This window comes from Adiantum capillus-veneris, chromosome 10 (assembly GCF_014529385.1).
Source record: "Adiantum capillus-veneris isolate H3 chromosome 10, ASM1452938v2, whole genome shotgun sequence".
Classification (NCBI taxonomy): Eukaryota; Viridiplantae; Streptophyta; class Polypodiopsida; order Polypodiales; family Pteridaceae; genus Adiantum; species Adiantum capillus-veneris.
This window is the reverse complement of record NC_140940.1, coordinates 61,492,956-61,637,134: the sequence shown is the minus strand read 5'-3', so window position 1 is coordinate 61,637,134 and position 144,179 is coordinate 61,492,956.

Genomic DNA, 144,179 nt, shown 5'->3' with positions numbered 1-144,179 from the left:
TTAGCACATGTGCTCCAATTTGCAAGGAATGCTTGGCATTGTTGTGTAGGTGCGGTCTTTGTTGTTATTTTTCTTTCTTGTGATTTATGTCCTTCATATCCATCTATTGTTGTCATTATAGGTCTATTGCTAGATCTAAATTCAAAAAGAAGCCAATCTCGTTCAGCTTGACTCTTATCATCATGGATAGATAAAGCTGCAAATGCATCCATTGGAAGTTGTTTAGTAGCTTGATCACAACCTCTTTTTGTTTCCATAAATATGATCACTTTACTTCCATCCATCATTCAACTTCCAATGGATGAAATACAATCGTTTTGATTTGAGATTCAAAACCCATGTTTGCTAGGGGCTTTTTAATTCTTTGCCTTCTTCGTATCACTGGTGCCGACATATTTCTCCATTTCTTTCAATTTAATACTGTAGACATAAGAACTAGATGTTCAGTTAAAATAAATAAAAAAACTTTTCAATATATTAGAAAAACAATCACTAAGAAAGCAATCAAATCTACACAATATGAGATTTGCAATGCACTCTAGTCAATTCCACATATCGACCACATATGTTTCGAGAGGACATACACATTGCGATGCACTCTCTACATGACATTATGGAAACAAAAATAATATGAAATTGTCAATGTAATTATAAATATAATGATTAGTTATATATCCTCTGCCATCTGAAAACAATAAGACACAACTATTTTCACATGCTACAAAGAATCATCAACATTTACATTGAAATGATGATAATTATTTTCAAAACACACATGAAAGAAATAATGTCGATGATTGAGCATCTCAGGCACTAACAATCCTTTAAATATAATACATAATTTACTCCCTATATAAACCAATGCATAAAACAAGGCAATGCAATATTCAATACAATTACACAATTGAGCAATAAGGACTACTTGTACCCAGTCAAGGATTGTAGCCTCCTTATGTATCCAATTCAATATATAAAAGCTACTTTCACCCAATTAAGAATTATAGCTCTCATATTGTGCGGTGAAAATGTTCAAATCTATGATGTGGAAAAATGCAAGACTTCAAGGATCTTTATATACCCAGTACACTAGTACAGGACATCCGACCCTTGACTATCAACTCGTTATTTAAATATGCTCATCTTCTAAAACCAACTACAGCCCTTTTATGGACCAATGGCTTCGTCACAATGAGCATGACTCTCCTAATTCTCAATTTTTTTGGTTTAGGACTTTTATGTTCGATGAAGGATTTAAATAGTTTTAGAAGTGGTTACAGAATTAAGAATCACGTTCGGCCCAAGAAAAAGACCCATGACTCTATAACCTTAGGTCAACTCACAAGGAGATGACTATACCCGGTGCTCGGATATACTCCTCAGGGATTTGCCTAGTTAAAATACGAAAGTAAGAAGATGTTTACTATATACATTCTAGCCCACTGGGCTTTCCCATTTTCCCGGTGGGCCCGCCGATAAAACAGTACAGCCCGGCGGGCAGCGCCGGGAAGATTATGAAATAGAAACGACTTCTAATAATTATGAAAAATATAGCATATCTTATAGAACAACTCCATGAAAAAATAACTATCTCCGTAAAAAATGATTATGAAAATACATCACACCATGGAGCAACTCTATAAATGAATAACCATCTTAGTAATAAATAATCAATATGAATGGATTCTAATATCACCTTGAAAATACATCAAGACATTATAGCTCCATGAAAGAATAACCATCTGAATAAGAAATGATCTGTACGAATGATTTGTAATCACCGTGAAAATGCATCATGACCTCATGAAACAACTCCATGGAATAACAATCATCTCAACGACAAAGGATTAGTATAAATGACTTCTAACATATCATGAAATCATGAAACAACTCTATAAAAGAATAATCGTCTTAGTGACAATTGATCAATATGAACACTTTCTAATCATCATCAAAACATGTCATAGCATCATGCAAAAATTCCAGGGAAGAATAATCATCTCAATGAAAAAGAATCAATACGAGCAATATTTAATTATCAAGAAAATGTATCATGGCATCATGGAACAACTCTATAAACCAATAGTCATATCAGTAATAAACGACTAGTACGAACAAGTTTTAATCACTATGAAAATGTGTCATGGCATCACAAAACAACTCCATAGAAGAATAACCATCTCAATAGTAAACAATCAATACAAAAAAGAATTATTCATCAAGAAAATCTATCATGGAATTATGAAACAACTCTATGGAAGAATAACCTTATCAACAAGATGAATGATTAGTACGAAGGACTTTTTATCATCATGGAAGCGTATCATGGAATCATGGAACAACTCCATGGCATTATAAAAAACAATCAATATAAATAACTTGTAATCATCGTGAAAACGTATCATGGCATCATGGAATAACTCCATGAAATACTAACCATCTTAATAAAATGAACGATCAATAATAACACCTTGTCATCATCATGAAAATGCATCATGGCACCATGGAACAACTCCATGGAATAATAACCATATCAATTATAGAACAATCAGTACCAACAACTTGTAATCATCATGGAAATGCATCATGACATCATGGAATTACTCCATGGAATAAAGCGCGTTATGGCATCATGGAATAACTCCATGGAATAATAATAATCTTAGTAACAAACGGTCATTACAAACGCCTTGTAATCATATTGAAAATGCATCATGGCATCATAGAGTAACTCCATGGAGTAATCATCATTTTAAAATAGAAAATAGAAAAGAATGAATAATACGAACTACTTCTATCAGCATCATGAAAACACATCATGGAACAACTCCATGGAGTAATAACCATCTTAATAATGATTGATTAGTAAGAATGACTCCTAATCATCACATAAAATTATAAATTTCAATAACAAACGATCATAAGTAAAGACTAAGTTTTTTATATTTTGGCTGAAAATAGATTATTAAAATGTATCTCTTTGATAAATTATCAAAATTATAACTTTTTCATATCTATATGTAAATAAATGATATAAATCAATAAATTAAAATGTTCAAATACAACTCTTTGATTTTTACAATCAAAAGAGAAAAAAATTCAAATAAAACTCTTCAATAAATCGTTAAAGTATAACTCTTTGATAAATCATCAGAAATATAATCATCGACATTCATAAAGAAGAGAAATAATGTGAACTTTCAAAGTATAAGTATCGATATGGATTAAAGATTATAAAACAAATCATCTAAATTGTAAGTATTTGAGATGTAACTATATAAATCATTGAAACATAACACTTTAATAATCATCCGAAAAGAATAAAAAGAATTATTCAAACATAAGTTTTTAACGTGAATCTTCGAATCCAACACAGATTATCAAGATGTATAACTGTCAGTAATTTCAATAATATATATACATATACATATACATATATATATATATATATATATATATATCGATTTGATCTTTATCATAGATTACACACAATCGAAACAAAAAGCAAACTACAAGGTTTTCAAGCGATATGACTTTGATTTAACTCGATGTATACGCATCAAAATATATGTGATATATATGAATTTTAAGTATAGAGATCAATCAATTTATGTACTTCTTTAAATATATAAAGCAAATTGAAGATGATATAAATTTAACATGCTTAATTTTTAATTTATTTCTTTTATATAAACCTCATTGCATATGATTTATAAAAAGAAAATCAAGAATTGTACAATAAGAAGAATTAAAGATATTGTAAGTTCAATATTCTAAACTTTTACTCTATTTCTTTTACACAAATCGAACTGCATATAATCCATGAAAAGCAAATCCAAGAATCATGTAACAAAAAACTCAACACGTATCAATATAGATATCTAATTGAATACAACATAATTAACTCTTGATCCAAGTTCCTTTATGCAAATCTAATTGAATATGATGCATGAAAGGTAAATTAAAGATCATAACAATAAGTTTAACACAATTAGATTTGAAATTTTAAAAACTCATACCTCTTGATGATTTTAATTGAAAACGTATTGAAAATAGTTATCAATTTCTTGCAAGTTACTTTTGGTGTAGAATTTGACAAATCTGATATGATCAGCAACTCCGAAACGTGTCAAAACCTTGATAACGACTCTTCAAACATTGAAATCCGAGTTTCAAGGAGAAAGCTATGATGCTTTTATATTTTGCTGAATTGTAGATTTTTGTTGCGCGCTCGCAAGGTACATTCGTGCGAGACAAAAAACGCTCTATTTTTGTGAAGGAAAAGCAACCACGCTTTGATACCTGGTTGAGAAGTATCATAATAACTAATATTAAATTCTCAGGAAAAGCAACCACGCTTTGATACCTGGTTGAGAAGTAACTAATAACTAATAGGATCAATATTTAATCATCAAGATCATGGAACAACTCTATAAACCAATAATCATATCAGTAATAAACGACTAGTACGAACAAGTTTTAATCACTATGAAAATGTGCCATGGCATCACAAAACAACTCCATAGAAGAATAACCATCTCAATAAACAATCTATACAAAAAAGAATTATTCATCAAAAAAATGTATCATGGAATTATGAAACAACTCTATGGAAGAATAACCTTATCAACAAGATGAATGATTAGTATGAACGACTTTTTATCATCATGGAAGCGTATCATGGAATCATGGAACAACTCCATGGCATTATAAAAAACAATCAATACAAATAACTTGCAATCATCGTGAAAATGTATCATGGCATCATGGAATAACTCCATGAAATACTAACCATCTTAATAAAATGAACGATCAATAATAACGCCTTGTCATCATCATTAAAACGCATTACGGCACCATGGAACAGCTCCATGGAATAATAACCATATCAATAATAGAACAATCAGTACCAACAACTTGTAATCATCATGGAAACGCATTATGACATCATGGAATTACTCCATGGAATAAAGCGCGTTATGGCATCATGGAATAACTCCATGGAATAATAATAATCTTAGTAACAAACGGTCAATACGAACGCCTTGTAATCATCATGAAAATGCATCATGGCATCTTAGAATAACTCCATGGAGTAATCATCATTTTAAAATAGAAAATAGAAAAGAATGAATAATACGAACTACTTTTATCATCATCATGAAAACACATCATGGAACAACTCCATGGAGTAATAACCATCTTAATAATGATTGATTAGTAAGAATGACTCCTAATCATCACATAAAATTATAAATTTCAATAACAAACGATCATAAGTAAAGACTATAAGTTTTTTATATTTTGGCTGAAAATAGATTATTAAAATGTATCTCTTTAATAAATTATCAAAATTATAACTTTTTCACATCTATATGTAATTAAATGATATAAATCAATAAATTAAAATGTTCAAATACAACTCTTTGATTTTTACAATCAAAAGAGAAAAAAATTCAAATAAAACTCTTCAATAAATCATTAAAGTATAACTCTTTGATAAATCATCAAGAATATAATCATCGATATTCATAAAGAAGAGAAATAATGTGAACTTTCAAAGTAAGTATCGATATCGATTAAAGATTATAAAATAAATCATCTCAATTGTAAGTATTTGAGATGTAATTATATAAATCATTGAAACATAACACTTTTAATCATCCGAAAAGAATAAAAAGAATTATTCAAACATAAGTTTTTAACGTGAATCTTCGAATACAGCACAGATTATCAAGATGTATAACTGTCAGTAATTTCAATAATATATATACATATACATATACATATATATATATATATATATATATATATCGATTTGATCTTTATCATAGATTACACACAATCGAAACAAAAACCAAACTACAAGGTTTTCAAGCGATATGACTTTGATTTAACTCGATGTATACGCATCAAAATATATGTGATATATATGAATTTTAAGTATAGAGATCAATCAATTTATGTACTTCTTTCAATATATAAAGCAAATTGAAGATGATGTAAATTTAACGTGCTTAATTTTTAATTTATTTCTTTTATATAAACCGCATTGCATATGATTTATAAAAAGAAAATCAAGAATTATACAATAAGAAGAATTAAAGATATTGTAATTTCAGTATTCTAAACTTTTACTCTATTTCTTTTACACAAATCGAACTGCATATAATCCATGAAAAGCAAATCCAAGAATCATGTAACAAAAAACTCAACACGTATCAGTATAGATATCTAATTGAATACAACATAATTAACTCTTGATCCAAGTTTCTTTATGCAAATGTAATTGAATATGATGCATGAAAGGTAAATTAAAGATCAAAACAATAAGTTTAACACAATTAGATTTGAAATTTTTAGAACTCATACCTCTTAAAGATTTTAATTGAAAACGTATTGAAAATAGTTATCAATTTCTTGCAAGTTACTTTTGGTGTAGAATTTGACAAATCTGATACGATCAGCAGCTCCGGAACGTATCAAAACCTTGATAACGACTCTTCAAACATTGAAATCCGAGTTTCAAGCAGAAAGTTATGATGCTTTTATATTTTGCTGAATTGCAGATTTCTTTTGCGCGCTCGCAAGGTACATTTGTGCGAGACAAAAAATGCTCTATTTTTGTGAAGGAAAAGCAACCACGCTTTGATACCTAGTTGAGAAGTATCATAATAACTAATATTTAATTCTCCTAAATGATTTTCGCATGTTAAACTGATCATTTATTATGGTGAAGTGTCAGGGGATAAAAAGCTAGAATATTGGTTAAGTTGGCAGACCGACCACAATAGGGATCCAAAGCAAGTAAAATAGGGATCCAAAGGGGGGTCCATCTAGAAAAGAGCAATGTGCAACAATGGGCTTTAAAGACCCTAAGGTTCAACCCATTAAGACTTCCAAAATGCTAAGGTTCCAAAATTGAAAGGTTATGTCCAAAGGTCAAACACTAGCAAAATTGGATGCTTTGTATGTGTTCAAAAAGTCTTCATAGTTCCTATATAAGATGGGGCGAGCCCTGGAAGTAGGGGATGAGACAGAAACACACATAGACACACACACACACAAGCCTCCTTTACACAAAGGGAATGAGGGACACGTGTCATCTCCCTAGCCTAGATGCCCACAAGGTGTACTCAAATCCTATCGGATGGCCATGGAGGTGGACAAATGAGAATTAGGCTAGAGTAGATATACTTCAATTAGATTAAAAACACTTGATAAAGGAACCAATAAGAATTAAGCTCTCTAGAAGATTATTGAACAGTCTATCGAGGGATCCAATGAGCATTCAACAACCCAATGGCTTGCCTGATTCATATTGGCTAGGAGACAAAGGGGTCCAATGAGAGTTTAGTTGCATCAATTAATCACCTAAAGCTCTAACAAAAAGGGAAAGGGGGACACATGTCATAAGGCTATCATTTATGCTCCGTTAATCCTATTGGCTAAGCCTAGAGAGTTCCAATGGGGTGGTAGCATGAGGGGTCGACCAAGAGAGAGAGGGGGCTGATTATCTCAAGTCATTATTCCACACACACTCACACAAGCTCATGTGTGAAGCAAGAAGACTCTCTCTTCTTCTCAAGCTTTAAAGGAAAGCTTATCACCTACTCCAAGGTTGTGAGAAGGGAGGCCTACACCAACAATTGTTGGCTTTGTGATGCAAATCCATCCAAGAGCCAAGCTTCAATGCATGCTCATTTCCTCTACTAAGCTAAGCTATGCTAATATGAGTGATTATGTGAGGAGATGTACATATTTCTTGTAAGACTACTCCTTCTTCCTCTCAATCTACTCTCATACCCCGCTAGCTCTCACCACCTTCAAAGGTGTGCGGGGTCTTGGGCCTGAGACCGTGATGGAATTGATGTTGCCTTTTATGAGTTTTTTTCTTAGTGCTTGAAGCTTCCACCTTCATTGCACTAGCTAGTATTGAAGGAACACAAAGAATTGTATTGTAAAATGACTCTCTTGATGGGAGAAACCTATAATACAAAGACTTTTGGAGGGGGGACCGGCTCCATGTAAATCCGGTCCTCAACTGTTGTCAATAGCTTAATTTCTCTCTCTTCTGACGTATTGTTCATTCTATCTAAGTAGGTATTATGTATTTTGTTGCTCTCTTCACCCAGGCACTGTTGTTATGCTCATTAGAAATCTATTATAATGAAATGCCCACTATGTTCATTCTAATTTCCGCTACACACAAGTTGTTGAGAGAGAAAGAGAGAGCACAAAAATAGAACCCCAAAGTGTGTGGAATACACACATGAGATGATGTATATATAGAGGGGACCTGGGTGCTATATATAGAGAAGCCATATATTGAGTAGATTCACATATAAGCTCAACACCCCCGCTCAAATAAGAGTCCCTAACTGTGAATGAAAAAAAATCCTAGGGGGATCAAGGGTAAAACCCACAGCTCTATTTAGACCCACCGTTATATTATAAAAATCATTTAATGTACAAATGTTCATGAGGAGCTACATCACTCCTTTTAAAATGAACATTTTATGAGGAGCTACATCACTCCTTTTAAAATGAATGTTTTATGAGGAGTTATATCACTCCTATCCTATCAAATACAATAATGAATACAAAGAATAAATAAAGAGGTGTAAAAGCTATTGATTAGCTCGTGATCAAAAGTGTCTCCGTGAATCTGTTGTGTAGCTTGTCATCAATATGGCATTACCAAACATGTCTTCATGTTATCATCAATATGGCATCACCAAACATGTCTTCATGTTGTCATCAATATGGAATCACTAAACATGTATTCATAAATCTTTTATTGTCACCAAGTTTGTCTTCATGAAATCAATTCTTTGATCAATCGTACATAGATCATAGACTCAAAAAACATAGTCATGAAAATTTTCAGCATCGTTAGTGAAATAATTACATTCACAATGCCATAAGAGATGGTTCGCTACGCCACTCTTTTGACAACATATATACGCACGACAACATATGTGTACATAAAGTATGAACGTAAAAGTTCAAAATGCGTGATTACGTGATGTAAATGGCATGTGTATATACTACATAAAATGATATTTATCATCAACGTAGTCATATCAATGAATATCATCAAAGTATTAACAGAACATCATCATTGTATCAATAAAAATAAATAAATCATCATGGTATCAACGAAAAGCATCATGGTATCACCTAGAATAATCATTGTATCAACGAAACAACATCATGGTATAAGCGAGAATAGACATGGTATAAACGAAACAACATCATGGTATCACCGAGAATAATCATGGTTGTTGGAGCTATATATGGCTCACTCTACTGAACTTGGTCTCACCTATATATTTGTATCTTGTCCTCAATATGAATCAGTCTTTGGGAGCGTATATGGTGTGTCTCTTGTCTCGTCTCTCTCTCTTTCTCTCTACATCTCAACATGGTATCAGAGCGGTAACGATCACGCGCCGATTCAATTCATGGTGACACAATAGTATGTGTATGTGATTCGCATGTAAGATTCAAAATTGCTACAAATTTTATTTTTGAGCGTTGATTCTTGTTAACTGTGGTTGTTTTGTGTTAAGAAGAATATGATTAGTGTTTTATGTGGCGTTTATTTCTAATCAATCTAATCGTTGATTACATTTTCTTGTTGATGACACCTTGAACTTCCTCTCAATTTTTCTTGCTGTTCTGCTCAAAATTTGGAGAAACAGGAAAAGCGCAATGGAGCATAGCGCAATGGTACTTTTTATCCAAAACTTGTTCGTCTCCTCGAGCTCTTCGATTTTTGAGTTCTAGGTTTGCGTCAATCGGAGTTCACAGCAGAAAGTTATGTTGTTTTAACTGCAATTGAGCTTGACGCAGCTTTCTTCGTCCTACTTCTTCGTGAAGCGTCCGCGATCGTTTTTCTTGTTTTGGCGTTAACTTTCTCGAGAAGATTTAGCTTTTTGCTATTCGTATTGTGGCCATCAATCTTGCGTCTCACGCCACTCTATTTTGAGGACTCGTTTATTATTAACGTCTCCTTTACCCTGTCTTTTTTGGGTGACGTCTCTCACGTCTTTGGACGTTCCTTGAGCATCCTTCTTACGTTTATCGTTGACAGAACGCAGTACTCATATCTCTCTCATTATCAATTGCGGCCTTCACCATATATGGTGTGCAGATTCTGCGATCTTATCTTATATGTCTTCTCGCAACAAGATATGGCTATGAATATTCTCGTCAACGGCTTTCCTTCTGGCCAGCGTTCTGTTCCTCCTTTCCAAGGTCAAGGATTTCCAGGCTTGAAAGCAAAGATGTTGTTAATTCTTGAAGGCGATGAACTCTCCGATGTTGTTCTTGGAAATCGTGTTTGTTCGCCTCAGCCTGTTGATACAGATAATGATAACATGCTTATCACTGAAGGACCTATATTTGAAGATTGGAATGTTGCCTATACGGATTGGCAACGATGTGATAAAGCAACTCGTCGGTATATTCTTTCTGCTCTTACTGATTCCCTTTTGCTTGATATGTATGAACTGCCTACTTCCCACGACGTATGGAAGTACCTTATTGCAAACTTTCAGGAGAAATCTGTTACAGAAATACATTATTTGAGAGGGTTGCTTAACAAGTTACAATATGAAGTTGGTACTGCCATGACGAGACATACTGAATCTTTCAAATCTATTATTAATCAACTTGCTTCTGCCAGTGATCTTGTTCCACAAAAGCAACTGATTACACTTCTCCTTGATACGGTGAAGGACTCTTCTTATGATAACATTGTTACTATTGTCTCTAATAAAGATGGTCTTGATTTCGACCAAGCTTGCATGTCTTTAATTGAATACTCTCAACGTCAAGAACGTCGGAATGCTGGTCACGATACAGCTATGATTTCACAAGAGGAGACTGAGTCACAACAGATGGAACATGCTTTTTATGCTCGAAGGCGTTCATTTCAACAAGGAAACCGCAGAGGTGGCCGTCGCGGTAATATTTTCTCTCATCTCAAATTTCCTAATAAGCAATGTTCTTACTGCAACAGAAATGGCCATACTGAAGATGATTGTTGGGCACGTTAATATGATGAAGAACACAATATTACCACAAAACAACCACATTTATCTAGAGACTCTTCTTCTTCTTGTTGTGAATATTGTGGACGATCTGATCATCCCACTCATATGTGTTATAAGCGTCGATTCGACACAGATCGGAATAGAGCATATTCTATTGAACATCGAAACAACATTGTACCAGAAACAAGCTGCGTCCTATGTTCAGTTGCTCCAGACACAATACTTCATGTACGTGATGGATCACTTTTTATTGTCGATTCTGGTGCTACAGGAAATATGACATATCAGTCTAAGTGGCTCCATAACTATCATCCACTGCCAGTTCAACGTGTTGTTTATCTTCCTGATGATACTACTTGTTGTCAAGTAAAGAGTATTGGATACTTATATCTTGGTACCTTATCTTCTTCCACTCGAATTTTGCGAGGAGTATTACATGTACCAGTTCTTCAACGTAATCTTCTTTCAGTTGCTAGACTTGTTGATCTTGGTCTGTTTGTTGGATTTGATCATACCAAATGCCGAATTGAGAAAGATGGATAGACTATAGCCACTGCTCCTCGAAATGGTAATTTGTTTGAACTCTCTCTCAACGATGCTGTAGCAAATATTGTCACTTGAATATTTGTACATAGATGCACAATTCACTTTCACATCATCACCGCTGGTTCATATTTCACATTGTATAGGGGCTTGGGTTTTTCCCTTAAACTCCCCAAGGGTTTTTTCATCCAAAGCTAGAGACCTTTGTTTGAGTAGGGGTGTTGGAGCTATATATGTCTCACTCTACTGAACTTGGTCTCACCTATATATTTGTATCTTGTCCTCAATATGAATCAGTCTTTGGGAGCGTATATGGTGTGTCTCTTGTCTCGTCTCTCTCTCTTTCTCTCTACATCTCAACAATTGTATCAACGAAACAACATCATGGTATCACCGAGAATAACCATGGTATCAAAGAAACAAGATCATGGTATCATCAAGAATAACCATGGTATCAATGAAACAACATCATGGTGTCACCGAGAATAACCATGGTATGAACGAAATATCATCATGGTATCACCGAAAATCATCATGATCAAAGTACTAACAAAACATCATGATGGTACCATCAACATCACTATGGTATCAACAAGAGATTATTAATAAAACGACGTAGACTATATCTCTAGAAGAATAATTATACCACAATCAATGAAGGCATATATCATATAACAAAAGATCATGTACCATCAGTACCTCGATAGAATGTGGACGATCATCAATGACTCGATTGAATCAAAACGATATTCATGACAGATATCCATGAAAAGATCTATAGATATTTGATATCTTGAAATATAGGTATCCAAGAATAAATCATCAGTAAATGTCTCGGAACATATTAGACAGCTTGAAATAGTATAGACTTTTGAGAATTTATATCTATAACACTGATTCGGTTTGTAACTGTCTTTTATAGTAAATTTACGTCAGCAACAAATATATGATTGATGAAGAGAAAAATATAATTGATAAGTTTTCAATTAGAAGGAAAATGAAAAGCAAGAAGCAAAATTTGGTTTTTAAACATGTTTCTAGTCTGAGAACGATAACCTAAAATCGATGCCGAATTTAGAGAAACTTTCTTTTGCAAAGTTATAGACCACATTGATTTTGCTGGCTCTGGATAATAGTTTCTACAAAATAGTTTTCAATTAGGAGATAAATCGAAAACAAAAAGCAAAAGTTGCTTTTCAAACATGTATGCAGTCTGCGAACGATAACTTAAAATCGATGCAGAATTTTAAAAAAAATTCTTCTGCAAAGTTCTAGACCACATTGATTATGGTGCCTTGCATGGGCTGCTTTTGCAAAATCGTTTTTGATTAGGAGAAAAAATGAAAACAAAAAAATGAAGGTTGCTTTTTAGACATGTACGTAGTCTGCGAGAACGATAAGTCAAAGTCAGTGCAGAATTTGGAAAAACTTTCTTCTACAAAGTTGTAGAACACATCGATTCCTGTGCTTCACGAGTGTTGTTTTTGTAAAATCGGTTTCAATCAAGAGAAAATTTGAAAACAAAAAGTGAAAGTCGGTTTTCAGACATGTATTGAGTTCGCGAACGATAACTCAAATCGGTGCAGAATCTGAAAAAAGTTTCTTCTGCAACGTTGTAAACCACATCAATTCCAATGCCTTGCACGGGTTTTTTTTGCAAAATCATTTTCAACTAGGACAAAAAATGAAAACAAAAAGTAAAAGTTGCTTTTCAGACATGTATATAGTCCACGAACGATAACTCAAAATGGGTGTAGAATTTGAAAAAAGTTTCTTCTGGAAAGTTGTAGACCACATTGATTGCGGTGCCTTGTGCGGAGTTGTTTTTGCAAAATCGGGTAGTTTCTATAAAATCGTTTCTAATTAAGAGAAAAATTAAAAACAAAGACGTCCTACTCTGATACCATGTTGAGAGAGAAAGACAGAGCACAGAAATAGAACCCCAAAGTGTGTGGAATACACACATTAAATGATGTATATATAGAGGAGACCTAGGTGCTATATATAGAGAAGCCATATATGAGTAGCTTTACATATAAGCTCAACAGTTACTAGGCCATTAAATGTTACAAGAAGGTAGAGAAAGAGAAGAATAGAGAGGTGATACGCAGAGTGTGCAACCCCAAATTGTGTAGAATACACACCCAAGGTAATATATGTATAGAGTAGACCTAGGTCTATATTTAGAGTAGCTTCACATTTAAGTTCAACAAAAGACACGTCGGAAGAGCACTTCAAGGACTGCAATTTTAGATCATAATCTCCAATCTATGATGACCTCAAGAATACTCCTTTTTAGCATCATCAAGGCATATGTTGTTCCTTTAAATCCGCATCTGACATACATTAATTGTAGAACTAGCTTGTTAGCAAGCCCTAAACACTCATCGGTAATCAGGTAAGCTTTAATTAAGCTCAATGAGCATCTTCTTGGTATCTTTCTTAGCATGGGAGAGGAGCTGCACGACAACGGATGTCATTCCTAGGGAGCTACCTTGTAAAAGGGAATAAGATGTCAATAGAACTTCTACATGGTAGTTCACCTCCTAATAAGCCTCTTGATCAGCTCTCACTGGCTCAACAAGAGGAGATTATGACGCAAGTGAATTAGCTTGTGAAAAAGGGTGCTTAAGGCCGCAAGTAAACTCCTATGCTTAGCCACAATCCCTCAAACAACCCCTCTAGCCAATCCTCGTTGCCTTGTGGATAGAGTTATTTTTTTCCAATTTGATATCGTTTAGCAAATTTAGGGCACTAGGTGTACCAAATGGACAATTTTAGCTAGTCACAGGATAATTTTTTAGCCTAATTTTCCATCATCTAACATATGCAAGTCATCTGGAGAACCTTTTGTACAGTTGATTATCATCAACTTCAACCATTTAAATAAAATAAATGTAGAAAAATATAGACATTAAGTTTAAATTCATTGACAGATATGCCCTGTAGCGTTCCTGCAAAATGAGCTAAATTACACAAACAAAAAAACTTGTTTCAAGTTTACATAGAGCGACAGAAGATACATGATTGTATTTATCACAAAGTGCAAATACATTGAGTTCCAAAGAAAACTTGATTCTAGTACAAGGATTCCAAAGCGAACTTGTTTCCAATAAAACGGTTAGTTACAAAAAAGGGTCTGACATCAGAAAGTATCACTCATGTCCTAGGTGACCTGCTAGTTGCATGTCCTTGGTCATGATTGTTACACACTTAGCATGGATAACACATAAGAACGTGTCAAAAGAGAGACTGACCAAATAAGTCTATGCAACCTCTTGGTTGGACTCGAGGGCAGCAACAGACATCCAAAGCTTTATGCTGTATCTTTGTAGCACCTCTTTAAATGTCCATGCAAATGGTGCTTTCTTGATAAGCAGGTCTGTTGTCTTTTGGTGATGTCGGATTTCAGCAAATGCTCTACAAAAGCATCGTGCTCTTTGAGGTCAATGTTGTGGGGGGCTCTGAGCTCCTTGTGGCTCTGCTCTTTGCAGCTTCTTGTAGAATCTCAAATTGCAATGGCGCTTGGGAGGTGGTTGGGGGGCATCTTCATGAGAATCATAATATTCGTCATCACTGCTTCACTCATCATTGTTAGGTTGATTAGAGACATGGCACCCATTTCCCTGGGTAGTGACTTGCCGGTCACATTTTGGTGACTTGGGCCAGAAGGCATCGCGCCCATCCCTCTTGGCAATGTCTTTTAACCCACCCTATGATTCACTAGGATGTCGTCCCCTTCCCACGATGGATGCTTATTGGATGTGTCCGTCTCTATGCATTTAGGGCGGGGTTAGCTAGCTCTTTTGGTTGTCGATTTACATGCATCATCTGCCTTCTGTGCACCTCGTTGGTCTTTGGATTCTTCTTTGCAGTTGTTTTGGTCCTTGCCATCTAGAAAGTGAGTTTGGGAGGCTTCCTAGAGCTTGTGGTATTCAGTGAGGGAGGGAGTGTTCTGTGTTTGTGATGGGGGGGGGGGGGGGGGGGGAGGTCCTCTTGATATAGGGTGAACATATAAGTGTGGGTTCACATGGTGGAAAAGAGCCGCTTAAAGCACGAGTAAATAATCTTTTGAATTACAAAATCACATGAAAGTAGAGAACTATTCAAACACACAGAGTTATACGTCTACTTGAAAATTTGCATAAACAATCAAACAATGTCTATGCAATTTCCAAGTACATTTATTGCCTCCTGGACTAGACTTTTCCCACTGTGGTCCTTGATGCTTGCCACTCTGCATGCCATACTGGACCTTGTGAGGATCAGTAGTACTCTAAGGAATGAGCATGGTCTAGTCGAGAGGCTTCTTTTGCTAAGCACGATGACCTTGCACGTTCAATCGACACTTTGTGTCCAAAGGTGGTACGATAAAATCAATTTGACATTTCCTGAAGATAGAATGAGCGCACTAAACCCCCTCCATGTCTTGTATTCTTGAAGTGGGTTTTCCTCTAAATGCAGGGTGGACATATAAGTCTGGGTTCACTTGGTGGAAAAGAGCCGCTGAAAGCACGAGTAAATAATCTTTTGAACTACAAAATCAGATGAAAATAGAGAACTATTCAAACACATAGAGCTATACGTCTTCTTGAAAATTTGCATAAACAATCAAACAATGTCTACGCAAATTCCAAGTACATTTATTGCCTCTTGGGCTAGACTTTTCCCACCGTGGTCCTTGATGCTTGCCACTCTGCATGCCATACTGGACCTTGTGAGGATCAGTAGTACTCTAAGGAATGAGCATGGGCTAGTCGAGAGGCTTCTTTTGCTAAGCACGATGACCTTGCACGTTCAATCGACACTTTGCGTCCAAAGGTGGTACGATAAAATCAATTTGACATTTCCTGAAGATAGAATGAGCGCACTAAACCCCCTCCATGTCTTGTATTCTTGAAGTGGGTTTTCCTCTAGATGCAGGGTGGACATATAAGTGTGGGTTCACTTGGTGGAAAAGAGCCGCTGAAAGCACGAGTATATAATCTTTTGAACTACAAAAGCAGATGAAAATAGAGAACTATTCAAACACACAGAGCTATACGTCTTCTTGAAAATTTGCATAAACAATCAAACAATGTCTACGCAAATTCCAAGTACATTTATTGCCTCTTGGGCTAGACTTTTCCCACCGTGGTCCTTGATGCTTGCCACTCTACATGCCATACTGGACCTTCTGAGGATCACTAGTACTCTAAGGAACGAGCATGGGCTAGTCGAATGGCTTCTTTTGTTAAGCACGATGACCTTGCACGTTCAATTAACAATTTGCATCCAAAGGTGGTACGATAAAATCAATTCGACATATCCTGAAGATAAAATGAGCGCACTAAACCCCCCTCCATGTCTTGTATTCTTGAAGTAGGCACCCCTAGCACAGTAGTGTGAACATACCTTGCGAGCTCCAAATATATAATGAACCATACATGTTCATAAAGTATGCACCATGTGCATAGAGGATGTGTTGCCCATAAAGCTAATGCATCAATTGGGTTTAGAGGTAATGGAATCATCAAACTTTAGGGGAAAAATGGCCAATAATGTCTCTGTTACTTGTGTGGGTGTAGTGAAAGCTTTGAGAGTTTCTGTTTTTGGAATCACTACATAGGTTGATGCTTATGTGATGCCAGTAAAGGGAGAAGGATACCCCCTTATCTTAGGACGACCTTGGCTCATGGGTATAGGAGCTAGGCTAGATTGGGCAACAGGAGACTTGGAGTTGAGGCCTCACGTGGGTGGCCATAGTCGGAAGGTGGTTTATAACTTGAAGAATGGGCGACAAGAGAACCTTGAACTAGAGATGTTAGTTGATGAGTGGAGCTCAAGTGGATGCTCCTCATCCATGGACGACGAAGAGAGTTCAATTGAAGAGAGTGATAGCACTCTCGAAGTCATGGGCGTCACCATAAAGGAAACTACCTCATCAGAAGAAAACCCAAGGATCCAAATGGAGAATGTGTGGGATGCCAGCCTAGAGAAGATGTTATCCAAGGATATAAAGGAAGAAGGAAAGGAGGGTTATGTAAATGTTCTCAAGAAGCATGCATCATTGTTTATTTTTTATTACACTCACATTACACGTGTCACTGCAGTGAAGCATCATATCCATCTAAAAGAACGGAGCAAGCCAGTGGTACAAAAACTAAGAATATTAGGAGTTGTGCAACAAAATGCACTGTTGTCCGAGGTGAAGAGACTCTTAGAAGCAGGATTCATATACCCAGTAGAAGATTCAGAATGGGTCTCCCCAGTAGTGGTGAGGCCAAAGAAGAATGGTAAATGGCGAGTGTGCATGGATTACAAGCCACTCAATGCTGAAACAAAGAGGGACCACTTCCCTCTCCCATTTCAAGATGAGATTCTAAATGAAGTAGCAAGCCATGAGCGATACACAGTGTGTGATGGCTACTCTGGCTACTTTCAAATACGCATTGCAGAGGAGGACCAGAAAAAGACTACTTTCATCACACCATGGGGCTGTTTTGCATTTCGAGTCATGCCTTTTGGTCTCACCAACGCTCCAGCCACCTTTCAATGATTCATGAACATGGTCTTCCAACCTTACTTTGGTAAGTCCATAAGGGTTTTCATAGATGACTTTTGTATTTACAGCTCCAAAAGTATGCATCTCGGCAAGATTGATGAAGGATTTACTCGTTTAGCTAAGCTGGGTGGACAACTAAACAAGAACAAATGTCACATTGGGGAAAGCAAGGTTACACTATTGGGGCATGTAGTGTCCATTGATGGAATCGAGGTAGATCCTGAAAAGATAGAAACATTGCTAAATCTACCTTCCCCAACTTCCATCAAACAATTAATCTCTTTCTTGCAAAAGCTAAGATATTTGAGTAGATTCATACACTTACTCTCCCAAGTGATATTTCCTCTACAACAACTGACTCGTCAAGAGACGCTTGTTTGGAGTGAAGAAAGTGATGGGAATTTTAGAGAGATTAAACAAATGTTAGGGTCACTCCTTGTAATCCTCCAACCTTGTTGGGAAGAAACATTCTTTGTAAACCCTAGTGTGGGAGAAGAGGCCATTGGTGTTGCCCTCCTACAAAAAGATCCAAAAACATCCTTTATGAGGTCTGTGTATTTTGCTAGCCGCCTCATGGAAAACACAGAGAAGGCCTACACCCTGATCGAACAGCTAGTGTTAGCTCTCATGTTTGCGGTAACCAAATTTCGGTCATACTTGCTGCTGAAGAGGTTTGTAATTATCACTGTGGAGGATATGTTTCCCTATGCACTACAACATATGGAAATCTCTGACAAAATAGCAAAGTGGGTGGTGCGACTTCAAGAGTTTGATTATATAATACAGGTTGAAAGAACAACTCGAGTATGCTTAGCCGACATTTTAACAAACAAGTGCTATGAAAAAGTTTTCCATTTGAAGAGAAAGGAACTTCCACCACCTCCAGCTCTAGAGGCTTTGGTCAATGCTTATAGCCTCTACTTTGATGGAGCATACAAGAGAACCAAGGATAAGGTAGCTGCAGGCATCGTGGTCTTATCTCCATTGGGAGAGAGGATCCATGGTGAAGGGATCACTCTAGAAGATGTCCACTCCAACAATGAAGCAGAATATCAAGCTCTAATTCATGGCCTTTGTTGGTGCCTCGATAATTCAATGAAGAGATTAAATGCTTTTGGTGACTCCATGCTTTTGGTAAGGCAAATGCAAGGTACATGGGCTTGCAAAAATGCCAGTCTCTCTACTAAAATGAGAGAATCCAAAGCTCTTATGAGGAGATTTAGGGAGGCACAAGTACATCATGTGCCAAGAGACCAGAACAAGGATGTAGACCACCTAGCATCATCGAAGTTAAATGAGTCAATAGTGGGAGCAGTGGCCATCAAACTTCCACTTCAGCAAGGCAAGGAGGACTTCGAAGATATTATGCACATTCTGGAGCAAGGAGAGGCTCCTAAACACTTGAATGTAGGGGAAAGGCGATGGTTAGCTAGGAAGGCTACCAAGTATCGCATAGTAAATGATAACTTGTATTGTCTTGGTAAGGATGGTGTGCTTAGGAGAGTGCCTTTGAAGAGTGAAATTGACGATATTTTAAAATCTTGTCACGATGATATGTGCGGAGGACACTTTGCACACGACGTCACTAGTAGAAAGGTTCTACAAGCTGGGTTTACTTGGCCAAGTCTTCATCGTGATGTCAAATACTGGTGTCAAACATGTGATGAATGTCAGAAAGCAGGACCACGACGGCTCATAGCTGAACCTAAAAACCCAATAAAGGTATATGGGCCCTTTGAGAAGTGGGGAATTGATGCCATAGGGACTCTACCACGCACTCAGTCAGGTAAAGAGTACATCATCATGGGAGTAGACTACATGACTAGATGGGTTGAGGCTATGCCGACCAATAGAATTACTGCTAAGGATGTGAGTCAGTTTATCTTTGACCACATCTATTGCCGGTTTGGCACCCCTCTTGAAATACTATCTGATAGAGGACCAGGTTTAGAGCAGACTTGGTAGGAGAACTCATGCAGAAGCTAAATATTCAGCATCAACACTCTACTCCTTACTACCCTCAGTGCAATGGTTTGGTGGAAAAGGTAAATGGAATCATTTGCAAAATTCTCACCAAACAGGTACATTCGAGGCGCCAAGATTGGGACAAACACCTGAATGGATCTCTATGGGCCTATAGAACCTCCTTCAAAACCACATTAGGGTACACACCCTTTCATTTGGTTTATGGAAAGGAGGCGCTTTTGCCCATTGAAGTGAAGTTAACAAGTCTTCGAATATTGGGTATCCAGGTAGGCTCTCAAAAAGGGAAAGTACATCAAAGGATCATGGATCTAGAGAGGCTGCAATTGGATCGTGAAGAAGCCATCAACCACTATTCTCAAGAAGCAGAGAAGCGTAGAGAAAAGTTCAACAAAAAGCTAGCATCAAAAGACATCAAAAGGGGATCTCTGGTGCTTCGATATGACAATCTCTTCGACACTCGTAAGGATGGAAAGTTTCTTTTTCGATGGGAAGGCCCGTTCTTGATCACCAAAAAGTTTCAAAAATGGCTCTTATAGACTTCAAGACATTGATGGTAAAGTGCACAAGACCAGGACAAATAGATGGCGTCTAAAGCCTTATCACATCAGCATAAGGTCAGCTCAAGATCAAAAGTAGGCTAGAGGCATAAATACCCCTAGCCAGGTTTGGGGGGGCTATGATCCGAGCCTATCACAAATTTTTGTTTACTATATTTTGTTGGTTTTCCTTGTTTCTAGAGGTTTACAATAAAAGAAAGAGTGAGAACAACCTCTTGGAAAAATTAAAAAAATGATTTGATGATGGGAATTTTTTCTTGACTAGTTCACCGGAGGTGAAAGGTAGAGGGAGAACCTAGTGGTAAAGGGAAGGGAAAATATGTAAATGTGAAAAGAAAAGATATGATGTGGTTGTGGAGCCATGCACCCATGATTCAAGGGTCATGAGTGGCTCATATCACCATGGCTTTGGAGCCATATGATGATTCAAACAAATGGGACCCAAGTGGAAGACTTGGTAAAGGAAGGAACAAGACACATGATTTTGCTGGATTTTTAAAAAATACTTCCACTCCGATCCAAGAAAAGTTGTTTTCGTCAAAGTTGTAGCTGATGAGCTGGAGATTTTGACCTTATTTGCTTTATAATTTTTGCATCTACGGTCTAGGAGATATGGCCAAAATGGCAGACGCCAGTTTTTTCAACTGTGGTGGAGACCACCCCCTCTACCTTTACACACACCCACTTCCTTTTCCACATTGAGACCTTCTCTAAAAATCATCCATTAGTCTTCTCACCCTCCCCTCCTTCCTCCTCTCTCTCAAGCTCAAAAAACCATCACAAATTCCTCTTCTAATCACCTCTCAAGTCATGCTTAATCTTGTTGTAATTCATAAGTTCTCATTCAACCCCTTTCTATTATTACTAGATATATATTGATTTTATGTAGATTCTTCACATTTTAAAATAAGGAAGCTCTTGGAATCAAGCTATGGAGGAAGGAGTGAAGACAACACAAGTGATGATGGAGCCAATTAGTTGCAAATTGGTCAACAAATCACTTGGAAGGAGCTTCTTCATTGGTTGAATGTCCCTAATCAAGCTTCATTTGTACAAATTACACTTGAATCTTAACCTCACTCCTAATCACTCTCTTTCCTATATAAAGAGGCTTTCCCCTTTGTAATTTTAAGCCTCCCTCAGCCCCATTGAGTCTTTGTATCACTCACCATGAGCCCATAAAGCTCATTCATTCACTCTATTCTTGCACATTCTAGAATGCAAATTATTTCATGCTAGTAACCTCCCCTCCTCTTACTTATGTTAATTAAGAGAAATCTTTTATGTGTGTGTGAGTGTGCTTGATGTGATTTTGGCTAATCCTTGAGTGGTTGTTTAGTAATCTACATGCTATTTGTGTTGGGAGTGTTTGAAGTTATCCATTCCTTGTACACACACTAAGGTTAATGCTTCATTCATAGTGATATCTCTCTCTCTCTCTCTCTCTCTCTCTCTCTCTCTCTCTCTCTCTCTCTCTTTGTGTAGCGGTCCTAGTCCACGCTTCCAAGACTAGGTGGTGCCCTCATCTCATTTCCCTTGTGGCGCAATGGAGTTTGTTTTGGTGTAGAGACCGCCATTCCAAATTTCCTTCGTCAATACCATGATAATTTATTTATTTTTATTGATACAATGATGATGTTCTGTTAATACTTTGATGATATTCATTGATATGACTACGTTGATGATAAATATCGTTTTATGTAGTATATACACATGTCATTTACATCACGTAATCACGCATCTTGAACTTTTACGTTCATACTTTATGTACACATGTTGTCGTGCGTATATATGTTGTCAAAAGAGTGGCGTAGCGAACCATCTCTTATGGCATTGTGAATGTAATTATTGTTGAGCTTATATGTGAAGCTACTCAATATATGGCTTCTCTATATATGGCACCCAGGTCCCCTCTATATATACATAATCTCATGTGTGTATTCTACACACTTTGGGGTTCTACTTCTGTGTTCTCTCCTTCTCTCAACATGGTATCAGAGCAGTACGTTTTTGTTTTCGATTTTTCTCCTGATCAAAATCGATTTTGCAGAAACTACTTGCGAAAGGGATTGGAATCGATGTGGTCTACAACTTTGCAGAAGGAAGTGTTTTCAAATTCTGCACCGATTTTGAGTTATCGTTCGCGGACTGCGTACATACCTAAAAAGCAATTTCCGTTTTTTGTTTTTGATTTTTCTGCTTATTGAAAACGATTTTGCAGAAACTACCCGCGTGAGAGACCGGAATCGATGTGTTCTACAACTTTGCAGAAGAAACTACCCGCGATGGGGATTGGAATCTATGTGGTCTATAACTTTGCAGAAGAAAGTTTCTCTAAATTCTGCATCGATTTTGGGTTATCGTCTCAGACTGCGAATATGTTTGAAAATCAAAATTTTACTTTTTGCTTTTGATTTTTCTCATATTTGAAAACTTCTCAATTATATTTTTCTTCATCAATCATATATTTGTTACTGACGTAACTTTGCTGCAGAAGCCAGTTACACATCGTTCCGATTCAGTCGAGCCGTTGATGATCGTCCAAATTCTATCGAGCTACTGTTGGTACATGATCTTTTGTTATATGATATACTCGTTCATTGATTCTCGTATAATTATTCTTTTAGAGATATAGTTTACGTCGTTTTATTGATAATTTCTCATTGATACCATAGTGATTTTGATGGTACCATGATGATGTTTTGTTAATACTTGGGTCATGGTGATTTTCGTTGATACCATGATGATATGTCATTGATACCATGGTTATTCTCGGTGGTGCCATGATGATATTTCGTTGATACCATGGTTATTCTCGGTGATTCCATGATGATATTTCGTTGATTCCATGGTGATTTTTGTTGATACCATGATGATGTTTTGTTGATACCATGGTTATTCTCGGTGATACCATGACGTTGTTTCGTTGATACCATGGTTATTCTCGGTGATGCCATGATGATGTTTCGGTGATACCATGGTTATTCTCGGTGATGCCATGATGTTGTTTCGTTGATACAATGAATATTCTCGGTGATATCATGATGCTTTTTGTTGATACCATGATCATTTATTCATTTTTATTGATATAATGATGATATTTTCTTAATACTTTGATGGTATTCATTGATCACTACATTGATAAATGTTGTTTTATGTAGTATATACACATATCATTTGTATCACGTAATCACACATTTTGTACTTTTACGTTTATACTTTATGTACCATATGTTGTCGTGCGTATATATGTCGTCAAAAGAGTGGCGTCGCGAACCATCTCTTATGGCATTGTGAACGTAATTATTTCATTAACGATGCTAATAATTTTCATGACATTTTTTTTTTTTTTTGGAGTCTATGATCTATGTAGGATTGATCAAATAATTGATTTTATGAAGACAAACTTGGTGACAATAAAAGATTTATGAAGATATGTTTGGTGATGCCATATTGATGACAAGCTACACAGCAGATTCACGAAGACACTTTTGATTACAAGCTAATCGATAGCTTTTACACCTCTTTATTGAACCTTTGTATTCATTATTGTATTTGATAGGATAGGAGTAATGTAACTCCTCATAAAACATTCATTGTAAAAGGAGTGATGTAGCTCCTCGTAAACATTTGTATATTCAATGATTTTTATAATATAACGGTGGGTGTATATAGAGCTGTGGGTTTTTCCCTTGATCCCCCAAGGGTTTTTTCATCCAGAGTTAGGGACCCTTATTTGAGCGGGAGTGTTGAGCTTATATGTGAATCTACTCAATATATGGCTTCTCTATATATGGCACCCAGGTCCCCTATATATATACATCATCTCATGTGTGTATTCTACACACTTTGGGGTTCTACTTCTGTGTTCTCTCCTTCTCTCAACAATTATTTCACTAACGATGATGAAAATTTTCATGACTATGTTTTTTGAGTCTATGATCTATGTACGATTGATCAAAGAATTGATTTCATGAAGATAAACTTGGTGACAATAAAAGATTTATGAAGACATGTTTAGTGATTCCATATTGATGACAACATGAAGACATGTTTGGTGATGCCATATTGATGATAACATGAAGACATGTTTAATGATGCCATATTGATGACAAGCTACACAACAGATTCACGGAGACACTTTTGATCACGAGCTAATCGATAGTTTTTACACTTCTTTATTTATTCTTTGTATTCATTATTGTATTTGATAGGATAGGAGTGATGTAACTCCTCATAAAACATTCATTGTAAAAGGAGTGATGTAGCTCCTCATAAAATGTTCATTTTAAAAGGAGTGATGTAGCTCCTCATGAACATTTGTATATTAAATGATTTTTATAATATAACGGTGGGTGTAAATAGAGCTGTGGGTTTTACCCTTGATCCCCCTAGGATTTTTTTCCATCCATACTTAGGGACTCTTATTTGAGCGGGGGTGTTGAGCTTATATGTGAAGCTACTCAATATATGGCTTCTCTATATATAGCATCCACGTCCCCTCTATATATACATCATCTCATGTGTGTATTCCACACACTTTGGGGTTCTATTTTTGTTCTCTCTCTTTCTCTCTCAACAACTTGTGTGTAGCGAAAATTAGCATGAACATAGTGGGAATTTCATTATAATAGATTTCTAATGAGCATAACAACAGTGCTTGGGTGAAGAGAGCAACAAAATACATAATACCTACTTAGATAGCATGAACAATACTTCAGAAGAGAGAGAAATTAAGCTATTGACAACAGTTGAGGACCGGATTTAGATGGAGCCGGTCCCCCCTCCAAAAGGCTTTGTATTATAGGTTTCTCCCATCAAGAGAGTCATTTTACAATACAATTCTTTGTGTTCCTTCAATACTAGCTAGTGCAATGAAGATGGAATCTTCAAGCACTAAGAAAAACACTTATAAAACGCAACATCAATTCCATCACGGTCTCAGGCCCAAGACCTCACACATCTTCGAAGGTGGTGAGAGCTAGCGGGGTATGAGAGTAGATTGAGAGGAAGAAGGAGTAGTCTTACAAGAAAGATGTACATCTCCTCACATAATCACTCATATTAGCATAGCTTAGCTTAGTAGAGGAAATGAGCATGCATTGAAGCTTGGCTCTTGGATGGATTTGCATCACAAAGCCAAGAGTTGTTGGTGTAGGCCTCCCTTCTCACAACCTTGGAGTAGGTGATAAGCTTTCCTTTAAAGCTTGAGAAGAAGAGAGAGTCTTCTTGCTTCACACATGAGCTTGTGTGAGTGTGTGTGGAATAATGACTTGAGATAATCAGCCCCCTCTCTCTCTTGGTCGACCCCTCATGCTACCACCCCATTGGAACTCTCTAGGCTTAGCCAATAGGATTAACGGAGCATAAATGATAGCCTTCTGACATGTGTCCCGCTTTCCCTTTTTGTGAGAGCTTTAGGTGATTAATTGATGCAACTAAACTCTCATTGGACCCCTTTGTCTCCTAGCCAATATGAATCAGGCAAGCCATTGGGTTGTTGAATGCTCATTGGATCCCTCGATAGACTGTTCAATAATCTTCGAGAGAGCTTAATTCTTATTGGTTCCTTTATCAAGTGTTTTTAATCTAATTGAAGTATATCTACTCTAGCCTAATTCTCATTGGTCCACCTCCATGGCCATCCGATAGGATTTGAGTACACCTTGTGGGCATCTGGGCTAGGGAGCTGACACATGTCCCTCATTTCCTTTGTGTAGAGAAGGCTTGTGTGTGTGTGTGTGTTTCTGTCTCATCCCCTACTTCCAGGGCTCGCCCCCTCTTATATAGGAACTATGAAGACTTTTTGAACACATATAAAGCATCCAATTTTGCTAGTGTTTGACCTTTGGACATAACCTTTGAATTTTGGAACCTTAGCATTTTGGAAGTCTTAATGGGCTGAACCTTTGGGTCTTTAAATCCCATTGTTGCCCATTGCTCTTTTGTAGATGGCCCCCCCTTTGGATACCTATTTTCCCTGCTTTGGATCCCTATTGTGGTCGGTCTGCCAACTTAACCAATATTCTAGCTTTTTATCCTCTAGCACTTCACCATATTAAATGATCAGTTTAACATGAGAAAATCATTTAGGAGAATTAAATATTAGTTATTATGATACTTCTCAACCAGGTATCAAAGCGTGGTTGCTTTTCCTTCACAAAAATAGAATGTTTTTTGTCTCGTACAGATGTACCTTGCGAGCGCGCAACAAAAATCTGCAATTCAGCAAAATATAAAAGCATTATAACTTTCTGTTTGAAACTCGGATTTAAATGTGAACAGTCGTTATCAAGGTTTTGACACGTTCCGGAGCTACTGATCATATCAGATTTGTCAAATTCTACACCAAAAGTAACTTGCAAGAAATTGATAACTATTTTCAATACGATTTCAATTAAAATCATCAAGAGGTATGAGTTTTCAAAATTTCAAATCTATTTGTGTTAAACTTATTGTTATGATCTTTAATTTACCTTTCATGCATCATATTCAATTAGATTTGCATAAAGGAACTTGGATCAAGAGTTAATTATGTTGTATGCAATTAGATATCTATATTGATACGTGTTGAGTTTTTTGTTACCTGATTCTTAAATTTGCTTTTCATGGATTATATGCAGTTCGATTTGTGTAAAAGAAATAGAGTAAAAGTTTAGAATATTAAAATTACAATATCTTTAATTCTTCTTATTGTATAATTCTTGATTTTCTTTTTATAAATCATATGCAATGCGGTTTATATAAAAGAAATAAATTAAAAATTCAGCATGTTAAATTTACATCATCTTCAATTTGCTTTATATATTGAAAGAAGTGCATAAATTGATTGATCTATACTTATAATTCATATATATCACATATATTTTGATGCGTATACATCGAGTTACATCAAAGTCATATCACATGAAATCTTTGTAGTTTGCTTTTTGTTTCGCTTGTGTGTAATCTATGATAAAGATCAAATCGGTATATATATATATATATATATATATATATATATATATATTATTGAAATTATTGACAGTTATACATCTTGATAATCTGTGTTGTATTCGAAGATTCATGTTAAAAACTTATGTTTGAATAATTCTTTTTATTCTTTTTGGATGATTATTAAAGTGTTATGTTTCAATGATTTATATAGTTACATCTCAAATACTTACAATTTAGATGATTTATTTTATAATCTTTAATCGATATCGATACTTATACTTTGAAAGTTCACATTATTTCTCTTCTTTATGAATGTCGATGATTATATTTTTGATGATTTATCAAAGAGTTATACTTAATGATTTATTGAAGAGTTTTATTTGAATTTTTTTCTCGTTTGATTGTAAAAATCAAAGAGTTGTATTTGAACATTATAATTTATTGATTTATATCATTTATTTACATATAGATGTGAAAACGTTATAATTTTGATAATTTATCAGAGATACATTTTAATAATCTATTTTCAGCCAAAATATTAAAAACTTATAGTCTTTACTTATGATCGTTTGTTATTGAAATTTATAATTTTATGTGATGATTAGGAGTCATTCTTACTAATCAATCATTATTAAGATGGTTATTACTCCATGGAGTTGTTCCATGATGTGTTTTCATGATGATGATAGAAGTGGTTCGTATTATTCATTCTTTTCTATTTTCTATTTTAAAATGATGATTACTTCATGGAGTTATTCTATGATTCCATGATGCATTTTTATGATGATTACAAAACGTTCGTATTGACCGTTTGTTACTAAGATTATTATTATTCCATGGAGTTATTCCATGATGCCATAACACGCTTTATTCCATGGAGTAATTCCATGATGTCATGATGATTACAAGTTGTTGGTACTGATTGTTCTATTATTGATATGGTTATTATTCCATGGAGTTGTTCTATAAGATATGCAATATTTTTCATAATTATTAGAAGTCGTTTCTATTTATTTTGTTAGTAATAATTTTATTCATTCGTGGAGTTCTTTTATAATACCATGATACAGTTTCATGATAATACGGATGGTTTCTTATTGAAATGGTTTTATGTTCCATAGCATTGTTTCATGGATGACTTAGTATAATTGAGATAGTTTTTTGTTAGATAGAGTCATTTTAATACGATGATATTTTTTCATGATGATGATTTATTATAATTGAAAGAGTTATTATTGCATGAAGTCAATTCATTATACCATGTTGTTATTTTAAGCTCATTTGTAATGATTAAGATGACCGTTTTGTGATTTCATGATATTGTTTTATGATATTTTGTTATGTTTATTATTCTATATATTTATTTTATGATGCCATGATGTTCTTGCATAACGATTTTTGGTGATCTAGATAGTTTTTACTTCATATAATTATTTCGTGATGATTTCTTGTAATTTCAATGATTTTTTATTTTTATGATGAAAACATCAATTGGAACTTACAATCCTCAACTCAGTTGACATTGAAAAAGCTTAATTTTGATGCCGAATTGAAATCCATTTTCATTCTACGTTCTTTACATCCATCATGGCATACATTTAAGAATGCCACTAGTGTGCAAAAATCTATGGTCCTTGACAAGGATTTCATTGACGTAATCACAATCGTGTGATTACGTTAATAACTATAGTATTTACCCAAGAAAATCACGTGATCACGTTAATTGTTAACGTGATCTTGATGGTGACCTGCAAAAACCAATAGAGCCGGTAGGCCCGTCGGGATTTCCCATCTTCCCGGCAGGGCCCGCCGGGCTGTAGTGTTTTACAGGCGGGCCCGCCGGGAAAATGGGAAAGCCCAGCGGGCTAGAATGTATATAGTAAACCTCTTCTTACTTTGGCATTTTAACTAGGCAACTCCCTGCGGACTATATCCGAGCACCGGGTATAGTCATCTCCTTGTGAATTGACCTAATGTTACAGAGTCACAGGTCCTTTTCTTGGGTCGAACGTGATTCTTAATTCGGTAACCACTTCTAAAAATATTTAAATCCTTCATCGAACATAATGGTACTAAACCAAAAAAATTGAGAATTTGGAGAGTCATGCTCATTGTGACGAAGCCATTGGTCCATAAAAGGGTTGTAGTTGGTTTTAGAAGATGAGCATATTTAAATAACGAGTTAATAGTCAAGGGTCGGATGTCCTGTACTAGTGTACTGGGTATATAAAGATCCTTGAAGTTTTCAATTTTTCCACATCATAGATTTGAACATTTCCACTGCACAATATGAGAGCTATAATCCTTAATTGGGTGAAAGTAGCTTTTATATATTATATTGGATGCATAAGGGGGCTACAATCCTTGATTGGGTACAAGTAGTCCTCATTGCTCAATTATGTAATTGTATGAATATTTCATTGCCTTGTTTTATGCATTGGTTTATATAGGGAGTAAATTATGTATTATATTTAAAAGATTGTTAGTGCATGAGATGGTCAATCATCGACATTATTTCTTTCATGTGTGTTTTGAAAATAATTATCATCATTTCAATGTAAATGTTGATGATTCTTTGTAGCATGTGAAAATAGTTGTGTCTTATTGTTTTCACATGGCAGAGGATATATAACTAATCATTATATTTATAATTACACTGACAACTTCATATTATTTTTGTTTCCATAATGTCATGTAGAGAGTGCATCGCAATGTGTATGTCCTCTCAGAACATATGTGGTCGATATGTGGAATTGACTAGAGTGCATTGCAAATCTCATATTGTGTAGATTTGATTGCTTTCTTAGTGATTGTTTTTCTAATATATTGAAAAGTTTATTTATTTATTTTAACTGAACATCTAGTTCTTATTTCTGCAGTATTAAATTGATAGCAATGGAGAAACATGTCGGCACCAGTGATACGAAGAAGGCAAAGAATTAAAAAGCCCCTAGCAAACATGGGTTTTGAATTTCAAACCAAAACGATTGTATTTCATCCATTGGAAGTTGTTTAGTAACTTGATCACAACCTCTTTTTGTTTCTAAAGCGAATGATGGATGGAAGTAAAGTGATCATATTTATGGAAACAAAAAGAGGTTGTGATCAAGTTACTAAACAACTTCCAATGGATGCATTTGCAGCTTTATCTATCCATGATGATAAGAGTCAAGCTGAACGAGATTGGCTTCTTTTTGAATTTAGATCCAGCAATAGCCCTATAATGACAACAATAGATGGATATGAAGGACATAAATCACAAGAAAGAAAAACAACAACAAAGAACGCACCTACACAACAATGCCAAGCATTCCTTGCAAATTGGAGCACATGTGCTAACGCATCTACGAGCTATTTGTGGTTGTAAGTGTATCAAATGATGTTTGTTTTTTGCATGCAAGTAGTCATTATAATTGTGGCGACACTACGTAGCTCGCAACGAAGATAGTCATTGATCTCTCTCTCTCTCTCTGTCTCTCTCTCTGACGACCCCCTCTCTCCTCTCGACGTACCTACAAAGATGGTCATCTCTCTCTCTCTCTCTCTCTCTCTCTCTCTCTCTCTCTCTCTCTCTCTCTCTCTCTCTCTCTCTCTCTCTCTCTCTCTCTCTCTCTCCCTCTCCCTCTCTCTCTCCATGTGTGTGTGAGTCTCAACAAAAAACACCGAATGTGCCCGATTTGGGCCCTCTATGATATTAAGCTGCAGCCCGCCGGGCTCTAGGGTTTTCTCGGACGGCCCGTAGGGAAAATGCATAAGCCCGGCGGGGCTCGTCGGGAAAATGCAAAAGCCCGGCGGGCTTTTTGTGGGTTTCCAGGTTGCTCTGAATCGGCTTGTTTGTGATCATGTTAACTGTGATTATGTAAATATGTCAACAAGACCTTTTGATCACACAAATGTTTTGGTAATTACGTAAATATTAAATCCCTGGGACATGTTGTTGTCCTATTTACATGTTGTCCTAGCTATACACATGTGGGCCCCACGTAACCACTTGGCTCTGGAAAAAGGGAAATCCTTCATTCAATGCACCATGCATGTGTATGTACATATACACAATCACTTCTTCCAAGAAACTCCTGACAGTGTATGATGTCTAAGTGCTCAAAATGAATTGATTTTTCATATGTGCATAGCTCATAGCATGTACATCTTGTATATATACCTAGAATTCAATTGGGATGTCATTTGGGAAAGCTATGATCATTAGAACTCCTTTCAAGCTTTGAAGTTGGATTCTGGCTTAGTTTTGAGTAGATGAGGTTCAAATGGGGTGAAACTTGGTAGATACTCTCATAACTAGTGAGACATCATACACGTACGATGTCTACTTGTCCAAAAGGGCTCAATCTTGTACTAGAGCTGGGCTTTAGCATGGCATAGACTCGCTCGGCATCAGAATTTGATTTGGAATTATTCTCATGTGTTTGAAGCCAAAATTCAGGTGCAAACCTTCAAAGTTTCAAAACCTGGGTTTAGATGGGTACACAAAATCAAAACTTGATAGAACTTGAGCTGTGGGCTAGCAATAATGTGATAATGGAATTGGAAGTGAGAAATTCCCCCAAATTATTCATTTTGGTCTCTGGAGACATCATACGAGTATGATGTCTCTATTGAGATTTTTGGCCCAGACTTGATCTGTAGTATCTCCAGGTGATGGGTAACCCTCTGTTCATCTCATATTTTGATTTGGAGATGCTCATGTGGTTGGCGCCATAGAATGTGTCCAAGGCCAGGATTTTCTCTTTTTTGGGTTCTAAGTGGTCACAATCTTACTCAAACTTGTCCAAATTGAATGCATGGCCTTTATGCTAGGTGGCGAACATGCTGATGATGAAAGATGTGGAGTTTAAATTCTGTATGAGTGAGTAGATATCATATGCGTATGATATCTATTGATGCAAAACTACTTGAAAGTCATTGGATAAGATATGTATAGCATGTGCATGGTGCTCACAGCCTCAGATTTGAAATTGAGCTTGAAAATGGATGTTCAAAGCCATTAAAAGGGCTTGTGCATCTAGATTTTTACCTTTTGGGTAACTGGAGGTCAAATAATATCAAAATGTGATGAATATTTGATGGGGAGCTCATAAGGATGTGGTTAAAGTGTTCAAGTTGCCAAAGTCACAACAGTATGTCAATTCAAGGGATCTAGACATCATACACGTATGATGTCTAGGTTGGAACTTTTACTCAAACTTGGTGCAGAGGTATCTCAAATGTGTGCATGACCTTGATGTGTGCAAATATGAATTTGGACTAGACCTCAGGTGCCCAAAGCCATAGAAGGTATTTAGGAAATTTTGATCCGGAATGATGAGGAAGCAAAACATGCCCAAAGGTGCCCAAACTTGGTGTAGAGGCTATATGTACCATGCTATACAAATCAGGATCCTCAAAATGCTGATAGAACTCCTCTATGTCAGGTCTAGAAATCATACATGTATGATGTCTAATCTTGGAAAATGGTTATTTGAGAAAAGCGGTGTGATGTATATACTATGTGTTTGCCATGTGTGAACTTTCACTTGGTTTGGAGCACTTTTGGTAGGTCTAGGGCCAAATTGTGGAATTAGGCCTAGACTTTGGATTTTTTTGATCATTGGACACCCTCACTCATGCTGTAAGGCAAATCTCTTGTGTGTAAGATGTACTGAAAAGTGCTGCAAAGATTTGAGCCAAGCAAGTCCCACTACTCTAAGAAACAATTGGGAGTCAAACCATCCTCACTGGGACAACTACCACGGGGAAGTTCTCTAAGGGCCTTGTGGATATCCTCTAGTTAAAGAGGCAGCTCAAGACTCCGGACCATCTCCTCAGTCACAAGACAAGGAATTTGTGCCCAAAATTTCTCTTTGTATGCATCTTGATGCTTTGACTGAGGCTCCGCAAACAACAAGTCACGGTAAAAGTCAATAGAAACTGCACGCATGTCCTCTGGATTTGAAGCAGCTGACATGTCGGGACTCCTCAACTGGCTGACACTGGCATGCACATGTCGGGATCCCACTGCCTCAAAGAACGCTCCAATCACTCTGTCACCCACCTGAGTCCAATGAGATGCCTGTCAATGGAAAGCAAACTCATGATGCCTCTCCTCTATGATGGCAAGATCCTGGCGAGCCTACTCCAACTCCTCCTCCAACCATGGACTGTTTGGGTGTTGCTCTTGCATCCTCTACAAGGACGCAACACCCATTAGAGATGCTTCTCCTCGTGTCTCGCTACAGCAAGAGATGGGTGGTAGACTCCTTCAAGAAAGAGCCGACTAAGTCGAGAGGCCATTCTGTCAGCAAGTGAGTTGTGCGTGTCCAAGCCCTTTGTTTAAAGAGCCACCCCCCACTCTCTGAGCTCAGAGTCCAGCAATATCCTCTCAAGGATGCGTAGCATTGTAATCCCCCTCCTTAGTCTATCTGTCACTGTGAGAATGACTGGTGCATGGTCCAAAAAAGATATCCCAACTAGAATGAAAACTGTCCCATCGAACTCACAGATGTGGTCACTAGCATAGAAGCGATCTATTCGAGATAGATTCACTCATCCCACTCTACGATCCGAACCAGAGAAGGCCAGGATGTTTAGGGGCCTCACAAAGCTAGAGTCTTGGGGGTGCACTATGTAATCATGTTAATGTATGACGTGAGTTTGAAAGGACGGGTTTTAAAATGCAATTTTAGGAAATTGAACAGAGATACATTGAAATAAGGGGCTTTTATATTCAATTATGAAAAAAAATCCTAAAATAAGGCATCATTTTATTCATTTTGACATGTTAAAAGAGGGTTTTTTTTAATACCCCTTGCGAACTCAAGTTATATAGGGGGGTTACTGAACGGTGAACCCCCTGATGCCATAGTGTTGCCAAACATCTGGAACCCTCAAAGTCATGCTACCAACTCAGGGCCAAGCACAGTAGCATCGCTACCTCCAATCTTGTCAGAGGGGTCCTCCAGCATGTTGAAGTTTCCTCCAATGCACCATTGCTTTGCATACGATAGAGACTCTACAAAGTGAGACCAAAACTCTACATGTTAACTCACCACATTGGATGCATAGATGTTCAGGAAGCCCAAGAGGCAACCCTGAACATAGTAATCCATTGAGACCTGTCACTCACCTTGACTACCTCTGTCCACAATGGCCTGCTGCCAAGAGTCCACAATAGTCATACATACCCCTCCCTGGATACCACCAGGTCCAATGCAGTCGACCAAAATGTCTCATATCGACCACACAAAAGCTGACCACATCGTCTAATGTGGCTCTCACATAGATGATGCTCCTGTAGCATAAGGAGATCAATCTCCTCCCACAAGGCATTACTGGATCTCTTCACATAATCCGCATGTCTGGCGCTAAGACTGGGGCCCACCTAATCCCTCCACGATCCATGAGAAGATCCTCATGGATAGCGAGAGAGAATTGATGATGTAACATCACCTAATCGTATTATCTTTGAGGGTGGCTTGGATGGGGAATAATTTGCATCCGAGCATCCCCGAGAGAGGCGTGCCTACAAGGAGTGTCTTTAGGTTACACGACCCTTGTCCTGACAATACCATGGTTATTCTCGGTGATACCATGATGTTGTTTCATTGTTACCATGGCTATTCCCGCTGATACCATGATGTTGTTTTGTTGATACAATGATTATTCTCGGTGATACCATGATGCTTTTCGTTGATACCATGATGATTTATTTATTTATATTGATACAATGATGATGTTCTGTTAATACTTTGATGATATTCATTGATATGACTACATTGATAAATATCATTGTCATTCATATGACTATGTTGATAAATATCGTTTTCTCTAGTATATACACATGTCATTTACATCGCGTAATCATGTATCTTGAACTTTTACGTTCATACTGTATGTACACATATGTTGTCGTGCGTATATATGTTGTCAAAAGAGTGGTGTAGCGAACCATCTCTTATGGCATTGTGAATGTAATTATTTCACTGACTATGTTTTCTGAGTCTATGATGTATGTAGGATTGATCAAAGAATTGATTTCATGAAGACAAACTTGGTGACAATAAAAGATTTATGAGGACATGTTTGGTGATGCCATATTGATGACAACATGAAGACATGTTTGGTGATGCAATATTGATGATAACATGAAGACATTTTTGGCGATGCCATATTGATGACAAACTACACAACAGATTCACGGAGATACTTTTGATCAAGAGCTAATCGCTAGTTTTTACACCTCTTATATTGAATCTTTGTATTCATTGCTGTATTTGATAGGATAGGAGTGATGTAACTCCTCATAAAACATTCATTGTGAAAGGAGTGATGTAGCTCCATATAAAATATTCATTGTAAAAGGAGTGATGTAGTTCCTCATGAACATTTGTACATTCAATGATTTTTATACTTAACGGTGGGTGTAAATAGAGCTCTGGCTTTTTCCCTTGATCCCCCAAGGGTTTTTTTCCATCCACAGCTAGGGACCGTTATTTGAGCGGGGGTGTTGAGCTTATATGTGAAGCTACTTAATATATGACTTCTCTATATATAGCACCCGGGTCCCCTCTATATCTACATCATCTCATGTGTGTATTCCACACACTTTGGGGTTCTATTTCTGTGCTCTCTCTTTCTCTCTCAACAACTTGTGTGTAGTGAAAATTAGCATGAACATAGTGAGCAGTTCATTATAATAGACTCCTAATGAGCATAACAACAGTGCTTGGGTGAAGAGAGCAACAAAACACATAATACCTACTTAGAGAGCATGAACAATACTTCAGAAGACAGAGAAATTAAGCTATTGACAACAGTTGAGGACTAGAATTACATGGAGCTAGTCCCCCCTCCAAAAGTCTTTGTAATATATGTTTCTCCATCAAGAGAGTCATTTTACAATACAATTCTTTGTGTTCCTTCACTAGCTAGTGCAATGAAGATGGAAGCTTCAAGCACTAAGCAAAACACTTATAAAACGCAACATCAATTCCATCACGGTCTCAGGCCCAAGACCTCACACACCTTCGAAGATGGTGAGAGCTGGCGGGGTATGAGAGTAGATTGAGAGGAAGGAGTAGTCTTACAAGAAAGATATACATCTCCTCACATAATCACTCATATTAGCATAGATTAGCTTAGTAATTAGCATGGTAGAGGAGATGAGCATGCATTGAAGCTTGGCTCTTGGATGGATTTGCATTACAAAGCCAAGAGTTGTTGGTGTAGGCCTCCCTTCTCACAACCTTGGAGTAGGTGATAAGCTGTCACGGGAACCGAATAATAGAGATCGATAGCAAAAGATAGAGAAAGAGATCTTTGTATTGATGAATCTTTTTAGAGTTTTGATACAACAGAGGAGCAAAATATATGGGCGCACTCCGTTGTACGGAGCTCGAACCTCCCGACCACCCCCGAGCTTCAGTTCGCTTGCATGCAGCGTCTCACTCGCACTCGCACTCGCACTCTCACTCACACTCGCACTCGCACTCGCACTCGCACTCTCACTCGCACTCGCAGAAGAAGAGATCGGTGAATGATCCCCAAACGCACCATCCGTCGTGCTTTTATCCTTCTTTTCCTCGAAAAGCCTGCAGGATTTTTGTACCAAGTATACCTGCGAGAATAATATAAGAACATGATCGCTAAGCGATCCGTAAAGGTTAGATTTCTATCATGACACTTTGCACAAATCCTCTTTCACACATTGATTTCTGCTGGAAAATTCTCTTTGCAAAACACTAAGATCAACCCATAATGCATCCTCTACTGGATAATTCTGCCACTTAACCAAAAGTTCCACAATGTCTCTATTTCTCAGATGTTTAAAACGCCTATCTAGTACTAAGTCTGATTCTACAGTCAATGGTCTGTCATCTTTCAACTTAGAGTTGTCCTCTAAAACATGATGCACATTAGGAACATACTTTTTCAATAAACTCACATAGAATACATGATGCACTTTAACATGAGAAGGCACTTCCAATTTGTAAGGTAATGAACCAATGCGCTTCAAAATTTTAAATGGCCCAGCAAATCATGGAGACAATATTCTATCCTTTCCAAGAATCAAATGAGACTTCTCAAGAATGACCTTTAAGAAAATCATATCACTAGTTTCATACTCTACAACACGATGTTTCTTGTCATAATACAGTTTATGTCTCTTTTGAGATTCTCTAATATTCCCCCAGATTTTGGCCAACTCGTTATCCATTTTCTCAAGCATCTCACGTGACAGTTCTACCTTATTCCTCGAATTAAGAAAATGAATAGGTGTAGGATAGTTATAGCCATACATTGCCTCAAACGGAGTCATCCTGATAGATGAATGATATGAACTGTTATATGCAAATTCAACCACCAAAGGCAAATATTCATTCCAATTAGATTGGTTTTCATTGACATACATTTGTAACATATCTTCTAAAATACGATTCACTCTCTCCGTTTCCCCATCGGTTTGAGGATGAAAAGCAGTAGACATGCGTAACTGGGTACCTATAGAGTCAAAAGTCGCTCTCCAGAAATGTGAAGTGAACTTAGAATCTCTGTCAGACACTATGCTCTTGGGCATGCCATGCAAACGAAATATCTCTTTCACAAACAAGCGTACAATGGTCAGTGCAGTATCAGTTATTTTTACAGGAAAGAAGTGAGCTTGTTTTGTGAGTCTATCTATCACTACAAAGATCGAATCATACCCTCCACGAGTAGTAGGAAGTCTTATAATAAAGTCCATGGATATAGACTCCCACTTCTGTAAAGGAATGTCTAAGGGTTGAAGGTCACCAGGCATCCTCTTATGTTCAATTTTAACTTGTTGACATTGAAAGCATTCACGCACATAATTCTTAACATCCAATTTCATACATGGCCAAAAGAATGAACTTTTAATCTTTTCATATGTCTTACTCAATCCAGGATGACCAGAAAAAGGTGAGTTATGACACTCATGCAGAATTTGACTCTTAAAAGCAGAATTTGCAGGAATACACAAGCGGTCATAATAATACAGATTTCCCTTATACAAGTGATATCTGTTCTCATACATCTCACCAATATTCTCACGCAAGAATTTCAAAATAGGCATGTAAAAAGAATCGTTTTCAACTTCGGCATGTATCTCATCAACCAAATTGGATCGCACAACAGTCAACAAATTACACATGGGCCTACGACTCAATGCATCTGCAACTTTATTTTCTTTCCCACACAAATACTTCAAGTCAAAATCATAGTCAGTCAACAATTCAATCCATCTCCTTTGTCTGTTGTTTAACAATGGCTGCGTGAAAATATACTTCAAACTTTGATGATCAGTACGCAATTCAAATTTGACACCAAGAAAAAGATGACGCCAATGTTTCAATGCATGAACAACAGCAAGCAATTCTAGATCATGTGTTGCATAGTTCAATTCATGTCGTCTTAATTTCCTAGACTCATATGCAACCACTCTTCCTTTTTGTGTCAAAACACACCCTAGTTGTTCACCACTAGCATCACATGACACAACAAATGGTTTGCCCATCTCAGGAACTTTCAAAACACAATTTTCTATTATTTTAGCCTTCAAGGTCTCAAAAGCAGTCTCACAGGTAGAAGTCCAAACAAAACCCTTGTCTTTCTTGGTCAATTCGGTCAAAGGACTTGCTATCTTAGAGAAATCTTTAATGTGTGCTCTCTCATATTGTGCTAGACCCATAAAGCTTCTCACATCCCTTAATGACTTTGGTGTTGGCCACTCCACAATAGTCTTAACTTTGTCAAGGTCAATGTGAATCCCCTCTTTAGAAATCACTCTTCCCAAATACACAATGTGATCCTTTGCAAAAGTACACTTACTTGCTTTGGCATACAATTTATGTTCACGCAAAACCTCAAATGTTTTCTTTAAGTGCAATGCATGATCTTCTTCATTCTTAGAATACACAAAAATATCATCCAAGAATACCAGAATGAAGTCATCAAGATACGGGTGAAAAATAGTATTCATTAAGCACATGAAGGTTGCTGGTGAATTAGTCAAACCAAAAGCAAGAACTGTAAATTCATAATGTCCATAACGTGTACGAAAAGAAATCTTTGGAATGTCCTCGGCCTTGATACGGATTTGATGGTAGCCAGAACGAAGGTCAACCTTTGTAAATATTGTGGCATCACTCAAATGACTAAGCAATTCATCTATGTGAGGAAGAGGATATTTGTTCTTAATGGTCTGTTTGTTTAATCCCCTATAGTCGATGTATAACCTATATGTACCATCCTTTTTCTTTTTGAATAACACAAGACTACCCCAAGGAGATACACTAGGCTTAATGAAACCCTTTTTTCAAAAGATCATCAAGTTGTATCTTGAGCTCTTTAAGCTCATCAATATTGAACCTGTATGGAGCTCTTGAATAAGGTGTTTCTCCTGGATATAGATCTATGGCGTGGTCTACCGCTCTAGGCGGAGGCATACCAGAAAGATCGTCCGAAAACACATCCTTAAATTCATGTAAGAGATCCTCTATAAATTCTGGATTTGTCTCTTTATGTTTATCCCCAGATTCTTCTTTAATCTCATTAGCAAACAGAAGCAACGTCTCACACTCTTATCTAAGTCACCTTATCAATTCCATTGCCAAAACTAGATTTAGAATCTCTTTCTTTCCACAAAGAGTGTGACTTATCATCATCAAATGATTAAAGATATATTTTTCTTTCTTAACAATCAATCAAAACATGATTTTCAATGATCTAATTGATACCAATGATAACATCATGCATATCAATGTTTATGTTATAGAAATCATCTTTATGATTTCGACTCTTCAAAGAAAAAAAAACAATTTTTCTACTAACTCTTTCGTGAAACTATTATTACCACTAGTTAAATCCACAAGTCTTTTAACTTCTCGATTTAATTTCAAGTTTAATTTCTCAATCAATTTAGACGATAAGAAGCAATGAATACTATCCAAATCAATTAAGAAATTCAAATTTTAATCTCAACTTCTACGCATAAATTCGATCTCACAGAAGCTTTCAAAGGACGTATCAAAGACATAAAACATCACAAAGAAGGGGTAGATGACTTACCTTTATCGTACGCATCGCCAAAAGTCTCCAATTGATCCATCTTGGTACGTATTGTCTTATCGATCACCTTGCTCGAGCATTCGAAAGTCTCGTGGTCGTGTTCTCGATATTGAAAGTATAATCCCAATCTTTGAGTTCTTCAATCCACGCTTCTAAATCTTCGCATATCTTTCTTATGCCATCAAACTCTTTAAGCTTAGCCTTCGTTAAGAATGATTTGGTTGTCGCTTCTCCCATATCGTCATCGTTTCTTTTGGCGGTACCCCAGTGCCACCACGATGATTATTGTTTCCAGGTGGATTAGCATGGTTTTCACCTTCATGTTGGCCATCAAGGTCTACATAGATATCAAGCTCTCGTGCTGCTTTGCCCCGCAGAGCCTCAACACACTCCCGATTTGCAATTTTCAGATCTTCTCATAGTCGCCGAATCAGGTCTTCTTGCTCCTTCATCCTCCTCGCGTATCCTTCCATGTCCAGAATCAACCGCTTGCTCTGATACCAATTGTCACGGGAACCGAATAATAGAGATCGATAACAAAAGATAGAGAAAGAGATCTTTGTATTGATGAATCTTTGTAGAGTTTTGATACAACAGAGGAGCAAAATATATGGGCGCACTCCGTTGTACGGAGCTCGAACCTCCCGACCACCCCCGAGCTTCAGTTCGCTTGCATGCAGCGTCTCACTCGCACTCGCACTCGCACTCTCACTCACACTCGCACTCGCACTCGCACTCGCACTCTCACTCGCACTCGCAGAAGAAGAGATCGGTGAATGATCCCCAAACGCACCATCCGTCGTGCTTTTATCCTTCTTTTCCTCGAAAAGTCTGCACGATTTTTGTACCAAGTATACTTGCGAGAATAATATAAGAACGTGATCGCTAAGCGATCCGTAAAGGTTAGATTTCTATCATGACACTTTGCACAAATCCTCTTTCACACATTGATTTCTGCATCGCCTACAAAATAGCCAAAAGAATATACTCGTGCAACCAATTCAACATGATAATCAAAGTAAAAATAAAATAAAATTATATACCTTCATAATCTCAATTGCCATACTCTACCATGAAGAAACAATCCACTTCTTGGTTGATAGCAGGGAGAACTGTATGATGCTGTATGTCTGTCTGTCCCTGTGTACACTACACTGCTGCTGCCTTCTGTTTGTTTTCATCATAACTTTTATAAACAAACTCAGAACAGAGCAATCCAGGTACTCAAAACGACGGGAATAGGTCTATTCTACAAGGCTACGCGGACAGAATTGCGAAAAACATCTCTGTTTGGCTAAAAACGCAACTTTTAGGTCGTGACTCATAAAACCTCTATTTTTTGGCTCTCCACTACTTTTACAACTTATTTTAAGCCTACCCATGCATTTTAAGCTAAAACACATAAATATAAAACATTGATATTAATAAAAATCTCAATTTTACTGTTCATAGACAGACTATCTGTTATTCATTAATCTTTATCAAATCCGTCTTTAGTGTATTATTTTAAAAAAAAAGAATATATGTTCTCTCTTAATATCTCAACTCATTCTTTTAAGCTCTATTTAATAGACTATTCAACAATCTTTCAAATCGTACTAACGAAAGATATGCCCTGCTACATTCTTTTCGACTTTAAGAACTTCAAAGACTAGTCCTATTACATAAGCTTTCCTTTAAAGCTTGAGAAGAAGAGAGAGAATCTTCTTGCTTCACACATGAGCTTGTGTGAGTGTGTGTGGAATAATGACTTGAGATAATCAAGCCCCTCTCTGTCTTGGTCTACCCCTCATGCTATTTTCTCATGCTACCACCCCATTGGAGCCTTCCAGGCTTAGCCAATAGGATTAAAGGAGCATCAATGATAGCCTTCAGACATGTGTCCTCCTTTCCCCTTTTGTGAGATCTTTAGGTAGTTAATTGATGCAACTAAACTCTCATTGGACCCCTTTGTCTCCTAGCCAATATGAATCAAGCAGGCTAGTGGGCTGTTGAATGCTCATTGGACCCCTTGAGAGATTGTTCAATAATCTTCTAGAGAGCTTGGTTCTTATTGGTTCTTTTATTAAGTGTTTTTAATTTAATTGAACTATATTTACTCTAGCCTAATTCTCATTGGTCCACCTCCATGGCCATCCAATAGGATTTAAGTACACCTTGTGGGCATCTCGGCTAGGGAGCTGACACGTGTCCCTCATTCCCTTTGTGTAAAGGAGGCTTGTGAGTGTGTGTTTCTATCTCATCCCCTACTTCTAGGACTCGCCCCCTCTTATGTAGGAACTATGAAGACTTTTTAAACACATACAAAGCATCCAATTTTCTTAGTGTTTGACCTTTGGACATAACCTTTGAAATAAGTCGGAACCTTAGCATTTTGGAAGTCTTAATGGGCTGAACCTTACGGTCTTTAAAGCCCATTGTTGCACATTGCTCTTTTGGAGATGGCCCCCCCTTTGGATCACTATTTTCCCTCCTTTGGATCCGTACTGTGGTTAGTCTTCCAGCTTAACGAATATTCTAGCTTTTTCTCCCCTGGCACTTCCCCATATTAAATGATCAATTTAACATGAGAAAATCATTTAGGACAATTAGATATTAGTTATTATGATACTTCTCAGCAAGGTATCAGAGCGTGGTTGCTTTTTCTTCACAAAAATAGAGGGTTTTTTGTCTTGCGCAGCTTCACCTTGATAGCGCGCAACAAAAATCTGCAATTCAACAAAATATAAAAGCATCATAACTTTCTGCTTGAAACTCGGATTTCAATGTTTGAAGAGTCGTTATCAAGGTTTTGGGACGTTCTGGGCTGTTGCTCATGACAGATTTATCAAATTCTGCGTCGAAAGTAACTTACAAGAAATTGCTAACTATTTTCAACACGTTTTTAATTAAAATCATCAAGAGGTATGATTTTTTAAAATTTCAAATCTATTTGTGTTAAGGTTCTTGTTATGATCTTTGATTTACCTTTCATGCATCATATTCAATTTGACTTGCATAAAATAACTTAGATCAAGAGTTAATTATGTTGTATTCAATTAGATATCTATATTGATACGTGTTGAGTTTTTTGTTACATGATTCTTGGATTTGCTTTTCATGGATTATATGCAGCTCGATTTGTGTAAAAGAAATAGAGTAAAAGTTTATAATATTGAAATTACAATATCTTTAATTCTTCTTATTGTATAATTCTTGAATTTTCTTTTTATGAATCATATGCAATTTCGTTTATATAAAATAAATAAATTAAAAAATATGCATGTTAAATTTATATAATCTTCAAGTCGTTTTATATATTGAAAGAAGTACATAAATTGATTGATCTCTATAGTTGAAATTACTAACATTTATACATCTTGATAATCTGTGTTGTATTCAAAGATTCATGTTAAAAACTTATGTTTGACTAATTCTATTTATTCTTTTCGGATGATTATTAACGTGTTATGTTTCAATGATTTATATAGTTACATCTCAAATACTTACAATTTTGATGATTTATTTTATAATCTTCGATCGATATTGATACTTATACTTTTAAAGTTCACATTATTTCTCTTCTTTGTGAATGTCGATGATTATATTTTTGATGATTTATCAAAGTGTTATATTTTAACAATTTATTGAAGAGTTTTATTTTGGTGAATTATTTTCTCTTTTGATTGGAAAAATCAAAGAGTTATATATGATCATTATAATTGATTGATATAGATGTTAAAAATTTATAATTTTGATAATTTATCAAAGAGATATATTTTAATAATTTATTTTCAGCCAAAATATAAAAAAACCTATAGTTTTTATTTATGATCATTTCTTATTGAAATTTATAACTTCAGGTGATGATTATGAGTCATTCTTACTAATCAATCATTGTTGAGATGGTTATTACTCTATGGAGTTGTTCCATGATGTGTTTTCATGATGATAGAAGTGGTTCGTATTGTTTGTTCATTTCTATTTTCTATTTTAAAATGATTATTACTCCATGGAGTTATTCTATGATGCCATTACGCATTTCCATGATGATTACAAGGTCTTCGTATTGACCGTTTGTTATTGAAATTATTTTTCCATGGAGTTATTCCATGATGCCATGACGTGTTTTCATGATGATTAGAAATTGTTTGTATTGATCATTTAATATTGAGATGGTTATTATTTCATAGAGTAATTCCATGATGTCATGATGCATTTCCATGATGATTACAAATCATTCGTACTGATCATTCTATTATTAATATGGTTATTATTCCGTGGAGTTGTTCCATGATGCCATGATGCATTTTCATGATGATGACAAGACGTTATTATTGATCGTTCATTTTATTAAGATGGTTAGTATTTCTCCATGATGCCATTCAATACGTTTTCATGATGATTACAAGTTATTTGTATTAATTGTTTTTTATTATGCCATGGAGTTGTACCATGATTCCATGATACGCTTCCATGATGATAAAAAGTCGTTCGTACTAATTATTCATCTTGTTGATATGGTTATTCTTCCATAGAGTTGTTTCATGATTTCATGATATGTTAGAAGTCATTTATACTAATCCTTGATCATTGAGATGATTATTATTCCATGGAGTTGTTTCATGAGGTCATGATGCATTTTCATGGTGATTACAAATCATTCGTACAAATCATTTCTCATTCAGATGGTTATTGTTTGATGGAGCTATTCCATAATGTCGTGATGTATTTTCAAGGTGATATTAGAATCCATTCATATTTATTATTTATTACTAAGATGGTTATTCATTTATAAAGTTGTTCCATTATGGCATGATGTATTTTCAAAATCATTTTTTACGGAGATATTTATTTTTTCATGGAGTTGTTCTATAAGACATGCTATATTTTCATAATAATTAGAAGTCATTTCTATTGATTTTGTTAGTAAGAATTTTATTCATTCGTGGTCTTGTTCCATAATACCATGATACAATTTCATGATGATATGGATGGTTTCTTATTGAAATGGTTTTATGTTCCATAGCATTGTTTCATGGATGACTTAGTGTAATTGAGATAGTTTTTTGTTAGATATAGTCATTTTAATACGATGATATTTTCTCATGATGATTTATTATAATTGAAAGAATTATTATTGCATGACGTCAATTCATTATACCATGTTGCTATTTTAAGCTCATTTTTAATAGTTAAGATGACCGTTTTGTGATTTCATGATATCGTTTTATGATATTTTGTTATTTTTATTATCCTATAGATTTATTTTATGATGCCATGAAGTTCTTGCATAATGATTTCTGGTGATCTAAATAGTTTTACTTCATATAATTATCTCGTGATGATTTCTTATAATTTCAATGATTTCTTATTTTTATGATGAAAACATCAATTTGAACTTACAATCCTCAACTCAATTGACACTGAAAAAGCTTAATTTTTATGTTGAATTGAAATCCATTTTCATGCTATGTTCTTTACATGCATCATGAAATACATTTAAGAATGCCACTAGTGTGCAAAAAACTATGGTCCTTGACAAAAGTTTTGGTTGACTTAAAAGTTCCAATAGCAAAGTGCATCGTAAGTAACATAGTGTATTTTACAAAATTTCCATTAATCTTTGTTTGTAACCTTGAAAGAGGGTTCTGGACTCATCGTCCCCTCACCTTGTCACAAAGTAATGATTCATTCTAAGAACTTCATATCATGAGATTTTGTTCCCCTTTTGCTTATAGTCCCATGGCTCGAGAGCTAAAGGAGCCTTTCACCATTAAGTAGCAATATACACAGGAGGCTGCCATGGCGCGAGAGTTTCACAGATGACCCTTTTAAATGCACAAAAGTTGTTGCTATTGGAAGCGTGTTGTTCCCAACTTACTTTACTTTTGAACAACCTTCACAAAAAGTGCGTGTAGCAAGTCTCCTTCTTTGTTTCTCTCTCTCTAGACTATATTTGCTCATGTTTGAGCATAATGTGAAGTTCAAAATTTACTAGAGTTCTCTCTCTCTCTCTCTCTCTCTCTCTCTCTCTCTCTCTCTCTCTCTCTCTCTCTCTCTCTCTCTCGCTCTCTTTATATCTCTGTCTTTCCCTCTCTCTGTCAGCTGCTCCAGAATGGATGATTGATACATTTGGCTCTTGAGAGCCTAAGGCTGCCGCAAACATGTCTGCACATTAGTCCTATCAATCTTCTATAGTAGAGGGACAAGCTCTACTTGGTGTTTGGAAGACGTCGTCTCCACAAACTGGATTCTAAGCATGCATACTACTTAACATTTATGCACCATAAAGAAAAAAGAGAGTCTTATAAGAAAAAAACTTTGTTCATTTTAAACATTTGTACATTTGCTTACTGTAGGGAATCATTATAAGCATTGACAAGGTTTAGGTTATCCTTTAATTGTATGCCTTACATCCATCTAGCACATTTAAAACGATAATTCTTTAACTTAATAAGATACCATCGGATAGTCTTACTGCCTCTTAATACCTTGTTTTCATGTTGGAGAATGGACTCGGGTTGCAGCACCTCTTCTTGGTCCTCAATCTCTGGTGGGTCTTCAATAGTTGGTTCTTGAGGTGGATCTCTTTTGTAGGGCTTTAGTAGGCTCACATGAAAAGCATTGTGTATGAGCCAATGGTTGGGCAACTTGAGTTGATAGGCCATCTCATTGATTGGCTTAAGAATCTGGAAGGGACCATAGTACCTTTTTGATAACTTAGTATAGTACTTTTGTTGTCCCATAGGATTCTTGACCGTTGTGTGCCCTAATCGAGCCTTGGAAAATTTAAGTAAGACCCAATCATTCTCTTTAAAGGCTTGGGATCTTGTGCTTACAGCAATAGACTTTTGCCTTTGCTGTGAGATAGAGATAGTATCCTTAATCTTTTGGAAAGATTCTTGTAGGTCTCGGTTATACTCATCTGCAGCGAATGACGTATATGATTGAAACTAGAAAAATGTAAATATATTTCCTGAATTAAAATACTTATTTACAATTATAAAATTACAATAGTCCTCTTTGTAAAACAATTCAATGATATGTAACATTTGAAAACGAGCAGCTATATGATATGATACCTCTTTTTGCAGTGCGAAGCGATGGTCAACAACAACTAGCAATGAAAGATCTAAAAATACATAACCCCTCCCTTCACTACAACGGTGTGGTTAACAGCAACAAGAGACAAAGAATCTATCAAAACCAATCTCGCTGCGGTGAGACGCGGTAGTTAGCAGCAGCCACGGATGAAGGATTTTAAATACATAACCCCTCCTTGCAATGCGGCAGGGTGATCAACAACAGCCAAAGATAGAGAATCTATTAAACCCAGTCAACCTACAGTGCGACACAGTGGTCAGCAACAACCCCTCCTTATAGTGCGAAACAGTGGTCAGCAACAGTCAGAGATGAGAAATCTATTAAACCCAATCTTATTGCAGTGCGACATGGTGGTCTGCAACAACCACGAACAAAGGATGTAAGATAGCTAACTCCTCCCTGTAGTGCGATGTGGTGGTCAGCAGCAACCAGAGACAAGGATCCTAATTGCACATCCTAAGCTACTCGTTGTAGTGCAACACCGAGGTCACCAGCAGTCAAGGACCAATCGTCTAAAGTATAAACCCCCCTTGTAGTGTGTCACGAGGATCAACACAAACAAGGAAAGGTCTCTAAACTCTCTCTCTCTCTCTCTCTATCTATCTATCTATCTCTCTCTCTCTCTCTCTCTCTCTCTCTCTCTCTCTCTCTCTCTCTCTCTCTCTTTGCAGTGTGACACGAGGGTCAATACAGCCAAAGAGAGGGTCCTAACTTGTAAACTAACAGTGAGGTGTGAGCAATGCTCCAAAACAGCAGTGCTAGTAAATACAAAGTTAGAGAACAAAACAAAAAGAGAATCAAAAGTGATACCCTGTGGCTACTTGCTCTCTCTGTGTCTCTATCACAAGCGCCATTGTCGCAACAATTCAAACAAACTATCACGACGCTTTTTTAATGTAGTTTTATTCGGATATACGCATACAACGAGGATATACATCGTATAATATCACATTGTACGTACAAATTTTGTTATTCCGATGTATAAATGCAAGTTAGCTCTTAAAGTCTCTATGTGGCACAACAAAAACTCTATGAGCATATGTATATACACTTGAACTAAAATTTTTATCTTATTTGTAAAAATTCTAAATTATTTGTCTTTTTCACTTTAAATTGTCAAGGTAAGGTATACTCTATTGTTTATTTTTCTATTTACACTTTTCCAAAATGCAATTCATGTTGCATATATTTTATGCAAGTCAAAACTAAAGGTGCTCATTTGGGCCACCCAAAATTGGGTGGCTCAAATGAGCACCTTTATTTTTGAATAGCCGTATAGCGGTTATGTCCGCGGTAATGGGGGTGCAAGCAATATATGTGATAATAGTTGCGGATATATATCCGTGACTATTATCACATATATTACTAACAAATTATTGTTGCACCTATTTCCGCTTATATTACCGCCAACACGACTTTTTCTCTCTCCATTTTCATTTGTTAATCCGTGGTACTAAGGGGTGGTTCTCAATTTTCCCTCTTATAGTGAGTAGCTAGTTGAGCAACAAAGGCATAACCGGACAGATGATCAAATTGTCCTTCCTCCTCATCTCTCTAGCTACTATTATTATGCATAACAAAAAAACAATTTCTTGAAAGCTCAAAGGAATCTAGTGATAAATAAAAGCCTCTCTCTTCATGTACTTTCTATTGCCGTCGTGAACTTCAAGCATTGAACTATATCAAGCGGTGGTCAAGGCGAGATGGCGGAAGCTCCATCATGCCTATCTATTGTATACATGGATAGTGAGCGTCAGAGCCTGCAGCTGCATCAAGCGGCATTGTGGATATACCACGTAGCTAGATTTCCATATGTGGTCCAATGGTATCCAACAACATCTACTCTTTATCTAATTTGTGGAGCCATGTCTAGCTGCAAGGTGGCATACGTAGCAGCAAGCTTGTAGCTAAAGGGCTAAGTGCATTACCATGCCAGCATGTGTGTGTTCACCTTGGATAAAGTCAATTTGAACTTTGTGATTTGAACTCCCTAAGATGTAGACCACATATATATTCAGCCCATTTTCACCGCTCTGCAACTATTTTACAATGCCAAAAAGCATGTCTAACAGACTCATTACCCTTACATCTGCTGCACTTCTCATCTGTAAATACCTTTGTTTTAAGGTTACAACCTGTAGGCAATACCCCTGTACATACTTCCATAAAAAGACTTTGAATTTGAACTGGTTTGGAATTCACCATATAGCAGATAATACATTCAACCACCATTTATTGTGCATATGTAATCCACACTCTTTATTACATCTTCCATCAATACAAGAATGTGGTAAAGAAGATGAATAAAAAACTGAAGAAGATGATTTCTACCAATTGGCCGTACACACTGGCAAAGTCCAATCTCTATGTCTGTCTTTCAGGTTTGGCTGGCCAAAAACAAGTAGGCTAAATACATGTGCTCCTAGCTGGTGCCACAGTCCTATGAACCTGACTCCGCATTTTTACTGTCGTCTGGCTGTAGAAAATAGTTTCAACTCAAGGTTAGAGTCTAGTATTTGATTAATTTGAAGAATACCCTTTTTGAATAGGGTAATAGCAGGTTTTCCCATCAATTTGGTAGGAGGAACTGTAAACACAAAGCTCCAATATATTTTTTCAGCACCCAAATAATTATCAGTGTACATGATTCTCCCTTCCCAATGCAAAATACAGCAGCTCTTTTTCCATGTTTTTATCAACATTGATCCGAGCCTATCAAAAATTTTTGTTTACTATATTTTGTTGGTTTTCCTTGCCTATAGAGGTTTACAATAAAAGAAGAGTGAGAACAACCTCTTGGAAAAATTAAAAAAATGATTTGATGGGAATTTTTTCTTAAGTAGTTCACCGGAGGTGAAAGGTAGAGGAAGAACCTAGTGGTAAAGGGAAGGGAAAATATGTAAATGAGAAAAGAAACGATATGATGTGGTTGTGGAGCCATGCACCCGTGATTCAAGGGTCATGAGTGCCTCATATCATCATGGCTTTGGATCCATATGATGATTCAAACAGATGGGACCCAAGTGGAAGACTTGGTAAAGGAGGGAACCAGACACATGATTTTGCCGGATTTTTAAAAAATACTTCCACTCCGATCCAAGAAAAGTTGTCTTCATAAAAGTTGTAGTTGATGCGCTGGAAATTTTGACCATATTTTTTTTTATAATTTTTGCATCTACGGTCTAGGAGATATGGCCAAAATGGCAGACACCAATTTTTTCAACTGTGGTGGAGAACACCCCCTCTACCTTTACACACACACCCTTCCTTTTCCACATTGAGACCTTCTCTAAAAATCAGCCATTAGTCTTCTCACCCTCCCCTACTTCCTCCTCTCTCTCAAGCTCAAAAAACCATCACAAATTCCTTTTCTAATCACCTCTCAAGTCATGCTTAATCTTGTTGTAATTCATAAGTTCTCATTCAACCCCTTTCTATTATTACTAGATATGTATTGATTTTATGTAGATTCTTTACATTTTAAAATAAGGACGCTCTTGGAATCAAGCTATGGAGGAAGGAGTGAAGACAACACAAGTGATGATTGAGCCAATTAGTTGCAAATTGGTCAACAAATCACTTGGAAGGAGCTTCTTCATTAGTTGAATGTCCCTAATCAAGCTTCATTTGTACAAATTACACTTGGATCTTAACCTCACTCCTAATCACTCTCTTTCCTATATAAAGAGGCCTTCCCCTTTGTAATTTTAAGCCTCCCTTAGCCCCATTGAGTCATTATCACTCACCATGCCATGAACCCATAAAGCTCATTCATTCACTCTATTCTTGCACATTTTAGAATGCAAATTGTTTCATGCTAGTAACCTCCCCTCCTCTTACTTATATTAATTAATAGAAATCTTTTATGTGTGTGTGAGTGTGCTTGATGTGATTTTGGCTAATCCTTGAGTGGTTGTTTAGTAATCTACATGCTATTTGTGTTGGGAGTGTTTGAAGTTATCCATTCCTTGTACACACACTAAGGTTAATGCTTCATTCATAATGATCTCTCTCTCTCTCTCTCTCTCTCTCTCTCTCTCTCTCTCTCTCTCTCTCTCTCTCTCTCTCTCTCTCTCTCTCTCTCTCTCTCTCTCTCTCTCTCTCTCTCTCTCTTTTTGTGTAGCGGTCCTAGTCCACGCTTCCAAGACTAGGTGGTGCGCTCATCTCATTTCCCCTGTGGCGCAATGGAGTTTGTTTTGGTGTAGAGGCCGCCATTCCAAATTTCCTTCATCAACATATTGGAGATATCAAACCCAGTTTTTAATGGAGCAACTGAAAACAGTTTATCCCAAACATTCACATGCCAAACCCCATGAAAGTACACTACAGATGTATCAATCAATTTCCACAAGCATACTGAACAATCAATATCATTATCCAAGATGTTCTTTATGAGGCAATCCCTTCTTGCTTGGGCATGTCATTTCATATTAGAATGTACAGACCACCCAATGTGTATGGGAAGGGCAATTTATGTCATCGGAACTGAATAATAGAGATAGGAAGCAAAAGATAGAGAAAGAGATCTTTGTATTGATGGATTTTTGTATAGTTTTGATACAACAGACGAGAAATTGAATATGGGTGCACTACGTTGTACGGAGCTCGAACCTCCCGACCACCCCCGAGGTTCAATTCGCTTGCATGCAGCATCTCACTCGCACTCGCAGAAGAGAGATCGGTGAATGATCCCCAAATGCACCACCCGTCGTGCTTTTATTCTTCTTTTCCTCAAAAAGCTTGCACGATTTTCACACCAAGTATACCTGCGAGAATAATATAAGAACGTGATCGCTAAGCGATCCGTAAAGGTTAGATTTCTATCATGACACTTTGCACAGATCCTGTTTCACACATTGATTTCTGCATCGCCTACAAAATAGCCAAAAGAACATACTCGTGCAACCAATTCAACATGATAATCAAAGTAAAAAAACATAATTATATACCTTCATAATCTCAATTGTAATAGTCTACCATGAAGAAAAAAATCCACTTCTTGGTTGATAGCAGGGAGAACTGTATGATGTTGTATGTCTGTCTGTCCCTGTGTATACTACACTGCTGCTACCTTCTGTTTTTTTTCATCATAACTTTTACAAACCTCGGCAGTGGAAAAGGGCAAAGTGAACCCACTGTGACATGACAGTACATAGCAGGAACTCAAAACAGAGCAATCCAAGTACTCAAAACGACGGGAATAGGTCTAGTCTACAAGGCTACGCGGACAGAATTGCGAAAAACGTATCTGTTTGGCTAAAAACGTAACTTTTTAGATCTAGACTGTTAAAACCTCTATTTTTGGGTCTTCACTACTTTTACAACTTATTTTAAGCCTATCCATGCATTTTAAGCTTAAACACATAAATATAAAACATTGATATTAACAAAAATCTCAATTTTACTGTTCATAGACACACTATCTGTTATTCATTAATCTTTATCAAATACGTCTCTAGTGTATTATTTAAAAAAGGGAATATATGTTCTCTCTTAATATCTCAAACTCATTCATATAATCTCTATTTAATAGACTATTCAACAATTGTGCTAAACAAAAGATATGCCCTACTCCATTCTTTTTGACTTTTAGGAATTCAAAAATTAGTCCTATTACAATTTATCCCAGGCAATCAAGGCAGCCGCGACAGAATCAATCCTCCATAAAAACCTAGACATGGCTGTTGTACATTTTTGTAACATTTTGTCGGACCAGTCCAACAAAGGCAAGCACTACATCATGTAAGGGATGAGGATAGATTAGACTATCCTTAATCTGACATGTAGGGGCCATTCATCATAGTACCAAGCTACAATTTTGGCTTGCACCTTCTCCACTACCCATTGTTGCAACTCGGTTTGAGACACACCCACTCCAAAGGGGTATCCCAAGTGTCTGAATACATGGCCTTTTGGGTACCTCTTCCCAGACCAAATTAGAGCATCAAAGTCCATGACTCAAATATCAATGAGGGCAGATTTGGTTAAATTTAGATTTAACCTAGCTGCTAATGCATATAAGTCTAGTACTTTTATACATCGCAATACATTGATATTGTTTTCTTTGAGGAACACAAAGGTGCCGTCTGCAAATCCTTTCCTTGTTACTTGTTTAGAGCCCAGATGAAGAGTTTGTAGGTGCCCATTTTCAGCAAGGGAATCCAAATAAGAATACAAAAGAGTGGGCTAATAGGAAAACCTTGCCTAACAAATCTTGCAATACTCACCTTCTCAGAGAGTCTACCATTAGTCACAACTTTGGAGAAGGCCTGCCCCCCCTACAAGTTGATGAAGTTGCTTATTCTATTGCCAAACCCCATCTTCTTTAGTACACTTTGCACAAAACCCCATTGCACTGTGTCAAAAGCCTTGACAAAATCAATTTGAAACATAACCATGTCCTGCTTATAATTTAGAGTATGTTCTATACCTAGTTGGACTGTGAGTATGTTATCATAAATAGACCTGCCATCAATGAAGCCTGTTTGGGCAGGGTGAATGTGTTTTCACATTTCAGGTGCTATTCTTATAGCAATAGATTTGGCTAGTATTTCGTAAAGAATCCCCGTCATGGTGACGGGCCTCCAATTAGCCAAAGTTTTAGGGAAGGTGCTCTTAGGGATCAGCTTTATGATTCCATGCTTGAGGGCAAGATCCATGCATTGAGACATCCAAATTGCATTCAGCAATGGGCACACTATTCCTTTCAATTCTGACCAAAAGGACTCCATAAATCCTTGGATAATCCACAGATGCTAGGACATTTTTCATTTGGTAATTTTGCTCAACACATATTCCAACTCTACCTCATTTAGTGGTTGCTCCAAGCTGTAGGCTTTTGCAACCTCAATGCATGGAGTGACTGTAGTCAAAGAGAGATTCAATAGCATTTATTCTTTTAGAAGCTACATCTCGGCTTACATTAAGTATATCACTAGAATACTGGGTAGTCATATCTAGCATTTCAGTTCCCTTGGTTAGAGGAGGCCTATCGCCATTGTGAAGAACTGACAGATTCTACCTTTTTTTTTTACTTGAGTTTTTTATAAACGGATTTGGATGAGTCTTTCCCATCTGCAACCACCCATTGTCTACATAGATATCTCTGTTTTTTACATTGATCCATTTTCCAAATATCTAAAATTACATCTCTAGCAGGAGTTAGCTCTTGTATTTCCTTGTGACACAACGTAGTAGATTGTCTACCAGCTTTGAGCACAAATTGTTTTGCTCTTTCTCTGGATTGCATTACCTTATGACTGCCTTTTTGAGCATTCAATTTACCAGCAATTCTGATGTATTGCTACATGTCTTGTTGGCTTCATATTTTGCATTTCGATATCAATAAGTTGTGAGACAATTAATAGGAAAGTGATCTAATAGCACAATACCAACATCAACTTTTATTTTTTTTGAGTTCACGAGCCAAGCATATTCAACAAAGTAGATTCTATCTACTATGGACCAGGATCCTTGGTGGGATAGGGAGTGAAAGATGAATCCTATAGAGGATCTTAGAAGTAGCAGTCCAGGCATCAGCCAAATCAGTTTGGCTCTACAAGGTGTCACATTCAGAGCTTTGAGCCAGCGACATTATAGTAAATAAGGAGGTGGTTTGGTCAAAGGTCTCCACCATGTTAAAGTCTCCTCCAAGAATACCTATGGGCGAGCCATCTCCACAACTCTATTCTAGATGCTGCATCATTAGGAGCATAAAAATTACTTATTTGCATTGGTCCCCATTGGGATTCCACTTGGAAGACAAAGCATCTCCCTGATTTATGGTAAAGGATCCATTGAGGCTTGAGGGAGTTTTTGATATATGTCAAAGTACCTGAGTATTGTTCTTTTTTTCCACCAAAAAACAGACTTTATCCTTTAAAGTGCATTACATCCCTAGCTTTATCATGCAGCTTATGCTCTTGAACTAGACAGATATCCAAATAAGAGGTCAACAACCAATTTTGAAATTCCAGCAGCCTAGAGGGGTGGCTGAGACCCTTAACATTGAAGGATGCAACTTTCATGAGGAGAATTATTGAGGGGTATCCATAACTAACTGAGTGTCCTCAGCACTAGGACTATCTGTCATTAGCACCTCAATATTGACATGGTTTCAAGCTGCATTGCTCTTAGTGGCAGAGTGTTGCATGAGCAAAGAGTCAATAGCTGCCAAAGTATGTGAGGAAGGGATATCTTAAAGAACATCAAACACATTAGGTGAGGTATATCCTGATATTCCCGGTTGAGTCTTGAAAGTTTTCTTTGATGACTAGTATCCATCAGAGTCCAGCACTCTTTTACCCTTGTCTAGAGATATTGGGTTCCTCGAAGAAGAGGGTTCCTACATGAGGAGAGTTTTTCTTCCTACCTCCTGTCTGAAAATTGTTGCTTTATACCTACTAGGAGGGACTGCATATTCAGGGGTAGCTGCTTAAGCAGGAGGGGGGGAAGGTTGCTCTATAGAATCTGAACCTATTTTGCCAAAAAATTGTTCCTCGGGCACCAAGTGCTTACTGCCAGGATAAGAGGGAATCAACTTGACTGAGCCTTTAGCTAATGTAGGGCAATTCTTGAAGAAAGGTCCCAAATGTCCAGAATGATAACATGATCATGAGAGCTTTCCCCACTTAAGGTAAATGACTAGCCTGCCTATAGATTCTAACTCAATTTCCATAGTATCAGTCATCTTCTTATCAGTGTTCCACATAACACAAGCTCTATTCTTGTTGATACAGTTGATAGCTATGGGGGCAAATAGAACTTTGCCTAGGGAGGCAGCCAAATCCTTGATACAAGTCCATAAAAAAGCAAGTAAGTCCATAAAATTAACCCATACTGGGCATTTAGACAACAATTCCTCCTTAATGTGCTTGACCGGCCGCTAGGGAAGAACATGAACAACTTGCCCACATAAGATAATTAATGAGGTAGAAAGAAAGGCTTTTCAATCCTCTGAAAAAAAACAGAACTTCATACAGTCCAACCCATTGTAGAAAACCTTGTCGACTACAGCTTTATTAAATCCCTGGTCCAAATAACCTGCTATCTCATTTAGGGTCGGAAGTTTGCCTGTAAAATACAGCACTATAGCACGACTGTAAAAAGCTGAGACCTGAGACATGAGTGTTATGGCAGGGATGCAAACTGTATGCTTCCCTTTAACTTGAGGGTCGGAGGTTAATGCCTCAGTTAGGCAACTGGTTAGTTCAGCTTCAGTGAGTGTGCCTTTGTCTGGCCTTACAGGTGGCATGGATGCCTCCTTAGGATTCAGAAAAAACACCGTTGGTAGAGCCATGGTGCAAAGTGGTCAAATGAGGACCTGAGATAAGACGGCTGAAGTGAGTGCCAGTAGGAGAAGGTCCGATTCTGAATCTGAGTAGAATACGCGACCTGAGCCTTGTCGGGAGAACGAAGCCCAAGGATCCCTCAACCTCTCACAGAGATAGAGAATCGTCTAGTAAAACGCCAAGCAGATCCCTCGCATCAGAAATCTGCATCTCTCTCTCCTCTGTGTGTGTGTGTGTGTGTGTGTGTGTGTGTGTGCGCACACGTGCACATGCGCATGCGTGCGCCTAGAGTGGTTGGATGAAGCTAATGTTGACATGTGTCCAATGTTGTTGTCAAAATTTGAGCCTCGCTAATAGATAGAATCTATTAATGAAGCATAGGTTGACATGTGTAGAATGTTGCGACCAGAATTCTAGTCCGCACGTGCGCACGCGTGCACTTGGAGTGGTTGGATGAAGCTTAGGTTGACATGTGTCCAATGTTGTTTTTGACAGTCGAGCCTCGCTAATAGATAGAATCTATTAACGAAGCATAGGTTGACATCTGTAGAATGTTGCTGCCAAAATTCCAGTCTCGTCGGTAGATAATATAGATATAGATGAAGAGGAATTGTGTAAGGTTGGGTTTACACTACTCATGCTGAGCTTACATGGACCAACCAGTTGAAGCGCTTGAGGTTATGCAGTTCACACTATGCATTTTTTTAAGCAATGGGATGCTAGCATGACATGCTAAGTCATGCCCAAGCACAATGTTTTCTCGCATGTTTCTGTTCGACCTGGTTCAACCACCTAAGGGGAGAAACCCGCTTGAAGAACCAAAAATTTGCTTGCAGCAACCTACACAAGAGCGCTTTTTGCAGGCCATGTGCTGCCTAGTGTGAACAACACTAAGGCTGGGCAGTGGGTTTAGACGATCGCTGCAAAAATGTGCAAGCTTGTTGACTGCCTCTAGGCAGCTCTTCACAGGCATTGTTCGGGAGAAATGTGTTAGCTTAATATCGTGCCGTTTTCAATTTAAAAAATTCCGGTTGAGGGCACAGGAAAAAGGAGAAATGCCACCCCAGAATAGACAAAAATAGTGTAATTTTTTTAAAAAAATAGCCTAATTTTTTACAGTTTCATCTTGAAATAAAGAAGGAAAGGAACTTTGTATGTTTGGATTTTTTTTCCCGAATACTGTTCACAGTTTTCCCAAATATTGTTCACAGGTGACAAGAGGCGGAGGAAGACCGTTGAGCAACGGATAGCTACAGGGTACTGGTTTGATACAGGCGCATTTGCAGTCAGGGCATTCAAAGAAGAATACAAAGGGTGAGTTGCAACAACAAGAAAGAGTGGGCTGATAGGACAACCTTGCCTAAAAAATCTCGCAATACTCACCTTCTTAGAGAGTCTACCATTAATCACAATTTTGGAAAAGGCCTGCTGCCCCAACAAGTTGATGAAGTTGCTTATTCTGTTGCCAAACCCAATCTTCTTTAGTACACTTTGCACAAAATCCCACTCCACTGTGTCAAAAGCCTTGACAAAATCAATTTGAAACATAACCATGTCCTGCTTATAATTTAGAGTATGTTCTATACCTAGTTGGACTGTGAGTATGTTATCATAAATAGACCTGCCATCAATGAAGCCTGTTTGGGCAGGGTGAATGTGTTTTCACATTTCAGGTGCTATTCTTATAGCAATAGATTTGGCTAGTATTTCGTAAAGAATCCCCGTCATGGTGACGGGCCTCCAATTAGCCAAAGTTTTAGGGAAGGTGCTCTTAGGGATCAGCTTTATGATTCCATGCTTGAGGGCAAGATCCATGCATTGAGACATCCAAATTGCATTCAGCAATGGGCACACTATTCCTTTCAATTCTGACCAAAAGGACTCCATAAATCCTTGGATAATCCACAGATGCTAGGACATTTTTCATTTGGTAATTTTGCTCAACACATATTCCAACTCTACCTCATTTAGTGGTTGCTCCAAGCTGTAATCTTTTGCAACCTCAATGCATGGAGTGACTGTAGTCAAAGAGAGATTCAATAGCATTTATTCTTTCAGAAGATACATCTGGGCTTACATTAAGTAGAGCACTAGAATATTGGGTAGTCATATCTAGAATTTCAGCTCCCTTGGTTAGAGGGGGCCTATCGCCATTGTGAAGAACTGACAGATTCTGCCTTTTTTTTTTACTTGAGTTTTTCATAAAAGGATTTGGATGAGTCTTTTCCATCTGCAACCACCCATTGTCTACATAGATATCTCTGTTTTTTACATTGATCCATTTTCCAAATATCTAAAATTACATCTCTAGTAGGAGTTAGCTCTTGTATTTCCTTGTGACACAACGCAGTAGACTGTCTACCAGGTTTGAGCACAAGCTGTTTTGCTGTTTCTATAGCACTGCCTTTTTGAGCATTCAATTTATCAATAGTTCTTATGTAATGCTACATGTTAGAGACTATACACAACCAGGCTGAGAGAGGGTTTGGGTTAGCAACAAATGTAGAATGAATAAGATCGAGGACCTGTATCCTAAACAACTCCTGAGTAAGAAATGCGCTATTAATAATTAAGGGTTTGGAATTCTTGCTGGCTTCATATTTTGCATTTCGAAATCAATAAGTTGTGAAACAATAGGAAAGTGATCTAATAGCCAAGTACCAACATCAAATTATTTTTTTTTTGAGTTCGGGAGCGAATCAGATCCAACAAAGTAGAGTCTATCTACTCTAGACCATGATCCTTGGTGGGATAGGGAGTGAAAGATGAATCCTGTAAAAGATCTAGAAGCACCAGTCCACGCATCAGCCAAATGAGTTTGGCTCTGCAAGGTGTCACATTCAGAGCTTTGAGCTGCCGACATTATAGTAGATAAGGAGGTGGTTTGGTCAAAGGTCTCGACCACGTGAAAGTCTCCTCCGAGCATACCTTGTGGACACTTTAGATGGGGGAGCCATCTTCACAACTCTATTCTAGATGCAACATCATTAGGAGCATAAAAATTACTTATTTGCATTGGTCCCCATTGGGATTCCACTTGGAAGACAGAGCAGCTCCTTGATTTATGGTTAAGGATCCATTGAGGCTTGAGGGAGTATATGTCAAAGTACCTGAGTATTGTCCTTTTTTTCCACCAAAAAATAGACTGTATCCTTTAAAGCGCATTTGTAACATTTAATGGCCTAGTAACTTGTGTGTAGTGGAAAATAGCATGAACATAGCGAGCATTTCATTAGAATGGATTCCTAATGAGATTAACAAGAGTGCTTGGGTGGAGAAAGCAACAAAACGAATAACACCTAGTTAGATAACATGAACAATACTTCAAAAGAGAGAGAAATTAAGCAATTGACAACAATTGAGGACCGGATTTGCATGGAGCCGGTCCCCCCTCCAAAAGGCTTTGTACTATGGTTTCTGCCATCAAGAGAGACATTTTACAATACAATTTCTTGTGTTCCTTCAATAATAGCTAGTGCAATGAAGAATGAAACTTCATGCACTACGCAAAACACTTATCAAACACAACATAAATTCCCTCACGGTCTCAGACCCAAGACCTCACACACGTTCGAAGCTGGTGAGAGCTAGCGGGGTATGAGAGTAGATTGAGAAGAAGAAGGAGTATTCTTACGAGAAAGATGTACATCTCCTCACATAATCACTCCTATTAGCATAGCTTAGCTTATTAATTAGCATGGTAGAGGAGATGATCATGCATTGAAGCTTGGATCTTGGTTGGATTTGCATCACAAAGCCAAGAGTTGGTTGTGTAGCCCTTCCTTCTCACAAGCTTGGAGTAGGTGATAAGCTTTCCATTAAAGCTTGAGAAGGAGAGAGAGTCTTCTTTACTTCACACATGAGCTATTGTGAGTGTGTAGGTGACAATGCCTTTGAAAAATCAGCCCCCCCTCTCTCTCTTGGTTGACCCCTCTTGCTATTTGCTCTTGCTAGCATCCTATTGGACCTCCCCAGGCTTAGCCAATGGTTATTAAGCAGCATAAGTGATAGCCTTCTGACATGTGTCCCCCTTTCCCCTTTTGTGAGATCTTTAGGTATTTATTTAATTCAACTAAACTCTCATTGGACCCCTTTGTCTCCTAGCCAATAGGAATCAGGCAAACCATTGAGCTGTTGAATGCTCATTAGTCCCCTTGGGATATTGTCCAATAGTCTTCTAGAGAGCTTAATTCTTATTGGTTCTTTTATTAAGTGTTTTTAAATCAATGAAACTAGATTTACTCTAGCCTGATTCTCATTGGTCCACCTCCAAGGCCATCCAATAGGAATTGGGTACACTTTGTGGGCATCTGGGCTAGGGAACTGACATGTGGCCCTCATTCCCTTTGTGTAAAGGGAGCTTGTGTGTGTGTGTGTGTGTGTGTTGTTCTCTCTCATCCCCTACTTGCAAGGCTCGCCCCCTCCTATGTAGGGATTGCTAAAGACTTTTGGGATAGACACAAAGCATCCAGTTCCCGCAATGTTTGACCATTGGACACAACATTTGAATTTCGGAACCTTAGCATTTTGAAAGTCTTAATGGGATGAACCTTAGGGTCTTTTAAGCCCATTGTTGCACGTGGCTCTTTTACATATGCCCCCCCCTTTGGATCCCTATTTTCCCTCCTTGGGATCCCTACTGTGGCTGGTCTGTTAGCTTAACCAATATTCTAGCTTTTTTTTCCCCTGGCACTTCTTCATATTAAATGATCAGTTTAACAGGAGAAAATCATTTAGGAGTATTAGATATTCATTATTATGAAATTACCTCTCTCTTGAAATCATAGTCATCCTCGACTATGGGGTAGAGAAGATAACTCATATTCATTAGTCCTTTTTTTAGCGGGTAGAGGATCCCTATGTTACCCTACGACATCATTCCACAATGGATGACTAGTCCATTTGGCGCTTGAGAGCGTGAGGCTGCCGCAAGCATGTCTGCACATTAGTCCTATCATCTTCCATAGTAGAGTGACAAGCTGTACTTGGTGTTCGGGAGACGTCGTCTCTGCAAACTTTATCTAAGCATGCATACTACTTCATTTTTGTGCACAATAAAGAAAAAGAGAGTCTTATAAGAATTTTTTTTTTCATTTTTAACATTTGTACATTTGCTTACTCTTGGGAAGAATTGTAAGCATCGACAAGGTTTAGGTTATCCCTTAATTGTATGCCTTGCATCCATCTAGCATCTTGAAAAGGATAATTCTTAAACTTAATAAGATATCGTCGGATAGTCTTATCGCCTCTCAGTACCTTGTCTTCATGTCGGAGAATGGACTCGGGCTGCAATACCTCTTCTTGGTCCTTGATCTATCTTTGGTGGGTCTTCAGTAGTTGGTTCTTGAGGTGGCTCTCCTTTGTAAGGATTTAATAGGATCACATGGAAAGCATTGTGTATGAGCCAATGATTGGGAAAATTGAGTTGATAGTCCATCTCGTTTATTGGCTTAAGAATCTCGAAGGGACCATAGTACCTTTTTTGCTAACTTAGCATAGTACTTTTGGTGTCCCGTAGGATTCTTGCTCGTCATGTGCCTTAATCGAGCCTTGGGAAATTTGAGTAAGACCCAATCATTTTCTTTAAAGGCTTGGGCTCTTCTGTGCTTGTCACCAGCAGCCTTTTGCCTTTGCTGTGAGATAGAGATAGAATGCTTAATATTTTGGAAAGATTCTTGTAGGTCTCGGCTATACTCATCTGCAGCGAAGATCTTCCCGTGTACCTTAAGTAGCAAGGGACTTTTGGATCTTCCCTCAATTACCTCAAAAGGTGCTTTTCCCATGGAAGTATGTACAGTGTTATTGTAGGCATACTCCACTAAGGGTAAGTACTTCTCCCATTGGGATCTTTGATCTACTTCTGTTACATAGGCTTTTAGTAGATCGAGAATTGTTAGGTTAGCTATTTCACTTTGGCCATCCTTTTGTGGGTGATAGGCCGAAGAGAAGTTTAGCCTTGTTCCTAAATTCTCAAAGAAACCCTTCCAGAAATTACTAGTCATTCTAGGATCTCTATCCGGCACTATGGACATTGGCAAGCCATACCTTTGAGAAATGAAGAGGGTTCCCATTTGATGGGCTTTGATAGTATTTTTCAACAGGTATAAAATGAGCTTGCTTACTGAACCTGTCTACTATCGTCCATATTCCTTTATTCCCATGGATAGACTTAGGTAATAAAAAGATAAAATCCATGGATATGCTCTCCCATGGTGAATTAGGGATTGGCAAAAGGTGAAGCAATCCAAGCTGCTTCCCTCTATCAAACTGTCTTTTGGCATACCACACATTTAGAAACATACTCTTGTATGTTTTCTTTCATGGTAGGCCAATAGAAATATGTCTCAATCCCCTTTAAGGTAGACTGAATCCCTCTATTTCCTACATAAGGAGGATCATGAGTTTCATACATTACTGTCTCACGTAGTGAGCTAGTAATGCATAGTCTATTTCCATAGAGAAGATAACCATCTTGTAAAGTAAATGGTTCCTCCTTCTTCCCTAGTGCAAGGTCTGAAATCATCTTGGTTTAGGCCATCTTTTTATTACCTCTAACTTTGATGGATCCATTTGGATGCCATCTTGAGAGATAATGTGACCTAAATACTAAATCTCTTGTATGAAAAATTCACTTTTCTTTCGATTAACATAAAGTTTATTCCCTCTTAGAACTTGAAATATTACCTGGAGGTGTCGCTTGTGTTCGTCTAATGAGTTAGAGTAGATGATGACATCATCAAAGAACACTCTAGTAAAGGTTCGGTGAGGCCTAAATAGCTTCTCCATCAAGTGATTGAATGTGGCTAGTGCATTGGTCAAGCAAAAAGGCATGACAATGTATTTATAAAGACCAAACGTAGTGCAAAATGCGGTCTTTACAATGTCTTTATCGACTATCCTTATTTGATGATAGCCACTTTTTAGGTCAATCCTACTGAAGTAGGTGGAGCCTTGTAGCTTATCAAATAGGTCTTCTACCCATAGAATGGGAAACCTATTTTTGATGATGATCCTATCATACAATATGTGCCGTCTTTCTTTTGCACTAGTAGCACAGGAGAACAAAATGGAGATGAGCTAGGCCTAACCATGCCCTTCTCAACTAACTCATGCACTTGCCGCATAATCTCCTCTTGTTGAGCTTGAGAAACTTTATAAGGAGGTTTATTAGCCGGTGAACTTCCTGGAAGAAGTTCAATTGCATGGTCATCATTGCCTCGTTTAGGAGATAGCTCACAAAGGATGTCGTCAATAAAGACATCTTGAGACCCCTTGAGAAAATTGGATAACTCTAATTCCTTTTGATTGTGTATATTTTCTTTTGCTAAAACATTAAGTTCATTTTGAGAATCTTTAACAAAGATCATGTACATGGAAATAGAGCTCTTTATTGACTTGTTGAAAGCTTCTGTATGTACAATGGGTATAGTGTTATCCATTTCCTTAGAATCTATATACATATCTTTTTCCCTGAACTTAAAGGAGATTCTCCTTTCAGGAAATTTAACATTGGCAGCCATGTGATCAAACCATGGTGCCCCTAGGATTACATCCTCATGCTTGAGACGAGAGATAAAGAAGTATTCTTTGTCTACATAGCCTTGGACATGAAGCCTCAATTTCCCAATTAAGGGAGTGACTGAAGCTTCTTGCCCCTTGAAGGCACCGTCTGTGGGTAGGACATCTCCCATCTCGTAGGCTTGTATGCCTAGCTTGGTGGCCAACTCTATAGATATAAAATTGTGAGTAGAACCAGGGTCAAAGAGAATAAAAGAATCATGTTCCTTTCCCCAAGCATGGCATAGAGGAGATCCTTTGTGGTGAGTTTCCTCCTCTTGGATTTCGACCAAGGTAGCTCTAGAAGGATCATTGCAGTTGTTCTTTTGGGGACAAGTGGGGTACGTGTGCCCTTGTTCAACGCACTTGAAACACCGATTATCATTGCAATAAAACTCAAGATCTTCATGAGAGAGTTTATTTTTGTCTTTATAAACTCCCTTCTCTTTAGCTTTGTTGGAGTTGCCCTTAGGAGACTTTGGACATTGTCCTTCCCCTTAGGCTCATTGGAACCCTTGTTTTCAGGGGGCTTAGAATTCCTCTTAGCCCTTGTTTGGAAATTGATTCAAGAGGCCATCATAGTATGATGTATTACCGCCGATATGGTGCGTGGCCTTTGGAAGTTGACATACTCCGCCATTTCTTCGGTCAAGCCCCCACAAAATTGCTGCTTTTGCTCTCCAAAATCCAATTTTTTGAAGACAGTGCCTATGAGTTGTAAGTCCCAAAACTTGTCTACATATTTGTGGATGGATTCATAGGGATAGAGATTTAAGCTTCCCCATTCGGTGAGTGCTTTGTCTTTGGCATCGGTGGCCAAAAGCTTCTTCATAATGGAAGCTCTTAAAGCTTTCCATGTTTGTGGAGCTTCAGCATTGGACCACAAGCTAGACCACCATTGTCTGGTGGACTTTTCAAAGTGCATATCTACATAGCATAGCTTAGAGGACTCCGTGAAGCCCTCATCTCCGAACGCCGCATCGAATTGTTGGATAAAGGCCAAGACTTTGTCCATAGCACCAAAAGTGCCATCATAGGTAAGGAAAGAGATGATATTCCCTCCCTCTTTGAATTTCTTGAGCTTGGATGACCTCTTCCACGCGGCATAGGATTTACTATGGCCTCTTCTTTTTTACGGTTCAAAGGTTTTACCATCACTTTCTTTAGAAGATGAAGAATTTGAGGAAGATGGAGAAGAGGGTGACCTCTTTCTCGCCTTTTTCTTTACTTGATCTTGTTTGTCTTCACCATCACTTTCATAAGAGGAAAAGGATTAAGAACATGGAGAAGAGGGTGTCCTGTTTCTCGCCTTTTTCTTCTCTTTCTTTTTGTCATCCCTCTTTGAAGTATGGTGTGGAGAAGTATGCGATGGTCTTCTCCGTTTTGGATGTGATGGAGAGCGTTCAGCCTGCCGTCTTCGTGGAACCATCTCCGTCGAGGTGGTGGGAGACTCACTTATTTCTCATTCCGTCGGGGGAGGCTCTTGAATTCTCCTTTGAGAAGGAGATGCGTCATCAAGGAGCAAATTTTTGAGCCCTTCATAGGGATCCTCTTCTTCTTCCCAAATCGGAGAGAGACCTCTTTTGAAAGTCTTGCAAGGAGGCTTCCTAGGTGTTCCCTTGTCATGGTGGGGAGCGTGGAGAATCCCATGAGCACAAAGCTGCCGTTGCACTTCACTTTGGAGGGATGGATTGCCCACGGCTTGTTGAAGCCTAGAAACAAGATAGTTAACAAGCATCGAGGCATCATTAGTAGCTTGCTCATTAGCAAACTCAAAGTTATCAACATTAATTTCACTCTCTTTATTATTGTCAGCCATTCTAACAACTTTTAGGTGTACTTTGGCACTTCAAGCCCTAGTTGCTACTCCTCTTTACCCCTATAGAAAAAGCACTCAAGCCATTGTACCCGTGGCTTGAATACCATTAATTGCAAGGAATAGAAGAGAGGGTCGTTCAACACCGAAACATCACCGGCTCTTGTCAAGCTTCTAATAGCTTAATAGTGGTTAAGTTGTAGGCAAGCCCCGTAGGACTCCACTATTAAGACCATAGCTCTCCACGGTGATGCCCCATTAGCTGCACAAAGGAAGGCTCACTGCAAGGCTGAAAAATACATATTCTACTTACTCACATGCAATTAATAGTACCAACCATTTATAGCTAGCTTGAGGACCTCCCTTCTTGAGCAAGAAAAGAGAAACCTTGTGCTTTGATACCAATGTAACATTTAATGGCCTAGTAACTTGTGTGTAGCGGAAAATAGCATGAACATAGTGAGCATTTCATTAGAATAGATTCCTAATGAGATTAACAAGAGTGCTTGGCTGGAGAGAGCAACAAAAACCATAACACCTAGTTAGATAGAATGAACAATACTTTAAAAGAGAGAGAAATAAAGCAATTCACAATAGTTGAGGACCGGATTTGCATGGAGCCAGTCCCCCCTCCAAAAGGCTTTGTATTATGGTTTCTCCCATCAAGAGAGACATTTTACAATACAATTTCTTGTGTTCCTTCACTACTAGCTACTGCAATGAAGATGGAAACTTCATGCACTACGCAAAACACTTATCAAACACAACATCAATTCCCTCACGGTCTCAGACGCAAGACCTCACACACCTTCGAAGATGGTGAGAGCTAGCGGGGTATGAGAGTAGATTGAGAGGAATAAGGAGTATTCTTACAAGAAAGATGTACATCTCCTCACATAATCACTCATATTAGCATAGCTTGGCTTAGTAATTAGCATGGTTGAGGAGATAAGCATGAATTGAAGCTTGGATCTTGGTTGGATTTGCATCACAAAGCCAAGAGTTGTTTGTGTAGGCCTTCCTTGTCACAAGCTTGGAGTAGGTGATAAGCTTTCCATTAAAGCTTAAGAAGGTGAGAGAGTCTTCTTTACTTCACATATGAGCTAGCGTGAGTGTGTAGGTGATAATGCCTTTCAAAAATCATTTTCCTCTCTCTCTTGGTCGACCCCTCTTGCTATTTGCTCTTGCTAGAATCCTATTGGACCTCCCCAGGCTTTTTAGCCAATGGTAATTAAGCAACATAAGTGATAGCCTTCTGACATGTGTCTCCCTTTCCCCTTTTATGAGATCTTTAGGTATTTATTTAATTCAACTAAACTCTCATTGGACCCCTTTGTCTCCTGGCCAATAGGTATCAGGCAAAGTCAATAGCTGCCAAAGTATGTGAGGAAGGGATATCTTGAAGAACATCAAACACATTAGGTGAGGTATATCCTGATATGCTTTGTCGAGTCCTGAAAGTTTTATTTGATGAGTGGTATTCCTTAGAGTCAACCACTCTTTTACCATTGTCTAGAGATCTTCGGTTCCTAGAAGAAGAGGGAGAGGAGTTGGCCTGGCTCCCCATCAAGAGAGACATTGTACAATACAATTCTTTGTGTTGCTTCAAGACTAGCTAGTGCAATGAAAATGAAAGCTTCATGCACTAAGCAAAACACTTAGTAAACACAACTTTAATTATCCCCGTTCTCAGACCCAAGACCTCACACACCTTCGAAGATGGTGAGAGCTAGTAGGGTATGAGAGTAGATTGAGAGGAAGAAGGAGTATCTTACGAGAAAGATGTACATCTCCTCACATAATCACTCATATTAGCATATCTTTAGCTTAGTAATTAGCTTGGTAGAGGAGATGAGCATGCATTGAAGCTTGGCTCTTGGTTGGATTTGCATCCACAAGCCAAGAGTGTGTCGATGTAGGCTTCTATCTCACAAGCTTGGAGTAGGTGATGAGCTCTCCATTAAAGCTCGGTAAGAGATAGTCTTCTCTCTCTTCACACATGAGATTTTGTAAGTTTGTGTGTGATAATGCCTTGCAAAAATTAGCCCCCTCTCTCTCTTGGGCGAGCCCTCTTGCTATTTGCTCTTGCAGGCTCCCTATTCGAGCTCCCCAAGTCAAGCCAATGGCTATTAAGTAGCATAAGTGATAGCCTTGTGACATGTGTCCCCCTTTCCCCTTTTGTGAGAGCTTAATCAATTAAACTTAATTGATTTAAATGAATTAAATCCCCATTGGACCTTTCCCCATTCTGATCAATATTAACTAAGTAGCCCATTGGGCTGCTCAATTCCTATTGGACCCCTTCACAGGCTGTCCAATAATCATCCAGGAGACTTAATTTTCATTGGTTCTTTTTATTAAGTGTTTTAAAATTAATTAGGCTAAATTTACTCTAGCCTAATTCTCATTGGTGCACTTCAAGGGTCATCCAATAGGAATTGGGTACACCTTGTGGGCATCTAGCCTAGGGAGCTGACATGTGTCCCTCATTCCCTTTGTGTAAAGGGAGCTTGTGTGTGTGTGTGTGGCCTTCTCTCTCATCCCCTACTTGGTAGGATCGCCCCCTCCTATGTAGGGATATTCAAAGACTTTTTTGGTCACACGCAAACAATCCAATTTCCCTAGGGTTGACCTTTGGACACAACCTTTGAATTTTGGAACCTTAGCATTTTGGAAGTCTTAATGGGCTGAACCTTAGGGTCGTTTTAGACCATTGTTTCACATGGATCTTTTGCAGATGGCCCCCCCTTTGGATCCCTACTGTGGCCGGTCTGCTAGCTTAACCAATATTCTAGCTTTTTCTCCCCTGGCACTTCCCCACATTAAATGATCAGTTTAATATGAGAAAATCATTTAAGAGAATTAGATATTGATTATTATGACATTACCTCTCTCTTGAAATCATAGTCATCTTAGACTATGGTGTAGAGAAGATAAAGCATATTCATGAGTCCTTTTCTTAGAGGGTAGAGGATCCCTATGTTACCCTACGACATCATTCCACAATGGATGACTAGTCCATTTGGCGCTTGAGAGTGTGAGACTGCCGCAAGCATGTCTGCACATTAGTCCTATCAAACTTCCATAGTAGAGTGACAAGTTCTACTTGGTGTTTGGGAGACGTCGTCTCCGCAAACTTGATCTAAGCATGCATACTACTTCATTTTTGTGCACAATAAAGAAAAAGAGAGTCTTATAAGACAAAAAAATTTGTTCATTTTTAACATTTTGTACATTTGCTTACTCTTGGGAAGCATTGTAAGCATTGACAAGGTTTAGGTTATCCTTTAATTGTATGCCTTGCAATTATCTAGCATCTTGAAAAGGATAATTCTTAAACTTAATAAGATATCATTGGATAGTCTTACTGCCTCTTAACACTAGGTTGGTAATGGGACACTTTTATGTCCTGTTAAGTGACCATTTTCCTTGAATTATATCAAGAGTTTCAAAATGGATTTTTAGGTTCTATCTATCTAGAAAGTTGTCTCATGAGCTGAAAAAAACTTGACATTTTTTTGGAATATCAATTCCATCTTTAACCTTGTCCTTGCACAACATTTCACAACCTAAACTGTGTGAAAAAACGGGTCCTGTTTTTGGCTTTTTTCAACTTTTTGCAACTATACCACTCTAGAATTCATGTTTGTGACGTCTATAATGCTAGAGAACTATCTTTAGTAGTCCTCAACATGTCTTGGTGCTTCTAGGGATAAATAAATGTTAAGTTGTAAGTTATGGCCAAATTACAAAAATTGTCAGATCCTGTTTTTTAGCCAATTTCAGCTCTTCTATGATTTTTTTGGCGGCTTTCATGATATCCAAATGCAGTTTTGATTTTCTATGTCGCATATTGTAACATAAAGCTAATATTCCTTGAGTTTTGGGGCACCTAATACCCTATTTTGCATAGGACACAATGATGGTTGATTTTTTCAATTATAGAAGAAAACGAAACATTCTAGTATATCAAGTATAGCTTTTTCATATTTCTAGTTTCTTGTGACAACTATATGCATTTTGTAGGTAGTAACCATATCTAGTCATAAGGATCAAATTTGGCTAGATATTGAATAGTTTCTATGGGATTCTACAACTCATAATGTTGAACCCAGTTTTTTCATGTTTGCTGTATTTAGCTCTTCATCTTTGTCCCCAGGATTCCCCTTGGTCAGAGATGTATTATTCTTTTGACATACTCCATGGATCCTTATGAACCTAAAGGACAACAAGGAACTAAGAAAACATGCATATATTATTTGTATTGAGCGTGGCTATAGAAACTTTGATGATAGGTTTGTAGATTGGTAAAAATTCAACTTTTTTGTACCTATTTCTTTTGGAAAAACAAAAAAGTAGTGAGTGAGAAGCACTCATATGTTCTGATCACCAACCCATTGAAGTTAACTAGGGAATTTATCTCAAGTCCTACAAAAATCCCCAATCTTATTTTTATGCAACAAAACATAAGAAATGACTGTTTTGATGAAAATGTACTGGTCCATTAACTTTGGAGGCTTGGTGTGACCAAAAGATGAGAAATTTTACAAGTTTCTTATTTTTTCCATGTGTAGTAGGCCTTGAAATATAACCTCATGAAAGGATTTTACAAAATGAGTGGATCTATTATGGTTTTGGAGGTTTTTATCAAAACCCTGAAAGGACACTTTTATGTCCTGTTAGGTTACCAACCTAGTGTTAAGACCTTGTCTTCATGACGGAGAATGGACTCGGGCTGTAGCACCTCCTCTTGGTCCTCGATCTCCGGTGGGTCTTCAACAGTTGGTTCTTGAGGTGGCTCTCCTTTGTAAGGCTTTGATAGGCTCACAGGGAAAGCATTGTGTATGAGCCAATGATTGGGAAACTTGATTTTGTTGAGAGAAGAAGAGAACACAGAAGTAGAACCCCAAAGTGTGTAGAATACACACATGAGATGATGTATATATAGAGGGGACCTGGGTGCCATATATAGAGAAGCCATATATTGAGTAGCTTCACATATAAGCTCAACACTAATGATGCAGCATCTAGAATAGAGTTGTGGAGATGGCTCACCCATAGGTATTCTTGGAGGAAAAACCCACAGCTCTATATACACCCACCGTTATATTATAAAAATCATTGAATATACAAATGTTTACGAGGAGCTACATCACTCCTTTTACAATGAATGTTTTATGAGGAGTTACATTACTCCTATCCTATCAAATACAATAATGAATACAAAGGTTCAATAAAGAGGTGTAAAAGCTATCGATTAGCTTGTAATCAAAAGTGTCTCCGTGAATCTGTTGTGTAGCTTGTCATCAATATCGCATCACCAAACATGTCTTCATGTTGTCATCAATATGGCATCACCAAACATATCTTCATAAATCTTTTATTGTCACCAAGTTTGTCTTCATAAAATCAATTCTTTGATCAATCCTACATGGATCATAGACTCCAAAAAAAAAACATGTCATGAAAATTATTAGCATCGTTAATGAAATAATTACGTTCACAATGCCATAAGAGATGGTTCGCGACGCCACTCTTTTGACGACATATATACGCACGACAACATATGGTACATAAAGTATAAACGTAAAAGTACAAAATGTGTGATTACGTGATACAAATGATATGTGTATATACTACATAAAACAACATTTATCAATGTAGTGATCAATGAATACCATCAAAGTATTAACAAAATATCATCATTATGTCAATAAAAATGAATAAATGATCATGGTATCAACGAAAAGCATCATGATATCACCGAGAATACTCATTGTATCAACGAAACAACATCATGGCATCACCGAGAATAACCATGGTATCAACGAAATATCATCATGGCATCACCGAGAATAACCATGGTATCAACGAAACAACATCATGGTATCACCGAGAATAACCATGGTATCAACAAAACATCATCATGGTATCAATAAAAATCACCATGGAATCAACGAAATATCATCATGGAATCACCGAGAATAACCATGGTATCAACAAAATATCATCATTGCACCACCGAGAATAACCATGGTATCAATGAAATATCATCATGGTATCAACGAAAATCACCATGACCAAAGTATTAACAAAACATTATCATGGTACCATCAAAATCACTATGGTATCAATGAGAAATTATCAATAAAACGACGTAAACTATATCTCTAAAAGAATAATTATACGAGAATCAATGAACGAGTATATCATATAACAAAAGATCATGTACCAACAGTAACTCGATAGAATTTGGACGATCATCAACGGCTCGACTGAATCGGAACGATGTGTAACTGGCTTCTACAGCAAAGTTACGTCAGTAACAAATATATGATTGATGAAGAAAAATATAATTGAGAAGTTTTGAATTATGAGAAAAATCAAAAGCAAAAAGTAAAATTTTGATTTTAAAACATATTCGCAGTCTGAGACGATAACCCAAAATTGGTGCAGAATTTAGAGAAACTTTCTTCTGCAAAGTTATAGACCGCATCGATTCCAATCCCCATCGCGGGTAGTTTCTTCTGCAAAGTTGTAGGACACATCGATTCCGGTCTCTCACGCGGGTAGTTTCTGCAAAATCGTTTTCAATAAGCAGAAAAATAAAAAACAAAAAACGGAAATTGCTTTTTAGGTATGTACGCAGTCCGCGAACGATAACTCAAAATCGGTGCAGAATTTGAAAACACTTTCTTCTGCAAAGTTGTAGACCACATCGATTCCGGTCTTTTTCTGTGGGTAGTTTCTGCAAAATCGTTTTCAATAAGCACAAAAATAAAAAACAAAAAGCGAAAATTGCTTTTCAGGTATGTACGCAGTCCGCGAACGATAACTCAAAATCGGTGCAGAATTTGAAAACACTTCCTTCTGCAAAGTTGTAGACCACATTGATTCAGGTCTTTGTAGAGGGTAGTTTCTGCAAAATCGTTTCCAATTGGCAGAAAAATCAAAAACAAAACGTGGAAGCTGTTTTTCAGGTATGTACGCAGTCCGCGAACGATAACTCAAAATTGGTGCAGAATTTGAAAAAACTTCCTTCTGCAAAGTTGTAGACCACATCGATTCCGATCCCTTGCGCAAGTATTTTCTGCAAAATCGATCTGGATCAGGAGAAAAATCGAAAACAAAAACATACTGCTCTGATACCATGTTGAGAGAAGGAGAGAACACAGAAGTAGAACCCCAAAGTGTGTAGAATACACACATGAGATGATGTATATATAGAGGGGACCTGGGTGCCATATATAGAGAAGCCATATATTGAGTAGCTTCACATATAAGCTCAACAGATTTGATAGGCCATCTCATTGATTGGCCTAAGAATCTGGAAGGGACCATAGTACGTTTTTGCTAGTTTAGCATAGTACTTTTGGTGGCCCGTAGGATTCTTGCCCGTCGTGTGCCTTGGGAAACATTAACAAGACCCAATCATTTTCTTTAAAGGCTTGGGCTCTTCTGTGCTTGTCAGCAACAGCCTTTTGCCTTTGCTGTGAGATAGAGATAGCATCCTTAATCTTTTGAAAAGATTCTTGTAGGTCTCGGCTATACTCATTTGCAGCGAAGATCTTCCCATGTACTTTAAGTAGCAAGGGGCTTTTTGATCTTCCCTCGGTTACCTCGAAAGGTGCTTTTCCCGTGGAAGTATGTACAGTGTTATTGTAAGCATACTCCACTAAGGGTAAGTACTTCTCCCGTTGGGATATTTTATCTACTTACCTTACATAGGCTTTTACTAGATCGAGAATTGTTAGGTTAGCTATTTCACTTTGGCCATCTGTTTGTGGATGATATGCCGAAGAGAAGTTTAGCCTTGTCCCTAAATTCTCAAAGAGACCCTTCCAGAAATTACTGGTCATTCTAGGATCTCTATCTGACACTATGGACATTGGCAAGCCATGGTACTTGAAAATTTGTGAAATGAAGAGGGTTACCATTTGATGGGCTTTGATAGTATTTTTGACAGGTATAAAATGAGCTTGTTTACTGAACCTGTCTACTATCGTCCATATTCCCGTATTCCCATGAATAGACTTAGGCAATGCAAAGATAAAATCCATGGAGATGCTCTCCCATGGTGAATTAGGGATTGGCAAGGGTTGAAGCAATCCAAGTTGCTTCCCTCTATCAAATTTTGTCTTTTGGCATACCACACATTTAGAAACATACTCTTGTATGTTCACTTTCATGGTAGGCCAATAGAAATATGTTTCAATTCCCTTTAAGGTAGACTAAATCCCTCTATGCCCCGCATAAGGTGGAGCATGAGATTCATACATTACTTTCTCACGTAGTGAGTTAGTAACGCATAGCCTATTTCCAGAGAGAAGATAACCATCTTGTAAAGTAAATGGTTCTTCTTTCTTCCCTAATGCAAGGGCTGAAATCACATCTCTAAAATCGGGATCAATAGCGTACTCATCTATCATTGAAGATAGATCATTGTGAGTTGCTATGGAAACCGCATGCACTCTCGGCCGTCTTGAGAGTGCATCAGTTACTTGATTATGCTTGCCTGCAATGTGAGCAATATGAAAATGAAATTGCGAAATGAAATTTGCCCACCTCATTTGTTTGTCAGAGAGAAAGGTCTACGTCATGAAGTACTTAAGACTTTGGTGATCCGTTCGCAGAACGAAAGGAGTCCCCAATAAATAGTGCTTCCATGAGTCTAAGGCATGTAGAACTGCAAGGAGTTCCTTTTCGTATATGCCTAGAGCTTGCTCAACAGGGTCGAGCCTTCGACTCTCATAGCCTATGGCGTGCCCTTCTTGGAGAAAAACAACTCCAAGGCAATCACCACAAGCATCACATTGGACCTCAAATGGTTTTGAGAGATTCGGTAGTGTAAGCACTGGTTGAGAGATAAGCTTTTCTTTAAGCTTTTCAAAAGCATTGTTCTCCTTAGTAGACCATGTATACCTAACGCTTTTCTTTGTTAGGTCATGTAATGGTCCCGCAATTTGTGAGAACTTTTCTATGAAGTGTCTATAGTATGCACACATACCTAAAAAGATTCTTAGTTCATGAAGATTCCTTGGTTTAGGCCGTCCTTTCACTACCTCTAACTTTAATGGATCCATTTGGATGCCATCTTGAGAGATAATGTGACCTAAATACTGAATCTCTTGCAAGAAAAATTCACTTTTCTTTCGATTAACATAAAGTTTATTCTCTCTTAAAACTTGAAATATTACCTGGAGATGTTTCTTGTGTTCGTCTAATGAATTAGAGTAGATGATAATATCATCAAAGAACACTCCAGTGAAGGTTCGATGAGGCCTGAACAGCTTCTCCATCAAGTGGTTGAATGTGGCTGGTGCATTGGTGAAGCCAAAAGGCATGACAATGTATTCATAAAGACCAAATGTGGTACGAAATGCGGTCTTTAAAATATCTTGATCAACTATCCTTATTTGATGATAGCCACTTTTTACGTCAATCCTTCTGAAGTAGGTCGATCCTTGTAGCTTATGAAATAGATCTTCTACCCGTGGAACGGGAAACCTATTCTTGATAGTGATCCTATTTAGTGCTCTATAGTCGACACACATACGATATGTGGCGTCTTTCTTTTGCACTAATAGCACAGTTGAGCAAAATGAAGATGAGCTAGAACCATGCCCTTCTCAACTAACTCATGCACTTGCCGCATAATCTCCTCTTGTTGATCTTGAGACACTCTACAAGGAGGTTTGTTAGGCGGTGAACTTCCTGGAAGAAGTTCAATTTCATGGTCATCAATTACCTCGTTTAGGAGGTAGCTCACAAGGGATGTCGTCAATAAAAACATCTTGAAACCCCTTGAGAAAATTGGATTACTCTAATTCCTTTTGGTTGCTTGTATTTCGTTCAAGCATTAGGTTCATTTTGAGAATATTTTACAAAAATCATGTACACGGAAATAGATCTCTTTATTGACTTGTTGAAAGCTGGTGTATGTACAATGGGAATAGTGTTACCCATTTCCTTAGCATCTATATACATGTCTTTTTCTCTGAACTTAAAGTGGATTCTCCTTTTAGGAAATTCAACATCGGCAGCTAGGCAGTCAAACCATGGTGCCCCTAGGATTACATAATCATGCTTGAGAGGAGAGATAAAGAAGTCCTCATTGTCTACATAGCCTTGGACATGAAGCCTCACTTTCCCGATTAAGGGAGTGACTGAAGCTTCTTTCCCCTTGAAGGCACTGTCTACGGGTAGGACATCTCCCATCTCATTGGATTGTATGCCTAGCTTGGTGGGCAACTCTATATATATAAAATTGTGAGTAGAACCAGTGTCAAAGAGAATAAAAGCATCATGTTCTCTTACCTTTCCCCAAGCATGGCATAGAGGAGATCCTTTGTGATGAGTTTGGTGAGTCTCCTCCTCTTGGATTTCAACCAAGGAAGCTCTAGGAGGATCTTGGCGGTTGTTCTTTTGGGGACAAGCGCGGTACGCATGCCCTTGTTCGCCGCACTTGAAACACCAGTTATCCTTGCGATAACGCTCAAGCTCTCCAGGAGAGATTTTATTCTTACCTTTGTAAACTCCCTTCTCTTTAGCTTTGTTGGAGTTGCCCTTAGGAGACTTTTGGACATTGTCCTTCCCCTTAGGCTCATTGGAACCCTTGTTTTCCGTGGGCTTATTATTTCTTTTAGCCCCCGTTTGGAAATTGATTCAAGAGGCCACCATAGTATGGTGTATTACTGCCGATATGGTACGTGGCCTTTGGGAGTTGACATACTCCGCCATTTCTTCGGTTAAGCCCGCACAAAATTGTTGCTTTTGCTCTCCAAAATCCAACTTTTTAAAGAGAGTGGATTTGAGTTGTAGGTCCCAAAACTTGTCTACATATTTGTGGATGGATTCATTGGGAGAGAGCTTTAAGCTTCGCCATTCGGTGAGTACTTTGTCTTTGGCATCGGTGGCCAAAAACTACTTCATAATGGAAGCTCTTAAAGCTTTCCATGTTCCTTCTTCTCTTGCTTTTTATCATCCCTCTTTTAATTATGGCGTGGAGAAGAGTGTGATGGTCTTCTCTGCTTTGGTGGTGATGGAGAGCGTTTAGCCCGTCGTCTTTGTGGAGCCATCTCCGCCGAGGTGGCGGGAGACTCACTTCTTTCTCGTTCCTTTGGTGGAGGCTCTTGAGTTCTCCTTTGGGAAGGAGATGCATCATCAAGAAGTAAATTCTTGAGCCCTTCGTATGGATTCTCTTCTTCTTCCCAAATCGGAGAGAGACCTCTTTTGGGAGTCTCACAAGGAGGCTTCCTACGTGTTCTCTCGTCATGGTGATGAGCGTGGAGAATCCCGTGAGCACGGAGCTGCCGTTGCACTTCACTCTGGAGAGATGGATTGCCGATGGCTTGTTGAAACCTAGAAACAAGATAATTAACAAGCATTGAAGCATCATTAGTAGCTTGCTCATGAGCAAAATCAAAGTTACTATTGTCAGCCATTCTAGCAACTTTTAGGTGTACTTTGGCATTTCAAGCCCTAGTTTCTACTCCTCTTTACCCCTTTAGAAAAAGCACTCAAGCTACTGTACCCACGGCTCGAATACCATTAATTGCAAGGAATAGAAGAGAGGGTCTATTGACACCAATACAGCACCAACTCCTGTCAAGCTTCTAATAGCTCAATAGTGGTTAAGCTGTAGGCAAGCCCCATAGGACTCCACTATTAAGACCATAGATCTCGATGGTGATGCCCCATTAACTGCACGAAGGCAGGCGCACTACAAGGCTGAAAAATCCCTATTCTACTTACTCACAGGCAATTAATATTACCAAACATTTATAGCTAGCTTGAGGACCTCTCTTCTTGAGCAAGAAAAGAGAAACAAGAGTGCTTGCGTGGAGAGAGCAACAAAAATCATAACACCTAGTTAGATAGCATCAACAATACTTTCAAAAGAGAGAGACTATTGACAATAGTTAAGGACCGGATTTCCATGGAGCCGGTCCCCCCTCCAAAAGGCTCTGTATTATGGTTTCTCCCATCAAAAGAGACATTGTACAATACAATTCTTTGTGCTCCTTCAAGACTAGCTCGTGCAATGAAGATGAAAGCTTCATGCATTAAGAAAAACACTTAGTAAACACAACTTTAATTATCCCCGTTCTCAGACCCAAGAACTCACACACCTTCGAAGATGGTGAGAGCTAGCAGGGTATGAGAGTAGATTGAGAGGAAGAAGGAGTATCTTACAAGAAAGATGTACATCTCCTCACATAATCACTCATATTAGCATATATTTAGCTTAGTAATTAGCTTGGTAGAGGATATGAGCATGCATTGAAGCTTGGATCTTGGTTGGATTTGCATCCACAAGCCTAGAGTGTGTCGATGTAGGCTTCTATCTCACAAGCTTGGAGTAGGTGATGAGCTCTCTATTAAAGCTTGGGAAGAGATAGTCTTGTCTTTCTTCACACATGAGATTGTGTGAGTCTGTGTGTGATAATGCCTTGAAAAAATCAGCCCCCTCTCTCTCTTGGGCGAGCGCTCTCGCTATTTGCTCTTGCAGGCTCCCCATTGGACCTCCCCAAGTCAAGCCAATGGCTATGAAGTAGCATAAGTGATAGCCTTGTGACATGTGTCCCACTTTCCCCTTTTGTGAGAGCTTAATCAATTAAAATTAATTGATTTAAATGAATTAAATCCCCATTGGACCTTTCCCCATTCTAACCAATAGGAATTAAGTAGCCCATTGGGCTACTCAATTCCTATTGGACCCCTTCACAGGCTGTCCAATAATCATCCAGGAGACTTAATTTTCATTTGTTCTTTTTATTAAGTGTTTTAAAATTAATTAGGCTAAATTTACTCTAGCCTTATTCTCATTGGTCCACTTCAAGGGTCATCCAATAGGAATTGGGTACACCTTGTGGGCATCTGGCCTAGGGAGCTGACATGTGTCCCTCATTCCCTTTGTGCAAAGGGAGCTTGTGTGTGTGTGTGTGTGTGTGTGGCCTTCTCTCTCATCCCCTACTTGCTTGGCTCGCCCCCTCCTATGTAGGGATATTCAAAGACTTTTTTGGTCACACACAAAGCATCCAATTTCCCTAGGGTTCACCTTTGGACACAACCTTTGAATTTTGGAACCTTAGCATTTTGGAAGTCATAATGGGCTGAACCTTAGGGTATTTTTAGCCCATTGTTTCACGTGGGCCTTTTGCAGATGGCCCCCCCTTTGGATCCCTATTTTTCCTCCTTTGGATCCCTACTGTGGCTGGTCTGGTAGCTTAACCAATATTCTAGCTTTTGTTCCCCTGGCACTTCCCCACATTAAATGATCAGTTTAATATGAGAAAATCATTTAGCAGAATTACATATTGATTATTATGACATCAGGCATCTTCTTATCAGTGTTCCACATAACACAAGATCTGTTCTTGTTCGGACAGTTGATAGCGGGGGCAAATACAACTTTGCCTAGGGAGGCAGCCAAATCCTTGATACAAGTCAATAAAAAAGAAAGTATGTCCACAAAATCAACCCATATTGGGCATTTAGACAACCATTCCTCCTTAAGTTTCTTGACCGGCTACTAGGAAAGAACATGAACAACTTGCCCACGTAAGATAATTGTTGAGGTAGAATGAAAGGATTTTTGATCCGCTGCAAGAAAAAACAAAACTTCATATAGTCCTAACCCATTGTAGAAAACCTTGTCGACTACAGATTTCTTAAAGCCCTAGTCCACATAACCTGCTATCTCATGTAGGGTTGGAAGTTTGCCTGTGAAATACAACACTATAGCACGACTTTGAAAAGCTGTGACCTGAGACATGACTGTTATGGCAGGGATGCAAACTATATGCTGCCCTTCAACTTGAGGGTCGGAGGTTAATGCCTCACTTAGGCAACTGGTTAGCTCAACTTCAGAGAGTGTACCTTTGTCAACCCTTACAGGTGGCATGGATGCTTCCATAGGATTCAGAGAAGACACCGTTGGTAGAGCCATGGCGCAAAGTGGTCAAACGAGGACCTGAGATAAGATGGTTGAAGTGAGTGCCAGTGGGAGAAGGTCCGATTCTGAGTCTGAGTAGAATACATGACCTAAGCCTTGTCGGGAGAACGACGCCCAAGGATCCCTTAACCTCTCATAGAGATAGAGAAGTGTCGTCTGAAACGCCAAGTAGATCCCTCGCATCAAAAATCCGCATCTCTCTCTCTCTCTCTATGTGTGTGTGCACACGCGTGCGCATGCCCTCGCCTGGAGTGGTTGGATGAAGCTAAGGTTGACATGTGCCCAATGTTGTTGTCGAATTTCCAGCCTCGCTAGTAGATAGAATCTATTAACGAAGCATAGATCGACATGTGTAGAATATTGCTGCCAAAATTCCAGTCTCGTCAGTAGATAATATAGATATAGATATAGAGGAAATGTGTAAGGTTGGGTTTACACTGCTCATGCTGAGCTTACGTGGACCAACCAGTTGAAGTGCTTGAGGTTATGCAGTTCATACTACACATTTTTTAAAGCAATGGGATGCTAGCATGACATGCTAAGTCAAGAGAAAATGATCGCTCTTGCACGGGGGGAGATTGCATCAAGTACTCTCTCTCTCTCTCTCTATCTTTCTGAGATCATGTATAGACTGATTATATGCTCATGCAAATATACAGGTATGCAGATTTATCAATTTTGTTGTCTATAGCATGCTATTTCTTTATTTTTCAAGACTCTCTGCGCTTCCAACTGTAGCAGTGGTATCAGAGCTTTGGCTATGTTACTGGTAGCATAGCCAAAGCCTTAATACCACTGCTCGTGCGACTATCTAAGTATCCAAATTTATCATTTTCGTTGTCTATAGCATGCTATTTCTTTATTTTGCAGGACTCTCTGTGCTCCCAACTATAGCTGTGGTATCAAAGTTTTTGCTATGTTACTAGTAACACAATCACAATTATGGAGAGCATAATTAAGGTCAAACAACATAGGAGAGCTAATTTTTTTTCTTCTTTCTACCTTGAATATTTTATTTTCCTGATTGCTTTATCATTATAGATAAATGTAAACAAGATTTTGTGTGTATCTTTTCATAAAGTAGATAAGTGCAAGGTCTACGTAATAGAAGGAGATCTATGTATTAGTAGAAGAGAACAAAAAAAAAAACTAATTTTATTAGAGTTTGGTTGATGTGGATTAGCATGGAAAGTAGAAAAAGACTTGTTGAACGAAGAAGTAATCAGACAAGTTTTAGTATAATTTGATGAAAACAAAACATCGGTTAGAAAAACGGGGGTACAACTAGCCACCCTATTTTCCCATTGTAGTAGAGAGGTTGTAACGAAGTAGAAAAAGTAGAGGATTTGTAATAAAGCCGTTCCATGAGATTCGAAAGTGAATGAGGCTCTCTTGGGGGAGAAGAGTAAGTTTGAGAAGTTGGACTTTCCACCACATTTGATCACAAAATTAGAATTAGACGACGAAAAGGAAGAATTTGTCGTACTTTTTTTTCCCCTTCTGTAGAAGGGATGAATATAGCCTTCGGGAGCACGCTGATCAACGTCACCACTGATTGCCAACGGGATAACATGGCAATGGAACGAACAACATGGTCGTAGCCAATTTTTTTGTTACCACAATATGGGTGCCTTGGGTCCACGACATCACAATTGTGGCAACATCTCCATCTAGGGTGGACTACTAAATGGCAGCCTACGTACCATCCAACAACATGAAGGTGTAGTACATGCACATGAGGTATTGCCCCCGCATACTCGCAATGCAATTGTGCCTACCATTCCCTTGTCAGGTAGTTCCCACCACGTGCCTTGGCATGTAGTGAGCGTTAACTGGGCGCCACTAACACGCCATCTCACTTGTGTTTCGGCTCGCTCGCACTCTCTTTGTCTTTTTCTCTCTAGCCAACCATCACCCAACACTCTCTATTTCCCTCACATGCAGCCTAGATTCTGTTGCTTTCTAGTCTTTCTCCCCTCGTTTTGTGGTATGCATGGCCGCGACCAACGAGTCGATGAGTGATCCGTCACAATATTTTTGTCTCTCTCTCTACATTGGCTAGTCGATCGACAACACTTGTTTCTCTCCCCCTTCGTTTGGTACACAAGTGACCATGCTCAATTGACAACCATGCAAATCCTCTCTCTCTCTCTCTCTCTCTATCTCAGTCATGCAAGTTTCTTTTTGTATCTCCCTCGTGCAGTACACATGCACACAAACCTACATCCATTGACTTGCATGCAAAGGCAGCCACCCACTACATCGAGTCGCAGTCTGACTTTCTCTATCACTCTCTCCGTCCCTTGATGCATGCTTCCAACCCACTCGTCAATCCACGTTTACATGGTAGTGCATGTGTACATGGCGACTGGAAAAGAAGAAACCACACCCACTTTGTCCGCGATTCGCCACCAATCAGTGCAACGTAGCCCTTCCGACAAGAAGTTTTTTGGCAATTCCCTTATATGAAAGATTACAACTTTCACACGTTTTTTTTTGAAGTTGAAATTCGGAAATTATGTGGGCAGAGATTTCCACGAGGGATTGAAGAGGATAAGAGAACCCCATATAGTAGTATACTTTCCCTTTAAGGAATTATTATCTCCCACAAAGAAATGTTTTTTTACAAGTGGGATGTGTGACTCCCTCTTGCTAACATGGAAATATTTTCTCCCATGTAGGTGAACTATCCTTTAGGGATTTATTTTCTCTAGCCAAGAGCTTCTCATTATTAATCATGAAAGCAATCTTGCTACCTATTTATTTTTGCTTTTATGGTCTTTTATTAGTAATAGATCCTTCTACCGTCACAAGAAGCACTATCAAGAGTCAACTAAATAATAGTGAAACTGCTATTTATTCATTGCCATCATTTTGAAGAGTGAAAAAATAAGACTCACCATCACTTAACTTATACTAGCATATTTTCATTGGTTTTTCGTTTTCCCACGAGGGATAAAGATGCTCATTTAGGCCACCCAATGAGCACCTTTTGAGAATCCGTATAATGATAAGGGACGCGACAATAGACGCGATAATAATCACGGATATATATCTGTAACTATTATCACGACTATTGATGACAAACCATGATACAATCATGATACATACCAACCTGCTGCAAGAACGGTCATCAAACACATTGTCAACGATTTCTTCCTTTGGAACGAGTGGAGAGCCGGATTCAAAAGGAGTCCTATACGCAGAGATTGTATCTCTGACATTCCATTGTCATCCATAACCAAGCAGTGTTTCTCCTCTTTTAAAGAGCAAGAAGAATTGTTTAGTGATGAAGGTCTGACTAATCTTCGACATCGCTCCAAATCTACATGCCCAACATAAACACTTCGCACTTTACCTCTAATGTGTGATCAGTCTAAAGTTTACACACCGGCATTGGCATGCTCTTCCTCCCCCCTAAAAGCAAGACTAGAGACAAGACAAGGAGAGACACGAGAAAAAGCTTGATTTAGCCTTCCCTATGGTTTCGGCCCCTGATGACAGAGGGAAGAAGGAAGAAGACAACACAGAAACGATGGTGATGGTAGACATGATATGCGACCACCTCGCCAGATTCCACCAGCTCCTTGCATTCAGAAGAAGATTTGAAAAATTTCTCATGTAAGAAAACGAAGCCTTTTTGAGTGTTTTTCATACAATGCATAACATCATGAGCTTTTGCTCGAGAGGCACCGCATACCTAGCTAGGTACAATTGGGGACAGGGGACTGCCGGCCTCACTTGTGGGGGGGCCTACCCCCAATCCTACCTAGCTAGGTATGCGGTGCCACCCTCACAGAAGCTCATGATGTTGAGATAAGTCAGAATGTGGGAATTATTGTGAGAATTTGTCCAAAACTTCTTGTGATTGTGTTGCCACAACTACTCTTCCACGTCGGTGTTCCCCTTGTCTGTTTCCGTTTTTAGCCTGCGCTGCTGCTGCTGCCTGTCCATAGCCAGCCCTTTGCTAGCTCGGTCCGAGATCCAACGTAGGGGTCCTTGCAGTATCGCATGGGAATGCTCTCTAGGATTGGGGACGGCTGCAAGCTCCCGATTCTTGAAGCCGAAGACACGAGAGCGTCCAACTCGCCAAGCAAACGTGCAGTAATACATGGGTCACGAAAGAGCAGGGGTACGAACCGAGCTTGGACTCCCATAGAGAGCAGAGCTCGAAGGGGTGACATCAAGCGGGGAGACCGAGGACTCCGTAGTGAGGAGTGAGGACTCGAGACAGATGTCGACAAGTGCCATATCCAGCTGGTGGAGCCGTAACCTTTCTAAAGATTTGAATTTGGCGCTCAAAGAAAACCTATCTAGACGAGACGAAGGAGAAGCGGCATCTCCCGCCAAAATACACTTACCACGCATTCAGACTACGCGTTTTCTCTGAATACCTTCCAATCGGCTTTAGGCCGGGTTCAGACGAAACGACGGCCGGCATCATTTTATTGGCCAAAAAACTCAATTTCCTTTTTCGGACCCGCCACTTTTTGGGCGACACCCTCCGGCCTCCCCCGAAAATGAACACGCTTGCACATATCCGCAGCGATCGTCTAAACCCACTGCCCGGCCTTAGTGTTGTTCACACTGCCATGGGCAACACACGGCCTACAAGAAGCGCTCTTGTGTAGGTTGCCGCAAGCAAATGTTTGGTTCTTCAAGCGGGTTTCTTCCCTTAGGTGGTTCAACCAGGTCGGAATAGAAACATGCGAGAAAACATGGTGCTTGGGCATATATTGGTTGATCGGGCATAAATGACCATAGCTCATAAGAGCACTTAAATAATGAAATGTCTACAAATGTGTCATTTTTGCATAACCCTTAGCTTTTTCTACATGTCACCTGCAAATAAATAAGTCATTTTTCATTTTTATTATACGTCCTGCTTGTTTGTTGAATGACTGATGAATGCCTTTCAAGTTGTATAGAACCAATGGTGAGCAATGGAATCACATGTTCGCTCCACCTCCGTACCATCTGTATGGTGAAAAGATATGAATCTTTATTTATAGAGATATATTGTTTTACTATAAATAAATAATTATAAGCATTAAAGGCTATCTTCTTATCTATATTGTTTTAGTGTGAATGTATAATTCTAAACATTCGAGGCTATACTCTTAGCTCTATTTCTTCTAGAATAGATAAATAAATAATTCTAAGCACTAGAGGCTGTTTTTTTAGCTATAGTGTCTTAGTGCAAATGCATAATTCTAAATTTTAGAGGCTATACTCCTAGCTCTATTTGTTTTAAAATAGATACTAAAAGTGATCTTTGATGATTAAAATCTATCATAGCTATACTATGTGCATAGATGCAGTGTTAATTCATACATTTTGGAACATATCATTCACTAGGTAGATAAGACATTGATTTAAAATATTAAAATAAACATTTCTATGTGCAATTAAAAGGTTACCAAAGGTTCTTTAAATTGCAATACTTCTATACTTGGTTGTTTGATCAGGGTCTCCTACTTCTAAGTATGGATAAGATATACACATACATGTAGGGTCTTTTGGTTCTCATGAACAAATGTTCTTACCTCAATATAGACATAGAATAGGTCCACTTAGTGCCTCTTGGTTAATATGAGATGATTCTCTTACTTCCAAGTGAGGTTTAAGGTATAAAGAAGGATTCACTTGATTGTTATCGAGCTTATGATCTTACCTCTAAGTGAATATGGTGGATCACCTATAGAATTCACTAATTTGTGATCGAGCGAAAGCTCTTACCTCCTAGTGAATTTGTCATGCATAGTACTTAGGAGTTACATGGATGTTATTGAGCTCATGATCTTACCTCTATGTTGATATAGAAATTAGAGATCTCAATTATTTTAGGGTCGATTGGTTGTGTTTAAGTAGTATCTCTTACCTCCAAGAGCCATAGATAGTGGAATGTGAGATGAATCCATCGCTCATCTAGGTGGTCTTGAGAAAACGCTCTTTACCTCCTAGTAGCTAGGAATGTCATATCTATTGGTGATTTTTCCTAAAATATTATCTTAACACTATTCATTCATCAGTTTAATTTAGAACATCATATCTATAGCCTTTTATCTTTCTCATTGCGCAATTATGGTGAGAATTTATAATCATAGTGTATCTATTGATTGTAGGAAATATTTTGTTGAACTCAAAAACCATGGTGCGAGGAAAAGAGTGGACATATGTGAAGAAAATAGAGAAATAAAAATAAGTTTTGTTTGTGGAATGCAAACATTGTGGGTATAAGTGGCACAGCAATGCAACTTGCATCAAGGAACATTTATTCGGCACTAGCCCCAATGTGGAAGAATGTGGAGCACCGCCTAAATACATATGGGTCCATTTTTCAGGGTATGTAAAGATATGTAAATGGGCATGACTTCTTCCTAAGAGACCGAAGGGTATGACACGTGGGTCATCTGTCAACATAGAAGAAGTGAGTGAAGACCAAGAGGACGTGCGAGCTAGCCAAGGACCTTCAATGCGAACAACCCTAACACCTCAAAGTCCTTACACTTTTGAAAATGGTGCCATGGGAGGGATGGATGCAAGTCCCGGGACATCCAACAGAGCCACTACACCTGGGACTCTACACACAACATTCGCTCAACACGACATGCTCGAATTGCATCTACAGTGGACACAAGCCTTCATGGCTTCTGGAATCCCATTTAATGTCATAAGAAATCTTATTTTCAAAGATGCACTAATGTCAACTGCAAAAAAGGATTCCTCTATCCTGGTTATAATAAAATGCAAACAGATTATGTGGAGATTAGTATAGAAATGATTCTTAAGCGAATGATGCTTGACTTTGTCCATAGCACCAAAAGTGCCATCGTAGGTAAGTAAAGAGATGCTCTTCCTTGCCTCTTTGAATTTCTTGAGCTTGGACGACCTCTTCACGCGGCATAGGATTTCCTATGGCCTCTTCTTTTTGATGGTTCAAAGGCTGCACCATCACTTTCTTCAGAAGATGGAGAAGAGGGTGACCTCTTTCTTGCCTTTTTCTTTACTTGATCTTCTTTGTCTTCACCATCACTTTCATAAGAAGAAGAGGATGAAGAAGATGGAGAAGAGGGTGTCCTCTTTCTCGCCTTTTTCTTCTCTTGCTTTTTGTCATCCCTCTTTGAAGTATGGTGTGGAGAAGTATGCGATGGTCTTCTACGTTTTGGAGGTGATGGGGAGCGTTTAGTCCGCCGTCTTCATGGAGCCATTTCCGTTGAGGTGGCGGGAGACTCACTTATTTCTCGTTCCTTTGGGGGAGGCTCTTGAATTCTCCTTTGAGAAGGAGATGCGTCATCAAGGAGAAAATTTTTGAGCCCTTCATAGGAATCCTCTTCTTCTTCCCGAATCAGAGAGAGACCTCTTTCGGAAGTCTTGCAAGGAGGCTTCCTAGGTGTTCCCTCGTCATGGAGGGGAGCTTGGAGAATCCCATGAGCTCAAAGCTGCCGTTGCACTTCACTTTGGAGGGATGGATTGCCCACGGCTTGTTGAAGCCTAGAAACAAGATAGTTAACAAGCATCGAGGCATCATTAGTAGGTTGCTCATTAGCAAAATTAAAGTTATCAACATTAATTTCACTCTCTTTATTATTGTCAGCCATTCTAACAACTTTTAGGTGTACTTTGGCACTTCAAGCCCTAGTTGCTACTACTCTCTACCCCTATAGAAAAAGAACTTAAGCTATTGTACCCGTGGCACGAATACCATTAATTGCAAGGAATAGAAGAGAGGGTCGTTCAACACCAAAACAACATCGGCTCCTGTCAAGATTCTAATAGCTCAATAGTGGTTAAGCTGTAGGCAAGCCCCAAAGGACTCCACTTATAATAGCTCAATAGTGGTTAAGCTGTAGGCAAGGCCCATAGGACTCCACCATTAAGACCATAGCTCTCGACGGTGATGCCCCGTTAAGTGCTCAAAGGCAGGCGCACTGCAACGCTGAAAAATACCTATTCTACCTACTCACATACAATTAATAGTACCAACCATTTATAGCTAGCTTGAGGACCTCCCTTCTTGAGCAAGAAAAGAGAAACCTTGTGCTCTGATAGCAATGTAACATTTAATGGCCTAGTAACTTGTGTGTAGCGGAAAATAACATGAACATAGTGAGCATTTCATTAGAATAGATTCCTAATGAGATTAACAAGAGTGCTTGGGTGGAGAGAGCAACAAAAGGCATAACACCTAGTTAGATATAATGAACAATACTTCAAAAGAGAGAGAAATTAAGCAATAGAAAATAGTTGAGGACCGGATTTGCATGGAGCCGGTCCCCCCTCCAAAAGGCTTTGTATTATGGTTTCTCACATCAAGAGAGACATTTTACAATACAATTTCTTGTGTTCCTTCAATACTAGCTACTGCAATGACGATAAAAACTTCATGCACTACGCAAAACACTTATCAAACACAACATCAATTCCCTCACGGTCTCAGACCCAAGACCTCACACACCTTCAAAGATGGTGAGAGCTAGCGGGGTATGAGAGTAGATTGAGAGGAAGAAGGAGTATTCTTACGAGAAAGATGTACATCTCCTCACATAATCACTCATATTAGCATAGCTTAGCTTAGTAATTAGCATGGTAGAGGAGATGAGCATGAATTGAAGCTTGGCTCTTGGTTGGATTTGCATCACAAAGCCAAGAGTTGTTGGTGTAGGCCTTCCTTCTCACGAGCTTGGAGTAGGTGATAAGTTTTCCATTAAAGCTTGAGAAGGAGAGATAGTCTTCTTTACTTCACACATGAGCTAGTGTGAGTGTGTAGGTGATAATACCTTTGAAAAATCAGCCCCCTCTCTCTCTTAGTCGATCCCTCTTGCTATTTGCTCTTGCTAGCATCCTATTGGACCTCCCCAGGCTTTTTAGCCAATGGTAATTAAGCAGCATAAGTGATAGCCTTCTGACATGTGCCCCCCTTTCTTCTTTTGTGAGATCTTTAGGTATTTATTTAATTCAATTAAACTCTCATTGGACCCCTTTGTCTCCTGGCCATTGGGCCATTGGGCTGCTGAATGCTCATTGGTTGCCTTGGGAGACTGTCCAATAGTCTTCTAGAGAGCTTAATTCTTATTGGTTCTTTTATTAAGTGTTTTGAAATTAATTAAACTAGATTTAATCTAGCTTGATTCTCATTGGTCCACCTCCAAGGCCATCCAATAGGAATTGGGTACACCTTGTGGGCATCTGGGCTAGGGAACTCACATGTGTCCCTCATTCCCTTTGTGTAAAGGGAGCTTGTGTGTGTGTGTGTGTGTGTGTGTGTGTGATTTTCTCTCTCATCCCCTACTTGCAAGGCTTGCCCCCTCCTATGTGGGGATTGCTAAAGACTTTTGGGACACACACAAAGCATCCAATTCCCCCAATGTTTGACCTTTGGACACAACCTTTGAATTTTGGAACCCTAGCATTTTGAAAGTCTTAATGGGCTGAACCTTAGGGTATTTTAAGCCCATTGTTGCACATGGCTCTTTAACAGATGCCCCCCCTTTGGATCCCTATTTTCCCTCCTTGGGATCCCTATTGTGGCCGGTCTGTTAGCTTAACCGATATTCTAGCTTTTTCTCCCCTGGCACTTCTTCATATTAAATGATCAGTTTAACATGAGAAAATCATTTAGGAGAACTAGATATTCATTATTATGACAACATTACATCCCTAGCTTTATCATGAAACTTATGCTCTTGAACTAGATAGATATCCAAATCAAAGGTCAGCAATTGATTTTGAAATACTAGCAGCCTAGAGGGGCGGCTCAGACCCTTCACATTGAAGGATGCAACTTTCATGAGGAGAATTATTGAGGGGTATCCATAACTAACTGAGTTTCCTCATCACTAGGACTATCTGTCATCAAAACCTCAATATTGACATGGTTTGGAGCTGCATTGCTCTTAGTGGCAGAGTGTTGCATGAGCACAGGGTGAATAGCTACCAAAGTATGTGAGGAAGGGATATCTTGAAGAACATCAAACACATTAGGTGATGTATATCCTGATATTATTGGTCGAGTCCTGAAAGTTTTATTTGATGAGTGGTATTCGTCAGAGTCAACCACTCTTTTACCCTTGTCTAGAGATCTTGGGTTCCTAGAAGAAGAGGGAGAGGAGTTGGCATGGCTCCTTACATGAGGGGAGTTTTTAGTCCTATCTCTTGTCTAAAAGATGTTGTTGTAAACCTACTAGGAGGGACTGCATATTCAGAGGTAGCTACTTGAGTAGGAGGGGGGGAAGGTTGCTTTATAGAATCTGAACCTGTTTTGCCAAAAATTTGTTCTTCGGCCACCAAGTGATTGCCAGGATAAAAGGGAATCGACTCGACTGAGCCTTTAGCCAATGTAGGGCAATTCTTAAAGAAATGTCCCAGATAACATGATCCTGAGAGCTTTCCCCACTTAAGGTAAATCACCAGCCTTCCTGTAGATTCTAACTCAATCTCCATAGTCTTCTTATTAGTGTTCCACATAACACAAGCTCTATTCTTGTTGGAACAGTTGATAGTGGGGGAAAATACAACTTTGCCTAGGGAGGTAGCCAAATCCTTGATACAAGTCCATATAAAAGCAAGTAAGTCCACAAAATCAACCCATATTGGGCATTTAGACAACAATTCCTCCTTAATTTTCTTGAACGGCTGCTAGGGAAGAACATGAACAACTTGCCCACATAAGATAATTGTTGAGGTAGAATGAAAGGCTTTTTGATCCGCTCCAAAAAAAAACAGAACTTCATACAGTCCTAACCCATTGTAGAAAACCTTGTTGACTACATCTTTCTTAAAGCCCTGGTCCCGATAACCTGCTATTTCATTTAGGGCCGGAAGTTTGCCTGTGAAATACAACACTATAGCACGACTCTGAAAAGCTGAGACCTGAGACATGACTGTTATGGCAGGGATGCAAACTGTATGTTTCCCTCTAAGTTGAGGGTCGGAGGTTAATGCCTTAGTTAGGCAACTGGTTAGTTCAAGTTTAGAAAGTGTGCCTTTGTCAACCCTTGCAGGTGGCATGGATGCTTCCTTAGGATTCAGACAAAACACCGTTGGTACAGCCATGGAGCAAAGTGGTCAAACGAGGACCTGAGATAAGACGGCTAAAGTGAGTTCCAACGGGAGAAGGTCCGATTCTGAGTATGGGTAGAATACGCGACGTGAGCCTTGTCAGGAGGACAAAGCCCAAGGATCCCTTAACCTCTCATAGAGATAGAGAAGCATCGTTTGAAATGCCAAGCAGATCCCTCGCATCAAAAATCCGCATCTCTCTCTCTCTCTCTCTCTCTCTCTCTCTCTCTCTCTCTCTCTCTCTCTCTCTCTCTCTCTCTCTCTCTCTCTCTCTCTCTCTCTCTCTCTCTCTCTCTCTCTCCTCTCTCTCTCTCTCTGTATGTGTGTGTGCACGCGCGCCTGGAGTGGTTGGATGAAGCTTAGGTTGACATGTGTCCAATGTTGTTGTTGAAATTCCAGCCTCGCTAATACATAGAATTTATTAACGAAGCATAGGTTGACATGTGTAGAATATTGCTGCCGGAATTCGAGTCTCGTCAGTAGATAATATAAATATAGATGAAGAGGAATTGTGTAAGGTTGTGTTTACACTGCTCATGCTAGGCTTACGTGGACCATCCAGTTGAAGCGCTTGAGGTTATGCAGTTCACAATGCGCATTTTTTAAAGGAAAGGGATGCTAGCATGACATGTTAAGTCAAGAGAAAATGATCGATCTTGCACGGGGGGAGATTGCAAGAGAAAATGATCAATCTTGCACGGGGGGAGATTGCATCAAGTACTCTCTCTCTCTCTCTCTCTCTCTCTCTCTCTCTCTCTCTCTCTCTCTCTCTCTCTCTCTCTCTCTCTCTCTCTCTCTCTCTCGTTTTTAGATCATGTATAGACTGATTATATGCTCATGCGACTATCCATGTATGCAGATTTATCATTTTCGTTGTCTATAGCATGCTATTTCTTTATTTTGCAAGATTCTCTACGCTTCCAACTGTAGCAATGGTATCAGAGTTTTGTCTATGTTACTGGTAGCATAGCCAAAGCCTTGATACCACTGCTCGTGCGACTATCTAGGTATGCAAATTTATCATTTTTGTTGTCTATAGCATGCTATTTCTTTATTTTGCAGGACTCTTTGTGCTTCCAACTGTAGCAGTGGTATCAGAGTTTTGGCTATGTTACTAGTAACACAATCACAATTATGGAGAGCATAATTAAGGTCAAACAACATAGGAGAGCTGATTTTTCTTCTTTTTTCTACCTTGAATTTTTTATTTTCCTTATTGCTTTATCATTATAGATAAATGTAAACAAGATTTTGTGTGTATCTTTTCATAAAGTAGATAAGTGCAAGGTCTACGTAATAGTAGGAGATCTATATATTAGTAGAAGAGAACAAAAAAAAAACTAATTTTATTAGAGTTTGGTTGATGTCGATTAGCATGGCAAGTAGAAAAAGACATGTTGAACGAAGAAGTAATCAGAAAAGTTTTAGTATAATTTGATGCAAACGAAACATCGGTTAGAAAAAGGGGGGTACAACTAACCACACTATTTACCCATTGTAGTAGAGAGGTTGTAACGAAGTAGAAAAAGTAGAGGATTTGTAATAAAGCTGTTCCATGAGATTCGAAAGTGAATGAGGCTCTCTTGGGGGAGAAGAGTAAGTTTGAGAAGTTGGACTTTCCACCACATTAGATCACAAAATTAGAATTAGACGATGAAAAGGAAGAATTTGTCGTACTTTTTTCCCCCCTTCTGTAGCAGCGATGAATATAGCCTTTGGGAGCATGCTGATCAACGTCAACACTGATTGCCAAGGGGATAACATGGAAACGGAGCGAACAACATGGTCGTAGCCAATTTTTGTGTTACCACAATATGGGTGCCTTGGGCCCAGAACAACACAATTGTGGCAACATCTCCATCTAGGGAGGACTACTAAATGGTGGCCTACGTACCATCCAACAACATGAAGGTCTACTATATGCACATGAGGTATTGCCCCCGCCCACTCGCAATGCAGTTGTGCCTACCATTCCCTTGTCATGTAGTGCCCACCATGTGCCTTGGCATGCAGTGAGCGTTAATCGGGCGCCACTAACGTGCCATCTGCTACCGACGGAGGTCGTGGCGCCCCTGCAAAATATACAAATACTATGCTATATACAACGAAATAAACGAATCTGCATACCTGACGCATCCACTAGCACATAATCAACGTTGTACGCGAACAGAGAGAGACAGCAAGCGAGAGAGAGGAAGAGAATAGGCGTAGACTCACCTCCTAGAGCAGAGTGCTACGCCTGGCATGGCGAGAGAGGAGAAAGAGAGGAAGGAGAATGAGACGGACACTGGGTGCAATCTCCCCCTGTGCAAGAGTGACCATATTTTCCCTCTTGCACGTATTTGTTTTATAGATTTCTTGAATGGTCATATTGGTTACAGACTGGCCGGCCGGTCATAAATGGCCAAAGCTCATAAAAGAGAGATTGAATAATAAAATGTACAATGTATATATTTTCATTTTCATAGGCCTAGCTCGGTCCATTCTTTTCCACCTGTCACCTACAATAAAATAGTAAAATATCAATTCCATAACATACCTCTCCCTTGGAAAGCAACTGTCCTCAGTTGCGAAGATAAAAATCTGCAAACAATACTTGTCAGGAACAATGATTAGAAATCTGGATCAAATAGTAAAAGAAAAATCCATAAAATTAGTCAACATTGCTTTTGCCTGCTGTCATCCACATACTACCTATTCTAGTGTCCCATGCCACTAGAATAAGCAGTATATGTCATACCCTGATGAATCAGGATATCATTGGTCACACTCATCATCAATCTGATAATGTCAAGTCTCATCACATAAACACTGCCGTGATAAAATAATCATCAGATAACAACTCCCAATCAAATTCCAATTTCACAATATAAGTCCAAATCCAAATCACTTTCATTATGTACCCGGGTAACAAAATCATACCAGTTGCAGTTGTGGCCAGCCACTGCAGCATGATTTTGTGATTAGTGTTGCCTAAATCGCCGAATCTACACCAATAAGACGTGCTGCCTAGATCGGCGAATCTACACCAATGCTGCCTAAATCGGCGAATCTACATGTGGTATAAGTTTAGAAGTCATGAAGCTGTAAAGTATCAATGTGCTGCCTGAATCGGCGGATCTGCACCAAGATGACTATCTACACACTGCCTAAACCGGTGAATCTTTGTGTCTGTGACCAATGGACTAGGCGAGGCATAAAAAACATTAAAAAAATGTACTACCTGGTTCCTACCACATTGTAGTAAGGTTGAGTAACAAAGTACTGACAAACTGTTATTCATTAACTGAAGGCACCTAGGTTCATGTGAGTAGCTGCATAGCTCAATGTGAAATGATCACAATAGTAATTTCATGTAATATAAGTATTGGCACCATGTCAGAGAATGCAGGTAAGTAAAAGGGCCATGCCTTCTTTCAAAATAAATAAAAATAGATGGGAATCAGGCTGATAAGTAAGCCAGATGTGTTGAATTTATGTAATCGTGTTGTTCTCTGTGGAATGGGATTAGTAGATATGTGGAGGACGATTGGTATCATATATAATAGTTGAGAGAGTGCTATCAGTGTATGATTACTTGTGTTTTCGATAACATTTTCAAAATCAAAATGAAAAAATGCGGAGAGAACTTGTTTTCTCTCTGTAAATCATTAGACTCTCGATGATGTACTGCATCGGAAATATGGACCAGTGTTTGCGTAGGGAAAGATGTAGAAGTAGGAGACTATTGTAACTAGCAAAAGTCGTTTACAATGATTAGCCTTGGATCAATTAGAAAGTGAGATGAAATTATTATATTGTCGATTGTTTTTGTTTGAATATATGAGCAGCCCTTTGATATCGCAAACTGTTATTTCTAAGGTGCTTAATACTTTATCAAAAAAATAAAAATAAATTAAAAAAATATAACAAAGAATTTTGTGTAATTAAGGACATTAACTAGTGTTTTGTCATGATGTCACGACCATACTAATGTTTACTCATGGTATCATGAGCATACCTCATGCAAAGGCCATACTATACATAGTAGATTGATCCAGCATTATGCAAACCACAAGAGATAGAGCCTTGTTAGTCAAAATTAAGGGAAGTAATTGTGTAATTAGTTGGGATAGAAGAATAAGGATCACACAAGGGGGGATACCAGTTTGCGTGTTAACGAGACACTCATACAGTAGGTGTGTTTGTGTGGTCACAAGTAATGGCCATGGATGGTGTGCAAAAAATACAATCAGGATAGAGGGGTCGCACTGAAAGCTTGCTCAAAATAGCATAGTTGGAATTAATAAGCATATTTTACTAGATATATGATAAACAACTACATAACTACTAATAAACTATATAAACATAATACTTATCTACGTTCTAACCAATAACATCAAATATATAAAACTGTATATAATAATCTCTTTCTCTATATATTGTATTTTAATTTACTATTTATAATAATAATAATAATAAATTCAATTGTGCCTAATAGCTTGAGCCACATCAAGCCCCACTAGTGTCCGACATTGATCGTTGCTAGCTATGAAGCGTAACATCAAAAGGAAACTATCGTAAGAGACATTAAAGATTTATTGCCCGATGCGGAGAGATAGAAATGAAATGAAATGTTATATTAGTAGTTTGCAAACGATAAAATTACCTATGAGAACAAAATGATACAATCTTGGTGCATCTAATACAATGTGTGGGTACAAAATGAAATGAACTAACGTGAAATACTTAAAAATAAGACTAAAGTCATTTATTAAAATCAGCATCATCATTTGCAAGTCAGTAGTTAGAAAGGATTGTGCTGGTCGCTCACTGAAGTGCTTCATCAATGGCCAACTTTGTAAGTAGCCGTAGTACTGGGAGGGGGCAGAGAGATAGCGAAATGAAATGAAGTCAAAAGTCCAGGGGATCAAAACTCAGACAATTCTTATCGATCTAATCCAATGTGTGGATACAAAATAAAATGAAGTACATTAAAATATTAAATTTCAAAAACGCTAAAGCTAAACCCAAAAAAAAAGCACGATAGACTAATCTCCATCAACAGCGTTAATGCCCAAGGATGCGTTGTAACGAGCACCGTCACAGAGTACTGCATCAGTCTCATGGAGTGTTGAAGCCCATGAGCAAGTCTTCCAACTCATCGTGTGCCAACTGAGCCCATTGCGATCGGCCAAGGGAATCAAGAGAGACTTTGCGCGTCTTGGCATGGCCACCCTTGAAGAGATCCTAGACCTCATGAACACCCAATTCACCATTTTGCAGCAATAGATTCGACACCATCCTAGCACCGATTCGACAGTAGGTCAGAATTATGAAAATTGAATTGGGACATCTCTAGGTATTGGAGCCCAGTGGTGTCCGAAATGGACTTATTGTCCACCCAAAAAATGATGACACAACAGCAAGACAACGTTAGAATGCTGCAGTAGGTGCCGGTCTTGATCATTGAAGTGTGTGTGTGTATAGCTGCTATGTACGCCAGAGAGAGAGAGAGCGAGAGCCGAGATCAGGCTGTTGTAATTGAGACTTGCAGGAGGTGGAGTCTAATGAAACGCAGCAGTCAAATGCTCTCATGGGGTGAGAAGTGGGGTGGGGTGGTTGAAGACGCCGTATGTGTGTAAGAGAGAAGGACATTTAAACTGTGGCGGCATGGGACAGAGAGAGAGAAATGGAATGGCAGCCTCAAAATATGGGCACGAGTAGCTGCATGCGAGTGGGGCGGTTAGTTCGAGTGGTCACAGTTGATAGCCATGCAAAGCTTCTGGGTGCTGCAGTCGAGTGGTTGTTTGAAGGAGTCGAGTGGCTCAAAGCGGCTCTGAAGTGAACGATACTGATTACATGGTGGGGAGAGTGATAGAGAGAGAGGAGGGTAAGTGAACATGATTTGGTGACGGGCGGAAACTCAGAGAGAGATAGGGAGTGCGATGTCAATTGGTTGGAGGGAGAGAGAGAGAGAGAGAGAGAGAGAGAGAGAGAGATAGAAAACAGATCGTCACGGCTTTTTGCATGGCCTGTGGATGGTTGAGGGTCTGTCGTGATTTTGTTGAATCGCTAGCGCTGCATGGGATGATTGTTTGCTAGCTGTTGTTGACACCGATGATGTGGTTGGCATGCGAGAAAGAGAGAGAGATTGGTTTAGCGGTGTCCGGGTGTTGGGTAGGAAGAGTTGCCACAGATAAAGGTGAGGTTGAGAGCGCAGTGACTGGGAGGTGGGAGAAGTAGGTAAACCAAGAAAGATACATTGTTTGTGTATCTTGCGTAGCACCCTCCACACAGGCGGTGGTTGCGGGCTAAAAGGCCGAACGTCCAGAAGAGGGCCGATGGAGGCTAATTTTCCACGTCATGTACGGCCGGTAGGGCCTGCTGAATCCTCTGCACATGGAGTGGCGGCCCCCCAGTAGCCTGTGAGGCTGGCGCAACAGAGAGACAGAGAGGGAGAGGAGGCGACAACAAAAAAAACACGCTTTTGCTGCTGACAGCCCTACGCTTATGCTCGGACCTTGCGGCTACTGCGTATCCTACATCCTTTATTGTTGGAAAAAATAAAAAATCCATTATTATTAATATTTTCCTTAAGGGATGTTTCCCGTGATACTAATGAGAAAAATTGCTCGGATGCCTTGCCTTCTCGGACTCCTGAGATGGTTCCTAGAGCACTAAAATTCATTGATAACGGCTCTTCTTCTCTGTTCCCGTCTTCTATTCCTTCAAACTCAGTCAACATTCATACAACATTACTCGTAAAACAATGGAAATTATATGATTCCTACACATATATGCTCCTATCTAAGTACCATATCTTATACTCTACAATAGCCTATGTCGACTAATCAAATAGTACACATAGGCTCTATTCAACCTCCTACTCGATACTTGCATGAAGGCTTTCAATAAAGAAAAAAAAACCTCTTCCTGTCCCAGAGCAGAGAAAAATCGTGAAATAAAATTAGAGATAATCATAAAAGAGAAAACTTATCTTCATGTTAATTGTGCATAGAGATCCTTGTTGCCATGATTCCTGTACACCAGGAGCGTTGATCTACGCTCTGATACCACTGCTACGGACGGAGGTCATGGTGCCCCTGCAAAATATACAAATACTATGCTATATACAATGAAATACACAAATTTGCATACCTGACGCATCCACTAGCACATAATCAACATTGTACGCGAACAAAGAGAGACAGCAAGCGAGAGAGAGGAAGAGAATAGGTGCAGACGCACCTCCTAGAGCAGGGTGCTACGCCTGGCACGGCGAGAGAGGAGAGAAGAGAGGAAGAAGAATGAGACGAAAACTGGGTGCAATCTCCCCCCGTGCAAGAGGTCATATTGGTTACAGACTGGCCGGCCGGTCATAAATGGCCAAAGCTCATAAAAGAGAGATTGAATACTAAAATGTACAATGTATATATTTTCATTCGCATAGGCATAGCTCGGTCCAGTCTTTTCCACTGGTCAGCTACAATAAAATAGTAAAATATCAATTCCATAACACCATCTCACTTGTGTTTCGACTTGCTCGCATGCTCTCTCTCTTTTTCTCTCTAGACAGCCATCAGCCAACACTCTCTATTTCCCTCACATGCAGGCTACTAATCAATTCTCATCATTCTCAAGTCCAATTCCATAAATACTGCACGACAAAAAATCATCATATACCCTTTTGAAATCCAAATCCAAATATCTGTCAACATAAATCCAAATCCAAATCCAAATATCCTTGATTTTGTATACCCGGTTAACAAAATCATACCAGTTGCAGTGGTGGCCAGCCCTGCAGTATGATGTTGTGATCGGTGTTTCCTAAATTGGCGAATCTACACCAATAAGACGTGCTACCTAAATCGGTGAATCTGTACTAATGCTGCCTAAATCGGCGAATCTGCACATGGTATAAGTTTAAAAACCATGAATCAACAATTTATCAATGTGCTACCTAAATCGGTGAATCTGCACTAGGATGAGCATTTACACACTGCCTAAATCGATGAATCTATGTGCATGTGACCAATGGACGAGACAAGACATAAAGAACAAAACAAAACAAAATATATCCTAACTGGTGGTGCCCAAATTGGAGTATGTTGCAGTCCCATAGTGCTGAACAAAACTATTTCTCACTATCCATATCAGCTATTGTGTGTAGTTGTATATCAGCTTGATGATAAAGCTGCTCAATTTAAATTTACATTCAAGGGAAGCAGCAAGCGACAATGTGAGGATGGGTAATTTTACATACTATGATAAAGAAGCAAAAGATCTGGTTCCTTTGAAATTATCCATTTGGATTACGCTGGTTGCAAACTACTAACTGTGTACTATGAAATACATGTACGAAATAAGAACAACTTAGAAGGAAGTAGAAAGGGTGAGTTGTATCATAGGAGTATGTGAAGCCAATGTATGACAATGTAATCACATGAGAGAGAGGAATCATAATGACAAGAGGTTAAGGCAAATTACAGCAATAGATACATGGAAGAACTTACTCATTAAAGAGGATTAAAATGCTTTAGCGAAACATTGCAAAATTACGTACCTGGGAGTGGTTCGAAGAAAGGGCTTGGAGTTAAATTGCCAAATGCGAAACAAGTAGTTAAAAAGGAAGGTCAGTAGTAAAATAATCAGTTGGCTAATGTTAATGAAGATAGGCAATTGGATTATCTAATAAAAAGTATATACTAAAGCAAAGTACAAATGTCAGACTACTGGTAATGCAAGTGTCAACAAGAGAAAGTTAACGACTTTGTAGTATGCAGAAAGGTTAGATTCTACAATATTTTATAGCATCACTAGTGGAGGAATTAGGCAAAACTTATGTAATGAAGATCAATATCAATTTGACAAGGTTTACAAAAATAAGTAAAAGATGCTTCAAGAACTTGTCATATACATGTTGAAAACAATCGCAGTTATTTGCCAGTCTCAATATACATTAACAGTATGTAATCAAGAAGACGTGCAGAAGACTTCTATGTCATTAATGAAAACATACAAGTGAGATATTGATCTGGCCATATCTAGGTGTTAGTTGTGCTTAGTAAGTGGAGGAGATGTGTTTGTCAAGGAGAAAATATAAAGAGAGTAGTGGGACTGTGAATATTGCCTTGTGAGAGTCAAGAATGTGAAGTGACGCGTTGGTGGATCCCAGTAGGATAGAAGAAGAGACTCGACATGGAGAGGAGAAAGTTGTACAACAGACGTCAGAAGTCCCCTATACTAGAGGTAAATTTATCAATAGAGTCATTATGCTTGGGAGCATAAGACGCCTATGTCTATGAGGGCCACCCCATCAGTGATGGAGGCTTGAATAGAGGAACCGGACTATTTTAGCAAGGCATGGGAGACATCCAATATGACTATATTATGGTGGAGTTGATGGTCTTCAGTGACCGATGCAATACATCCCGGGATAGTGCGCGATGCAAGCCAGTCGCATAAGACACTGATGTTCAGTGTAGCCGTTATGTTACTGTCTTTTATTTCGTACCTAGACATGGTAGGAGATCCAACAAGATTGTTGCACATTGATCGCATAGGTCATTTGGGCCTTTGGAAGACGATTAAGATAACCAACTTACCATACGTGGTTAATTTAGCAGCATTGGAACAATCTTAGGAGACCTTAAAAAATCACCGAATGAGTGGAGAATCATGTGGGATAACTTGAAAGGTGAAGGATGGTCTGCAAATATATATCTATGTATTATCAAAAAGAAATTGACAGTGATGCTGCAATTGAGAATGCTATCTTAGCTCAGCATAGGAACTGCCGAGATGGACCAAGACATGATGGTGCGATAATAATAATAATAATAAAAACAGTCGCCGTCGATGGAAAACTTGAACCGCCCCACAAATTTAGTGTGTATGCTTTGTGTTTTGATGTTCTTAGAGCTGAACTTCCCATATGTCCCTTCTGTCAAGCTTCCAAGCTGTGGCTCGTTGATGACACGTCCACTAAAAACTCCCTGAGTCTCGTTCATCGTGCATGCAAGCTGGGCAGATTTTAATATTGGAGTGCATTGTGCAAGCATTACTGCGACGCCAGCTCCGAAAATTGAGAAATACTAAACACTTGAGAAAGGAGAACTAGGTTGCGAGCTTGGGCTCAACCTGCAACAACTGGCAACAAACCAAGTCCGTGGGAACGTGTTGCAAGCTTTTGCCATGCTTCTTCTATGGCAGCCCCGCAGTGGGAGACGTGGAGGGAGAGAGAGAGAGAGACTGGGCGGAACTCACAATTTAAGGAACTCACAAGGTCGTCAAAGGTAGCACAAATATGCCGCTTTTGATTGCTATTCTTACTGAGTTAACATTGTTTTCCCGTTGTCGCTTTCATGTCTATTGTGCCCTCAGATGCCAAAGGATTCTGCACACGCACTTTTCTTCGGTTTTTGTGTTGACAGTTTCTCTGCATGTACTCCAAATGCAGGGCTGCAATAAAGCTTAAGTTATTTCTCCGTGCAGGTTACCTCGAAAAGTGTGTCTCCGGTTGATGGTCTCCATCCGTGCATGATCAGCTGCTATCTCTTGCCCAACATTTACTACTCCAAATACTATATGCAGTAAAAAGAAATGGTAGTCAATAGTGTCTGCATGGTTTGAGTGCGGACAATAGTGCGTGGAACATAAATATAAAGAGTAGTGGGTGCTCGCTACAGCTCCTAACACCAATCCCTGGTAGCACGGCAGCGTCATGTGATTGCGCTCCAGTCTGGTGACGAATAGGAGAGCAGGTTCCTTGCGCCAGTCATTGAGGAGCTGCGGCACTGTCCGCAAGGGTAGGTAGTCGCCAAGGGGGTGGGGGGGCACTATTGTGTGGGCGACAGAAGTGAGAGAAAGTCAAGGGGGAGCGAGAGAGAGAGAGAGAGAGAGAGAGAGAGAGACAGAGAGAGAGATACTGATGGTTTGATTGGCCGAGAACAACTCATGCGCTGATAGCTATCAGTCGCACATGATGTTGGGCAGTGGGCCTACGATGCATGCAAGTGGAATTAGGGGTCGGTTGTTGGTGGTTGCATGCTGACTAGTTGGATGCCCTGCGTGTCCCTCACAACGATCCTGTGGACTCCAGTCTCCGCTTTGCACCTGTAGGCCACTCGTCATAGGAGTGTAGGTAGGCTATTGGTTGTGCCTGCTGCATGGGCCGCCATCTTGGTAGGCATGCACTGGCTGTGGAGTTGCATGAGCCCCTGCCGCTATTGTGGATGGTGTGCTATATGCGCCACTACTTGAGTTGTCTATTGCAAGGTAGTCTCGCAAGAGCAGGACCTTAAGGGTGTGTTGGTTGGCAGGGAAGGCCACGAGCCATTAACCGAAATTTACAAGCACCAAATTGAGTCAGAAAAGGTTAGCTCCACAGAATGTCAATGCAAGGGCACGCAAGGTTGGGTGGCTGTGATGGCGAGAGCTAGAAACTGAGCTGGGAAAATTGGTTGGCCAATCGTTGTAGGAGGGTTGGGGGGGGGTTAGTCTCATGCCTACTCTGCTGCCTGCAGGTCCGTGTCATGCTTTGAAAAGGAGGGTGGGGGCGGGGGGGTTTCGGTCGTCCTTGCTGCAGGTCAGCCAAGTCCGTTGCTGAGGTGACTTGGCCTACTTATGGGTGGCCTGTACTTCTTCACCAAATCTTAAGTTTGGAAGTCCGCTCCCACATCCCCCCACTACTCTTCGCTATAATCATTAGGTTCGGCGTCCGCGTCTTTGCAATGGCCTGCTTTTCATTGGTTTGTAGTAGTGAACCTTTGCGAGAGCACCTCAACTCACCATGGCTCTCATTAGCCCTGATTCCACCAACGCTTTCTTATGTCTCATTAGCCTCGAGAGATCTAGTTTACATAGAGAGTGTCATGCTCAATTTTTCTCGAATTTCTTATGCTACTTCTATTGATTCATTGATTGACCCCCATGCTCTCACGCTTTGAAGAGGGGATCTTCTCTGTTTCTTGCACAATTTTGATGACATTAAAACTACTATTCAAATACAAACTTTTCCGTAACATGCTTCATCATTCCAAGCAAAATACATACATGAGTTACTTAATGGATGCGCACGAAGATCATTGGTAATAAAGATGATTCATTAATAGAAAAGTATTTAGCTCCGAATGTGTCACAGTCACCATTTCTATGATCCATATTTTGTCAGGAGCGATCACCTACGCTTTGATACCACTGCTACAATGGGATACATGGCTGCCCTGCAAAAGACCGAAAAATATACTACAAGCCGTAAAACGGACAAATCTCCATCCTGGCGAATCCACGAGCACATAATCGACGATATACGCGAGCAAAGAGAGATAGAGAGCGGGATCAGAGAGAGAAAGGAAGCCTGGAGGCACACCTCCTAGAGCGGAGTGCTACGCCGGCACGGCGAGAGAGAAGAGGGAAGAGGAGAGAAGAACAACGCAAGCACTAGGTGCAATCTCCCCCCGTGCAAGAGTGAGCATTTTCCTCATGCACGTATTTATTTATAGATTTCTTGAATGCCCAAAAATGAGTACAAACTGGCCGGCCGGACATAATTAATAAAGCACATAAAGAGCACTTGAATAATCAAATATCCATAAAATGTAATATCCTTTTGCAATAGCCTAGCTCGGTCAAGCCTTTACCAGATGTCAGCTGCAATAAAAGTAAAATATCAATTCCATAACAAGTAGTGCATGTGTACATGGCGACTGGCAAAGAAGAAACCACGCACCATGGATCCACTTTGTCCCCGATTGCCACAAGGCAGTGCAAGCACCAATCTCTTCCTGCCATTTAGCTACGTAGCCCTTTCGACAATAAGTTTTTGGGCAGTTCCCTTATATGAAAGACTACAGTTCTCTTATATGAAAGACTACAACTTTCACACGTTTTTTTTAAAAGTTGAAATTCGGAAATTATGTGGGTAGATATTTCCACGAGGGACTGAAGAGGATAACAGAACCCCATATAGTAGTATACTTTTCCTTTAAGGAATTATTATCTCCTACAAAGAAATGTTTTTTTACAAGTGGGATGTGTGACTCCCTCTTGCTAACATGGAAATATTTTCTCCCATGTGGGTGAACTATCCTTTAGGGATTTATTTTCTCCAGCCAAGAGCTTCTCATTATTAATCATGAAAGCAATCTTGTTACCTATTTATTTTTGCTTTTATGGTCTTTTATTAGTACTAGATCCTTCTACCGTCACAAGAAGCACTGTCAAGAGTCAACTAAATAATAGTGAAATTGCTATTTATTCATTGCCATCATTTTGAAGAGTGAAAAAATAAGAGTCACCATCACTGAACTTATACTAGCATATTTTCATTGGTTTTCGTTTTCCCACGCGGGATAAAGATGCTCATTTAGGCCACCCAATGAGCACCTTTCGAGAAGCCGTATAATGATAAGGGACACGACGATAGACACGATAATAATCGCGGATATATATCCGTAACTATTATCGCGACTATTGCTGACAAACCATGATACAATCATGATACATACCAACCTGCTACAAGAACGGTCATCAAACACATTGTCAATGATTTCTTCCTTTGGAACGAGTGGAGACCCAGATTCAAAAGGAGTTCTATAGGCAGAGATTGTATATCTGACAATCCATTGTCATCCATAACCAAGCAGTGTTTCCCCTCTTTTAAAGAACAAGAATAATTGCTTAGTGATGAAGGTCTGACTAATCTTCGACATCACTCCAAATCTACATGCCCAATATAACTACTTAGCACTTTACCTCTAATGTGTGATCAGTCTAAAGTTTACACACTGGCATTGGCATGCTCTTCCTCCCCCTAAAAGCAAGACTATAGACAAGACAAGGAGAGACACGAGAAAAAGCTTGATTTAGCCTTCCCTAGGGTTTCGGCCCCTGATGACAGAGGGAAGAAGGAAGAAGACAACACAGAAACGATGGTGATGGTAGACATTATATGCGACCATGTCGCTACTGCCTGTCCATAGCCGGCCCTCTGCCTAGCTCCGTCCATGATCCAACGCAGGGGTCCTTGCAGTATCGCATGGGAATGCTGTAGAGGATTGGGGACGGGTGCAGGCTCCCGATTCCCGAAGCTGAAGGCATGAGAGCATCCAACTCGCCAAGCAAACGTGCAGTAATATACGGGTGACGAAAGCAAAGCTCGGAGGGGCGACGTCAAGCGGGGAGACTGAGGACTCCGCAGTGAGGAGTGAGGACTTGAGACAGACGTCGACAGGTGCCATATCCAGCTGGCGGAGTCGTAACCTTTCGAAAGATTTGAATTTGGCACTCAAAGAAAACCTATCCTGACGAGATGAAGGAGAAGGGGCATCTCCCGCCAAAACACACTTACGGCGCATTCAGACTGCGCGTTTGCTGTGAGCACCTGCCAATCGGCTTTAGGCTGGGTTCAGACGAAACGGCGGCCGACATCATTTTATTGGCCAAAAAACTCAATTTTCTTTTTTCAGACCCGCCACTTTTTGGGCGACACCCTCTAGCCTCCCTCGAAAATGAACACGCTTGCACATTTCCACAGCGATCGTCTAAACCCACTACCCGGCCTTAGTGTTGTTCACACTGGGCAACACACGGCCTACAAAAAGCGCTCTTGTGTAGGTTGCTGCAAGCAAATGTTTGGTTCTTCAAGCGGGTTTCTCCCCTTAGGTGGTTGAACCAGGTCAAAACAGAAACATGCGAGAAAGCATGGTGCTTTGGCATATATTGGTCGATCGGGCATAAATGACCATAGCTCATAAGAGCACTTAAATAATGAAATGTCTATAAATGTGTCATTTTTGCATAACCCTTAGCTTTTTCTACACGTCACTTGCAAATAAATAAGTCATTTTTCATTTTTATTATACGTTGTCGAGAAATTTGCGGTCTTGCCAGGAAAGCACCGGGCTTATGGCTGTGAGAGTTTGTGAGAGAACTCAACAAAAACTATATGGAGGAGTTAAACCATAGATGCCATGAAGACTAGGGTTTGGAAAGAAGTTCAATCAAAGAAGACTCACTCTTTCTCTCTTGCACTCACACACACAAAGAAAGAACGCAAAAGAGAATGTCAAAACAATACGAAGATAAAAACATCAAGGCTATGGTCATATCGTATCATGGGTAATATGAAAGGGTTAATGGATGAGTTAATGGCATTCAATCTTGGCTGACCAAATAGGCTACGAATTGTTCTTTGGAATTGTAGTTTTGTGCTTACCATAATATATATATTTTGTCTAGTGATTGGGATTAATTGTGTGTACAAATCCTCTTGGTTCATAGCAAGATAACTACGCTTACGTCAAAAGAAAAGTTATAGTCTATGAGAGGTAGTATGATGGGATCCGGTGATAGAAGTATTTCATTGAGCCTTTCAGGGCCGAAGAGAAACACTATACGTTGTTGAAAGTGTATTTTACGACTAATCCATACGTTAATTCTAATAGATCGTACAGAGTGAAAGCGATAGAAATGATCATCATGTGGGTTATTCATCCAGGATAGTATGTGAGAAATGTAGATATGAGAAAAATGTAGATATGAGAGAAGTGAAGAGATGAGAAGTTTCCCTCCCAAGCCCTATTCTTGCCCGTAGGCAATAAGGATACTGCGGGGAGAGATGTACCTGTAGCAAGGAGAACCTAGAGAGGATGAATTACTAAGAATGAGAGAGATAGGTTTGGTTAAGGAGATGAGATTAGATACATATATATATGTTGGATTAGAGATGAAAATGAAAACAACAAGAAATCAAGAAAACATCAATGTAGAACACATCTTACTTGAAACCCTTCGGCACCATTATTGATAGGAGAGAGAAGAAGAGGGGAGAATTCAACGTTGATTGATACGCCAAGTACAACACCTTCTTTGATTAGAGTTGATCCTCCAAGGATGGCAAACAAGAATGGCTAGTTTTCCTCTAGGAGAAAGTGTAGGCTTGGGCTTATGTTAATGGGGCTAAGTACAATTAGGCATTACTACTCACTCCCTCAAGAATTCCTCTCATCAATGGATTGAATGCTTGAGTTCCTTCCAAGGAAGAAGAGGTCCCCTTTTATAGGTGAAGGGAACCCACAAGGGTTTACACAAGAAGAGAGGAGCCAGTGTGAACAGGAATTGGAAAAGTTGGAAATGAGCTGTCCCTGCATGATGTGGGCAGACTGGGGTCCAGTATTTTGATCATATCTCCTCAACCGTAGCTCCAAATAAAAAAGTAAAAATATGGGCAGAAACTTCAGCTCATTAGCTACGATTTTCATTTTAAAATCATTTTCCAATTCGGATTGGAACCTTGTGTAAAAAATTCATCAAAATAGGGTCCATTTATGGCAGCAAAAGTCTTTATGTGGTCTCCTTAGCCTTGACTTTCATTTAATTCCAAAGGACACCTCATGCCATATGAAAGCATGACATTGCACCTTGACAAATTTTTGTAATCATGCTTGCAATAATGCATTAAAATAAGTGTATCTTTGAAATCTTGCCACCTAGTGTCCCACTAGGATTTGATTCTCTCCTAGTAGCTATTTAAAAAGAAATATAAGAAAAGTATAAAAAATACATAGAATATATATATATTGGAGTTTACCCTAGATATAGGATCTAGCTAGGGTGTGAGATGATAATGAAATAGTAGAAATAAAGAATCAATGCTTTTTGCCCCAAGTTAAAGAGGCGGAGCTATTGATGCTTTTCCCATAGTATTTTCTGATGGTAAAGTAAGGATATGTTACCCTTGAGAAAAATAATAGGATGAGATAGAAGGCTTATTATTATACTTAAATATGCATATGTACACTATAGAAAATATAATTATGTATCTAAAAAATTACAAGATAACTCTTGTAGCATGCGTTCCCACTATGTACGTGTCACAACACGACAACGTCCTGCTTGTTTGTTGAATGAGTGATGAGTGCCTTTCAAGTTGTATAGAACCAATGGTGAGCAATGGAATCACATGTTCGCTCCACCTCCTTACCATCTGTATGGTGAAAAGATATGAATCTTGCAGGTCATTGTCAACTCGAAGAAGCGCTTCTCTATGGATCTTGAGGCAAATGGTTCGCCCTTTGATGAGTAGTCCCTTTCCTGACTATTATCGTGAAGTCAAACTCTAGAAATATAAGGAAACATCAAACTATTCGGCCATTATTGCATGGTTTGTTCACTAAGTACAATAGTACCTGGTGATCTACAAAGAATACAGGATTAAAAAATTGATATTGTTCTCCCTAGATGAAGCTAACCTGCATCTTGGGTTGCATGATTCATTATTCGACATTTGTTTTATTTGTGAATAATGGTCGATTAATACAGTTCAAAGATTTATTCACGCGTATTATTCGTTGCCATGTCATCTTTATTCAAAATAACATTTTACTATATACCTATCAATCAAAAGACTATGGATTGATACAATATCGATTGAAAGACTATTGATCGATATGTAAAGATCGAAACAGTATCGATCAATTTTGAAATAGTATAAAAAGCCCAAATTTACGTGTTTTAGGGACAATTTTTTCACCAAAGTGTCAAGTTACCCCCGACATAGAAAGGTTGAATTGTCAACTTAAAAAATCCTTCAATTTCTTAAGAAAATAGATTATTTCTAATGTTAAAACATTATAAATAAAAAAAAGTAGATTAAATCATCTATAATTCTAAGCAATAGAAGTTATTCTTTAGCTCTATTGTTTTACTATAAATAAATAATTATAAGCATTAACACTAGGTTGGTAATGGGACACTTTTATGTCCTGTTAAGTGACCATTTTCCTTCAATTATGTCAAGAGTTTCAAAATGGATTTTGAGGTGCTATCTGTCTAGAAAGTTGTCTCATGAGCTGAACAAAACTGGACATTTTTTTGGAATATCAATTCCTTCTTTAACCTTGTCCTTGCAAAACATTTCACAACCTAAATTGTGTGAGAAAACGGGTCCTCTTTTTGGCTTTTTTCAACTTTTTGCAACTATACCACTCTAGAATTCATGTTTGTAAGGTCTATAATGCTAGATAACTATCTTTAGTAGTGCTCACCATGTCCTGATGCTTCTAGGGAGAAATAAATGTAAAAGTTGTAAGTTATGACCAAATTACAAAAACTATCAAACCCTGTTTTTTAGCCAATTTTAGGTCTTCTCTGATTTTTTTGGTGGCTTTCATGATATCCAAATGCAGTTTTGATTTTTCTATGTCACATATTGTAACATAAAGCTAATATTTCTTGAGTTTTGGGGCACCTAATACCCTATTTTTCATAGTAGACAATGATGGTTGATTTTTTCAATTATAGAAGAAAACGAAACATTCTAGTATATCAAGTATAGTTTTTTCAATATTGTTAGTTTCTTGTGACAACTACATGCATTTTGTAGGTAGTAATCATATCTAGTCATAAGGATCAAATTTGGCTAGATATTGAATAGTTTTTATGGGATTCTATAACCCATAATGTTGAACCCAGTTTTTTCATGTTTGTTGTATTTAGCACTTCATCTTTCTCCCCAAGATTCCCCTTGGTAAGAGATGTATTATTCTTTTGACATAATCCATGGCTCCTTATGAACCTAAAGGACAATAGGGAACTAAGAAAACATGCATATATTATTTGTATTGAGCGTGGCTATAGAAACTTTGATGATAGGTTTGCAGAATGGTGAAAATTCAACTGTTTTGTACGTATTTCTTTTGGAAAAACAAAAAATAGTGAGTGAGAAGAAATCATATGTTCTGATCACCAACCCATTGAAGTTAACTAGGGAATTTATCTCAAGTCCTACAAAAACCCCTAATCTTATTTTTATGCAACAAAACGTAAGAAATGACTGTTTTGATGAAAATGTACTCGTCCATCAACTTTGGAGGCTTGGTGTGACCAAAAGATGAGAAATTTTACAAGTTTCTTATTTTTTCCATGTGTAGTAGGCCTTGAACTATAACCTCATGAAAGGATTTTACAAAATGAGTGGATCTACTATGGTTTTGGAGGTTTCTTTCAAAACCCTGAAAGGACACTTTTATGTCCTATTAGGTTACCAACCTAGTGTTAAAGGCTATCTTCTTATCTGTATTGTTTTAGTGTGAGTGTATAATTCTAAACATTCGAGGCTATACTCTTAGCTCTATTTATTTTAGAATAGATAAATAAATAATTCTAAGCATTAGAAGCTATTTTTTTAGCTATAGTGTCTTAGTGCAAATGCATAATTCTAAATTTCAGAGGCTGTACTCCTAGCTCTATTTGTTTTAAAATAGATACTAAAAGTGATCTTTGATGATTAAAATCTATCATAGCTATACTATGTGCATAGATGCAGTGTTAATTCATATTTTTTGGAGCATATCATTCACTAGGTAGATCAGACATTGATTTAAAATATTAAAATAAAAGTTTCTATGTGCAATTAAAAGGTTACCAAAAGTTCTTTAAATTGCAATACTTCTATGCTTGGTTGTTTGAGCAGGGTCTCCTACTTCTAAGTATGGATAAGATATACACATACATGTAGGGTCTTTTGGTTCTCATGAACAAATGTTATGCTCGAATTGCATCTAAAGTGGACACAAGCCTTCATGGCTTGTGGAATGCCATTTAATGTCATAAGAAATCTTATTTTGAAAGATGCACTAATGTCAACTACAAAAAAAGGATTCATTTATCCTGGTTATAATAAACTGCGAACAGAGTATGTGGACAAAGTCAAGATCCGTATAGAAGCGATTCTTAAGCGAATGGTGCTTGACTTTGTTCCAGTGTTTGGCTGTACGATAGCACTCCACAGATGGACGAGCTATAAAAAAAACCATTGATTAATGTCATGGTAATTGGTCCCAAAGGTGCAATGTTTTTGGAGGCCATTGATACCTCAATGAAAGAGAAAGTATCTCTTTACTTGACAAAGGTATGTGAGCGAGCTATCGCTCGACTGGGTGGATTGAAGAATGTGACAACTATTGTTACAAAAATGCTTCCAACTACAAAGGAGTGGGTTTAGCCATTATGGAAAAGTACTCAAAAATTACATGGCTTGGATGTACACCACACACCCTAAATTTACTCCTAAAGGATATGGGCAAATTATAATTCATAAAATAATTCCTTATTGACACCAATCACGTAGTCAAGTTTATAGAAGAACATCCATTTACGTATGCTTTATTTCACTCCAAGTATCTGAAAAAAAGCACTTCAAATTTTATGTGCCACACAATTCGCTACAACATACTATGTTTTGAATAATCTCATCGGATCTTATAGAAATTGTTGCAGATCACCATTGGGAGGCTTGGCTCAGCAAGTATCCAAGCCACCATGAAGCAGCTCAAAAATGTGTGTCCTTGGTGCAATCTCCTCTCTTTTGGCGGAACATTGACATTCACTCCAAGTCTCTAAATAAAGCAGTTTAAATTTTATGTGCCACACAATTCGCTACAACATACTATGTTTTGAATAATCTCATTGAAGTGCGAGTGGCTCTTACAGAAACTGTTGCAGATCACCGTCCAGAGGCTTGGCTTAGCAAGTATCCAAGCCACCATTACACAACTCAAAAATGTGTGTCCTTGGTGCAATCTCCTCTCTTTTGGCGGAACACAAATTGTGCAACTTGTGGAGAAACAATGGGCTCAAATGCACAGACCATTGCATGGTGTTGCACTTCTCTTGGATCCAAAGTTTCAGATGAACGGACAAGCTTCCAACAAAGAGGTAATGAGAGACTTTAGAAATGTCTGCTTGCAGTTTTTGCCAGGCGACGATGGCATGGTTGCATTCCAGTAGAAGTTGGGTTATTCCAATAGGGAAGGAACTTTCGCAGATCCTTGGGTTCTGAATAGCGTAAAATGTTCTTTAGGCCCAGTATGGTGGAAAGAAAATGGAGGAGACGTAGTTGAGTTACAACATGTGGCGACCATGGTGATTTTGATAGCGGCATCGAGTGGTAGCTGTGAGTAAAATTGGTCTTCTTATGACTTTGTTCGCTCAAAGCACAAAAATTTATTAAGCCTTGCTCTTGCCGTAGACATTGTGTACCTCTTTTGTAACATGCTCCCATTCATGCACCCACGAGGATAGCCACACGGGCGACTGAAGTATACTTTGGACCATTTCACGCTTTGTATCTAGCAAATTTTTTCAATAAAACTACTCCTACTTCTTCGGCTGCCACCTTCTCTTGTAGTGAGAGAACGCTCTCTCCTTGGCTAGCTAGTGTCCCATGAGACACAATATTAACAATTTGTTCATGCTCATCTGGTAGGAGCACCACTTGCCTCTTTCGTGCAAGTGGGTCTACCTCCTCACAATCCACTTGTGCCCTTTCTTTAGCTCTTCGAAGTCCGATACCAGTGTTGAAAGGACGATCTGTCCAAAGGACGGGCTTCTTTAATATATCTTGCACGAAGACTTACATGGTAACTTGATTATTATTAGGTAGACTGTGCTCCTTTTGGATGAAGCATATAAGCAACACACGCACAAGCCCTTTGTGTTGTAAATATGAGATTTTCAATGGTGTCTTTGCCTTGGCACGACCTGACCTCCTGAACAGTACGTCTTTCACAAAAAAGGAGGGACATCACTTGCGTATGTCCTCCAATATGATTGGTTCGCCCTCCAAACCCTCGGGCTCCATGCTCTCGACAAAGAATAAGGAGAGGTCTTGAGCCCCGTAATGTAGGCTCTCCTCTCTAAATATGCGTTGGGAATCCTCGTGGTCGCGCTCACCATCGACATTGGGAGGAGAGAATGGGGATGCCATTTCCTGTCGAATCACATAATAATAAAATATTAGATCAAAAGAATAGATACACATTGATTAAAAAAATACAATTGATGGTACAATCAATGTTCAACATACAAAATTTTAAAATTCACATCTCTCTCATCACTTTGACAACACCAATGGAATAAAATAGCATGAAACTTCAAGACAGTGGACATGAGACAAGACAAAACTGTTTCATTGCAAAGTATAGACACATTCTCAAATTACAAGGTATGATTTTAATCATTGAATGGCCTCAAGCCTGCACTATCTGGGAGCGTACGACCAACAAGATTAATGCCTTGTAACATGCTGAGGAGATCATGTGAGGACTTGCACTGGGTGGGATTGGGAGATACACAAGTGCGTAGGACTTCGTAAAAGCGTATGAGGAAAGCAATGTAATTAGTGTCATCATCCTTAGGTAAATATTTCAGGAGTTCTTGAAGGAATTTTCAAAGGGAGTAGATATCTTGACTGCACGTGTAGACTAGAGGATTTGTGGGTATACATTCGGGAGCCACCCACCAATATCGCTTGCTTCAGGGTTCCCTTGTTGATGGGAAAATATTTGGCAACTTCAAAAATGTGTTGTCTGTGGGGAACAAGGTTGCACTAGCCCAATCACATATGCCCACATATACTCCAACCCAAGAAAAAATGCAGCAAGATATTACTTCCATGAACATCATTGTGAGTGATGTTATTCGCGTGCAAAAAGATGAAGGTTCAGAGCAATCCATTAATGATAGGCCATATATTCTTATTGATGGATTTAACAGTCCCCTCAATGTATTTAAACCCTTGCAAACACATCTTTACATTGTTTAAGAATAGCTATCAAAAGCTTCACTTCCTCTTCTATGAGATTTGTAGCTATATAAGCCGATCTCCGTTCTTATTCTAGTTCAACTAGTTCAATTCCCTGTCAACTTTTCTTTGCATTTTTAGGCCCATCATACGATGTTATGTGTTCTTTAAGTTACCTCCTTTGTTGCTGAACTATGATATATCTATCTTCGATGGTATACTTTTCATAGTGAGAGGGTGCTTCAAATCTCTCTGTGTTGGACTACTCTTCACTCTGGACCTTAGTTGTCCAAATTTCTTTCAGCGTCTGTTTCAATTTTTGATACTCGCATTTTCATCTATTTTTGGAGATTTTCATTGAAGTTTCTGCTGTGTCGTTAGGTTTTCTTTTGTCGTGCTTCTTGGGAGTTGTTCGTAGAGAAAGTCGTTTCACTAGGTTTTTTTGTGATTTTATGGTAGACATAGTCGCCTACTCCCACCAACATGAGCTATTGTATTTTTCTCATCGATCGAGACATTGGACTCTCAAATTGGTTTTGTTATTTTCTCATTTGTCTCATTTGACATCTCCGTTGTCTCTCCAATTTTTGGTCGAGAAACTCGTGAAAGATTGGCTCTTCTTGATTTGGTGCATCGTTCCCTAAGTCATAACTCCGTGAATCATGGAGCTCTTCCTCGTCATTATCCTCACTAAAATATCAAACAAAAACCTCGTGTACTATTCATTTGCAATCGATCATTTTGTTTTTGTCGTCTCATTCTCCTCTTCTTGTTCCAAGATAGCATTTACCATCTGGAAGGGAATTATTTCATAACCATCTTTGTCGCAAAATATTATGGGAGTTATGATGTCCACCTTATTCACTAGTGCAAACTTCTCTCTTGGTTTCTCAACTTGTGTTTGCATGTTCTCATCTACAAACTTATCTTGTGGAGGTATTTTCAGCCCCATCTTTTCGAGGTTTTTGCTCATTTGTCTCCATATATGTGGTCTGCCATTAAGACGGCACAACCCACACCTCAAATTTTGTCTCGTGTTTTCCTATAAAAGAAGGTAAAGTAATTTTTAGCATCTCTGGTTTACTCTCCAAAAATAACTCCATCCCTGCATCTCCGTATAGTGACTCCTTATCCCCAAGATCCATGTTAACTCCGAGATTGGTACTGACTACAACATGACACTAGCGTCTTTCTTGTTTTTGATTGTCTCCCAAAAGGATTGTAGCCACAACTCTTTCACTTCAAGAATTGATTGTATTTCATGAAACTTTGCCCCACTCATCTTGTATTCTACCAATGGCTTTTCAGTCCCCATTTTGGTTGGTTTACTTGTTTTTTCTTCTTTTCGTGTGCTTGCGTTCTCCTTTTCTAGCACATGCACTACTTGCTTAGAGATTCTCAATGGTTCTTGCTCCATGAGAGTTAGAGCTATCTCTATCAGCCTTCTGCACATTTCCATTTGTTTTGTTTCAATCTCAAGATGTGAAAAGTTCAAAAATATTTGTTCTAGTGTTTGGTTGTTTTTTAGCCTCACCTTGTAGATTTGAAACATGGCATCTAAGTGCTCGTTCACTTTCTCGAACTGCCTGATATTGTTTTTGATGCTTTCGCTTCCTTGAAATTATCCTTATTCTCTTATTTACATTTGATATGTTCCCCGATTCAATTTAGTTCTATCTCCAAGAAAACCTTTTCTTTTAGCCTCTTTGCTTTCATTATGTCTATTTTTGCTTTCCATGCTTTTTGTTGAGTCCTCATTGATCCACTCTAGAACTCGGTCTGTTTTAGCCATTGGTTTATATTTGATTTCTTTATGAGACTCAGCTCTAGTCACCACCTTGACAGGATTTGTCGGCTTTGACTCAGATCCTCTAGAATAAGGCAAACTCCAATGGCATTCAAAGTCACTTGTTGTTTGGGTTATTGTCACAATGTTAGATAAGGTGATCTCTCGCACAACCATTGAAAAACCCATTTATTTTTTCTCTCTCACCTCCAGATTCTTAGCATGGACCTTTCTATTGCTTCCCATTGGCTGTCCTCTCCTAGGAGGATATCCTCTAAGTTTGTAATTTTGTTTGCTATGGACATGAGCATTTTTTTTTCCATTATGGATTGATTTATTATCGGTTGATCCATGTATGAGGGATCCATAGCTTCCTCTGTGCTTGCCTAAAATGGTTTTTTTTTGTATTATATGCTATATCCTCAGGCTCTCTCTCATATGAGTTTGTATAGGCTTTTCATAATAAACCTAAGGCGACATTCCTTGTTGACTCATGAGTGGTTCCACTGGATGTGTGTATTGAACAATAGCTCGATTGTCCGAGTAGGAGAAATATGAACCCCAAAAGAGCTTTGTAAGGATCCTGAATTTAAGAGATTAAGGCTAAAAATGTCTGTGATTTAGGAGACAAGGCCATTGAATGAGGGTATTCTCATAAGATTGTTTTAAGGCTATCATAGGCTTTTTGTAGGTTCAAATAGAGGCTAGGGAGGGAGGATAGGTACATTCTCTTTCTACCCAAAAGAGTGGTGGTCCTTATGATAATAACTACCCTCCCCCCCTTTCTTTTGCCACATCATCAAGGCCGTCCATAGCCCTAAACCAAAAAATCACTTAAGAAAAAAAAATCAAGAAAACCTCATTTTTACTCAAAACTTCCCCATCCTATATACATACCCAAAAAAAAAATTTCTCTCTCAAAATCTCATTGCTAGATCTGCAAAATATGAAACTTTCCATCTTTTTTATTTCCTTTCAAAATCACTCCCCTCTCTCTCACTCCTTTCGCTCTCTCTTGTCTCTCCTACTTGTCAACACACACTCTTCCTCCTTCCCTCGCTCTCACTCCTCTCCCTCTCTCTTATCTCTCATAATTTTTGGCACACACTCTTCCTCCTTACCTCTCCTTGTTGTAGGTTCACTCCATAGATCTCCACTCCATAGCTTTGTTGCATCTCGCCCCCCCCCCCCCCCCCCCCCCCCCCCCCCCCCCCCCCCCCCCAGATATCCACTCCATAGCCTCCTCTCCACTCCGTAGCTCTTCTATAGCTCTCCACTCCATAGCTCTCCTCTCCATTCCATAGCTCTCAGTGGCTCTGCTGCATCTCCCCACACTTGCTTGAGGCGAGATTTATTCCCCTTGCCATGAAGCTAAATGAAATTACAAACATCCCATCCACAACAAGATCGTCAAGTTTGAAAACGGTTTATCTACATGTTCGGCTGCCAAAGGACTTCGCACCCTCAAAGCATCCGTTAGAAAGAGAATGGGGTCTAGGAGGGACTCTTTATTTGGAAGTTCAAGGGAGTCAAATCTCTCCTATTAAGAGAGCAATCAAAGGACAACTTTTGAATTCAAACTGGAAAAATGGCTAGTTATTTGAATTCAAATTTTCCCCCCAAAATAAAATTTAAAATATAGCGGGCAAAATCATATCATCTAACATATCCATGGAAAGAGCTCGGTATGTAGATTACAGATCTATAATCTCTGCTCAAATCGAAGATCCTATGTATGAGTTATGGAGGGCAAAAAATCATGAAGTTATCCACCCCCTTTTTTGGGAGACAAGTGCATCCTTTGACCACTCTTACATACCCATCATTCTTGCACACATGGGTGCATCTATTTGTCAAAATGCTAATCACCTCCATAATCTCATGGAAAATAAAGAGGCCCTCCTAGACGCCATACTCTTCCACTTGCAAACCTGCACAACAACGCCATGGTGCACACCAACACCTTGCTTCAATCTTACAATATGTAGATAGAGGGGAGCAAGGTATTCTTGGATACTGCAAGCGATTGTCGACTATTGGAGCTGATAGCGCATGATGTTCTTTGCATCAATGTCAAATTATTTCCCATACCACTAGCAAATTACACGAAAGGATCCTTCATGCAGAGGAGGAAGTGAAAAATCTTAAGCTACAGATAGAAGAGAAGGACGCTAAGATTTAAAAGATTGAAGATAGGATCTTGCATCTTAAAAAGGCACCCTTAAGTACAAGGGAACTTAAGAGGAGCTTCAATGCCATAGAGACTTTAGTCCCCGAAGGTGGTGCTAAAAAAAGAAGGGTTATATCTACAAGGTCCATTTCGCTACAATACCATCTATGCTTTTGGGGTAATGTTTTTATCCATTTTTGTACGAATTTTATCCAAGAGCTGTGTGGTGGCCATAGCCAGGACGATGGCATCCATTTATTGAGTTTGTGCCTCAAGAAATCGGGTGTCGTAGGCCTTCTAGGAGCACCAAATGCAGAACATCTAAACAATGTTGTCACAAAGGAGGTGATGCAAAAGTTTTCAAATCTTGTCAGCGATGGTTGATGTACAAAAGGCTTGTGATGAAGTGGAAGTTAGTATTAAGGGCTACATTGCTTTACATGGTCTCCTTTAGGATTCTTTAAGGGAAACAAGGATCTGTACTTTCAGATTGGAGGCTATTTGCACACAAAGGAGATAATGCCTCTATCCATCTTTACCAAGCGGTCAAAAGGAGTAAGAAAAGGTACCAATGCAAGCGTAGGTGCAAAGAGAGTGGATAAGGGATTTCCTTACTCAATGTCAAATAATGTTTTTTTTAAAATTTGAGATGTCTTCAAATATGGTGTATGTTGAGAGAGAAGGAGAGAGCACAGAAGTAGAACCCCAAAGTGTGTAGAATACACACATGAGATGATGTATATATAGAGGGGACCTGGGTGCCATATATAGAGAAGCCATATATTGAGTAGCTTCACATATAAGCTCAACACCCCCGCTCAAATAAGGGTTCCTAACTGTGGATGAAAAAACCCTTGGGGGATCAAGGGAAAAACCCACAGCTCTATATACACCCACCGTTATATTATAAAAATCACTTAATATACAAATGTTTACGAGGAGCTACATCACTCCTTTTACAATGAATGTTTTATGAGGAGTAACATTACTCCTATCCTATCAATACAATAATGAATACAAAGGTTCAATTAAGAGGTGTAAAAGCTATTGATTAGCTTGTAATCAAAAGTGTCTCCGTGAATCTGCTGTGTAGCTTGTCATCAATATCGTAGCACCTTGTAATCAAAAGTGTCTCCGTGAATCTGCTGTGTAGCTTGTCATCAATATCGCAGCACCAAACATGTCTTCATGTTGACATCAATATGGCATCACCAAACATATCTTCATAAATCTTTTATTGTCACCAAGTTTGTCTTCATAAAATCAATTCTTTGATCAATCCTACATAGATCATAGACTCCAAAAAAAAAAAACATGTCATGAAAATTATTAGCATCGTTAATGAAATAATTACGTTCACAATGCCATAAGAGATGGTTCGCGATGCCACTCTTTTGACGACATATATACGCACGACAACATATGGTACATAAAGTATAAACGTAAAAGTACAAAATGTGTGATTACGTGATACAAATGATATGTGTATATACTACATAAAATAACATTTATCAATGTAGTGATCAATGAATACCATCAAAGTATTAACAAAATATCATCATTATATCAATAAAAATGAATAAATGATCATGGTATCAACGAAAAGCATCATGATATCACCGAAAATAATCATTGTATCAACGAAACAACATCATGGCATCACCGAGAATAACCATGGTATCAACGAAACATCATCATGGCATCACCGAGAATAACCATGGTATCAACAAAACAACATCATGGTATCACCGAGAATAACCATGGTATCAACAAAACATCATCATGGTATCCACAAAAATCACCATGGAATCAACGAAATATCATCATGGAATCACCGAGAATAACCATGGTATCAACGAAATATCATCGTGGCACCACCGAGAATAACCATGGTATCAATGACATATCATCATGGTATCAACGAAAATCACCATGACCAAAGTATTAACAAAACATCATCATGGTACCATCAAAATCACTATGGTATCAATGAGAAATTATCAATAAAACGACGTAAACTATATCTCTAAAAAAATAATTATATGAGAATCAATGAACGAGTATATCATATAACAAAAGATCATGTACCAACAGTAGCTCGATAGAATTTGGACGATCATCAACGGCTCGACTGAATCGGAACGATGTGTAACTGGCTCCTGCAGCAAAGTTACGTCAGTAACAAATATATGATTGATGAAGAAAAATATAATTGAGAAGTTTTCAATTATGAGAAAAATCAAAAGCAAAAAGTAAAATTTTGATTTTCAAACATATTCGCAGTCCGAGACGATAACCCAAAATCGGTGCAGAATTTAGAGAAACTTCCTTCTGCAAAGTTACAGACCACATCGATTCCAATCCCCATTGCGGGTAGTTTCTTCTGCAAAGTTGTAGAAAACATCGATTCCGGTCTCTCACGGGGGTAGTTTCTGCAAAATCGTTTTCAATAAGCAGAAAAATAAAAAACGAAAAAACGAAAATTGCTTTTTAGGTATGTACGCAGTCTGGGAATGATAACTCAAAATCGGTGCAGAATTTGAAGAAACTTCCTTCTGCAAAGTTGTAGACCACATCGATTCCGATCTCTTCGGAGGGTAGTTTCTGCAAAATCTATTTTGATCAGGAGAAAAATCGAAAACAAAAACGTACTGCTCTGATACCATGTTGAGAGAGAAGGAGAGAGCACAGAAGTAGAACCCCAAAGAGTGTAGAATACACACATGAGATGATGTGTATATAGAGGGGACCTGGGTGCCATATATAGAGAAGCCATATATTGAGTAGCTTCACATATAAGCTCAACAGTGTACACCTAATGGTGAGGCTATAGTACTGCATAATGTTTTTTTTGAACAATGGAACTTTATAATTAATTTCCCTCTCAGAAAGGTGCATTTTTCATTTGGAAGAGGATGGGGTATAGGAGGGCCTCTTTATTCTCCATGAGATTATGCAAGTGATTAACATGCAAATAGATGCATGACGTGTGTGAAAGAATGGTGGGTGTGCAAGAACAGGTGTAAGAGTGGTCAAAGGATGTACTTTTCTCCCCAAAAAAGGGGGTGGATAACTTTATGGTTTTTGCCCTTCCATATCTCCTATATATAATCTCCAATTTGAGCGGAGATTATATATGTTTTGTAATCTACACGCCAAGCTCTTTCCGTAGATATGTTACATGGTATGGTTTTGACTCCCTTAAACTACGAGGTAAAGAAGCCCTCCTAGACCCCATTTTCTTCCTACTGTGCAGACTTCATGCTTTTATGCCCATCTTTGATCGTTTATTGAAGCTTCCTATTTGGTAATGTCTTTATAATACAGCTTGCAAAGAGGTCGCTTGACACTATCTCAAAATTAGAAGGGCTTCTAAATTCAATAGATTGTCATGGGACCAATACCTCCATTGTTGCATACAAGAACAATCCAAAATTTGGTGGCAGAGTTCACAAAGGTGGTCGTCATAGCATGGGGTGATAAACATTACACACTATATGGTGAGTGAATTCTGCCTTGTTCTATTCTATTCTTTAGTTTTGATCATCAATGTGTTGTGGCTTTATGGGCAACACATCCTCTATGCACATGGTGAATACTTTATAAACATGCATGGTTCATTGCATATTTGGAGCGCGCAAGGTATGGAGAAGTCACACTACTATGCTAGGGGTGTATACTTCAAGAATACAAGACATGGAGGGGGTTTAGTGCGCTCATTCTATCTTCAAAAATTGTTGAATTGATTTTATCGTACCACCTTTGCATGCAAAGTGTCGATTGAGCGTGCAAGGTCATCGTGCTTAGCAAAAGAAGCCCGTAGACTAGCCCATGCTTGTTCCTTAGAGTACTGGTGATCCTCACAAGGTCCAATACGACATGGAGAGTGGCAAGCATCAAGGACCACGGTGGGAAACGTCTAGGCCAGGAGGCAGTAAATGTACTTGGAATTTGGATAGACATTGTTTGATTGTTCATGAAAATTTTCAAGTAGACATATAGCTCTATGTGTTTGAATATTTCTCTACTTTCATGTGATTTTGTAATCCAAAATCTCTTTTCCACCATGTGAACCCATACTTATATGTCCACCCTATATCAAGAGGAAAAACCCTCCCCCATCACAAACACAAAACACTCCCTCCCTCACTAAACACCACAAGCTCTAGGAAGCCTCCCAAACGTTCTTTCTAGATGGCAAGGACCAAAAAAACTGCAAAGAAGAATCCAAAGACCAACGATGGGCACAGAAGGCAGAAGAAGCGTGTGAATCGACAACCAAAAAAGCTAGCTAACCCCACATTGACCCCGAATGCACAGAGACGGACACATCCAATGAGCATCCATCGTGGGAAGGGGAGGACATCCTAGTGAATCATAGGGTGGGTTAAAAGACATTGCCAGGAGGGATGGGCGCGATGCCATCCAGCCCAGGTCACCAAAATGTGACCGGTAAGTCACTACCCAGGGAAATGGGTGCCATGTCTCTAATCAATCCAAAAATGATGAGTGAAGCAGTGATGATGAATATTATGATCCTGATGAAGATGCTCCCCAACCACCTGCCAAGCGCCATCAGAAGTTGAGATTCTACAAGAAGCCGCAAAGAGCAGAGCGACAAGGAGCTCAGACCCCCCCACAACACCAACCTCAAAGAGCACGATGCTTTTGTAGAGCATTCACTGAAATCCAACATCACCAAAAGACAAAAGAGCTGCTTATCAGGAAAGCACCATTTGCATGGACATTTGTATATTCTCAGTGATACGATGATGTTGTTTTGTTGATACCATGGTTATTCTCGGTGATACCATGATGTTGTTTCGTTGATACCATGGTCATTCTGGGTGATACCATGATGTTGTTTTGTTGATACAATGATTATTCTCTGTGATACGATGATGTTGTTTCGGTAATACCATGGTTATTCTCGCTGATACCATGACGTTGTTTCGTTGATACAATGATTATTCTCGGTGATACCATGATGCTTTTTGTTGATACCATGATGATTTATTTATTTTTATTGATACAATGATGATGTTCTGTTAATACTTTGATGATATTCATTGATATGACTATGTTGATAAATATCTTTTTATGTGGTATATACACATGTCATTTACATCACGTAATCACGCATCTTGAACTTTTTCGTTCATACTTGATGTATACATATGTTGTCGTACGTATATATGTTGTCAAAAGAGTGGCGTCACTAACCATGTCTTATGGCATTGTGAATGTAATTATTTCACTAAGGATGCTGAAAATTTTCATGACTATGTTTTTTGAGTCTATGATCTATGTAGGATTCATCAAAGAATAAAATATTTATAAAATATGTTTGGTGATGCCATATTGATAAAATATGTTTGGTGATAAAATATGTTTGGTGACTTGCTGACAATAAAATATTTATAAAGACATGTTTGGTGATGCCATATTGATGAGAACATGAAGACATGTTTGGTGATTCCATATTGATGATAACATGAGCTAATTGATAGTTTTTACACCTCTTTATTGAATCTTTGTATTCATTATTGTATTTGATAGGATACGAGTGATGTAGCTCCTCTTAAAACATTCATTGTAAAAATAGTGATGTAGCTTCTCATGAAATATTCATTGTAAAAGGAGTGATGTAGCTTCTCGTAAACATTTGTACATTCAATGATTTTTATAATATAACGGTGGGTGTAAATAGAGCTGTGGGTTTTTCCCTAGATCCCCCAAGGGTTTTTTTTCATTCACAGTTAGGGACTCTTATTTGAGTAGGGGTGTTGAGATTATATGTGAAGCTACTTTATATATGGCTTCTCTATATATATCACCCAGGTCCCCTCTATATATACATCATCTCATGTGTGTATTCCACACACTTTGGGGTTCTATTTCTGCTCTCTCTCTTTCTCTCTTAACAACTTGTGTGTAGCGGAAATTAGAATGAACATAGTGAGAATTTCATTATAATAGATTCCTAATGAGCATAACAATAGGGCTTGGGTCAAGAGAGCAACAAAAATAATAACACCTAGCTATTGACAACAGTTGAGGACCGGATTTACATGGAGCCAGTCCCTCCTCCAAAAGGCTTTGTATTATAGGTTTCTCCCATCAAGAGAGTCATTTTACAATACAATTCTTTGTGTTCCTTCAATACTAGCTAGTGCAATGAAGATGGAAGCTTCAAGCACTAAGAAAAACACTTATAAAACACAACATCAAGTCCATCACGGTCTCAGGCCCAAGACCTCACACATCTTCGAAGATGGTGAGAGCTAGCGGGGTATGAGAGTAGATTGAGAGGAAGAAGGAGTAGTCTTAGGAGAAAGATGTACATCTCCTCACATAATCACTCATTAGCATAGCTGAGCTTAGTAATTAGCATGTTAGAGGAGATGAGCATGCATCAAATCTTGGCTCTTGGATGGATTTGCATCACAAAGCCAAGAGTTGTTGGTGTAGGCCTCCCTTCTCACAACCTTGGAGTAGATGATAATCTTTCCTTTAAATCTTGAGAAGAAGAGAGAGAGTCTTCTTGCTTCACACATGAGATTGTGTGAGTGTGTGTGGAATAATGTCTTGAGATAATCAGCCCCCTCTCTCTCTTGGTCGACCCCTCATGCTATTTTCTCATGCTACCACCCCATTGGACCTCTCCAGACTTAGCCAATAGGATTAAAGGAGCATAAGTGATAGACTTATGACATGTGTCCCCCTTTCCCCTTTTGTGAGAGCTTTAGGTGATTAATTGATGCAACTAAAGTCTCATTGGACCCCTTTGTCTCCTAGCCAATATGAAGCAGGCAAGCCATTGGGCTGTTGAATGCTCATTGGACCCCTTGAGAGACTGTTCAATAATCTTCTAGAGATCTTAATTCTTATTGGTTCTTTTATTAAGTGATTTTAATTTGATTGAACTATATTTACTCTAGTCCAATTCTCGTTGGTCCACCTCCATGGCCATCCAATAGGATTTTAATACACCTTGTGGGCATCTGGGCTAGGGAGGTGACCCGTGTCCCTCATTCCCTTTGTGTAAGGGAGGCTTGTAAGTGTGTGTGTGTGTGTTTCTGTCTCATACCCTACTTCTAGGGCTTTCCCCCTCTTATGTAGGAACTATGAAGACTTTTTGAACACACAAAAAGCATCCAAGTTTCCTAGTGTTTGACCTTTGGACATAACTTTCGAATTTTGGAACCTTAGCATTTTGGAAGTTTTAATGGGCTGATTCTTAGGGTCTTCAAAGCCCATTGTTGCACATTGCTCTTTTGCACATGCCCCCCCCTCTAGATCCCTATTTTCCCTCCTTTGGATCCCTACTGTGGTCGGTCTGCCAGCTTAACCAATATTCTAGCTTTTTCTCCCCTAGCACTTCCCCATATTAAATGATGAGTTTGACATGAGAAAATCATTTAGGAGAACTAGATATTAGTTATTATGATACTTCTCAACAAGGTATCAGAGTGTGGTTGATTTTTCTTCACAAAAATAGAGCGGTTTTTTGTCTTGCGCGGCTTCACCTTGCGCGGGCGCAACAAAAATCTGCAATTCAACAAAATATAAAAGCATCATAACTTTCTGCTTGAAACTCGGATTTCAATGTTTGAAGAGTTGTTATCAAGGTTTTGGGATGTTCCGGAGATGTTGGTCATGAGAGATTTGTCAAATTCTGCACCGAAAGTAACTTACAAGAAATTGATAACTATTTTCAACACGTTTGTTGAGAGAGAAGGAGAGAGCACAGAAGTAGAACCCCAAAGTGTGTAGAATACACACATGAGATGATGTATATATAGAGGGGACCTGGGTGCCAACACCCCCGCTCAAATAAGGGTCCCTAACTGTGGATGAAAAAACCCTTGGGGGATCAAGGGAAAAACCCACAGCTCTATATACACCCACCGTTATATTATAAAAATCATTAAATATACAAATGTTTACGAGGAGCTACATCAATCCTTTTACAATGAATGTTTTATGAGGAGTTACATTACTCCTATCCTATCAAATACAATAATGAATACAAAGGTTCAATAAAGAGGTATAAAAGCTATCGATTAGCTTGTAATCAAAAGTATCTCCGTGAATCTGTTGTGTAGCTTGTCATCAATATCGCATCACCAAACATGTCTTCATGTTGTCATCAATATGGCATCACCAAACATATCTTCATAAATCTTTTATTGTCACCAAGTTTGTCTTCATAAAATCAATTCTTTGATCAATCCTACATAGATCATCGACTCTAAAAAGAACATGTCATGAAAATTATTAGCATCGTTAATGAAATAATTACGTTCACAATGCCATAAGAGATGGTTCGCGACGCCACTCTTTTGACGACATATATACGCACGACAACATATGGTACATAAAGTATAAACGTAAAAGTACAAAATGTGTGCGTGATACAAATGATATGTGTATATACTACATAAAACAACATTTATCAATGTAGTGATCAATAAATACCATCAAAGTATTAACAAAATATCATCATTATATCAATAAAAATGAATAAATGACCATGGTATCAACGAAAAGCATCATGATATCACCGAGAATAATCATTGTATCAACGAAACAACATTATGGCATCACCGAGAATAACCATGGTATCAACGAAACATCATCATGGCATCACCGAGAATAACCATGGTATCAACGAAACAACATCATGGTATCCCCGAGAATAACCATGGTATCAACAAAACATCATCATGGTATCAACAAAAATCACCATGGAATCAACGAAACAACATCATGGCATCACCGAGAATAACCATGGTATCAACAAAACATCATCATGGCATCACCGAGAATAACCATGGTATCAATGACATATCATCATGGTATCAACGAAATCACCATGACCAAAGTATTAACAAAACATCATCATGGTACCATCAAAATCACTATGGTATCAATGAGAAATTATCAATAAAACGACGTAAACTATATCTCTAAAAGAATAATTATACGAGAATCAATGAACGAGTATATCATATAACAAAAGATCATGTACCAACAGTAGCTCGATAGAATTTGGACGATCATCAACGGCTCGACTGAATCGGAACGATGTGTAACTGGCTTCTGCAGCAAAGTTACGTCAGTAACAAATATATGATTGATGAAGAAAAATATAATTGAGAAGTTTTCAATTATGAGAAAAATCAAAAGCAAAAAGTAAAATTTTGATTTTCAAACATATTTGCAATCCGAAACGATAACCCACAATCGGTGCAGAATTTAGAGAAACTTCCTTCTGCAAAGTTCGATTCCGGTCTCCCATAGCGGGTAGCTTCTTCTGCAAAGTTGTAGAACACATCGATTCCGGTCTCTCACGCGGGTAGTTTCTGCAAAATCGTTTTCAATAAAAAGAAAAATAAAAAACAAAAAACGGAAATTGCTTTTTATGTATGTACGCAGTCCACGAACGATAACTCAAAATCGGTGCAGAATTTGAAAACACTTCCTTCTGCAAAGTTGTAGACCACATCCATTCCGGTCTTTAGCGCAGGTAGTTACTACAAAATCGTTTTCAATTAGCAGAAAAATCAAAAACAAAAAGCGGAAGTTGCTTTTCAGGTATGTACGCAGTCCGCGAATGAGAACTCAAAATCGGTGCAGAATTTGAAAACACTTCCTTCTGCAAAGTTGTAGACCACATCGATTCCGGTCTCTACCGCGAGTTCTTTCTGCAAAATCGTTTTCAATTAGCAGAAAAATCAAAAACAAAAAGCGGAAGTTGCTTTTTAGATATGTACGAAGTCCGCGAACGATAACTCAAAATTGCTGCAGAATTTGAAAAAACTTCCTTCTGCAAAGTTGTAGACCACATCGATTCCGGTCTCTCACTCCGGTAGTTTCTGCAAAATCGTTTCCAATTAGCAGAAAAATCAAAAACAAAACGCGGAAGCTGTTTTCCAGGTATGTACGCAGTCCGTGAACGATAACTCAAAATTGGTACAGAATTTGAAGAAACTTCCTTCTGCAAAGTTGTAGACCACATCGATTCCAATTCCTCTCGCGAGTAGTTTCTGCAAATTCGATTTTGATCAGGAGAAAAATTGAAAACAAAACGCGGAAGCTGTTTTTCAGGTATGTACGCAGTCCGTGAACGATAACTCAAAATCGGTGCAGAATTTGAAGAAAACTCCTTCTGAAAAGTTGTAGACCATATCGATTCTGATCCCTCTCTCGGGTAGTTTCTGCAAAATCGATTTTGATCAGGAGAAAAATCTAAAACAAAAAACGTACTACTGTGATACCATGTTGAGAGAGAAGGAGAGAGCACAGAAGTAGAACCCCAAAGTGTGTAGAATACACACATGAGATGATGTATATATAGAGGGGACCTGGGTGCCATACATAGAGAGCGATGGCTGCTCCTTCCGTGACATTCTTGTCTCATGCGGCGCGTTTGGGTCGGACAGCTTCGTCAATCCGGCGCTGTTCAATCGGGTAGCCTTGAACGACTGTGTTGTGAAGTCCGGTGGTGCACTGGCACCGAGCAAGGGCGTCACCTTTCGCTACGTCAGCGCTGTGGAATTCCCCCTCTCCGTCGCCTCTGCCACCATGCTGTGCTGATTGTCATTAGCAACTCATTCATTTGTCTCTTTACTTGTGAACTTTTGGAACCATCATGTCCTTGACCTGACCTTTTGGCTCATGTTAGTAAAATGTTATCTCTTGGGAGGAAGTGCACTCATTCTTTTCACTTCGTACTCAAAATTTGGAATCATGTATACAAGCTGTTGCTTCAAGCACTTCTCGCATTTGGTCTGTTGCCTCAACTAGTGCTTGGAATTCATCCATTTTAAGTTATCCACAAGAAGTTAAATTGGACAAATTCTCACAATAATTCCCACCTTGTGACTTACCTCAACATCATGAGATTCTTTGAGGGAGGCACCAGATACCTAGCTAGGTACGATTGGAGGCAGGGGACCGTTGGCCCAGTGGTCCGCTACCCCCAATAGTACCTAGCTAGGTATGCGGTCTCTCTTGAGTAGAAGCTCATTATGTTATGCATTGAATGAAAAACACTGATGAAAAAGACTCCGTTTTCCTACATGAGAAAATTTCTAAATCTTCTTGTGTTAGTTTTCCGTTGGATATACCTTGGAAAAATCACTCAAATATATACACTCTGTACTATGAGAAACTACGTATTGTTGTGTGTATGTCTATGCATGTGCCTGTCGTGCAACAAGACAATGTAGAAAAAAAAAACTTGAGAAATACCAAAGATCGTAGAAAAAAATACACTGTACAATACAAGTAACTTACAAAGAGTCATATGTGTACATGAAACCGTTTAGAAAACCAAACATGCAAACTCAATAGCGAATACATAGAAAATTCTTACAAAGATGTCTTTCCATCACCCTTTGACACAAATCAGGCACAAGATAATTTTTGTCATCTACTATGCTGCCCAAGAGGTTTTAACCGATCTGCAAGCTTTGGAATGGGGATAAAAATCAAGGCCACTTAATCACGAATCTCTCAGTTTGATCTTTTTCCTCCTTCCACCTTCGGCAAACTATTTGAATCCGTAAAAGCACAATCATGAAAAGATATAAATTTGTCATCCTTTTTTATGTTGCATGTTGAGTTTGACACATTCTTACTTTAAATTCCTACCTTGGATTATATTTCGATGTTAATTGTATTACGAAACGAAGTAGTTTCCTTCATGATAAAGATGGTGTCTTTTTTTCTCTAATTATCAAAAACATAAATTCTAATAATTGAAAAAATCTAATGTTGTCAAACATGTGAAGCTTTTGCAAGCATAAGCATCTCAATTACACTGTTGATTTCTATTTTTCCAATGCGAAAAATTTCACATATGCAAAACATGTTCACCATAGAATTGTGTTGTGTGAATAGAAGAGAGAGGGAAAAGCTTTGGCGGACTCGTTGCGCTTGCAGAGTTTGAACTCGCCATGAGTCCACATGTGCATTTGTACGGGAACCCGCGCCTGCCTAAGCTGCATTATATGTTATACACGATCCATATAATACACCATACACGAGCATATTATAGGTTATCCCATATTATACGGGTGTATTATTACTGGATGCAAACCATGTGGTGAAATTTCTTAGAGAGCATCAATTTCTATATGCTCTTTTTCGAATAAAAATCACCCAATAAAACTTTACATATATTTTGTGCGACAAGGTTTGCAATCGCATATCATGTTCTTTCCACCTTGCAAGAAGTGAAGCCTGCTTTGATTGAAACTGTAGCTGATAGACGATGGGATGCATGGCTCAGCAAGTATCCTAGCTACTAAAAGACAACTACAAGATGTGCACAACTTGTGAACTTGACAATTTTTTGGCGCAATGTAGAGAGGATTGTCTGTCCAGACAAACCATTTCTTCTTTGGTCGAGTTTATTGGTACATGTCAGAGGCATTGTGCAAAGTAATAGAGCATGTTGGCATTGGTGCAAAGAACAAAGCTGTCATAATCACAGTTGCCAACATGCGACGGTGCAGTTGCATATGCCATTGCATGGTGTTTCATTTGTATTGGATCCCAAATCCCGAATGCATCAACAATCGGCCAACAAAAAATTCATGACCGACTTCAAAACAGTGTGCTCTTAACTGTTGGGACAGGAGGATGGGGAAATTTCTTTTCATGAGCAAGTTGATTATGCTAACATAACTGGTATGTTCTAGGATCCATGGCATATATATGCCATTTTACACACAAGTGTGCCTATACAATGGAAGGAGTATGGCGAAAGAAAGTGGATCTGCAACACATTGCAGTAAAGGTTTTATCTATTGCAGCATCAAGTGGAAATTGTGAGAGATCTGCAACATGAGATTTATCCATAAGCCGGTGAACATTGCAACAAGAGCAACACAAAAGCACTATGGTGTCTTCTAAACCCATGGCGATAATGATGATGATATGGAATGGGAGATAGCTTCAGAATGCTCTAATATGGATGAAATAGATGATATCGCTGGTGTTTTTCATGCGGACGAAGATGTGTGACTTAAGTCCTATAAGGTTTTCCCGGTGTGATTACTTGAAAATTATGAAAGATAGTCATGCTATACTACTTGATGTTCACCTAATTTTTACCTTGAAAGAAAAATACAAGATAATTTAATCATGGTGCAAAAAAGAGACAGAATATCTATCACCATGTCATAGAAAAGACACAAAATAACTTGATTAATTATACAATTTACATTTTCAACTAGATAAAAGACAACAATCAAATCATCACTTTGATCATTAGCTAGTCATAGACCAAAAATCATTACAATGTCATAGCCCACTCTATGGACACCATTTAGACAACGAGAAAGATCAAAAGCGTTAGGTCGAGTTAAGGGATTGTTTCGCTTGCCACTCTCAAGGTGGGTAAGTACATTGCTTAAACAATCACTTTTGTTTTTCTTTTGAGGTACCAACATGCACTTTAAGAGTTGTTTACGAGTATGACATGTGTAGAATATTTCCATGGAGGGGGACTAGTAGATATGCATTCTTGGAGGCCCATGAAAAATATCTCTTGCTTTGATTTCTAGTTTCTATTTGAAAGTTGCGGAGTGGAGGAAATAATGCCGCTGTTTTGGTCTTTGTACATGACTCCAATCCACAATGCCTGCATAGACCCCCTTCTGTCCAAAATAAAGCATCATGTTGTAGGAGTGTACGTCATTGTAGAGATAGTCGTGTGCATGTAGATACTTCAAGGTCTGAAGAAGAGCATTAATTATCTGCAAAATGTTACTATGCAATAGCTCTACTACTCCTTTAGTGGTCACATGATTGCTAGTGGTAGGTTGACTTCCATCTGCATTGCACTTTTTTATTCCCTTCTCTACATTGCCGCCATTCCAAAAACATGAAATGAGCTGCATTGAAATCTTTTATCCCCTTCTCTACATGGCCGCCATTCCAAAAACATGAAATGAGCATTGGATGATCCATGTGACAAACCATGGCAAATGAATAAAATAACCTCATCACGAGCGATGTCCATAATTGGTGGCTTTGTCTTTGACTTGTTGATCCACTATAGGTCCATGCAAGTGGATTTTGAAGATCTTCATTGCATACCATGGATATTTAAATGAAAGATGAGTGACACCTACATGCTTCACGTGTGCCCACCTTTGGGTGCATGGCTGCCTCTACCCTAATGATCCAGCAATCAATGTGTATCCAACATTCAATAACCTTGTTTCATTATTACAATATGTAGATAGAGGGGAGCAAGGTATTCTTTGATATTGCAATCGATTGTCGACTATTGGAGCTAATAGCGCATGATGTTCTTTGCATCAATGTCAAATTTTTTCCCGTACCACTAGCGAATTTCACGAAAGGATCGTTCATGCAGAGAAGGAAGTAAAAAATCTTAAGCTACAGATAGAAGAGAAGGATGCTAAGATTGAAAATATTGAAGATACGATCTTGCATCTTAAAAAGACGCCCTTGGGTACAAGGGAACGTAAGAGGAGCTTCAATGCCATAGAGACTTTAGCCCCCGAAGGTGGTGCTAAAAAAAGAAGGGTTATAGCTACAAGGTGCATTTTGCTACACTCCCATCTATGCTTTAAATTGCTTTTGTGGTAATGTTTTTAGGAATTTTATCCAAGAGCTGTGTGGTGGCCACAACCACAAAGATGGCATCCATTTATTGAGTTTGCGCCTCAAGATATTGGATGTCGTAGGCCTTCTACGAGCACCTAATGCAAAAAATTTAAACAATACTCTCACAAAGGAGGTGATGCAAAAGTTTTCAAATCTTGCGAGCGATGTTGATGTACAGAAGGCTTGTGATGAAGTGGGAATTAGTACTAAGGGCTACATTGCCTTATATGGTCTCCTTAAGGATGCTTTAAGGGAAAGAGGAATTTTTTAGAATACTTTTCCTATACCACTTAAGGTCAATATTTCTAAGAAGGCCTCAAACAAGGATCTGTACGTTCACCTTAGAGGCTATTTGCACACAAAGGAGATAATGCATCTATCCATCTTTACCAAGCGGTCAAAAGGAGTAAGAAAAGGTACCAATGCAAGCGTATGTGCAAAGAGGGTGGATAAGGGATTTCCTTACTCAATGTCAAATAATATTTTTGTTCTGAGAGATCTTCAAATGGCAATGATTCCCTTTTAATGTGTACACCTAATGATGAGGCTTTAGTAATGCATAGTCTTTTTTTTAAAACTATATGTTATTTTGGACATTTTCCACTGATAGGTTCAAAGTTGGTGTTTGTGCTCAATCTAGACAAGTATCAGATTGTGAAGAAATGAAGACTAGAAAGGATGAGTATTACTCTCATAAAGGAGGTATTATTTCATGCAAAGTGTACAGCTATGAACGAAGATTGTGCACCATCTTTCGATGTGCAGTGGGAGAAAGAAATTTGGTGGCTTGGTGCTATTGAGGTTCCCAAGGAGACCCATGGAGTGCTTGCTTGGATTTTTGAACGCATTTCGTGGATAACAGATGTCATTAAGGCACATCTAGCTAGGGAAAAACTCCAAGATGACACACTTGAGTATCGTAAGATTGGCTATCTCACTTTGGCCATCCGTTTGTGGGTGATAGGCCGAAGAAAAATTCAATCTTGTTCCTAGATTTTCAAAGAGACCTTTCGAGAAATTACTGGTCATTCTAGGATATCTATCTGACACGATGGATGTGGGTAATCCATGGTGCTTGAAAATCTGAGATATGAAGAGAGTTTCCATTTGATGTTCCTTAATAGTCTTTTTGACAGGAATAAAATGTGCTTGCTTGCTAAACCTGTCGACTATTGTCCATATTCCTATATTCCCATGGATAGACTTGGGTAATCCAAAGATGAAATCCATGGATATACTCTCCCATGGTGAATCTGGAATAGGCATTGGCTGGAGTAATCCAGGTTGCTTCCCTCTATCATACTTGGTCTTTTGGCATACTACACATTTTGAAACATACTCTTGTATGTCCACTTTCATGGTAGGCCAATAGAAATACGTCTCTACTCCTCGGAGAGTAGGTTGAATACCTCTATGCCCTGCATATGGAGGAGCATGGGATTCATACATAACCTTCTCACGAAGGGAATGGGTAACACATAGCCTATTGCCATGGAGAAGATAACCATCCTGCAAGGTGAATGGTTCCTCTTTCTTCCCCAAAGCAAGGGCTGACATTATGTCTCTAAAGTCAGGGTCAGTAGCATACTCATCTATCATAGAGGATAGATCATTGTGAGTAGCTATAGACACCGCATTGACTTTTGGTCGTTGTGAAAGTGCATCGGCAACTTGATTGTGCTTACCAGCTATGTGAGCAATATGGAAATTAAATTGCGAAAGAAAATTTGCCCACCTCATTTGTTTGTCGGAAATCTTGGTTTGCGTCATGAAATACTTGAGACTTTGGTGGTCGGTTCGTAGGATAAATGGAGTCCCCAATAGGTAGTGCTTCCATGTATCTAGGGCATGTAGAACAGCTAAAATCTCTTTCTCACAAATTCCCAAGACCTCAAATGGCTTTGAGAGATCCGGAAGCACGAGGACTGGTTGGGAAGTAAGCTTCTCTTTGAGTTTTTCAAAAGCATTTTGCTCCTTAGCAGTCCATACAAACTTAACGTTCTTCTTTGTTAAGTCGTGTAGTGGTCCTGCTACTTGAGAGAATTTTGCTATGAAGCGTCTATAGTATGCACACATACCAATAAAGCTTCTTAGCTCATGTAGATTTCTTGGGTTAGGCCATGATTTTATTACCTCTAACTTTGATGGATCCATACGAATACCATCGTGAGAGATAATATGACCTAGATATTGAATCTCTTGAAGGAAGAATTCACTTTTCTTTTGGTTGAGAAAAAGTTTGTTCTCCCTCAAGGCTTGAAAAATCACTTGGAGATGTTGCTTATGTTCCTCCAAAGACTTGGAGTAGATGATGATATCATCAAAGAACACTCCAGTGAATTTACGATATGGTCTAAAAATTTTCTCCATGAGACGATTGAAAGTAGCTGGTGCATTAGTCAAGCCAAAAGGCATGACTAGATATTCATAAAGACCAAATGTTGTGCGAAACGCGGTCTTTAGGATATCTTCATCCACTATCCTTATTTGATGATAGCCACTCTTAAGGTAAATCCTACTGAAGTAGGTAGATCCTTGTAGCTTATCAAACAGATCTTCTACCCGAGGCACGGGAAACCTGTTTTTGATAGTGATATGGTTTAGTGCTCGATAGTCCACACACATACGGTATGTACCATCTTTCTTTTGCACTAAAAGGACTGGAGAACAAAAGGGAGAGGAACTAGGCCTCACCATCCCTTTGTCTACCAATTCCTGTACTTGCCTCATAATCTCCTCTTGTTGAGCTTGTGAGACTCGATAAGGAGGTTTGTTAGGTGGTGAGCTTCTTGGAAGGAGCTCAATACGATAATCATCATCCCCTCGTTTTGGAGGTAGGTCCATAGGGATATCATCGATGAACACATCTTGGAATCCTTTTAGAAAAGTAGACAAGTCTAACTCTTCTTGATTCCTATCATTTTCATTTGATGAAACATTATTAGCTTTTAGAGACTCTTTGACATAAATCATGTACGCAGAAACTGAGCTCTTCATTGATTTATCAAAAGAAAGAGGATTTCCAAGTGAAATAGTGCAACCACGCTCACTAGCATCTATATACATGTTCTTTCCCATGTAGGTGAAGTAAATTCTCCGTTCAGGGAACTTCATGTTGGCAGCCATGCGATCAAACCATGGTGCCCCTAGGATAACATCCTGATGTTGGAGAGGAGAGATGAAGAAGTCTTCTTTGTCGACATAGCTTTGGACATGAAGCCTCAACTTCCCAATCAAGGGAGTAACGGAAGCTTGTTGTCCCTTGAAAGCTGCATCAGCTGTTACTATATCTCCCATCTCAAAAGCTTGAATGCCCAACTTGGTGGCCAACTCTATTGATATGAAGTTGAGAGTAGAGCCATGTTAACCCTCACGGCACACGGACACCCTATCGCCTACGACGGACACCGTAACCGCATTATGTATTTGGTAGAGTCAGGTACCGGGCTTGTCGGACAAATAGGAAAGGGTAAGAGTGATCGCCGATCAGAGGCGCACTCTAACTGGGACATTCAAGGGATTAGTTGGCTAAGCATGGGCGCCCAAGTGTGAATGGGGTGAGCTCCTATAAAAGCCAACTAAACCTAATCTTTACTCATTCTCTCATTTGTGCAATAGAAGAGTGTTCTTGCTCCATCTCCATCTTCTTCTTCTTCACCTCCTCGTGTGTGTGTGTGTGTGAGAGAGAGAGAGAGGGAGAGTGTGTGTGCGATCGAGCATTACGAAGGCACGACGGCGGCGAGGCAGTTGAGCGCGGCACGACTGCAGCTTCTTCTTCATCGCGGTGAGGAATCCACCACGAAGGCGAGCGTAGAGCGGTGAGTGACACACCCTTTGCTCTCTTGAGCTTGCTAGTTTAGGCTTGTTGTGTGCTTGGAGCCGTTTGTGGCTCGCACACGGTGTATTGGCAAGTCCCTTGCTTCGACAGTGCAGCAAGGAGCACACATTTTTGGCGCCGTTGCCGGGGAAATGCCCTACACTAAGCTCGGTTAGCACTTTACACTTTCTTGTGGTGCAATTTCTATCATAGGAAAGGCAGGGAATGAGTGTGTGTAGTTGTGTGGAGATTTTTGTTTTTTGGTTTGCACTGCACAGTTAGCATTTCTTGCGTTTTTGCTTTTTTTTGCATTTTCTGGTCCTGTCAAATTTCAATTTCTGCAGTTTCTGCGTTTAATTTTCTGCAATTTCTTGCGTTTTTTCAAATTCTGCAATTTCTGCATTTTCTGTGCTTTTTCAATTTTCTGCATTTCTTGCGTTTTTCCAATTTCTGCGTTTTCAATTTCTGTATTTTCTACATTTTTTTTTTTAAAAAAAAAAATATTTATTTCTGGGGAAAAAAAATTCTGAAAATAAAATAAAAATCAGAAAATAAAAACGCGAGTGAGCGGACGGTGAAATTTTTCGAAAATAAAAAACGTGACTCTTAAAACGGACGGGTTGGTTTGTATAAAAGATAGATCGGGATCGTTTCCCCAAGCCCAAGCCCAAGCCCAAGCCCAAGCCCAAGCCGAGGCCCAGGCCTCAGTCCTCAGTCTTATGATATATACTAGACTCACTCTTATATATATACCCTACTCCCTCAAGAGAGAATGAGAGCATGTGGGACAAGTCCTCTACTCTCCTCCTTTCTCTTCCCACTTGCACCCTTAGACTTTCTAGTTTGGGCCTAGTTCCCTATTGGAAATTGACAGTTTTAGGGATTCCGAGGGCATAGAGTGACCAAACGAAGGGCTGTAAAGCACGGCAGGACCCTCTGACCGATACGCTCGTTTCGAGCTATCACACGGCCCATTCCACGACACGCTCTAAAAAATCTAGCAAAAAAACAAACAAAAAACACGTTAAAAACTAGTCACAAGGCCTCCTAGAGCAGCTTTTTGACACCTTAGGGTATCAAAAGCACATGCACTTACGCTCTGGGCGGGTGCTAGAACACGAGCATATTGAGGGTGCCTCTGTTCATACGGACACCCATTACCCATCCACGATAAGCTCTAGACCCTCAGTGGGGACACAAGGTAGCACCACCCAAGACCCTAAGATAGCCGCTAGTGATTCCTCCTCCGACTCAGAAATCATGGAAGCATACCCTACCCAAAACACTGAGAGAGAAGGCCATGCACCTCCCGAGCTCCACAGCCTAGTACTAGTATGTTTAGACGTTTCATGGAAACATTAGGTAGAGCTACTCGCTCGGAACCTGATGCAAATGAAGCACACGAAGGGGGTGGGGAAGTGGACTCTCCTATCACATCGCACGTGGACCCCCCACCCCCAAAGAGTGTCCATGTGGATATCCTACCAACTTCTCACCAAGAAGGCCCTGTTGAGCTGCCTCCTTTAGAAGTTCCCTCTAGAGTACCGTTGGTGACAAGTAAAACCACGGGGAGCAACATTGCTTCTACCTCACAAGAAACCGTTAACACGTCGACTCTAAAAGTATTGTTCATTAATGATCATTGGACATACGACCTCCACACTGAGGTGTTGACGGATCTACACTCTAGCCACGCCTACCATGTAGGATGGATAGAGATTGTACAATCCACCTCTAGTGCCACGAGCATCCAAGATCAACAAAAAATGATCTGTAATGTTATCCATGGCATTATTCAATCAGAAAGGCAAAACCGAGGGGTAAATATACTCTCAACTGGCCCCATGAGATTTCTGGATACGAGCAAGGCTCAACAGCCTACTCTATCACAAATGGAGACTCCTCTAATGAGCCCCATGGACCCATCTTATGTCATTTCACCTGGGGTCTCTATGCAATCTGAGCCTCCGAGCGAAAACTTTAGCTTCCCTAACTTGGCTCAACCCTCTATTAAGGAAAACACAGTGCTCACTCCAGGGATAAGCCTGACAAAGAATGTACCGATGACATCTACGGTTAGCGCAGTGCCACTACCTAGTGTCGTAGTACCTAATATGGGGCCTCGACCATATGTGCCTCTAGCCCCTTATGCACACATGGCCCCCACACCTCCAATTGTACCACTTATTCATGCTCCTCGAGTGCCGCTCCCTAGCCCTTATCCGAGTGGACCTATGCCCGGTTATGTTCCATATCCCGCATCATCCACACATATGCCAAGACTGGTACCCGTCCCTCTCCCACATATGATTCCAAGAGTACCTCCACCGGCCCTGCCTCCTCACATAGGTGACTTGGCAGCGTTTTCTCAAACCATAGGTCGATCTATCGCGGAAAATATGCGTCACGCATCTGATAGAGAGCCTAGAAGTAAGGCAGTAGAAATTGCCAAACTCACGCAAAAATTCAATGGGGATGAAGATGCTAGAAAACACATTGAAGTGTTCGAACAAGTATGTGATTCCTTAGGGGAACGCAACGAACTACATAAGTGCAATGCCTTAAGCTTGACATTAAGTGGGAAGGCTGGAGATTGGTATAGGACCCTAAGGGTGGACGAGAAAACAATCTACCCTACCCTTCGAAGGTTGTTTCTAAAGGAGTACATACGAGAAGGTGTGCTTTGGGGTGTAGCATCTCAGCTACAGAAGGCCGAACGTAAGGAAGGAGAGTTAGTAAGGGACTTCATTAGTCGTCTAAAGCACTTAAACTCTCGCTGCCCTGTAAATGAGCGCTTCAACAATAACCAACTGCTTGATTGATTCATTCAAGGGTTGAGGAATGAAGGAATCTATAATGGACTAGTGATTAGAGGTATCACAACCTGGGAAGATGTCACTGCCAATGCAATCCAATTAGAGGACAACTTGATGATAGCAGGCATGAGGGTGTCTACTGACACGAGATCCACTAGCTCACAAGCCATTGAGTATGAGCCCATGACTGCAAAGCCCATTGCCAATGAGCCAAAGGTATTTGAGACATTCTTGACAGACCTCACCAAGGCAATCCAAGAGTCTCTTAAGGATAATCGACCCCCTCAAAATAGTCACATGTATCCAAGAAGGGAGCAACAATGGTGTTCCATTTGCTTAGGTCCACATAGCACTAGTGAGTGCCCTACGTTTAGAGTAAAATTTAATGGAACTTGCAACGCATGTGGTAGGTATGGTCACCAAGATAAGGATTGTTTAATGATCAAACGTATGATGGCAAATAGACCACCTGTAGCCTGGACAGATGCACCTGGAGCTCCTGTATTGATGCCTACTCCACCTGTTGAGCAACTACCGCAACACATGGTCCCTAGATCTCAAAATGTTGTACAAGCTACACCACTACCACCTCCTGTGCTAGGACCGCAGCCCCCGCATCCAAGAGTCGCCCCTATGAACCAAGTGGGTTGCGAGCCATCAAATGCTTATCCCGATGGTTGTGAGGAGGAAATAGACACTAGTACTGCCTACGGACTTGATACATTGGAAGAGTGTCCTATATACTACATGGAAGATTGTTGGGGGCAAGTCAAGCCGATTTATCAAGCTGCTGCTCTCACATCCAGAGGTCAAAATATCAACACCCACGCTAGGAGGCCACCTCTTCAATGCTACGAGTGTGGTGGACAACATCGAGCAGCGGAGTGCCCTATTAGGCTGCAAAAGAATGCTGCACAGATGCAAATGAATCAAGGGAGCACGTCTGCAATGCCAATACTCACATGTAATCGTTGTGGCATAGATCACTTGATTGCCCAATGCCCCTATAACCCAAATGCGCCTAAAATCACACCCCTAAATTTGGTCGAAATTGCTAGTGTGACATCGCCAATACCACCCGTCGCACCCGCTTATGCGATTACACGGTCCATGCTTCAAGGGCCAGGCCATATCCTCGAAGAGAGAGATACCGCGTCAGTTATCCAAGCAAAGAAAAAGAAGACACGAAGGAAGAAGTCGCAGAATACGGAAAATTCAAAGCCAAGTTCCAAAACAAACATAGGAACAGGAGATGACCCCGTGTATATGAATGACCTCGAGGATGATTCAGATTCAATCGAGACAATGGAGACTAGAACCAATACCACAAAGAGAAAGACCGACAAAGAAAACCGTAACATGGAACCAAATGAAAACCGAATAAGAGAAAATCATAAAGAGCCTCTGAAAACACCACAAGTGTTTCCAAATCCAATCCAAGACCCCCAAGATAAACCGGAGGGGCAAAAAGGGAAGAATCGTAAAAAGAAGATTGGGACATACCCAAACCCAGTAGACGAGATTGAGCAGGTGAAACATCTAAGAGGTTTAGTGGAGGAGACTCAAAGGAAACTAGAACCAGAACCCATGCAGGTCAAAATTCATGACACAGTGTTTCCCACGCAAGTTCATCCACCCCACATGAACCATAGACCGTTAGCCATATCTAGTATCATCCAAGAAGGGAGTGAGGACGGGACATCAGAAAGTGAGCATACACCCTTCTTGTTGGAAAGGATGTTTAACGAAGGAATACCTGATCCCATTGAGGAATATGAGATTCCATCCTCACCAGTTCCTATTCAAAGACCTACACCCTAAAAAACGCCAATGAATGTTGCCAAACTAGTGGACTTCATGTCTTCTGAGGTCCGAACCACGATCATAGCAAAGCTGTATGGAGATCCTGATTTATTCCTTGCACTTCGAGCATTCCTTAATGGAGAGCTACGAACGGGATTACCGCAGTTTGCGCAACCAAATAGGCCTGACTCCATTATGATTGATGAGGAAAATCATGTGCAATCACTTGACTTAGATGGACACGAGTCTTTGATCAAGGTACCCATTAACGAATTAGGGCAGTATTTTGAAGGCGACGAGTCTAATGCGACCCTACCCATCACTACCAAGGGATTAACTATAAAGGGAATTCTTGATGGTGGTGCGGGAGTTAGCATCGTTACAAAAGATTGTTGGGAATCCATGGAAAAACCCCGCCTCAGTGTTACTAACATTGTGGTAAAGATGGCAAATGTACCATAGCCAAACCTATGGGGATGCTCAAGGATCTTAAGATCAAAGTTCTAGGACACAAGGTACGACATACGTTCATTGTAATGGATTTCTCTAAACACCTTATGTCATATGAAATGATTTTAGGACGACCATTCATGAGGGAAGCACAAATGGTTCATGATTGGTCTAAAAATCATGTCTATTTGCAATTCCAAGACTCTGTCCTTAGAGTGGATTTGGTGACTGGTAAGGTACACCCCTTAGGGAGTAAAACCATTATTGATCATCGCTCTGACACCACAGTTCACTCAGCCCCACTACAATATTGTTACACTTGTAAGAAGGATACAGACATTGGCCAAGATTCTCCTTATATGGATATCCTACCTGGGATGACTGAGTCGGACAATGTGGATTGGTTCCACCTAGCATCAACCATAGACACTTGGGGAAATAGGGGGACGACCTGGGTAACACCTGAGGGGGATGAAATGCCTATACCCTTAAATATGCTACAATCAATGCATATCGCTTCCAACAAGACTCATCCTAAGGTAACGAAGAAAACATACAAGTGGGTCCCTAAAGCTTCCTTAGCGACCATAGCTAGTGCAAAAAAACAAAAGCCTTGTAAGAAACGTACCACTCGCTCCAAGAAAAGTAAGAAAATGTTGCGATGGATCCCTAAACGACTATTGGAAGCCCAAGGCTACTATCAAGGAAATGATCAAATCTGGGTGCCAAAACGTAGATTGTGCTCTTACCTATCACCTGACCCAAGTGAGCCCAATTCCGTAGCTCCAAAACGAATCAGTGATCGTGGAAAGAAAAAAATCACAGAATGCTACACACCCGCTCCCGAGCTAGTTTGGGTACCAAAGAAAGAACGATTTGTTCCACCTAGCTCAGGAAGGGGGGAGTCCCATGAAGCTTCTAGCTCCTCATGTAATACATCCATAGAGGTAAAAGCTTCTACACAGCCTCCATCTATAGTAGTGGACCTCCATGAAGCTACAAAAGAATCCACACCTCCCAATGTTCAAGAATCACCTGATGAACCACTTCAAGTTCGATCCTGGGAGAGTACCTTACCACCCTTGCAACTTGACGAGGCACCTAGGGTAATAGAAAACTAATGGAAAAAATCCTCACCTATTACTAACTAGAACAATTGGTTTCAAAGGGTGACAAGCTCATTTCAAACGTTATGATCTACCCAAGGAAGGGGGGAGTGTTTGCTGACAGTCATCATTCATTTGTTTCCCTCTCAACCTTTTTCCCTGACCTCTTAATATCCAATCTTAGGGAATGTACATATAAAGCTTTATACTCACAAAAAAAAAAAAAAAGAGCAAGAGCAATTAGCAAACGAGTATGCACCTTAGAAGTCAAAACATTGACTCAGAACTACACATGTCACATCTGGTACAGTTAAACAGAAACCTATGCCATAAAACACCTTTGATCCTCATCACTTGAGTGATGGAGGGTAGGTAAGATTAGTACGATAGGAGTGTTTCTGTTGTAGAGTTGAGAGATTAGCGAAGTTCTCTTTTCCCACTGATGTGCCTCCTGGAGGTATTCCTTTTGTTTCCTAGTGTGTACAGGAGCGTGTTGCTATTGATAGGATTTGGACCTTCATGGAACCTTTCTCTCGTTCACACTTCAAATCAAGCCCGACCATCAACACAAACAGGTGTTTCTTGTCCATTAGCATTGCCCTTATCTTTTTGCATCCATGTTTGTCTGCTTTGATTGTGATTAGTAGACTAATACTCAGTGCATTTTCTTACTATCAAACATTTAATTCAATGTAATGTTTTTTCATAATCACTTGTCTAGGTTTAAAAAATCAAGCAGTCCGACTAAGCTAGTTTGACCAAGCTAGGTATTAGAAATCTTCTCTTAATACCATGGGGAATGCCTTCCTAATAAGCAATGGTTACTTAGGTTCTTAATCCGATTTAGGCAGCATTGTATGAAATGTACTAGGGCTTTCTAGTGGGCTTAACCCTAGTGACCTTTAGCTTAAGTATTATAAAGGGAGTTTACTAATGTGATGAGCCTGGGGAGGGTAACAGTGTTATATGACCCCCCAAAGTTACAAAATTAAAATGATGAAAATGAACAAACAAAATTTTAAGCTGGAAGAGAAATCTCAGCTTGATTTGGTACTTCACTCACATGTATTGCCTATGGTACTAGAGCCCTAGAGGTTCCCAGTGTGGGCGCTTTTCCTTGAAAATCAAAATACCCAAGGCATACAAAATAAGCACGTACACACATCATAATTGAATCAATGTGAAAAGACTTTGGGGAGTCAACGAAAAGTAATCAGTCAGGCGATGATTTCATGAGAAATTCCTTTTATGGTAGCTTAACTACAAAGTCTTCTAGGTATAGCCTCTAGTCAACCCTCGAACATGAATACTTGGCTCTCACGATTAAACAACTTAATTGACCACAGATAATTAAGAAGCGTACCCATGGTATTAATATTCGATCTCTAGTGCCTTTTGACCGTCAAATTAGCGACCCCAGACTTGTCTAATTTTTTACCTTTACATCTGTTTATGCATTTGATTACATTGCAATTTAATGTTCATTGCTAACAAATTGTTTGAAATTCTTTTACCAATCAATGTGTCTACCTAAAACTG